The 124,924-nt window shown below is 40.8% G+C and overlaps 2 protein-coding genes across 3 annotated transcripts; both read right to left on the bottom strand.

The window, feature by feature from the left end:
* Positions 1–3,782: 3,782 nt before the first annotated feature.
* Positions 3,783–68,008, bottom strand: PTCH1 (patched 1). Of its 2 annotated transcripts, XM_079330929.1 has the most exons (24): positions 67,037–68,008; positions 65,316–65,508; positions 43,912–44,101; positions 42,552–42,621; positions 42,348–42,439; positions 40,718–40,916; positions 39,962–40,083; positions 38,566–38,713; positions 37,535–37,666; positions 37,078–37,233; positions 36,360–36,458; positions 34,952–35,077; positions 27,719–27,837; positions 25,368–25,767; positions 24,584–24,893; positions 19,231–19,373; positions 17,098–17,281; positions 15,334–15,614; positions 13,683–13,820; positions 11,648–11,790; positions 8,598–8,697; positions 6,983–7,237; positions 5,426–5,927; positions 3,783–3,955 (listed from the first exon to the last, which is right to left on the bottom strand). In XM_079330929.1, exons 1-23 carry the CDS (start codon positions 67,235–67,237, stop codon positions 5,427–5,429), a joined length of 4,302 nt encoding a protein of 1,433 aa, XP_079187055.1. In that variant the 5' UTR covers positions 67,238–68,008; the 3' UTR covers positions 3,783–3,955; position 5,426. The 2 variants fall into 2 exon arrangements, with proteins under 2 accessions (XP_079187055.1, XP_079187056.1); XM_079330930.1 differs by lacking the exons at positions 65,316–65,508; positions 67,037–68,008 and adding an exon at positions 44,739–44,813.
* On the bottom strand, positions 66,462–66,926 carry LOC306814684 (uncharacterized protein; the record flags this gene model as incomplete). Its single annotated transcript, XM_079330978.1, has 2 exons — positions 66,808–66,926; positions 66,462–66,665 (listed from the first exon to the last, which is right to left on the bottom strand). The coding sequence occupies exons 1-2, from the start codon at positions 66,919–66,921 to the stop codon at positions 66,462–66,464; spliced, it is 318 nt and encodes a 105-aa protein (XP_079187104.1). The 5' UTR covers positions 66,922–66,926.
* Positions 68,009–124,924: the final 56,916 nt, after the last annotated feature.

Below are 124,924 nucleotides of genomic sequence, written 5' to 3'. Positions count from 1 at the left end.
TTCCTTAGAAGAAGTTTAGAAGACTCATATAAAAATAAAATTATCTAGGGGTTATAGGAAAAGTAATGGACTGCTGGCTCTGTGGCTTCGAAGGAAGCTCAGCAGAGTATCTGCACAGGAGAAACAACACTGCATTTTTTGATGCAAATGACTTCAGACAGATTTTGCTGCTTCCACTGTTCTCTGCTGCCCACTGTAGCTTCTCCTCCCTGCCAAATGGGGCTTGTGCAGGCAGAGGGACCTGCAGCCTGGCTGGCAAGCAGTAGAATGCTTCCCGGAGGGATTTTTGTCTCCCTTCTTATGGAGGGCTGTAGTTTTCAGAACTCAGAACACATTTCTTATTTCTTTCACAAAGTGGAAATACCAGACTGATCCTGTTATCCAATTTAGGGAGCAACCACAGAGATGGGAAAAAGACAAAGAATTTCCTCTCACACCTAAGAAGACATAACCTTTATACGAAGTGCTTTAGGCAACAGTTCGAAGTCTACACAAATTGTTTCATTCAGAGTGAGAACAACATGTATAGCCCAGTCCTAAACCTATCCCCCAACCTGCAACAAAGGTAAGAGAACCTACAGACAAGGACCAGCATGCCAACCTTTAGACAGGGTAACAAATGGCCCCAAAATGGGCAAATCTGAGTATCCCACACATCCCAAATACTAAAAGATCTGATTCATGCTCCAAATCAGAATGAGTGCATGGTTGCACCTGCAGAGATAACCTGCAGCAAATAAAGAAGCATTCCATAAACAACCAAATCCATAACCAGTAAGTTATAATTTTTTTTATTCATGTTAGAATTTCTATCAGTGTTTGAACATTAATATTTAGAGAGTTTGTACAATTTCCATTCAAAGCTTAAAATGAGAACCACACTAGATCACAAATGGTAACTAAAACACAGTTCTGAATTGTATGAATATTCACACTCTCTTTCTCTCTTAACACTGTTAAACACTTTCTTTTCTCCAGGGGGTTTACAAGGAAAAGTGTGCACTGTAATTGTATCTCAGCAGTGTTCCAAAACATAATGGTATCATCATTACATATAAACTCTTTAAAAATATACTTCTGTCGAAATACTTGATGACTACTATGTACACTACAAAAATAAATTTTCATATAAATAAATTATATGGCATAATTTTATCTTTGTAACTGAAATGACACAAACCCACTCCTACCAAACAGGCAGGCAATGAGACCCAGTTTGAATATTTTTTTCCTTTTAACTCCTTACACTAAAAGCTACAACAAGTCCATAATGTAAATGTTATATACTCTTTCCTATTTAACATTAGTAAGCACTCTATACAAATAAAAATCCATTAAACAGTAAAAACATAACTGTAATAGTGTTTCCAATAGAAATAAAATCCCTGCATTTTGTTTGTTATAAACTGGCATGACAAATACTGTAAGAAAAACATTCTTATGATACAAAAATATAAATATCACCCATGATTAAAAAAGTTAAGAAACAAAACCAAAACAAAATAAATGTTGCCAGCTACTGAATTCTCCCCTTGCCAATGTGACTATCGAAGAAGAAGGTCGACATTGTGCACGAAGCAGCAGACAGCTCACCCACACACAAGCACGCAGGAAAACTTGGGCAGGGGCAGGTGGGAGACACTGCAGCTCGCCCTGGTGCCTTCTCCCTGAAGGAAGAGCAGGAAGCAAGGCAGCCTGCGGCACGGAGCCGTGCCAGTGGGAGCCCTGCCAACCACTGACACATTAGCGTGGTGGTTGAAGGTAGCTTCCAATTAGCATCATACAGTTTTGTTGCAGAGATTGTATGATCTGAGGTCACTATATGCTGCTAGTGCTAAATTGGGGCCCCTCATCTTTATTGTCATCAAGAGTTCTCACGTTAGACAGTGAACTGGACTAGTAGGCAGTTGTGACATTAACTCCTGGTGTGCACTGAAACAGTAGCTTATGTATCACTGGAATGACACCAGGCTCTCGCCACCTGCTCTTCGAGCGTTCACATTGGAGATCTGTAAACAAGTGCCTCATATCAAAGTGTTTTCAAGTGAGCAAAAAAGGCATGGAAATTTGTGCATTCTAATTATCCCCATTTGTTTTGCTGGCAAGGTCTGTGGGCAAAGATAGACTCCCTGAAGCCACTGGAGAAAAACACTTTCCCATCAAAAAATTGGCCACTGCTGTTCAGGTAAAAATAAAGAAAAGCCCCACCACTACTGTGTTTAGAAACTGAGTATTGGTTGTGTTTGGCTCTGAATACAAAACTGAACATCTATCTGCTCAAAAAACAGCTTGGTGAAGGGCAGAAAAGAAAAGAAAAAAAGAAGACAGAGATAATGAAAACTTATGTTGCATTATATTAAATTAAGGTTCTTTGTTCCTAGGGTGTATTTCCAACTGGAATACAGATTGTAGTGTTTTTCCAGACCCTTCACCTGCAGCAATCCCCTTTCAGTTTAAAAATAATAGTACAAAAAGCTAAATTAGTTTCGCAAAGAGATCCCAGTTTAGCTGTCATAATTAAAAGTGCCAATGCAGCATGGGAAAACACAAACAATAGAGAAAAGAACTACCCAGGCCGTATGTGTCATTACTGTCCCAGCCCACGAGAAAGCCATTTATATTTAAAAAACGTAAATACCTTTTTTTTTTTAATCCTTCCATTTGATTTTTATCACTTACTATTAACTCCTTTCTGCCATGAAAATAAGGTGACCAAAGATACTGCTTTCAATGGTGTTATGACTCAGCTAAGCTGTGGCTCACCATCAAACAATTCATTATCCAGCTTCTAATGCCAATCACAAATAACAGTATCAAAATAAGGCAGATGCTCATTGTATTTCTGTAACCACCAGCACCTCTCAATATCCAGCACCTTTGGAAGTGAAAAAACAATGGTTATAGTGCTTGCACTTACCTGGCACATTTTGCGAATGAAATCAAAGTACTACATGAACAGTAATTAAACCTCACAACATTCCTGGGAGGTAGGTAAGTGTAATTATAACCATTTTACAGAATGAGAAATTGAGGCTTGGGGCAGTTAACTGACTTGACCAAAGTCATGTGAACCAAGTCATTAAGGGTGTGGGAACTGAAACCTAATTCCAAACCTCAACTCCCTGTCTTCTCTAGTATTTTAGTCGGGCCTTTGATGATGGCAGTCTATAGTTGTATATATTGGTAAACAACAGAGTTTTCACTAGTGCCTACTAACAGGGAAAGCCAGACTCACATCAGCATCAGTGGGTTTGTAAGCCCACCAAGTGTTAACATACAGTAAAAGAGAAACTAAAGTACACCAGGAACATACACACAAAAGCATGCATATGTCCAGATGCACACTGGGACACATACAGCAAAACAAAACCTGCACATAGCTAAGTCTATTTAAGCCTCCCAGATAAACTTGCTTTTCTTCATATTTGCTTATTTTAAAAATTACCACGCATAGCGTGTTTGAAAGTTAACAGTAACATTTCATACTACCACAGGGTTGTGATATGCAAATTTAAAATATTTTAAACAGACATGTACCTTTAAAAAATCCTATTACATAAGCAATATTTGCATAGAATTATACAAGTAAATTATAAAATATTTAAGCAGCAGCAACTTATGCTGAAATTTAGAACTAGATTAAGCTTAGTTGTGGCACAGATATCAATGTACAAAAAGTACAAAGAGCACACAATATTGTCCCCATTCTATTGCCTGAAGGCAAATTACTCCAGATTATACTACTTTACATCGATCTTTCGTATATTACATATGTGTACATCTTTTAAATACTTAAAAGAAATATTTAACAAAATAATACAATAGGTTACAGTAACAGTGAACTGTTGTCCCCATGCAGCATGTCCTTTTCTACAGCTTCAAGCAGTTCTTCTCTTCAAGCAGTTCTGGAATACAGTTATCCATCTTTGGCCTCTTCTTTGCTTCAGTTATTACCCTGTAAAAATATGGAGAGAGAGAAAAAAAAAAGCAAACATTTACTAAAATTCAAGAAAAACAAACAAATCAAACTAAGCCAATTCATTTCATGATTCTTGTGGTTAGAGTTAGCAGTCAGGAAATGCTGGCTCTGCTTTCATCTCAGTCATTAATTTCCTGGTGAAGAAATACAGATGTCGATCAAAAAAACATAGCTGCTTTAATTTCTAAGTTCTCAGTTTTAGATACCTGTGACAAAATCAGTCAAAACTAATTAACAGCTGAAGTAGAAGTGTGCTATATTGAATACTGAGCTTATTTAAGAGTCTCACATTACCATGCACTTCAGCTTGAAAAAGCTAAGCTCAAGTATTTCCTTGTTCTGTGGATATTATTATTAGTCATATTTCTAGACTGCAAGGCTAAAGGCATTCAGGTCTATTTATGGTTTGAGATGTTCAGATAGACATTTTATAATTCAGAAAGTGGTTTCATTCTGAATTATCATAAACATTTCCATCAAAACTCTATGTGTGTGCATACACATGCATGCATGCGTACATGCAAAATATTCTAGTATCAAAACAGAATTACTTGCTCTGCTCAAACTGGTGTCTGTCACTGAAAAGCTCAGACAAGCAAAGAGAAAAAGCAGTAATCAACAGACAAGTAACTATTCTAACACCTTGTTTTTCCCCTGCAAGAGAAGAACATTGTAAAAATAGTGAGAAATGGTTTTTCAGGTAAGAGCCCCATGAAGTTTCAGTGTAAGAACTCAATGGGCAGCTCTATCCTGTGCAAACCTGCAACAGCCACTGCAGCTGCCCCTAGCAAGGCAGAGGTTGGCTCAGACAATTCCAGTGTACAAGGTCACTAGGTAAGTCTCTGAAGGCCCCCCAAAAAGCAGGGGACACCCAGCTGAGCAGCAGTGCACTCGGCATGGCAGGACTTCCCACTTCTCACTTGGCTTATCTTCCAGAGGTATTCAGTCCTCATTACGGACTTTAAATTCTTTCACAAACTACTTCATTCAAGAGATGACAACTCCTAAAGTAGCAGGCAATTTTACACTCTCCTAGGCAATGCCATTTTATATAACATTTTTAGAGCATGCATGATTCAGGATCAGAAGACAGGATTTAAGCAATGATAAGTGCAGCCACTCACTCTGAAGGTGTTATACAACACCTGTGCTTTATTTTCCTCATCTGGTAAAGTGGCACTGTGTGATGTACTGATCCATTATGCAAAGGCTCTTTGAAGGAGCTCATATATGAATGCACTACGACCTCCCAGTGCTGCCTTAGCCAACCTGGACCAAATGTCTGGACCAAAATGAACGATATTCACAGTCTTAAGGTGATCAGTGCGAATGTTAGTGCTCTCTATGAAAAGGCATCTCTGAGAAACTTTATCTCTCCTCTTTCTTTTGATCACACCACTGCCTGACACAAGACAAAGTTTGCTGGGGTGGATGGGGCAGACTTACCTTATTGTGAGCTGCTGCCAGGTATCCTTTCCTCGCATTCAACATCTTGCAGCTCTATCACTTCTACTTTAGAATTCCTCCTCTCGCGCCGCACGTTGAAAGGCACGTGGGGGTCCTCGAAGGGCGCGTGGCCGGGCTCGCGGGGTCCCTCGTGGGCGCCGCGCGGGCCGTGGGGCGGGCCGGGGTGCACGGCCACGGTGACGGAGGCGGAGGCGGTCACGGTGGTGATGGGCTGGCGGTAGGCCGCGCCCAGCGCCGGGCTCCTCACGCCGTGGGCGCGGCCCTTGTGGCCCAGGCGGTCCCTGCTGCTGGGCCCCGCCTGCTCTTCCGCGGAGATCTCAAACGCGTCCCGGCGAGGGCGGTAGGGCGGGGGTCGCGGCCCTTCCCTGGCCGCCCTCCTGGGCTGCCTGCCCTGGTGCCAGGGCTGCCCTGGTGCCGTGCTGGGGTCAGCGTTCGGCGGCGGCCGAGCACCCGGCTGATGCCTTGCTTCCGGCTGAACCACCTGAGAGAGACACGCACGGTCACGCCGCTGACAAAGCAAACAAAATAACGCTGGCTCCTACTTTATGCTGAAAACAATTATACTAATGCGCTGTCTCTACAAAGTGAATGTTGTGGAATTCTCATAATTGATTTTTCCATGGTTTTTGTCTGAAGTTATTAAAACCTAGAAAGCATATCTTCAGAAAAATACAGGATGACAGCTGAAAACATTATTGTAAGCTTCCTACATGCTGGTCCATCTTTTCAGGGGGATGGGTGACAAGCACTTGATCTTAACTCAACAAGCAGAATTGCAGGCAGTTGGAAAAGGCTATTCCATGCAGGGAACATACATAGGATGTTAGTAGGGTAGTTTGTATAGACTGTAGGAATCTGTTTTCTGATTTCCATAAAGAGCGTGAAGCACAGCAGCTACATCAGTCAATAAACCGTGACCAACTTCAAATGTGGCTGTGCTTGTACCTATTTCTAGGCCTCTGTGAACAAAACCAGATCCGCATTGCGGCTCAGCATGCGACATCAGCAGGGGTAGGAGACAGAGCTTTTTTCACTTTCCTTTGAAATCACAATTATGCCAACCCAAGGCTGAAGATTTGGTACAATGCCTAAACTACTTTCTTCTGGCTCTTATCTTTGTCACCAAAATGTGCTCTCACAGAGAGGGATATGATAGTGATCCACAAGGAGCTATCAGGAGTGTGGAAGAGACTGGGATCTTGTAATCTCTCCTCCTTCTCGCTCTGAAATCAGCCATCCAGCAGACTCAGAGCTCTCTCTTGTGGCTGGTGCCAATAGGATGCAATAGCAATTACCCATGCCAAAGGCCCCTGCTTTTGTACGACCACTTCAACCCCAACTCAATTCTAAATGAAAGACCAAGGAAAACCTTCACTCCCTGCTAAGAGGTTTTGGCATAAAGGGACAAAGCACAATCAGTCAGAAAGAGTTTTCTACGAAAATAAATAGATTAAAAAAAAACCCCAAAAAACCAAAAAAACAGACCACACCAAGAAACTTCTCGCCCTCCTGCTAGTCCATATGAAAGCTACTTACAGTGGATCTTGCAAAGAGAGGATTCTCAGTCGCTTCCACTATTACTTGATGGACTGGTGCCCCAGGGCCTCGCGTGGCCTCGTACTGATGCAGCTCTTCACTGATGCCAGACACTGTGGTTTGAGAGCTGTACTCAGAATCAGAGGAATCTGACGCATTATTTGTGTGGCCAGGTGGCAGTGCAAACCTCACAGTACCAGGGGGTGGCTCAGGAGATGGTGTGGGCAATCTGTCCTGTCCATTGGCCGGAGAAACCTGATGACAGCAACATTTCCAGTTACATGCAGCAAGCTTTACCCTTTTAATCACTAGTGCATGACACAAACTATTTTCTGCCAAATACACCCCACCATGCCAACAACCTTAGCAACAGTCTTCTGACGAACATAGATATTAAACTGAAAAAATTCAAGTATAAAAGGCATGACCTCCATCTGCAGATATGCATCTGAACAAGACTATGCAGATTCTTCTGGGTATCGCTGTCTCAGGAAGAGCATGGATGTGTGTATGTGCATGCACTTGCTCGTGTAAATACAAAAATAATAGTAATATGTGGGGCTCCTTCCCCCTTCAGCAAGCATTAGCAGTGATTTTATAAAATAACCTCAGTGGGTTGGCACAGAGTTACTCCATGTCTATTTGCAAAGAGAGATGGATACACACATCAAAGTAATATATTGTAATAACACACACATACACATTGTTTGAGTAAGAGACAAGCCATGTATACTGTTAGGAACTAAGAGATCACACATTGTTGTCAAAGCTGTTTTACTAATATTAAAAGAACCCAAAAACTTTTGAAGTATACCAGTGCTGTATACATACCTTGTATTTCATTCTTGTGCACACACACATATATATAGACATGTGAAGTGCAGCACACTGACCGTACTGACATGATAAAGATAACCCCATGTAACACAGTAATTGTATTAACTACAGAGTAGGTAATAAAGGATCAATAACCAAACAGAAAGTTGGAATCTGTGAATCCTGGAGTCACGACTTGGACTTTGTGCTGTAAAGTCATTAACATCTAAGCAAAGCCTTCCCTGCATCAAAAATGCTACCTGAGGCAGGAGAATGCCACAGGGAGAGGTGGCTGGACAGTGGGGACCTTCTGGCAAATCAGTCATGGTTATCAAGGTGTGGTCTGTGGACCACCACTGTGTGTGTTGGTCCACACAGGCCTTCCTGGTGGTCTGCTCAGTTAAACACTTTGAGGAATGCAACAGAGCCAGTGAGGTAGGAAAGTAGAAAATATGTGTATAAAACTATCTTTTGCAAAATACTGAGGGGAAATCCTTACTTTACAAACTTGTTTGCATATCACATTATGCAAGTCACATTATGCTAGCAGTATAAACAACACTATCAGGTTTTCTTATTGTTACCTCTAAAACAAGACTTATTAAAAAACCATTTAAAAATAGAATAGTATTGACTATGTAATGAACAGCACTTCTAATAAAAAATTATTAAAGAGCCTGACAGCAAGAAATTTATACAAGAAAATTTAAAAAATACTTTCTAAAAACAGAGGGTGATTGAGGGGGACAGTGGTGCAGACAGTGTATTATTTTTTCTGTTCACCATTCATTTTACTGACCTCAGGGTACGGTCCAAAGAATGAGAGAAGAACAGGAAGCAGCACCAATCCATTGAGAACTCCCAGAATAGTTAGGATTGCCAAAACAGCAAAGAAATACCTGAAATACAGTTTAAATGGTTTGGGGGAGAGAATAGCCACTGTTATAAACAAGGGATTACAAATTACTCCTACATATGTTAAAACAATACAGATACTAAATTAGCTCTAACATACTGCTAACATCAAAGGAAACAAATATACCACTTTTCATATAAGATATAGGAGTTTTTACCTTTTGAATTAGAGAAGCTACACTCCACAAAGTGTTAGTTGAGAAAGGAAAGAAAAAAAATTACATTTGTTAATTTCCCACAATCTGAAAGCATGTAATGTTATTTATGAATGTGTTACACAAACACAAAAATATGGAATGTGCAGGGAATGGCTGAATGGATTGAAAGCACAAATACAATGAAAAGGGGCCCCCATTAGTGAAAACCCAGCAGAAGCAAACAAATGAAGTGAAGGGTGTAGAATTTAAACAATTTAGTGTAGAAGGAAAAGAAGCCCTCTTCTCCCAGCAGCTAATCCACTGTGAAATGCTTCTGCAACTTACAGCAGAATGTCTAATTAAATCTACAGTATATCAGGTGAGGGTTTTCCTTGCTGTTCATTAATCAAACTTAACGCCTAGAGTTCTGTGAGTTCCAGTTTTACCAAACAGCTTGAATTGCAACTCTTTTACAACACGGGAACGCTCTTTCTGCAAAGAAAATGCTCATTCTATAGTAAGCTTCAGCATTGTACTGAGTAAGAGCGCTCCACAATGGCAGAGCTGCATTGCAGGCTAATCTTTTGTTGAACAATTTAGCATCTCTGAATACTCTTGTTTTGCGTCAGCCAATTCAAACATAAAGGCTGAAATACTAAGGAAGAAGAGAAAAGTGCACGAGTAGTTGTCCTTTCCCACCACTGAGGGCTAAGGTCTGGGATCCTTCATGAATACCAAGGTAAACCTGTCAGTAAAAGGAAAGTCTTGCTAGTTGGTATTCGGCACAGCTGGGGCTCAGACTAAACTTAAGGCTGAGTTGTAACTAATGATTTCAAGGACTCAGTCTTGGTAAATTCCTGGAGGAGAAGGCTAAGGAGAAAAACAGAGGGCAAGTTTGCTACTAATGGGTCTGCTGATTACATTGTCTAGCTGGCAACAAATGTTACTGCCTCCTTGTTTCCACATCTGATCAAATATATCAGACTCCTGTAAAACTATAAATATCCTGCTATTGTAAACATTTGGGAGTTTCTGATCTGCATTAACAAAAATCAGCAAGCCAATCTACTCTACTAACATAAACCACCAGAACTTTAAACTGGGACACAGATCAACAACAGGCATTAAAAACATTTGCATCTCATCCATCTAACATTAGAGTAAACAGGAGGATTACAGCTTTGACCAGTTGGTGTATACAGTGTCTGTTAATTTACTTAATCTTCCACATTGCTGGACTAATCTGTCGCTTTCCGGAAGTTTAGGATCTTCTTTGCCCACTCTAACAATGCTCAGGCTCCCCATAGTTTATTTTATTATATTTTTTAAACACAGCAAATTGAAGTGAGATTGTGCCATAAAATCAGAAATTGATGGCCAAAAAAAGTAAAATAACAGAAGTTTAAAAGTTGAAAGGCTCATTTTATAAACTGAGAGCACATCCAATCCAAATTTGGTGTGAAGGGCTGCTACAGTCTTCCATTTGCTATGACACAAAAATGTGTGCCAAAATCTTGTCTGTTAGATAGGAAAGTAGCACACCAAAAATGTACCCCTGTAAATTTAGGCTAAATGTATCAGTAGACTGTATGTCAATTTGTCCCAACCCTTACAAAACCAGGTCCTAAAAGAACAATTATATTTCTTCAATACCAATACAATAAAGTAAAAAATAGTGATTTTGAGGGAAAACCAATTCTATTTCAGGACATGTATAGTAATAATCTTCATGCAGGTTTCATGAAATTTAACTGTAAACTGCCTGCGTTCTTCAAATCTCTATCATACTTAAACAAAAAGCCTGATGACATTTAGCAGTCATTCTCTCAGTTCCTGCCCCTGACATTTTGTTGTTCTTGTTGTCAAATGGATGTCAGTAAAGTCTAGAGATCTATCCAGCTTATGTCTACCTAAGCAGTTAAGCCATCTTTCAGAGCACTTTTTATTTGGCCCAGTTCTACCTCAGTTCCATTTTAAGGCTTGGATTATTTTTTTTGTGTCTGTGCTGTAGTTTACCACAAAGAGCCTGTGTTACTTCTAAGATTAGCCATTTTGCAGAGCTCCACAGGTTGTTTGGAATAGAAGAGGATCTGTTTCATTGCACTTCTCAAATTCCCCTTAAGAAAAGACTTGCTTTCCTCTATACTTGACAAACTCACATTCTTAATTATATTCACAAGAAACAGCCTGCTTGTAGTTCTAAACAGAAGGGCCTTTAGGCTTTGCTGTACAAAATTTTAGTACGAAGTTCTGTGTTCATATTTATGGTTCCCCAGCTCCCAAACAGGGCTTTCTCCCCCCCACATCCCCCCACCCCTTTTCCTCATTATGTAAAACTCACATAAGGATAGAAGGGGAAGGCCCTGAGAGAGTCACTTGCAGCACAGTTGACTGTTTGTAGGTTCACGTGTCCTTTGCATACAAATTCTTGTGCATACAAGAAGTCTGGAGGACCTCAAGGCTAAGGTCAAATGCAGCTAATACTGGACAATACAAGATACTTTGAACTAATTCAAACCCAGAATTAGCAAACTTTGTAAAAAGCAACATTTTTGGGTTTCTTCATGCTAAGCGTCAGATTTTCCTGGAACAGATTTTAATGTCAGCAATGGAAACACTACCATGTCTAGCAAGTAACAAGGAGTTAGTAAAACAGAGGGAAAGCAGGACCATGACGTAAGCATACTTGACACACCATGCATAGTAATAAAATGACAGATTCAAATGAAGTGAATAAAAATTAAAAGCACACTTATTTTTATTTTTGAAAGAAAGTCAAAACACAAAAATGCTTTACCTGACAATAAAATCAAACTCTGATCCTGCAAGCATTAATACCCCAAGCAGAGTGGACACGGCTCCATCCAGCACTGGTGCAAACATGTGTTCCAATGCAAGGACAGCCCTATGGTTCCTGTCTCCCATGGCAGTTAAAAACGCCTGCAAAACAAAAAAGTCCATTTCATTAGGCATGTGTACACAACCTTCCAAACAGCTTCTCTCCTAGCATTCATAGTGTCCCATCAGTTAATTACTCCAAAGTACAGTTTATCCAAGTTATCTCAGTAGCTGGCTAACCCTTGAGAGAAGGTCTGATCTGCAATTATACCACATAGCAGCTGCTGAAATCACAAAACCAGAGTAAGCACCGATGACAGAGTCAGACCATAATAATTCTGGAAGCAATGCCTACTTGCAACAGTAACCTTTTGTCTCTGGATTTGCCTATTTCCACCTGAAAACAATTAATGTCATGGTGAAAGCACTTCAGGTGTGAAAATTGCAGGGCTACTCCTCTCATTTTCGTGGGTCCACAGCTGCTGGATTTTTTAATATTTTCATTTCACTCAAAAAACCCAAGTTTTTGGGAACTTTTAGAGCTTCAAAGCTAGCAGTTCTGTACATACAAAATTATCCTAGGAAGAGTGCTGAACATGGTAGTGTCTGAGCACAGTATGACTAGTGAACTTGCCTTCATGCCTACAACTCCTCATGAGTAAGCTTTATCAAGAACACGCAAATGCTGATGGTGTTTGTTATGAACTTGTCTACTCTGTATATGACTTAATGGTATAAGAAAACAAGAACCTGGCAGATTTCTTCCTGTGATTTCTAAGGGCTCTCTTTGATTAATTCCCTACTGGCTATTAAGAAATGTGCTGAAGCAGCTATCTTCCTCACAGTCTCTCTCCTCTAGAGTACTAGAAAAAAAACAAGGTCACAATTCACAAGGAATAGCAGAAAACTGACCCACAAGTGGATTGTGAATCACTCTTAAACTCAATTAAATTCAGCATTAAAAGTTCCAGAGCTGCCTTTTTTGTTTATACAACACTGATTTTACTATTTATATATTCCATACTTTTTATCTCCAGTGTCAATGTGAGTTTGCTTGGCATTTTACCTTCAGGCACAGGTGACCCATAAAATCCTGTAAATTAAATTTGTTTCTTCCCATTTAGAAAAAACTGGGGTTTTTTTTCTTTTTTATTCAATTTTTTCCTGTTTTGAATTTTCAATGCTAAGACACGGTAATTTCTTTCTTCCTCTTCTACACCATTAGTTTCTAACACTTCCCAAATTATTTCAAGTCCCAGCAACCTCATTTACCTTTAAAAGTCTATCTGTCTGTAGCAGCAGGGGAAAAAAGATGTCATAACTTGAGGGATCCAACCGCTCCTCTTTAATTTTACCCTACACTTCCACTGTGGTTTTTCTCAAAATGATTCTTTTCATTTACAGTGACTTTATGTGCCCTAAGCCTGTACATCATCTAAACCACTAGATAAACAGTAGAAAAATATTTTCCTACAGACTACATGCTTGTGCCCACTATTATTAGCCAATGGCTTCTGAGAAGAAGGTGCAGATTTTACAAATGGACACAAATTCAAACATGTTGACATTCAAGAAGTCCAGAAACATCAAATGACACAATACCTGATTTTGACAAACTCCCTTTGAAGAATTCTCTTCTGCAAGATAGACAATCTACATGCAAGAGGCAACAAAAATTTGTGTAACACTGATGCAACAAGGATCATGAGAGTCTGGACTGAAGCAATGTAATGCATCTCTATGTAAATGCATCAATCAGACAAACACGTATCATAGCTAATGTGCCCTCTCCTGTCTCCTGGGAAACTGACTCAATAGTTAGGAACTACCTCATCAAGATCAACTCTGTTCCATTGTGACAAATAGAAAGGTACACAAAACTGGATCATTTTGCTTCCGAGAAGTGTATCACTGACAAGAAACTGTAAGCATTTGTGATCTGAACATTGCCATTATTTTATTTTGTTTTTAAAATGCTTCTTGATTTTACGTACCAAAGCAACATGAACAGTGAATTCCACACCAATGCCAACAGAAGCAATCAGGATAACCACAGGCACTGCACTCAGCTTTATTCCAATTAGTCCCATCATGCCAAACAGCTCCACAGTCATCAGAGCCAGCACCACCACCTAGATGATTCCAAACATCTGTTAGTATCCTTTTATACTCCAGACAATGAAGAGAAAGCATTTCAAAATAACACAGTTACCATAGGACATATTCCTCAAAGCCATCCTACATTCCCAAACACATGCTGCTTTTGCCCGTTTCATTTTTCTCAATGGCAATGAATGCTGAATAGCCTGTTCTAAATTACACCCTAAGAACCAGTTAACACATAAAGCACCAGCTTTGTATTAGTTACAATCCATCAGTGAGCTGAAAACCCATTTGTTCCTCCTTATCATGGATACTCCCAACAGGTACATTTTTCTTTTTCACCCATCTTTCAGACTATCCTTCCAGAAAAACTATCTTTCATCTACTAGTATTTGAACTCTCTTTTGTAGAGCTGCAAATATAAGTGAGGATGTCTAAAGCACAGAAGAAAGTGAACACCATAATCAGCTGATGAGTCTCAGGTTACAGAGGGACTCTGAGCTTTTAAGGTATTAGGGGGGATTGACATGGACAAAGTGAACAGTAAAATATAAGAGGAAGCTTTTATTTTTCTTTTATCTACCTTGTAAAAAAACTGAGGAAAAGGGACAAGAGGAAATTTGGAGAATCAATTTTAAAAGTAGCTAAAGCCAAGCAGGAAAAAAAATAGACACACTTATAAAAGTAATGGTGGACTCTGAAAATAAATGCCTTTTCCAAAGGAAAAAAGTATGCACTACAATAAATGATTTTATAAGCTAATGAATCAAGCATAATAACATAAATTGCTTGATAAGGTGCTATGAAAAATATTCTAGACTAAACATTTACCTTTTAACATACCTGTCATATAAATGTATGTTACAAAAACTAGTAACTGTTTTATGCTTCTCTACTTCTGGCATTTTATAAACCATACAATAGTTTAAAGAATTTAAACATAGGAACATCATCATTCAATTTAACTTGAATGTTTACTGAGAGGGTTTTAGTGCCTAGCAAAAAGCATGGAGGAGTATTCTTTGCAGTTTACAATTTTATGCTCTTTCTCCTCCCATTAGTTACAGGTTTTCCACAGTGCATACCGTGCAACATAAGCATTTCACTTTTTTCCAGAAAGACTGCATTTAGAAATGGCTGGGAAAATTTACAGACAGGCTAGTCAAGCAACTGCCTTGAAAAATAGCTATGTGTGACAAAAGAAAGGAAGGAATACAGAATTAGATATTGTTTTAAATGAAGCTCTTAATTTTCCTCTGTGTCATTATTTCTTATGTTAATGTGCATTTCAGCAAGGGTAAAAGCTTATGCACTTTTCTAAGAAACCTTTAAACCTGAAAAAAAGGTAGCCAGAAGATTAAGATTATTAAAGTTTGTACCTTCAGCATGAACCCTACCCCCTCAAGTTGAATAAATATATAATGAATGATGCAATATACATACTCCACCAGAGGCCCAGACATAAACAAAACCTTCCCGACTACAGCAAGAGCTATGCTGAAAGGAATTTGACTTCAACAAAGACTCTTATAATAAACTTACAATGATCCCAGCTGTCCAGGGGTTTAGGAGGAAGAGGGCACACACCAGAAACGTGCAAGCTAAAACCACGCTAATGGATAAGAGGAGCCAGTGACGAAGTCCAATGTACTGTTCCCAGAACAGAAATGGGTAACCATTTGGGTAGCTGGAGATCCCCAGGCTGGTGTAGTTATTACAGATAGCTCTCACTTTCTCAATAGCCTCCACAAAGTCAGAAGTTTCACGCAATCCATTGAGGTAGAAAGGAAACTGAGCATATTCTATGGGCTCGGCGGCTGGAACTAGGAAAACGATAGCAGGGTTAAAATGTGCTTTTGGGAAGATGATTCACAGAGACCAAGGTTAGCAAAACACTTTGTTCTTCACAGCAAAATGCATAAAAGGTGGCAAATTTAAATTTTACGGAATTATAGTTTTAAAACTCTCCAATAAATAGAAACTGCAAACAGTATGTCAGATTACTCTATTTTATCATGCAGTGTAATGGGATGAACACAGCCTACACCAAGTTTCCTAACAGTTATATATAATTTAACAGTTATCTTTCAATCCACGCATTTAATCCCCATCAGTGTTATAGTGCTTTTTACTGAATACCTAGTCAAAAATCTCTAACTGCAACATAAGAGTAGACAATCACATAATTTGAAAACTTTATCAGAATGCTCCTGTTTCATGCAATTTCTTTGAAATCAAAGGTTATTTCCCTCAGATTAACTGAGATTCATTGACACAAAACTAGAGAAAAATTAGGCTTGAGCAGACTGGTTGTTTTTTTAAGATTTCCATCAAATATCTGGAAATTCAGAGATGCAGAGATCCACATTCTGATGGAAATTGATGGAGGAAAAAAACTCCATAATATAAAAGTAAAGGCTTACTGAGGAAATACATAACTTTTTATCCCTTAATAATATGACAAACCAACACACTCCAAATTTCTTTTTGAGTGTCATGGAAGGTCTGCTCTATGACTAGAAAAGAAAAGGTTTCTACAACAAGCTTTTGGTTACTGCCATTGTGTGTTCCAAACCCTGCACTTCATTCAGTTGACTTGCTTAACATGATTTGCCCTATTATAATCTAAACTATAAATTTTCATTAAGGCAAAACTTGGCTGACTGCCACAAAGCTCTAGGGTTTGGATACACTGAAGCATGGTTATCCAACCGCATTTCCAAGTGCACCAGTTGTCCCCTATATGCCCTCTCCCCTTCCCTACTGGTGTCCAACTAGCAATCCTTCCAATGAATTGAAAGCTGAAGAAAAGCCAGGAAAACGCCGAATGGTGTAAAGTGGGACTTCTCCCCTAGTCCCTCTAGCTCTTGTACCATATCAGTGCAGTAGCTTAGTATATGAGTTCCCTTGGTAAAAATTTCTTAGGTATTAAGAATCGAGAACAACCATGATAGAATTTCAGTAATGAAATTTCAGAATAACTTAGGCAAGATTTTAATGAAATGCCAAGGTTTCTCACACAGACGGAACTATCAGGTAACACTTAAAAAAGCAATGCTTACTATAAATTTTTAGAGCTTTAAACTGTTCTATGACTCATTATTCAACATGATAAAACCCTGCAGTGCTGTCACAGACGCAGCGGTGCTTGGATCTCCTATGCCTGCAGTGTAACACAATGTATTCACAATAAGAAAAATGCTTCTGCTTCTGAGCCCTGTGCAGCATCAAGGGCAACCGGTGCTTGAAGGAAGGAGTGGGAGCACTCACGTAAACTGCAGGACGTTAGGATGAGATGCTACTTACTCCTGAGCCGTGTTTCTGGCATGTAGTCTGCTTTGTCATGGACCCACTCGGGGCGGTGCGGGCGGATATTGGCTTGCGAGGCAGCATAGGCCACAGGGTCGTTGCTAACCCAGGCTGTCAGGTAGATGTAGAAAGCATTTGGGTTAATGATTCCATCCGCATCCACCAGACGCTGCTTAGTCAACTGCAGAATGGAAAAAAATTAGAAGCCTTTCAGAGTAAGTTCTGCTTTCAGGGCTCTTGCCATAATGCTTTCCACAAATGGCCAGGAGATGCAAGACACATATAGGAGGGTAAAAGCAAGAGAACATGAATCTTCACTTGAAGGGACTTATCAGTAAACTATTGTTTGACAACAAAAACAAAATCTAAGAAAATGCAGTGACAGTGGTTATTTATAAATTAGTGCTCATATAATATTTACAATAACACTAAATCAACAGATGGTTCCAGAATACACTGAATCAATTAAATCCAAATTCTGAAAGACTACAGCCAAGAATGAAAAACAACCAAGTTGAAGAAATATATTTAAAGACACGGAAAGAAAACCTGGCAAGAGTCCCTATACATGTCTGTGTGCAGTTAACCTCTGTTGTTAACACTGAAGGAAATGCCACCCAGTAAATGGAGGAGAGCTATAAAAATAAAACAACATCTGTATAAATTTTGCTAACACTTGCCTCCTATGACCTATGCATTCAGAAAATGCCCAGCGTCAAAAAAGCAGACGACTGCCCTGTGTTATTTGGGTCACTGTGGGCAAATGCATCTGTGGGGTAAACAGCAGTGGAATACTTTCAGAGCTCTGTTAGCCAAATCCTGCACAGCTAGAGCTCTGACAGAGGACTCCGTGGGTGAAAAGTGTTACTGGGGCTTTTTGTTTTGTTTATTTAAAATTCTGGCTCAGCTCCAGTTCCAGGTCTTTTTAATGAAATGAAAAACAACAGTGACAGCAGTTTAAAAAAAAAAAAAAAAAAAGTTAGATTCCAAGGATCTGGATTCAATTAGTCCACAGGATATGCAACAACTGTATGTCTTCAAGCTGTCTCTGGACTGCACAGTACAGCGCTCAACCCCTGTGGGTGCACCACACTTTTCTCCCTCCCAGGCACAGGAAATTATATCAGCAGCTGCAGTCCAATTGCATTTGTTCCACAGCGTACCTGGTACACTCTGCTAAACAAAATCTCACTGAAGGTTTTCTCTTCAACTCCCTTTCTTTGCCTAATTCATTGCTGAAGCTTCATTCAGACCTGACAGCATGTTGCATGTTGCTATACAGCAGTGTGTTTCACACACTACAGTAACTTTGAACAATGTACTCTGTAAATCTGTCACCTTTAATGCTGGGATGAAAAAAAGAAAGACAATAAGCAGAACTGCCAAGAAGCTCATTAAAAATACTATTTTTCTGCCTGAAAGCACAGTGAGTTGATGATGACTCTCAGAGAAGAGAATGTTATTGAAGAATTTATTCTTCAGCATTTGAAATCTAATTTTAGTGTAAGGAGTCATTCCTAATGCATTTCCACTTACAAATGGCTACAGCAAATGCAGTAATATGCTGTGGTAACCTCAGACACACTTTATTTAGTCAGCTTTAACAACTGCCATTTGTAGCTCTACAGCAGTTTAGATGCATTTAGTGATGATGGTATAAGAATATCATACTGCATGTAATCATTTCCATCTCCTTCCTCATTAATTCATCAATATCTTTTGTGTATGTTCTACTTTGCATAAATCAGTAGGAGCAAATCAAGTAATTGAAAATGTCTGGCACAGGATTAAACTCCATACACCTATGGATGCAGACAAGTATTTTTCACAATTTTCATGGAAACTGAACATGTCTGGCACGGGAGCATAAAATGCACACCACCCAGTAACAATTAAGGACTGGCATCTGCCATGTTGATTTGAACACCTTGCAACATAGGCCACAGTGCATCTGAGGAGTGGCTTCAGTAAGATCAGCAAGGCCATACTCACACCATACAGAAAGGCATAACTCATTCAGCTCCTTGAGTTACAAAAAAGATACTACAACCTTTGTAGACTTTGCACCTCCCCTCACTCCTGACGACTCGTGTATTGTTGTGTAAACCAGCACGGACTCTGATACACTACCTGGCTGATGTCAATGGGCTTTGCATGGTTGCCTGTTTGTACCAAGAGCTTGTAAGCCAAAACAGCATCGTCGGAACCATTTTTATAGTTGTTGTAGGTTATCTTCCCAGTTTCCCAGTCACTGTCAAATGCATCCTGAAGTCCTGAGGAGTCAACAGAGGCAAGGGGAAGACAGAATAAGCAGGTGAATAATCATCTTATAAACAAGTTTCAGAAGGAGAAAGAATAACGATTCCTTTTTATAACTGAATCAGGATGAAAATTATCAACCTGATGCCTCCTAAATTTGGGGCTTCACACTGTAATCTGTGGGAAGTATCAGCTTCATATTCAATATTTTGCTCAAAGAAAGACAGGGGAAAGAAAGCAAGAAAATGCAAGGGAGAAGCCTCAGGAGTCCCTAGGTTATGCAGACCAGCAAAACTGAGCTAGCAAGCTGCAGATACATTGTGCACTGGCATAAATGGCTTTGCCTCAAGTGAAATTGAAGATCTTCTCCAAGCATTCCACTTGAGAAGTCTATATGAAAGAGTTAACCTTGTTTAGAACAGAAAAGGGCTGAGCTCAGCGTTTATTCAACTTCATCACCTTGCAACCAGAGACTGGTTAAGATAAGTCTGTTACCTAGAAGGGAAACATTCTCCTTACTCACCTCTGCCTCAACAAAGCTCTGGCTGAGTGCACTGAGCCACAGAGGAGGACACACACCGCTCTCATTACTGTTTTGGGCTACTGCAGAGCACTGGGGCAATAGCTTCTACACTATAACCAGAAATTCCACTACGGGGGTTGGGGGGGAGAAAAACATACTCAAACTTTCAACTTCAAACAGCAACTCAGCTGCTCCTCAAGCACAGCGTGAGTGAACACGATTTTGTCAATTTGTTCCATCTGTTCAACTTGTGCAGCTAATACAAGTCATGGGATCTGCTGCCAGCACATGTAAAGATCACAGCCAACACCTATTCACTCTCAACTGTTATTTTCCTCCTTGCCACCCTTCAAGGGGGAGGGAATACCTCCCAGCAGAAATTTGGATCAGATTTAGTACAGGAAGCCACAGCCCAGTACAAGGAGGCTCTTTGCAAGCAGATGACAAACCGCATGTCCAGGGAAGGGAAGGAAAAGGCCGGGGGAATGGCAGTGGAGGAAATCATCGACCCACCTCACAGCTGGGCTGTGGAGCCATAATGAAAACCATGGCTGCAGACTGGATAGCTTAGCTACAGCTGTTCTGAGATAAGAGCACTGGAAGAGAAAATGCACCCGGCTGACACTGACTCCAGGACAGAGTACCCATTCCATCAACAAACTCATCCTCTCTTCCTTAGAAAACTGCCTCCCATGCTGTCTCACTAAACCATGTCTAATCATGTGAAGCTAACAGACTGAGAACTAAAGAAGCCTGCCAGATCTCTGCGTGCAGTCCTCTAGCACTGGTCCAAGAGAAGGCCAATTTGCCATCAGGTTCTGTGACATCAAAGGACTTCGAGGTTCCCTTTGAAAAAAGCTGTTTGCAGTCACCCCAGAGAGGGGAAACATGGGTTAGAGTATGCAAAAATATCAATGCATCCCTTCTGTGCCAAGTCCAGTTCCACATCAGTTTCTCACAAAGTGGCCAGGTGAGAGACTGGACTATCATTTCAGAAACACAATGACTTTGGAAAGCTAAGAGGATGCTGTCAAAAAAGCACACAGAAAAGAAGGAGGTGACCTAAGAATAGTGTAACTTCAGTAAAAAGTGTCTCGCTTCTGCAGGAGGAGCACACAAACTGGTACAATAGACAGCACATCAGGGCAGAGCTTTCACATAAACATCCCACCCCTGTCTGGGGGCTCCACAGAAACAATAACAAATAAATCCACTGACATGTGACTTTATCAATTTGAGATTGCAAAAAAGGATATGTGCTTTGAAACATTACTGCAGTAGATGAAAACTCAGCTCCCTTACGTCTCTCCCTGCTCCCCTGTTCTCACAAGTTTGATCATCCTTCAAACCCTGCTCCCTTTTACACCTTTACTCTTCAGCCAGCTTAAACACTTTATGTTTTGGGTCATTTTATCACTCTCCTTGCTGAAACTGAAAGTCTACAAAAAGAATATTAAGAAAAAACTGAAAGTTTTACTGAATTTTGGAAGAATTTAAAACTTTCAATAAGTAAAATTTTCCATTACATTTTGAAATTTGTAGTACACTTTCCTGCTCTCAAAACAAACACGTTCATAAAAATTATTTTACAATACATTTAATCTGTCATAATTGGAATTAATTATATGTTTCTGGGCAGAAAGATGAAAGTATCTTGCTGACATCTTTCTGCAGAAAAGGTATAGAAATTAAGGGGATTTAAAAAACTTTATATATGGGATTTTTTCACATCAGCAGTCACATTTGCTTACTGCTTCAGAAGAAAGTGACAACACTGAAAATTATGGGGGGTGGGGGGGTGAGGAAGAAATTCCTACTGAGTCATGCGAGCAGCTGCCACCATGAAACACCAGATAAGATTTCCCTTTGCAAAAACAAGCCTAATTAGAAGCCATCAAGGAATCCAAGCTACCTCGTTTACATTTGATCACTAATAAAAACAATGTTAACACGAACTGCCTAAATGAATGATTAGTATTAACTTTTCTTCTGTTGCATTTTCAGTAACAGAAAATACGGTAACATAAACAATACCAGAAAGCAAAATACAAAGGATCTCTGAAAAGAGCAGGGCATGAAGCAGAAGGCATACTCCATTGCTATTAGATGAGGAAGAATGTACAGCTAAACCAAGGATGCCTTCCTGGTAAAAAATGGTTTTGTTCACATGTTGCTGCATCCTTCATTCTGCTGGACAAATGTGTGTGTGTCAGAAGGCCATCTTGAGCCATTAACCTCTGGCACTGCATTCACAGTCAAGTCAGCAGGAATTAGCCATGCAGGTCAAAGCTGTTCCTGCTTCAATCATCCAGTCCTTCCAGCACATAAAGCTAGGCCAGTAGAACTGCTCCACCTCACAGAGGATTCTCCCCGAATCCAGCTTAAACCTGCACCTTGTTTGTAAATTCTGTCTTCCCTTGACTCCTTCAACACAAGCCACAGTTGGTAAGGATCAGGTGTTATCCTGCCTGTTAGCCTGGACATTTAGATAATTCCCCAACTATGACAGGCAGCTTTTGCTACAACAGTCTAGCTCCCCTCCCATAATATCAATGCCCTGTACCACTTGAAAACATATCATCTTTCTATGGATGCATCTCAATACCCTCCTCCACAGCCCCATGAATGCAGTATCACACACTATGAAGAGAGCCCTGCAACAGGGTTGTATATATTGTGACCCTCTCAGAAAAGGTGGGGAGGAGAGGCAACGATACACACATGCAAATTAATAATCATAATGATTAATTGTAAAGCTGTGTGGTCCAAAGGCCAGTCAGTGGCCTGTCACAGGGCTGGCATGTCACATGGACCACAGAAAGTCACTTCTGCTTCCTACAGTCTCCCTGACCATTCTACTACAACACTTTAGCTCCAAACAGCCTGACAGTACATCCTAGGTACCAGGAATACACACAGCTCCTCTAGTGGAAGAAAAGCAGAGGACAAATAAGGATAGGCTGGCTAATGTGGACTGGAGGGGAAAAGTAACTATGTGCTGAACTAAGTACACACTAGCAACACCCCTATGAGAAGAGCAGGTCTGCAAAGAACACACACAGCATGAGGGGACATGCAGCCCTTGGCCACACAAACACAAGAGGGACACAAAGGCTGGCAAAGAGGACAGAGAGGCACCTGAAGTGAAAGAGGCTTGGGAAGGTATGCGGTGTGCCTGATAGAGGGGCACTAGGAGTGCTCCTGGGAGCAGCACCAAGTGGGCTAGGCTCCAGCATTTCACTCTGAGCAGCCTCCAAGGGAGCAGATCCAAGGGCACCTCCTCCCGACTTTATCGCTGGCAGACTGTGCTGAGGTTGAACACTAATAAAGCTTCCTGAACACAATCTCAGATTTCCATCTCCCTCACGGACGAGTGGGGAATAGTGGAAGGGGGGGGGGGGACACCAGACACATTTTTTCCTACTGTTTTGGAGCAGAAGCAAAAAATAACCACAAAAGAAACAAAGTAAACAGCAGAGGTTAAAGAGATTTTGGAACAGCACATAGAAGGACAATTGCTTAGAATTCTAGCAAGTATAGTAAGGTTCCAATCCAGCAAATATCTAAGCTATGCTGAATTTTCTTCCTGCCAGTAATGCCTTACCTTACAGCTCAATATGCTTACGTGAGCAAAATATTTTAAGTAAAGCTTCCAGTAAGTAGACTGCAATGAATGGATCCAATGTATTTAAAAATCATTAAAAAACCCCCAAAGCTAATAGCTGAAATAGTGCTTTGCATTATTTAGCAATGCATTAAACACATGGGAAACCTAATTTTGTGTAGAGTTGTCACTTACATGCATCTGTTTTCCTAATGTTGTTCAACATATTTTCAGAAGGAATAAAATACATCCGATACTGAGAATTACCTGTATGTTCTCTAAGAATCACTGGTCATCTGTACAATTCAGTTTAAAATTTACAGTCTCACCAGGTCAGGACTTTTTTTTTTTGGCAAAAGTTTACTAGAAATTCACCCACTAGAAAAACATAGGTAGGACCATGCCCTGGGCAGGGTATGTTTGCTGTTAAATTTGCTAAGATGTAACAGGATCCTTATTTTAAATACAAACCAGTTATTTGTCTTTACACATACAATTATAGTATCTTCAATACTTTCAATTACTTGGTTTCAATATGATAATCATCATAGTACCTGAAAGGCCATGCCTTCTCTTGTCTTTCCCCACTGCATTACACTTCAGCACAGAAAAGCAGCACCACAGAACAGGTGAGTGTAGTTGATTGGAAATCTAGGCTAACCCAATCAAACACATAAACCACACTGGATTTTCTGCATGCCAGCAGTCCCAGCTGAAGCCAACAAAATTACTCAACAGTTGATAGTTTTGTCTGTCTCAGAATATATCACTGGACAGGGATTTTTCATTTACTGCGCTGAAAACACTCACCAAATATTTATTTACACAAGACACAGGGCCATCAGCTGCTTAGACATGAATGGCACAGATATAATCATTTAAACCTTCAAAACTGTCTTACTGGGGAGTAAACTTAAACACGAAGAATTTAAGTGACAATAAGTGAGTCCACAAGTAGGTTCAAAGCAGCACCTAGGCACTCTCCCTACTGCTCAGAGGCTTTAACTGTGTGACTGTGTTTGAAGAAGGCAGCAATACCACTGTGAACCACCATTCTTTCTGGCAAACTAAGAAAAGTTTCTGTGACGCTCTCTTACCTTGCAGCCAGTCTCGAAAGTAGTGCAACCACATTTTGGGGAGCTGCCTATCCTCTTCCAACAAAACATACGCCACATTGCTGAAACTTCTGTGAAGTTCATAAAGTAAGTGCTGGACATTTGGATAGTCTGCTTTCTGTGTCACAATATACATGTTGTAGAACGAAAAGTACTTGAACTGTGCAGCAATAAAGTCATATTCCCGTGTTTCCCGTGGTACAATGTCTGTGAGATCTAGTCCATCTCTCACCCGGGTAGTTCCATAAAGGCTGAGCCCAAGTAAACCCAGAAAAAGGAAAATAACCACAATCTGCAACAGGAAACAGAAACATATTTGGTTTTAGGTTTCTAAAGGAGCTAACAATTTATAATGTCATACTACAAAGCCAAATTAAAAATTAACATCCATCAGTGCTTTCAAGCTTTTATTTTTCTGGGGGTTTTTTTATGCATATATATATATACTACAAGACTAAAATCATTGGTTCTTCCTTGAAGGGGCTCTGCATTATGGACGAGAAATTTATATTGTAGTAAAGTTTAAAAGAGACTTTCATTTCCCTGTTCACAAGCTTATACACCAAACGTCACCAGAACTCTCACTCATAACATATATTTGAAGTATGTTTCTACAGCATTTGCAATCACCTGTAAAATTATTAAAAACTGTTATTTCACAAGAGTCCTATTTGTTCTTTTTATTTAATACCACTGTCAGGATAATTTTTTAACTGGGCAAGGCAGAAGTCTAATTTTGAAAAACAGGTAACAGTTACCCAATTACCTTAGCTTTTGGTTTCAGGAGGAATGGAGCATAATGCTTTTCCGCAAAAGATGAGAGTGTCCACTTCGTACAGGGCTGCTCAAGGCAATGTATACTGGAGTCTGAGAATTGGGAAAGTAAATCCCTCGTCGAGCTTGTGCTTTCTGGGCTCTGGGAGCTCAGGTTATCTTGTGTCACTGTCACTGGCTGCACAGATATTTCTGAGCGAGGCTCTGCTGTGGTGTAGTACACCTGCGTGTGAGGATCGTATTCTGTGCGCAACTGCACTGTGGACTGCATTGTAATCTGAGTTTCATGTGCAAAACCGTGGCTGCTGTATGGGGGTGGAGGGCTGTAGCAAGTATGGTCACTTTCTGCATACGCTTGAGGCTCAACCTGAATCACTCTAGTGACACACGGGCTGTAATAGAAGAGAAAAACATCTGATCGCATTGAGACAGATCTTTATTTTAATCAGGCTAGGTAGGATAACGTGCTTTCATCAGAGATTGCTTCTACTTCTCTTGGACAGTAATTCTTTTTATACAGTTATTCTGTGTAACGCTTAGATGTTAATTTCATTCTGTATGTTTATAAAATATTTATCAGACATGGCTCATAGTGTAGGCCCCTACATATGCGCAAATTTTTTTTGTCCTCCAGAAAGAAGGAAACAGCATCTGTTTCCAAATATGAAGACATTGACAAGTACACAATCACTCAATTTATTACAAATGCTCATCAGATAGCTGTACACAGTCTGAATACACAGGAAGTTTGTGATTTTGTATCTCTGCACCCATGCTGAGAATTAAGATACTTAGATGAAGAGGCAAATGCATGACATAGTTCTTCTGTTTAGAACAAATGCAGTAACTTAAATAATATTTGGGCTTTCTGGATAAGATCTCAGACTTTTGGAAGGCAGGTGGAAACCACTTACCATACTTGACGAAGTATTTCATAAATCAGGAAAACATTAAAGTATTAATTAAAGGATTCATTCCTAGGAAGGGCGGGCCACAGGAAGAGACAAAATCACAAAAGTAATTGAAGTATTCTCTTTATTTTAGATTAGGTTAGCTCTATGCAAGACTCTAACATATACCTAGTTTATATTGAAAAATTATAATTATCACAGACAAACCTATTCCTGTACATGAGAAATGACAAATGGATAATAGTAAACAGAATCAGTTATTTTTCACCAAGTGCACAAATCCTACAAAAATAAGAGGAATGCAGAATGTTGCCTATGTAGCCAAAGCAAGCTCTCACTACCTGCATTTCTTCACATGGAAAGGGGTTGATTCTGATGTACATTTGGAGCAGCTTTACATGAGAGAAAAATGGAAGGCCTGAGTGCCCTGAATTCCTGAGAATCAGACCTACAAGACTTAATACTGTTCTCTGAAACTATGACTGAATAAGAAATAGCTTGGGATCCACTCACTGTTTTAATCAATCCTGCAGAAACAAATTTAGGAAAATGCTTTCTTCCTTTCACATTAAAATATCAAACTATCAGCTCCTGGATGCCTGTCAAAGACTAAGACATGCCAATGCAGATTCTGCACATCCTGGTGATGACAGTAGGAGTATATGTGTAGAAATGTAGTTCACCCTCTTCACTGCAGTCAAAAGCAAAAACTAAGGCAGAAAAGACATTTCATTTCCAAGCAGCAGCTCCACTGATGACAGCAGACTCCTAACCCCCATTCTAGGCTCAGAGTTAGCTGTGTATCAATGAGAGTATGTTTGTACACACTTCAGAATGCCAGTATTGCCATTCTACACTACTACTGCAGCCACGAAGGACACTTTATCAAGCATTGTCCTGTAATGGTAGTGATCATTCCTACCTTTAAAAGGTACCATGAGTCCTATGAAAAACTCATCTAAGGGGAAGTAATTTCACAGTTTATTTGTTTAGGTTAAAAGGCGTAAAAGCATAAAAATTAACACATAAGTCAGGCTTCTCAGTATCCTGAGTTACGTACAGCTCTCCAAGTTTAGCCAGTACTTGCACTGGACACCTTGCAGTAACTCATTCTAAAAATACTTCAAGATATTCCTAAATAGCAGATCTTTCATCTGCTTTCAAAAAGTTGTTCTCCAGCAGTAAACATGGACATATGTAGGAATGAAGGTGTGGGGGAGAGGGAATTCGGGGAAGAGAAGGCGACAGCTGCATTTCAGCTTTTCCCTTCAGGCAGGTAAAACACAAGGTAGCAAATGTAAGCCAGTCACTACAAATTAAATCATAACAGTAACATGCTGACCCTACTTTAATGAAGAACTCCCACTCCTGACAAGGAATAGATGCACTGATTGGTGACCACAGAAAGGACAAAGCTACTGCTCACTCTCACCTTGTAAAACAGCAAAATATGTCCAGTCTCCTGTCTTCTCGACGATAAAGGTCCATGCTCAGGATAGCAGGGAAAATCAGCAGAACCATAGCAAAATTGAACACCACCACAACTGCTGCCTAAAGACAATCACAGGATGAGTAATGCTGCTGAACTTCACACAGGGCATCAGCTATACAGAGCACAAAAATCCCTTTCAGTTCTCATCCCCATTTACCATTGCAACCCATCTGATGCTTCAGGCTCTTGCCTGAGCAAACAGAGACATATATTTTTACATTCCCATTTCATTACGGTAGGACTATTGTGGTGAATTTACTTATTTTAATACTCAACCTTGTATTATTATAATACATCTGTGCCTGGGTATGTGGTGATTATTTTTAAAGTAGAAAAACAGTCTGTTGATTTAGTAACCGTATTTTTACATAAAATTCTTACATATTTAGAGTCTTAAGGCAAAATAAAATGGAAGCAAACCTTAAACTATAACTGAAGGTCTTACATTTATGGGATCTGAAGCAATTTAATTATCACAATAATATTAAAGCATGTTATTAAATCAGAAAAGAAGATTTCATTAAATTTTTTAAAAACAGATCAGTTTAGTGAAACACTATGTATTTTATGGTCTTACTTAAAAGTTTAGCCAAGAAAGAGCAGTATTTTGCATTTACCAGGTCTTATTTTTAAAGGAAAATAAAACTTAAACTAACACCACATAGCAAATATATGTATTAATATGCCTGTGTGTAACAGAGCTTGATTTATGAGCCAGTCTACCAAAATGAGTCTTAAATTGGAACAAGAATACTCGAATTAATTTGTAAAGCAAGTATCACATAATGAAAAAAACAACCTCCACGCCCACCCCCTTTCAAACCATACTCCAAATCCTTTCCCACACAGAGATTCCCAGAGAATTTCCATAAACATATGTGGTGCAGCATCTATCATTATTATTGATAGCATTTATTTATAAAGCAGAGTTTTTAGGAGCCCTAGCCATCACAAAGAGAAAGCTGGACACTGGGAACTGGAGGGCAGTTATAAGAGTAGAAGAAACACTGAGGAAAAAATAGTTCACCAACCAATGAAAAGAAAAAAACCCTTTGAAAACCTTATGCTTTACCCATTTGGTAAGCAGTAGCCATCTCAATAGTAGCCCAATTCCATGTTAAGCTACCCATATATAAACTATCAAATGCCTCCACCCGTAACTTCTGAAATTAAGACCATATTAACCCAAGGAGTCATTAAGAAGAAAAGTTGGTCTACAAAAATGGCCCAACATAAATGTGATTTTTTTTTTTTCAAAAGAAATATATGGTTTCTTTTGATCTTGAGAGATCAGACCTCAAAACTGGCAGTACAAATGATGCAATATCCAAAATCCATGTTTTAAAAATTCTTGAGTTGCTTTTCAATTAAATTACATAAATTGCTTAGATTCATCTGTGAAAATCGAAGCAATAACACATTGAATGATTTTTACAGCTTTGAAATTGTCAGAATATAATAAAAATCTTGGATATTGCTTATTTTCTAGTAATTTCAACCATAACTATACTGCATACAAAAGCTGTTTTTATTGCTGTTTCTCTTTTTTGGTCTCCAGCCTGCTTGAAGTAAGATTTTAGTACTGCTGGTAGTGTGTAGACATGGCTACTAAAACAGAATTTACCTGGTACTTGAAGCCAAATTAGTATTCAGTAATCTTTGCGAGAAAAGATCCAAAGATTATTTTATGATTTATAAATAATCACACAGAAAGGTATGCAAGGTCATAGCCAAGACTTTAAAACTAAGTGATTTGCTTTTGATCTGCTCTAGAATAAATTCAGTCTGTCAGAAAAACAAATGGCTGCTGTTGAAAGAAAGGTGTTTGTTGGACCTCATTCTTACAATAGTTTTCTTTGCTGGTGCTAAACCAAAAAATGGTTGAATCGTCCATATAATATGAATAAATAGTACTATTAGATCTTGTATCAAGGATCAGGTAAGATTTACTGAGATTTGCAAAAAATAGCTGAGGTCTGACTCAGTAATTCTTATTCCTCTCAGCATGGCTGAAAGACTAACAGAAGTCCTCTGTTTCTGCTCTGTAAACTGCAAATACTTCACACCATATCAGTTCCCTCTCTAGACCCCAACATCCTTGAATCTCCAATACTACTAGATCTGAAAAGTAATACTCAGCTGCATGGTAGAGATGCCATTAAAGTCTGCTGACATTTGGTTTTTTTAGGAAGCATCAAAACTAACCCAACAACACACAGTAAATTTGCCTACTTACATCTCTTTTTAGAACAAATAGATTCTCCACTGTGCCATCCTAGTATAGATGTACTAACCACCCTGCAAGTAAAATATTTCAAAGCAATCTCTGTTCTGGTTTTAATTTAAATAGATTCCTAGAGCTTAATAGTGCACTTCCTATATAATGCACACTCTCACCCACCTTAACCCAGTGTTACAGGATTAACAGTTCTCAGTTTTCACAACTAAGCAAGTTCTTGTATGAATTCTAATTTGTTGTCCCATCAAAAGATAACCCACCCTGTGACTTGATAAGGAGAGGGAAGGACAAATTCACACTGAGGAGCGATTCAGTCCCTGACCTAATGCATCTGCCTCTGCTTCCCTCCCAATGCCATTCATACACACAGTGCTGTGGAATGGGAAAGTGTGAGAACTGAGATCGTGACAACAGCCACAATCTGTAAAAGGAACAAGGAACTGTGGCAGCAGAGCTTCCTGATTATAGGCAGCACCCAGTCTGAAAGTATGCTTAGGATTTCCCGGAACAGGGCATCTTCTCTCACACCTTCAGAGACCAATGGTCAAATGGAGAGAAAAAGGCCTCAGACCTTTACCTCAGGAAATTAACAAAGGTAAGATAGTCCAGAAGGAATAAAAAGGGACCTACTGAAGGGTGTAAAATGAAGGCATTCAATGAAATGAGATCAGAGAGCAGTAAAAAAATTCCATTAATCAGAAAAAATTATGTCGGTCACTTCCTGAGAAACACACTACGGTTTTTGCATCTTTTCATAATGCACAGCCCAAAAATATTATTGCTGCTGCAACTGTTAACAGAGACAGAAGAATGGCAGTCTGTGCTGGAGGCAGCAAGGGAGCAGGGAGCCAGGCTGGTAGGTATGTGCTGGGGCCCCGCTGAAGTATGTGCTGCTATGTGCCATTCCTGGCAGCCCACCCAAGGAGAGCGGGTGTGCTGCATAGCCAGAGGTGATGAACAGATGAGGAGGTCTGTCAGGAAAACTTCCACCCTCCTGCTCCCTCTCTGCAACTCCCTCCTGACACGCTGCAGGCTCAGATCCTTGTCCCCTGCCCCCTTTTCCCTTAGGCTTTAATTCCGCTTGTTAAATTCTCATGTCAGGGGCAGGGAAAGGTAAATTATGTGGATAAAGGTGGGGGACGAACCACTTCAGCAGAGTAAGATAATGGAATGAGCTTAAAAACTACATTCTTTCCCTCCAGAAACTCACCACTGCCACCTGGTAATGGACTTCTACATTTAAGATAAAAACCTGTCATTCTTGTGGTCACTGGGAAGAGTTCCACCTCTGCTCATCAGTGGATCCACACCACTCCTCTGCTGTTAGGGAAGGAAGTTTCTGATGTAAGAAAGAAGAGGTCGACAATTTTGTTTACCTTATCTTTCCTGGGCAGAATTTGCTGTGTGACAGTCTTTGAACATCTGTCTTAGGAAATAGTACAGCCCAGAGGTAGTTACATTTAGCCTCAACTTCCTTCACTTTTAACAAAGAGCTATGTTTAAGACATTCCTACTCCAAGCTTCAAAACTTTCAGCGGATTTCTCAAATAACCTCTTCCTTCACCACCATTTTAAGAAACAAAACACATCTGAAAATTCAGGACCTACTTGTTCAGAGTCCTGAATACTCTTAAAAGTAATACTTATGACCGAGTATTTGGGTCATATTCAGCAATCTCAAAGCCCTAAAACTGCTTAAATAGGAGGCTAATAAGACCAACAAATAAAAAAAACCCCACAAATTAGAACAGCAGAAGAGCTCAAACAGTCTCTCCTCATGCATGCAATTAACTTCAAAGATCTCACTTTCAAAAGAACTAAATTCCACTTTGTAAATTTTGGAAAGAGCTAACCCTTGCAGACTCCTAAGACAGCATCACACTTGAAGTGTTTGAGTAAACAACCAACTCAGAGATATCAATGAACTGCTTTAGCTGGCAGAATATGACAGAAGCTGACACAGGAGAAGGCCCTGATCTGCAAAACATGACTTCCTAACTACAAGTTTGTCTTGCAGATACAGGAAATGGTTTACTCTCCCTCAGCAGCCAGGTTATTTTACCAATACTGGGTCTCAAAATTATGGAAAGGTTGACAATTAACTTGTAATGTCTTAAGAAAAGTGAAGGAAGAGCAAAACAAGGTCAAGAGCAATTATTTTTCAAGCCCCTCTGTGAAAAATTCACTATCTAGATAAGAAGATGGTAGTATCTGTGAAAAGTAAATGCAGCAGTATTTTATTGCTTTTTAAGTTCTGCTAGGAAGCCATCCAAGTCGACAAGGACTACTTGTTTAAACAAGTCTGACTAAGAGGGAAAGAGAGGAAGGAGACTGTAAATAAAAAAATCCATACATACATATGGACCACCCACCAAAACTGCCATGGTTCTCTGATTCCAAGTACTGAGATCAAAGTATCACCCGATTTTGATTTTACCTGGTGAAGCTACACAAAGCCACTAGTACATGCTCCTTTCTAACAACAAAGGATTTCATTTCAGTGTTTGCTAACTTGTAAGTGTATCAGTCATATATGTAGCTCTGACATCGAGTACCCAGTATAAGTCCCCTTCTTTGCATGTTTCACCTCTTATATACATATCCAGGGCTACTGCTGCAGCAAAGACAATTACCAAGTGAGAAAAGTTTGAGCAATTCAAACCCTAACTTCTGGACACTCATGTGGGTTCCTACACATAGTAATCGCTGCCTTATAAAAGAATTTATGTTTTTATTCTGAATAATATCAACATGTTCATACAATAGTATAAAATGTTGAAATCTCACTGTAAACTTTTTGTTTGTCATTTTGCTATACAGATTTGGTTCCAAAATTTCAGCCTCAGCCTGTAGCATGGCAGTAGGCAAAAACAGATTACTTTAAGACAGGCATACCTAAGTTAACTGATTACAGTAGCAATTACAGTTGTTGTCGCACATATGTTCCAAAGGCAACCTGTCACATTCTGATGTTGAAGAGTGAAATTTAAAAAAAAAAAAAAAAAAAGCAAAATTTCATCAGCTAAGAGAGAATTAATACCGGAAATAAAACTCAATAGCTCAGCAGTCTGATTAGAACAAAATAGCCCATTTGCGTTCAATACGTCTTTATGAAATGTATTTAGGCTGATATAACTTCTGTAAAGCAGGTACTACAGAGTCTGATAGCTGCTGAAGGTACCTGTTAAATGTCTGAAATGGGGCCACAGACACTGGAGACATAAATAACTTCTTCCAGTAGAAGTGATATACTACCAGAAGTATTTCACACACCTATCTTAGTCTTTACCATGTGAACCTCACAAGGTTCAGCAAAGCCAAGCGCATGGTCCTGCACCTGCCCTTGTACCTGATATCCAGGTCCCAGCCCAGGCTGGGGATGAACAGGTCAGAGCAGCCCTGTGAGAATGGCTTGGGGGTGCTGGTGGCTGAGAGGCTGAACATGACCCAGCCATGGGCACTCCCAGCACAGAAACCAAACGTGTCCTGGGCTGCATCCAGAGCAGCGTGGGCAGCAGGGGAGGGAGGGGATTCTGCCCCTCTGCTCTGCTCTGTGAGACCCCAGCTGGAACCCTGCACCCAGCCCTGGGTACCAGCACAGGGAGGACATGGAACTGCTAGAGGGAGTCCAGAGGAGGGGTTGAACACCTCTCCTGTGATAAAAGGCCCAGAGAATTTAGATTGAAGTTTCTAGGGGGACCTTACAGCAGCCTCCCAGTACCAAAAGAGGGGCTGCAAGGAGGATGGAGAGGAGCTTTTCACAAGGGCATGTAGTGGCAAAACAGGGAGAATGACTTTAAACTGAAATAGGGTAGATTTAGATTTTATATAAAAAAGAAGTGGTTTTTAAAATTTGAGTAGGAAACACCATAACAAGTTACCCAGAGAAGTCTAATTGAAGATGTCCCTGCTCAGGAGGGGGATAGGGGAAAGGTTTGGGCTAGATGACCTTCAAAAAATTTGTTACAACTCAAGCTATTCTGCGATTCTATAAAATAGCATGATTCAGTATCACATGATCTGTAAGAAGAGACATCTTGGTTTTGGCAAATCAGCAGAGCTAAACACTGCTAACCATTCAAGACTAAGTATCTAGGTTTAGTTGCCACAAGCATCTGCTAAACAGTAAAAAAAAAAGCCAATGAGGCCTTTATATTCCCTATTATTCACTACCAAATTGCTATCAAGAAGGAAATGTAAACAAATTATTAATGCTTATTGTAACATAACTGCAATCATGAACAGTTTACCATTTGACAGTTGAATGCAGTTAAATCTCTGAGAACAGCAGTAATTGCCACATGTACTAGGTAAAATTGCAGCCCTGCTTCCTCTGGGTAGCCAAGGGCTCAATGAGAATAAAAATCAATGGAGAAACAGGCTAGAGAAGAAGAAAAATAACTACTGAAATAGTACAGTGGTCTATAGTGCTATAAATTGCTTGTGCCAAGGGAGAAACTCCCAAAGCTTTCTTCAGTCTCCACTTTTAGAAGAAATCCTTCTCCAATACCATAGATATTTCATATTTCTGAAGGTATATTATCACAAATACAGGAAGACAGAGAAGGGGAGCTCAAGTGATGCATGGTTCAGCACACAAAACTCATGTTTTCTCTCTAACCATGTGGAACAACATTCTTGAAGTTTTCTCCAAGTTTGCTAAAATTACTGGGAATAAGGCAGAAAAAAGGGCCACAGTAACCATTAAAATTACAAATGCATCTGTAGTGCTGTCATTAAAATTGGAGTCTTTAAAAGCAGCAAACTGGACAAACATGAATGAAAGGATAAGTTGCTGCTGAGCCTACCCCTCTTGACTTTAGAACACAAATCCTCCTGGAAACTTGTTTCTTCTTAGGTACATATAGCTTGGGTTTTGCCTTCAACTCAGCTGTGGTTGAAGTAAGAGCTAACGAAATAGGATATAAACTTACTTGGAGTGAAAATGCTCTTAAAGCTGGTATAGGAATTAAGGCAGCCATAAAGAAAGCAGTAACATTGCTGATAGATGTAAGGGCTACACTTGCTCCTGTTCGCTTCAGACATTCACCTGTTCTGTCCTGCAAAACAAACAATGCACCTTAAAAGTCAAGCAAATACAATGATGCCCTGCAAATGAAGGGGTCATCCTACAGACACAACACAGCAGCAGTGAAAAATTGCTACAATTAAATTTTGAATATATATTTGCATTTGAGAGTAGGTGAGAAAATTATAAGCTAAATTTACTGTTTAGTAGGAACACAGTTTTTTGGGGGTGGAAAACATAACTAGAGTTGATTCTACCTTCAGAACACAAACTAACTGGGTACTAACAATACATCAAATACATCTGCAGATCAGAAGGATTTAATCTTTTCCAGTGGAATTACTTGGTGTTCTCATTTTTCAGACAAAATATGCATGAATTAACAGCAGAGAGGCATAATATAGCTACCTATCTTGAAAAAAAAATGTAACAAAACAAACAAAAAGAACACCACCAAGTCTAGGGATCACACAGAAAACCTACCAAGAAATCAAGATAAACACACAACCCTTTCCTAACCCAGTGGGCTATTATGAAGCAGACAGAGATTATAGTAGAGTGAGACTGTACTGCCTGCATGCAAAACTAGCTGGAAAGAGCACATGGAAGACTGCTCGTACAAAACAAAAATCAGCAACTATACAATAGTTTTAAATGGGATGTACTTTGGATGTGAAACTTTGGACTGAGACTAAAAATACTAATCAAAGTAAAGGATTGTAAAAGTGATGACACCTTAGGCTTCCTATCTGTTATATGTTATGCTTTGAAACGTCATGGTCAATTATAAACTTAAGAAAATAAAAGCAAGAGAAAAATACAGAAAATAACTCCATTTTAGGGCCATAACAAATACGTAATGGTAACTGTCTTCCTTCTCTTTCCCTCTTATCTCCTCTGTGTTCTTTTATTGAAATCATTTTATCATTTATTGTCAAGGTTCCTATTTGAGTTTGCTCCTAAATTTGCATTAACTTTCACTGAATTTTTTGGTAGAATTTGGATTATGGAAGTTATTATTTATGTAACAGCATATAAATTAAAATTTCAAGACAAAATAATCAAAACACTACGCCAAAAACCCCAAAAACCCAAAATCAACAAGACTGTGAAGATTCAAAAATGCCCTAGGACCACATGAATTGCTGTAATTTCCTATCCTGACAGAAATAAGAATTTCTAGACCCTAGGAAAAGCCGTCGAGGAAAAAAAAAAAAAAAACAAAACTCCACTGATTAATTCTGGATATGATTATCTGTTCCTATATGAAACTTCTTGTTTTATTTTCCCACAAATCTCCATTTTGTCATTACCTCAAACGGAATTCTCTTATTCTGTCCTGTTTCACTAAACGCATGTGCCAGAAGGAAAACATCATCTACACCAACTCCAAGAGCAAGAAAAGGCAAAACCTTGGGGAAGAAACAAAACAAAACAAAGCCCAAATAGGTTGTTTTATGATCTGCCATGCAGCTAGCCATTAAATGCCTAATTAAAGCAACTTTCACATTACATTCTACACAAATCCAAGGGTGAAATGAAAATGGAAAGGATGCAAAACAGATATAAACTTTTATTCAGGAATGTAGCTGAGGAACTTAAAATATATCATTTACAGGTACAAATTCTCACCAGAAGTAATTCAAGTTTTGGATAGACAATCTCTGATAATAATTCAAGTTATTTGTAAAGTATTTTCAGCACTTGAATATCCTGGTATATACAGATGCAAAAATAAATCTGCAGTTCCTTAGGTACTTAGAATGCCTCCACTTGTATTGAGACAAAGAAAAACCAAACAACACAGAATTATGCACACTAGATAATACCTGGGTGGTTTTTTTTCTCAATATCAATTGGCAGCATAATAATTTAATTTATCACAGCACAAGCTATGAAATAGGAAAATGGCACAACTAAAAATCTAGAGCCAAAATATATTTTCAGGACTTCATTTCTCAAAGATTCACTTGTGTTCATTCATTACCAGAGTACTTGCAATTTAACAGCAGACTTGTGTCTTCTAAATACCTGAGTTGTGGCAGCATTAAAGGAAATTCCAATCAATGAGCACAGGCCCAATCCTGCAGCCACAGAGAGTGCAACCAACAAGACTCCTGCCAGCCCCACAGCACCCTGAGACTTGGCACAGTCCCACCGCAGCATCGTTAAACAGGCATAGGCAAGCTAAGGAGAGGAACAGGGAGGAGAATTTGAGGGGAAAAAAACCAACAAAATATTAGAATGGATCCTTCTCCAACAGCTGTCTCTTCACCCCCACCCACAGATCCTTACACAATTTTAATCAGAATAGGCATGTCACAGAGGTTACAAAGTGGAACAGGTGAAAAGCCTGAGGTAAAGTTTACAAACTGTAGTTTTGATTTCAAATGTTTGTAAAATACTCTGGACTACTAACTCGTAACAATCAAGTATATTTTTAAGCCTTGCTCTCCTACCAAAGAAAACTAAATATTTATTTTATTACCATTAGTAAGTAGCCACTAGCTACTCGGATAGCACTGACATCAGAAAATGACTTCAAGATGTCATCCAGGGTGGTCGTAGTAAAGGAAAGCACCTTCTGAGTAGAGTTTCGTGCAACACTTTGATGAACAACCTATGAAAAGCAAAACAAAACTTAGCGTGAATAAAGAATTTTTCCTTTTATTTTCATTATTTAGTGAAGTCATCATCTTCTACAGCACACATCCGAAATCAAATCCTTCTGCCTTAATGTCCCTGTTGAAGTCCATGCTCTACACAGACACTACACTGATGCAACACAAGCCTGTTTCATGACTTTTTCTGGCAAGCTACTGATCATGAGACAGAATTTGCACCCTTCAGGAAAGTTTACGGCATGCCCAGCTCATTATATGCCCACTTAACTTGCCTCTTCCTCTAACTCCACAAGGCAGTACCAGTTTTGCACTGGCCCCCAGGCCAGCCATCTCCTTGCCCTCCCTGCCTGGCCATGTGCAGAGGTCAGAAAGAGCACAGCAGAGGGCAGGGTTTGGGACACGGAGGGCAGGCACTGTCACACACCCTCCCACCTGGGCCATGGCTGGGTCATGTTTTCCAGACACCTTTAGAATACCCATGCCAACCAAAAGCTTTTAAATACCAGCTAGATCTTTAGTTTCTTCTCAGCCCCAACTAAGCAAAATTGTCCCAGGCAGCAAAAAGTAAAAACCTTCATGGTTCCTCATATGGGAATAACCAAACAGCTTCTTACTGGGAAAAACAAAACAAAACAAAAAAACTAAACAAAAACCAACCAAACAAAAAAAAAACAAAACAAAAAACAAAACAAAAAAAACCAACACCCAAAACCAAAAAAAAAAAAAAACAAATCTAACCAACAAACCCCCAAATGAACCCTTAAAAAACAGGGAGGCAATAACTCAGTTCTGGTTTAAGTGTCTTCCTTAAGGAAATATTGCAAAAACTGTGACATAATGCAGTAGGTCTTCGTAGGACTTTATAGTATAGTATTCAAGTTATTTTCAAGTTTACCTCAACATACATCCTCTGCCAGGCTTCCAGAATTGCTGCTGCCTTGTCCTCATTCCAGTTGATATGTGAAACATATTCATACCCCTTGAAATGTTCATACATTTGCTTAGGGGTCATTAACTGAAACATGGTTTGCAAAGCCTGGGCACTGTGACATGGAGAGAAGAGAAAGAGACATAAACTCAATATTTTCATGGCACGAAGTCCCTAATGCAATTCTAACAGCAGTTTGCTTAAGTTCCTGATTTTATAAGGCACATGCTTGTGTTGAAATTGAACAGAGTATAATTATTCTGCTGTGTATCTGGTGCAGCTGTACTGCTCCATGCAAGCACTGAGGCTAAATCTGTTTCCACCAAAGTTAATAAGAGTTTTGACATTATTTTCAGTAGGATTAGTTTCAGGAGAAAAGAGTAAAACCCTACAAGCCCATTATAAAGATCATGCTTGATAAGACAGATCACTATGAGGATGCCACAGGAACATTTATTTCTATGAAGTCTTGTAAATAGTGGCAAAATGTCATTTGAAGACCTTGGTCTTTTTCATCCCTTGGAGAAAAACAGTAGATTAAACTCCTTCTGCCTAATAAGCTGTGTGGAGTACACAAAGGCACTCCATCCTGAATTTCCACAGTATGCAACTCCATCCAACAATTTTCTTATTAACTAGAAAGAACCATTTTCTGCTTCAATAGGAAAGTGCCTTAGTTGGCTCCTTGTAGAGAGACTTATCAATATATTGTGCGCATGCTAAAAAGGTTAAAAGTTGCTTGGAAAAATTATGCTTCATTTTGTTTAGCATTTTCCAGAACAGGCAATTACACAGTTTTATTCCCCCACTAAAGTCCAGTGTTCTATGTTTTCGTTCAGAAGTCTAAAACAAAGCGTTTGAGTTTGTTTTACTGCTCAAAGCTGTATTAACAATATAGGCACATGAAAGTAGACTATTCTCTATATTGACCCTGAATAAAACATTCAGTGGATATTTTGGAATTCTGAGAGACGTCAAATGAGTGAGTACACTACTTGTATAATTTTTCTTCCTTTTTCTTTTGATCATATTTCAAAATGTGATCAATGGTGCTCAGTGCCTTACACACTGTTCAATGCTTTATATATACATTCTAAACAACAAAGCTGGCAGTAAAAGGCTTTCTTTCTGAGTGACATACACCATCATTCTGAGGTTAGAAGCAGGAAATTATGACACCACCTTAAGTTTAAACAACAGCCAAAGCATTCTTATAAATTCTGCTCTTTTGAGACGTGTCACCCTAAAGCAAAATTTATAGTACACATGAAGGGCAATAGAGTTTGCATCATCCTCCTACTGTGTTCCAAAGAATGAGCCCTAGCAAATTAAAACTGACATTTTCTTTAAATATTTTTTTTACCTGACAAGTTTACCAGAACTGTTCTTGACTGTACCACCTATAATCAGCTCCTCCTGCCAATGCATGTATTTTCTTGATAGTCCATAGCATCCACCACTCAAAACAAGGGCTACATCAAGAGGCTAGAAAAAGTTATAAAGAAGCAGTTAATAGGTTTCATACCTTTAGACAAGTTCATACTTTAATTCAGCACCCAAAGAACTTGAATAATGGATGTCAAAGACCATCTGGGTAGCCTACTAGAAGAAAGGCATTCGACAAATCAAGTTAAGAAATCACCCAGATGCTTGTTGACCAGATGGCAATTTCTCCAAAGTCTAATGTGACTGATAAAGGGATATATAAATTCAAGGCCCATGACTTCAAATTCATCACAAGAATCAACAAAACAGGCGCTACTTGAGGAAAGGCTTTTCTGCATGGCATGGGGAAGCAGCAGCAGCTGTCTTCCAGCAGTGGCTATTGTCTGTCTGAGGCACAGGTTTGCTGAAATGGCACATCACCGCAGTGCCACAGCTGACAACTGCACTATCACTCCAAATGCACAGGATTAAGCACTGCATCACACAACGAGGCAAAATCCATGACCGTGAGCTAACAGCGGGTAACAGGAATAGAAAAATGACATCATGCAAGAATACAAACTATATATTGCTTGAAAGAAAATGGTACTTTATTCTGTTTGACCTTCCCCCCCAACTTTCCCCATCCCCCAGCCTCCCTTGAAAAGAAATGCACAAGGACAAGCAAACTTACTTTGGTGGAATTTTTATTGGGAGCTGTGATTGGGCAATCGGGATCAGCAGGATTCAGGCAGGGTCGATCCATATAACCATGACCAACCTCCGCTTTATTCAGCATTTCTTCCCAGCTCTCCACTTGGTAGTTTATTTTCTTTAACTCTTCCAAGAATTCTAAGGGGTCAAAGTTGATCCACTGCAAAGGAGGCTTCCCTCTACAACAGCAACCAGGAGAAAAAGACACATAGAAAAAAGACAAAAGAAGTTCTGAAATAAGTACTTTATAATTCATATTTTAACAAATGTAAGTGAATTATTTTCTGCAACAAGCTAAAACCTTTTCTGGTAAGGCTGTTTCACAAAATATAAGGCATGTTTTAATTAGATTTGTTTATGTACTTTTCTTGCAGCCCAGTTGTAATTTCAACAAAAATACTTGGTTCTTACAACGTTATCTTATAAAACCGGTTAAAAATACTTTCACTTACAAACAAAGGAAAACAAATTATCAAGAACCTAAATAACAAAAAAGCAGCCAACTGCTGCTTCAAAGAATTAGGGGGGAGGGGAGAGGAACAGAAGAGAGGGAGCTGAGGAAAGAAAGCCTTTCTCATAGTATCAGATTACTTCTTGCTAGTCTAATAATCATCTTGCAAATGTAATCAATCAATATAACTGATCTTTGTTTATCTGTAACAATACTGTGCTCCTTCAAATGCCCTGGCAGCTTGACTATCAGCCATAAAGCCTTCCTGCTACCATGGCTGTCACCACTATCACTGTCACGTCTCCCACCCCCCACTTCTGAATTTGTGATGTTGACAGACCAGAAAGGCTTTTGACTGCCTTATTCTGTGGTTCAAACCACACTGTATCTGCTTAACCAGGCTTAAGTCATTATTCTGAATCTCCCAACCAGAAAACACAAACCCCCTTATTTCCCCATCTAAAACTGTACACTAAAGGTTAGGAGATGGCCATTGCAAATTGCTTTTGCAGAGACATGCAAACCAGGACAGAAACAATAACTCAAATGCTAACTCTTGCATAATTAACAGAAAATGCCTGCACAGATTAACAATTAACTCTTTAAAGAATTCAGGGCGTCTAATATCACTCTTGTAAACTGTGAGAAACCACCCATAAAAGATACTATATGGTTTCTTTAACGGTCTCTGAAGCAAAGGATTTGTTCTTTATTCCTCAGGAAGACTTGGGAATTAACCCAAGTCATTTTCTTAGGTCTAAAATTCCCAGACAACCAGTGTTTTTGTATTTTATGGGGGAAAAAAATCCAACAGAAACAACCCCCCCGCCAAAAAAAAAAAAAAAAAAAAAAAAGAAAAACCACCAAATTCTGAAAACTTCAATTCAGAATTTACATTTTAATTTGCATGCTAGCAGCACAGGAAAAAATAGCAGACTACTGAAAGTGAGGTTTACTACTAATCTCATAGGAACAGGTAAGCCTTGTGTTAAATGAGAAAAAAAAAAACATGCCTTTTTTTATGTAGAGACACTACACTTTATCTTTTATTTTTCCTGTTAAATTAGAATCTGAATACACAACAGAAATGTAATTGAAAAGTTGTATACAGTTATACAATTAAAGAGTCAGATCAGAAGGTTATAAAAAAAATCCTTACAATAGATAGGCAGTTCCTGACTGTAGCTTTGCTCCCTCCCAGAAGCAGTCCAAAGGAGTGATAATTAAGCAAGGATAAAGATATTCTATGATCTGTCAAAATCAGAAAGAGGAAAAACACAGTCACACTAGAATATAATCAAAGCAGAACAAGCTGAATCTTGAAAATACACAAACATTGTCATTAAATGCCTGCTACACATACCTGGTCCATGTAACCTGCTTCTGTGATGAGTTCTCCTGATTTGTAACACAAATGTTCCAATTTCCACTGTCTGTAAGAAACATCAGGTACAAATATTTTCTTCTTGCACAATTACTGAGAAGTTATTTTGAAAACATCAATGTAACAGACTTTCATAAATGTGACTCATATGCACACACCAGCCGCAAGCAGCAAATCACTGAGTACGGCAAATATTCTTAAAAATAGATATATTAGATTAAAAAAAAAAAAAAAAAAAAAAAAAAAAAAAAAAAAGCCTTCTTAACCTTTATTTCAGTTGCGTCCATATTCTCTGTAAAACTCACTCAAAAAACGGGACATGCTTTTGTATGTACAGGCCAGTCAACACAAGTTAATGGGACAAAAACACATCTTGTATTTTTGTCAGTCTCATTTATATGAGACTGCTTGTGCCTTAGGTTATCACTTAGTGACACCAGTAAGAGAAAAGCCACCTTGAGCTCAGAGGACTCAAATACAGCCAGCTGACCAAGACATGCAGAAGAAAGTAAGCCATTCCTATTTCAGATGCACTACAATTTCCACTACCATCGCTTCTAATGACTTAAGACAGAGCACGAGCCACATAAAAGAAAACTGGAGCCATAGGAGTAGCTCATGGAAGAACCAGCTGGGTGTGCTGAAAAGATCTGCTGAAAGACAGGGAGCTTTGTGCCTCACAGGCAGGACTCCTAGGCACATCACTCTGTAGTAGTAACCCTGGAAGAACCATTTTTTCAGGGAGACATCCTAGCCCTGTGCTGTACCTTCCTGAAGTGCACCATTATTACCTTTCTGTTGGACAACACACAACGCCCAACCACAGTATGGGGTCACAGACACTCTTTAAGGAACACTCTGTTATCTTTGCTGTTAAACAGCTCTTACTCCACCCATTGACATTTCCAACACATCTGCATTTCCCTTTACAGTCAAACTATTGGAAGAGCACTAGCTTGTGACACCATTCACAGCCATTATGTACCTCATTAAGAAACTAGCAAGTGAATTCAATGATTTTCAATGTTAGGAATCCTACCCATAAGGTTCTATGTTTAAGGCCACAGACATCATTCCTTTACCTAAAGAAATGCTGCATGCTCCAGGTCACCTCACATGGGGTACTCTGAGAATTCTTTCTAACATCACTTACCCCATCTTACATGTTAAATGCCAATTTATCACTGCTATCATCCCACAGCATCAAGCTACCAGAAACTAGTGACTCTCAAATCAAAACACACCCCCGAGGTTAACCATTTAAAAAACATTGCAGAAAGCTTGCATCCATTTTTCAGCTGCTACATATGGTAAAGAAAACTTTTCATTTTCCCCTCACCTGTTGTACATATAGACATGTACTCTGCTGGCCTGAAGTGCAGACTCAAGGTGCTGCCGGAGTGCTTCTGTTGTTAGTACATTAGCACCATCTTCCTGTGGAGTCTGGATCATGAGCTGGGGGTTGAACATGGCCTCTTCTCCAATCTTCTGCCGCGTGTAATTTAACTCCCGACTCACTCGTCCACCAACTGATGGATAAATATTAAGCACGTTGCATTAGCCAGTAGCCAATAACCTGTTTATTCTGCATTCTCTTGATGAGCACTCTCCAGTCAGAAAACCCTGGCCTGTGTGCAGGGTCCATTCTTTCCCAAGCTGATCACAATAACTCTTAAACTAAGAGCAGCTTTTAGTCTCTCTGAAAAAACCCGCACATTCCTCATTACAATACCTTAACTGCTACTATGCAGAAACATTGATGCATAAACCGGAGCCTCTGTTTTTTCAACATTATAACCAATATCCCATGTGTAAAAATTAAAAAAAGAGAAAGAAAAAAGGAAAAACTTTACCTGGCAGACCAGAAGAAACACTGTTACACTTTCTTACACTTGTATAAACAGTCTGCTCCAAAAGCACATTTCAAGATAAATGGCTTTAATTTACACTCTTCTACTAAATAATTTGGCAAAGACAGAAGGCAAATGTTTCTCTTTGGTTAAAAAAAAAGAAAAAAAAAGGAGAAGGGAAAGAGTAAGTGAGCAGAAGTATTTCTTTCAGCCTTATATAAAAAAAAAGAAAAAATGCCAAGTACATATAAAGAGATGCAGTTTGAGTGTAGCAGAAAGGTCTGTCTACAGCTAATTTACCCCAGTGGCCCAATACCTGGCTTAACGTGCTGTGATGCAGGAGATTGTTCATGGGCAACATCTGTTTCTAAACCCACATGTGCTGAACGGTGTGCTCCATATTAAAACATGGTAGGGGGAAAAAAAGAAAAAAAAAAAAAAAAAAAGAAAAAAAAAGAGGCAGAGGGAGACTGCAGAGTCGACAGGCTCTAGAGGGAGCCATACACAATTTGCCTTGCCAGAAAACATTGCATAAGAATGGAAAACTGTCTTCCCTTCTACAAAAACCCCAGTCAGCTTGAGTTCATATACTTTATGTAACCTCCTCTGTAGTCTCCCCAGCCAACGCATGTGGGAGGCAATGTCAATTAATTCAGCCTATTAGCTGAATCAAGACCACATCCAGATGAGGAGGACAAGAATGTAAATCCAAGCTACAGATCTGGTCTAATTTGTTACATTTTTCTCAGTCCTCGTAAGCTTAACACTGGTGATCTGAATTACTGCCAAAATTGAGTTCTGCAACAGTGTGAACAGAAATTAAGCACATATATTTATTTCTTCCTAGGTCATATAACAGAAGACTGATCCCTAACCAGTTGGCAGAGTGGGAGATGAGATTCCTGAGCCCTAACAGGGACATACTTTTTCAATCACTTTGGGCCCTCAACCCACCCGTAACACCCCTGGGGCTAAAACGACCACCAGGCAAGAATCTGGGGCCCTGCATGCATAAAGCTGTCAGAATGAGACCCTCAACAATTAAACCATACAGACATTCTGGCACGAAGCATTGCTTAATTTCTTATTCAAGAATTCTTTGAAGAAGTAAGTGTTTCTACAACACACCCAATTTTTTTTCAGCCTGTCACATGTGGGATTACCTCCTTTATATCACGGAACAGAGACTAGCACACAGTACACAAAACAAAACAATCTAAGCACAACCTTTTACCTACAGTCCCTTTAGAACTTTTTAATATCACTCTTACTACAGTGACAGAAAAAGACATACTATCATTGAGACTGCATTTGAATGGCAACAAAAAGCTATTGCTAATTCTTATCAAGATTTAAACTCTAAAAATATTTTCACTCATCAGCCCCATGTTTATGCTCACTGCTGTCTCCCCACAGTATTCCACCAACCTTGTTCTTGGTACTTGAATTTTACTTCATCTTTCAGGAATATGGGAAATAAGGGAGCAGAGCTGTCCTCATCAGAATGTCTTGTAACCAGACCTTTTTTTCACAACCCTTCATAATGCAAGTGCTTCAAAGACAAAATTACTCTCTCCCTCTTTTGTCTCTCAATGCCAGTCAAGACAATAAAGCCTCAATGTTATGAGGACTGTGGAATCCACCATAAACTTCTACTCCCATTCCACCCACACTTTCCTCTTGAATTTAACCAGAACTTGAACCAACAAGTCATACTTCATGCAAGACAAAGGGTATCATACCCAGCTCTGCTGAAAGTGACCAACTGTTTACTATCAACAGAGATGATCGCTTCCTAATCAAGATCCTGTCAAACCACATTAACTTCACTGAACAAGGCAGATTTAGCTAATCAAAATTGCATCATGCAAGTCAGTCATCAGAACAGAAGCTGTTTTTTCCCTTGTTAACATTTCAACCAGGAGTAGCAAAACCACCCAAGAAGCTGGGTACAGATTCCAGAACACAGCAGCAGATCTGCTTCACATTCTTCTTAAGGCATTGCACCATTTAACTACTCCTTTGATGGATCCATTATCTACATTTTTTTCAGCCAAACAAAGTAAAAGTAACTCCAAGTATTACAAATATTTTATACAACATATAAGTATCAGTCAGGTATAAAAAAAATCATAAATATACATTGACAGAACTTTTGTCTCCAAAGCCAGGTTATGTTAAAACACAGACAGACCAGAAGCAAGTGGACACATCAATGGTCTTTCAACATATTAGAAATAAAAGAGAGCAAAAGGGAAGTAAAAAACAAAATAGGGGAAGCTTCTACCAGTTATGCTTTAGTTTATCTCAAGTAAAAGTTTGCTAAGATCACTGGAGGCTGCCGCACTCACAAATCTTCAACCTACACAATCAGCACAATTTACCAAACATGCATTATTTTAAAATCAAGCCTCTCGTTGCCTTTTTTTTTTTTTTTTTCTTTTCCCCCCAAATTATCCACAAGCAGTACAAAAATCTAGGAGGGTAACCACTAAAAATGTCATGGAAATGTACCTGAAGCCTCTGGCCTCACTGTGCTGGATATATACTACTTGCAAGACTCACACATTCTGCAGGAAGTCATTCCTTATACTTGTTTAAAAAAAATTTTAAAAATGGCAATATAGTCATGATAGTACTTCCATACCACAGAATGAACAATATAATGTAATATATGATCAACAGACAAAATGCTGGTTTTAGTGGTTTTCCTATATGGATTCTGTTTTCTCCTGCTTGGTGACAATAACATTTTGCACTCAAAATGCTGCTAACAGAAACTTTATGTATGGCATACATACTTCCAATTCTGTTTCATATCAAAGACAGACAGAACTATCTCACTTAAATATTCTGATGAAAAAAATCCACATATCACATGTCCTCTTTTGATATACCAAAAGCCACTTGATGGCATTCTCATCTTTTATTACCTGAATTCCTTATGATTAAGCGCCGATATGGCTGAGTTAGCGGCAAAAATTCCCATAACCCAAAGACAATTTAAGCAGCAGGGCAATGCAGTGGCTGCTGGTAACACAGTGCTTGTACACTACCTTTGAGCAGTGTCATGGATGTCTGCCTACTAAAAATGAGATATCATGCCATCTGTATGATTTAGCTAAAATTTTTTTTTTTTTTTTAAGAAAAAGAAAAACAAACAGCAAAGCAGTAACACCAGCGTCCCGGCACTATTTGTCATTTAATGTATCAATTTCTAATCCTCAAGAATGCATTTGAAGGCCACTACTCAACGTGAAACAATGTAACTGACAGCATCTCTATTGCTGAGGGTTAGTTATTGTCAAAAAGCTGTTTTTCCAGAGAAGAGGAAAGTGTCTTCCTCCTCCCCACCCTCTCTGATATCCACAGGCTTCCCTCTTAGCTCTTTGCCAGAACACTTCAGATGTACCTAGAGCAAGTTATCATCCCATAACATGAAACACACTGCTGCTCCTCCTAAGCCTCCCCACCAACTGGAACAGAAGCTGGCCAAGGTAATTCTTTGCACTTTTGAAGGGCCTGAGGTCAGCAGCAATTGCTACTGTGGATGTTGGATTGCTAAGAACCGTGTAAGGACCAGTCTCCCTCCTCCAAGAGTTGTCAGGTAGTAACAAGTTTTAGCCATCCTTAACTTGAGGCACCTGAACCTGTAGGTGGAAAGGCTGTGACTGCAGTCACAGTCCCAGTGTTTCAGTCATAATACATTAAAATGTTTCAGTACATGCTTGAGAAGCACTCAGAAAACCAAAACTGCTTGTCTCTGGTGTACATTTGCACTAAGACTGGTGCATAACACTGATGCACCCTTCAATGACCTAAGAACGAGACTGTGTTTGTTTTCACTGGCACAATTTTTGACACATTTCCTTCCACTGACTTAGTACCCATTTTGGAGTTCCTGTGTCATCCAGCTCAGGTGCTCATTTCCACTGAGCATGACAGTCTAACCTAGACTTTTCTCACAACCAAAGTAAAAAAATTACATGGCATTATATTAACATGTTTACAAAGAAGTCTAGAACCCACCACTGCAGTCCCTTCCACAATAACTAGTCTGAGGAGTAAGTTTGACCTCTGTCACACTTAGAGATCAATGCCATGAGTGATAGCCAGAAGTCACTGCTTATTAATTCACTGTCCAGCAGCACTAAAGGAATGAAATAGTTATTTTTCAGGGTGTCTTACAATGTTTCATTTCAGGTTACTGGAATTGCATCACATAGCCCAAGGTTTCTTTATTTTTCTTGGACATGAACACTACCTCTATTAACCATTCAATAGCTACCTTGTGTACAACCACACAATCAGCAGCTTAGCAGACAGCAAGTTCTCTCTAAAAAAGAACTCCCTGAGAGACAAACATTTGGGATAAAAATGCTTGCCTACCAATGTGAAGGACAGACTTTGAGAAACCAAAGCCAAGTTTCCTTTTTGAAGTTACCGGCTTTGGAGCCAAAGTTCTAGGACAAATTTTAGGTACATGAATAGAATTTTCTGGACAACCCCCCCTTCTGAAGACTTTGGACCTCAAGGTGTTTCCATTTAAGCACTTGGGGGGCAGACACAGATCTGCTTTGTTTTAGCAACAGCACCTTTTACATTTTTTTCAGGACTGTAAATGTGTGGCATTAGAGCAATTCAGTAACATTTGGCAGTAACAACTCAAAGCAACAGCATCATACCTAATAGTCATGGACATCTTACACAAACAATGATTTTATTTTATGTCTTCAGAAGACGCTCATCTTTTTAATAAGTCATGTATATGGAAAAGTATCCCTTTATGGCCTGAGCAATAGCAAAGGTAGAGAACCTCTGCAATTTGCAATAGCTGTTATCACTACAACAGGAGGTATAGGAGATAATACCCCCTTATGACTCAATGACCACATATAAAGACTGAATAACATTCCAACATGTTCACCTGTGTCTCAGCCATCTCCAACTAGCCCAAAAAGCAGCAGTGTACAGAGAAAAATGCCAGACTTACACGAAGAACGGACATCCCACCTCCATCCTGCCTTCTCACCCTTCAGCATCCTCAGTATCCTCTCTCTGCCAGGATGGGAACCAGAAAGGGGTTCATACCTGACGCCCTGCACAGCCCATCTCCCTCAGCTCTGACTGCCAAAATGGGCTTTCTTCTACCCCACCTCCTCATGGAGCGCTGTTCCCATGTGCATCTCTGTAACACATGTATACAGGTGTTACTCAGACACTAAGCAATGAAGCTAGCTCCAGTCCATCACAATGGAACACAGACAAGCCAGTAAGACACAGCTCTGCCTCCCCACCCTAACGGGGTACCAGGCCACAAGCACTCACACCCACCACAAAGCAGAAAGCAGTACCTAATGGCACCAGTGACAATCAACATTTTTACTGATAAAGAACACAGACTTCATGAGGAAAAAACCACAGCAAGCCAAATACTACTCACACAGGATTGAAACCTCCCATTAAGAAACTCATATAAAGAGCTGAAGTTCTACGGCAGATATGAACACTATCCTGTCTCTTACTGGGCACAGAAAAATAATGGCCTTTTGATTTAAAGCTTCCTGTTGCTCTCTAGGGAGTTCTGTCTTCCATGTTCTCTCGGATGTTTGAGCTTGTCTGGTGCTGCTCTTTGTCAGCAACAGAATATAGTTTTTCTGCACACAGACAGTTTTAGTCAGCATCCTGACAGAAGAGCAGGGAAGACAGCACCTTCCTCAGAATTACCATTCTCTAGGCCTGACAGACAAAGCCATTTGCTGGGAGAAAGTGAAAAACACCTTCAGGAAGCCCAAGTTTAGCCAGTAACAGAAACAGGACTGGTTGGAATATTCACCTCTTTAAAACTTTTAAAATGCTTTCTGCTTGCAGAGTGACAATAGATATTGGTTTACATGTTTGATCTCTGAAAGTACTAACTTCTCTGGGATACTACATATCATGCGTCTAACAATGTATCTAACGATGATCAGGATGGCTGTCATAAATCCATCAGGATTACATTATAAAAACGTAATACAAAGTAAAGACTTCACAGAAAGTGAATGCAACTGACCTAGCAAAAAAATCTGTTGAGAAATGGTGATCTTGCAAGAGCTAGAACACAGCTGATTGGTTAACAATCAGCGTCTTAAAGAGATTACATGGTCATACAGGGGGCTGTGCAGCAGCTCATAAAAAAATATCATATTAATCATGTAACTTGACGTGATCTGTGCCAGCACTGCACTACAGGCAGTCAGAAATTGCATGCTGTGTATGTCTAGGTTTTCTTGCACCGTATATCACACATGAAGCAGCTGTTGTGCCTGCCCAGGTTAAAACAGCCTGCACCCTACCATCTCCCTTCCCAACACACAGGTGGACACTCACTTATCCTTCTCCCCTGCTACAATGTCCAACAAAAGGGCACCATCTAGATCATCATCACATCCCCATGAGAAAATATAACTGATATCTCTATCTCTTTAGTGCCAAAGACGTTAGGATATTCTAAAAGCAATACGGCCATCTCAACCATTTCTGTCACAACACCAGGTTCTTCATTTTCACTTTAAAGGGGGGAGGGGGTGTATTTAAAAAAAAAAAGGCAAAGATAAAAACCTATAGATTAAAAAAAAAAAAAAAAAAAAAAGCTAACAAAAACCCACTCAAAACCAATGCACTTCAAAAGGCTGCTTTTTATCTCTGAAGTCATCATATGATATGAATTAAGTTACTCCTTACACATGCTGGGGATGACTCCAGTGTTGCTGTTACAAATTTTGTTAATGCTGACGCAATTATGAACAGCAAAAATAAAAACACACATCAAAGGTGCCTTTTCATTCTGTCACAGTATGATAAATTTAGATCTGTGACAAGGACACAAAGCCATCTGAATACTCAGGAAGACAGCCCAACAACAGCTGCCACTACTTGTAGTGGGAAACCTTCCCTGCAATTTTAGGAGGTAAAATTTTAAATTTTAAAAGCTTTTCTTTCTAAAAATCAGCTAAAAGCTGGTTTTACATGTATACATCTGTATTGCCTATAGGCAGAAAGATATTCTTTCTGATTGGGTCAAACATATAAATCGCTAGAGAAAAAGAGACACTTTGCTTTCTTGCTTGGTGCCCATCTAGGTGGAGGAATTGGAAAAGTACGAGTGAAAAAAACAGCACATCAAAATGAACAAATTAAAGTACCAACTTAAGAAAGCAAAGTGAACATGCAACCATCTTTGAAACATACAATAACGTACAAAACTGGTACATGCAATTCAAACTTTTCAATTAAACAGAAAATGCAGTAGGTGCTTACTGAGCTGCGACACATGTCCTGGTAACAGGATATGAGCTGTTCACCTCTGGGTCACTTTTTCTAATCCAGCCAGGAACAAAAGTGACCACAAGTTGTTTACCATCTGACAGCTGTTTGCTAACTTATGTGAAATGAGTTGGTGGTCTCAGTCCATTTTCTATGAGGCAGGTGTCCACATTAGAATAGCACTGTCACAATGGGCATCCCTGTTGACTAACCCAAAAAAAAGAAACTAATAAATGAATGGTCATGGAGAGCAAACTATCCTTCCTTCCAAAGACCTGGTCTCTTCAAGTCACAACTAAACCACAGATTGCAGTGGAGAAGCCCAGCCACCAAATTCTGCGGCTCGAGTAGCAAAGGAATAGTAGCAAAAATGTCTTAGACTTTTTTCCCAGATATCAAGGAGACTGCCTTCAGCAGCTAGTACAGATTATTGCAATTCTCCCAACACTTCATGGTTACAAAACGGTATCAACCCCAGGAGAAGCAAGCTAAATTTTTATTCTTCAGCAATGTAAGGTAACAGCCAAGCATGCTTCATAACAGGAAAAAATCCTCAAATGTGGAAGTGGCAAAGTTTAGAAGAGTTCTGCTGAGAAGGATATGTAAGGGGCTTCAAGGTCTTAAAGCTAAGGATTTCAGAACAGCTGAATATAATTTCTTTAAGTTACTTTAGGTTGAATAAGAGCTTCTGCTGGGTAATACGTTACAAACAATTTGCTGTGTTGTTCCACAGCAGTCAGCTTTCCTCTAGGCCAAACTTTTCATTTAACCTCTCAGTGCCCTTTCCTCAAATATGTAATTGTTTTCCTGTGTGGTTAAAAGCAGCATTTTTAGGTCTTTTCATCTGTACTCCTGGGATAGCACAAATTTCATCTGTACACAGAGCAGCACAAAATTTGAATGCAATTTTTTTTAAGAAACAGCAAACAGCAGTGCAAAGAGATGCAAACAGCATCCAGAACCTTGGAGGGGATATCATTTCCTAAATAGCATTTTTAGGAGATGGCAAAACTAAGAAAAATTAAAGGAATGAGCATGTTACGACACAGGGTACAGTTCCTTTCAAGTATTCCCCTACCAGCTGCTTGGTGTACCATCTGTTGTTGCCTAAGCAGCTTCCTTTTGAATGGCTTTGCACTGAAGCAGAACTGCTCTCACTGTTGGACACAATCAGGTCAGGTCAGCGCTCCCCCCAGCACCGAACCTGCTGCCTGTCACAGCTTCCCCCACCTCGATATTTCTTACTGGCCACCAGCTCCCGAGGCCGCGCTGCATCTGTCAGGAGGCCCATTTTTCATGGCTCGCTCGCCATTCACAGCGAGCAGGACAGAGCGCGTCTCACTTTGTGCGGGACGCACCCAGAGAATCCCGTCAGACACTCGAGCGTGCGACCATATGGCCAGGTTTGTGCCGAAGCAGGAGAGGTCGGCAGAAAAGGCCGAACAAAAGCACACCCCTCAGCACGGCTTTTGTGTCCCGTTTCGGGCCGCCGTGGCCGTGCCGCTGTTGTTTCACGGAGCCCAGCGCGGAGATCCGCGCTCCCTCCGGCCGGGAGGCGGCTCCCGGCTCCGGGCGGAGCGGGCAGCCCCGGGGGGCACACGGCGGGGTCAGGCGGCGGGATCGCACCTGGAGCTCCGCCGGGAGCCGGCCCAGCCCTGCCCCGCCGAGACCCTCCGGCCGGGGGGCCGCGCACAAAGGGCCGCCCGGCCCCGAGGCGCTGGTGCGTTCCCAACGCCGCTCCTTCCCGCGGCATCTGCGCGGGGAAACACACATCGCTAGGAGCCACTTTCACGATTTTGTTGCGAGCGGGATTAGCTGGATTAGGGGCCGATTCATAAGGACCCCCTGCGGCCGTGAGGAAGTTTCATCACAAGGTCAGTGTGGTGTGAACTATATTCTGTCAACACCACCACTCCTTATAGCCGGCTACAAAAAATACAAAGGGGGGGGGGGGGAAGGAGGAAATTGCAAATGAAATATATGAATGAACAGTTTACAGCAACAAAAAGATTTACAGATTTTCCCCCCAAATGCTTAAGAAGATGTGTACCCTTCAACCCTGCCTTCATTTAAAACAAGAAACCTGTATTAGTCATTTTTAATTTATAAAGAATTTAGTGGTTTAGGAGGTGGGAGGAACCAGGGGAATAAGTGTAGCAACCCACACACAAAACCACAGAGGAACTTCTGGCACTTAGTCTAAAACCAGTCATGCAGCTCCAAGATTGTTGCACTGTTGAGATTTTATTACGTTTAAGGCTGTCACCTTCAAGACTATTTAATTCCTACCCCCTCAAGTGCAGTAAGTAACAGAGACATAAAAAAAAAAAAAAAAAAAAAAAAAAAAAAAAAAAAAAAAAAAAAAAAAAAAAAAAAAAAAAAAAAGTGTTGGATTGAAGAAAGGAGAAGGTGAATTAAAGGGGTTTTTTGTTTGTTTTTGCTCTTTAAAGTATAATTACCCAGCTTGTACTGCTCCCACCTTCCTCCCCCAGCAAGATTCCTCTCATCATAATGACATCACTCAAAGACTGCAACACTTTTATAGCTGGCATGATGCAAAATAAAATCTATAATGAAAGAGCAGTACTTTTGTTTTGCATGTGTAGTTTTGGGGGAATTGGTGGGGGGGAAGAGGGGGTTTAAGAGAAGTCTCTCTTGCACAGAACCAGGCTGTTCAATCAAAGCCTTATCTGTTATATTTCTGTCTTTCTCTTCTGTTTAGTGCATTCACCGACAAGAGAAAAGGGGCTAAAGCAATGGAGGCTTTGACCTGCAGCTGTAACACAATACTTTCGCACAGCCCTGTCGACCCCTGACATAAATTTTACACCGCAGCTGGCATTTACACACTTAACATTACCATATGTATAGCCTACTCTGTGCTAATTATGCTAATCACCTGTCTAACTCTCTGCTGCGAAAAATGGTTGTATTTAGCAGTCCACTGCCTACCAATACAGCTTACTGTGTGGCTGAAATGTACATTCAGACGGCTCTGAATGGCAAGATTTTTCCACGTTGCTGGCTTCATTCAGACCACAGAAAAATTTATTCAAGTCAACTGGTTTCGGTCCGCAACAAAAAAGTTACGAGAAAAAAGTGAGTGTGTTCCTGCCCTAACATTCTAAGTCTGCTTGCAAGCAAAATGATAAATCAATTGGTGTGGGAAACAAAAAGGGAGAAAGATTTCTTTTGCAAGCCATGTGAAACTGTAGCCTATTAAAAAAAAAAAAAAAAAAAAAGACAGAAAAAAAAAAAAAAAAAAAAGAAAAAGGTCATCCTATTTCCCCAAATCTCTAGAAAGAGCATTTTAATAGATATTTACACCTACTCACAATTCTTTCAAATTACTACCTTTTATCTACAGTTGGAAGTAATACTAAACATGTTTTAGGTTTTGTTTCTTGATCTTAATAATTTCCACTAGAATACTGCATTTTCTGTTATCTACTGCTTAAACAACATCAGCTTCTCATCTCTTCTGACTATGGGAACCCTTTGAAAAGTCAGTGAAGACTGGTGTAAATGAAATCAGAATGAGGCCCATGCTGAAAGGCAAATAAGAAAAATGCTCAGGAAATACTCACCAGAAGAACTGGTGCAATAAAGTATATTCTTTAAGTACTTGTTTTATCATTACAGAAAAGGTAACTTGGAAAGAAAAAAATTAAAGTTGTAATGAATATGTTTGGTTTTTTTACACTTAGTAGAAAGGGAGATGTTTAATGAGTCCCTAAAACTCTTCTGAGTATCACATTGGGGAGACTACACCAAGATCTGCATTCGGATTACATTCCTGAAGCTATTTAAATACAGTTTATCGCACAACTAAGTTCCTATAACCCCCCTTCTCCACTGCACACACCCAAGGAAGCTATGGCAGTTCACAGATTTGTTAGATAACCAAAACGTAAATCTGATTATGGCATCACCCTTGGCAATTTCCTTTCAGGTTAGATTTGTGGAATCTCTTTTCAACATTCAACAATGCTATGAAATGGCATGTTCATACACAAAATAGAAAAATGTGCAAATAAACCTTCTATATCCACTACCACATCTGAATAAGGTAACCATGCTGGAAGGTAAATAATTCTTAATATACAGCCAAGGAATTTAATTAAAAACAAGGACAGTTTAGCAATGCTTATGCTCAGAAGGTCCAGTAGTATACCCAGTCACAGCATGAGGTCAAGAAGATCCCTATGTCTGTGCCTTCCCAACTTCCCATCCTTTGTCCACTCTGCTTCCATGTGCAAGAGATTGCTGCTCACAATAAGGTAAAGTAACACATTTTGCCTGTCAGCAATGGCCCTTATTTTAATATTTTACTTATTATATTGCCTGCTTGACTACATTACAGACCGTCAGCCAAGACACATCTTGCTTTCTAGCATCTCAGTTTCAGTTCTCTGTTAGTCCAAAGCACTAATTTATCTGTGTTCTTTCAGCTCCAAAACACTGGTTGTGCAGCCAAAACCAGAAATAACACTACAACTACTGTTTATTTCAGAGCATGTGGACTTTCCCCTTTGCTGCCTTTTTTTTTTTTTTTTTTGACTAAGAGATGGACCACCCTGCTCTCATGGCACAGAACACTATTTACATTGCAATACTTGACTGTGTAATACATCTGGCATTTTTGGGCAGGATTCCTGAGCTAGGGGCCAGAAACCCTTAAGCAACGATTTAACAGGGGAAAAAAATCATACAACTTGACTCAACAGTGCTCATTTCTAGTTTGCTGCACTTAACTTTTGATTGCTGACTGAAAAGCAGAAATGCATCATACTGGTAAACAAGAAAAGACTGTTTCTTTTAATTTATCTCACTGTTAATAAAAGAAGACTGTATTACAGTCTAAGGACTGAGTTCCAGCTTCAGGTATATGGTTGTACAACACTGCACAAGTGCTTGCACATGACCAAAATACAGATGTTTCAAATACAAAACGATTGCTTGTGTATTTGCAGCTGGAATTAAGTCAGTACAATTCTCTAAAAAAGCAGCACCTTTACAGAAAGTGTCAGGTTAGGGTTCTTTTCACTCCCTTACCTCTTGTATATTTTGCTCAAGCACTGAAATAACTAAATTTCCCAAAACCAAGCAGAAGTTAAAGCCAAGACATTCATTCTACAAACCAAAATTAAAATTCTCCATACATCAAAACATGTATATGGTCAGCAGTTTCCATAAAGAACTTTTTACCTCATGAAACTACTACTGCTGCCAAAATCAGTCTGTTTGTAGTAACTGAGGTGACAGTAAATGAAAGTAACAGAATAAAACCAAGAACAAGTAAATTGTATTTACAGATACTGAACTAAGTTTACACAGCCAAAAAGGAATCAAGAAAAAGCTTTTATTTTTGAATTCTGAATTAGAAGCTACTCCTTTCAATTTCATCTTTTTTGACTCTACTGTAGAAGGAAAAACTTCTCCAAGTCAAAAGTCATTCAATTAGCAGCAAGAGTGAACATAATTTATTGTACATGGTATTCATCAGTCATATTTGGCACAATCTGAGTGGATAATAAAATAGCACAGATTATGCAAAACTGGATTAAAGTATTTTCCTGCTCTGCATAATTCATAGGCACAGAAATGATGGGACCATTATAACATGGCATGCATTCTCAGCACAGATATGACACTTTAAAGCAGAGTTTTCTGTCATGAGGCACCACCTTGGGAATCTTCCACACCAGTAAAATACCAACTGTAGAAAATTATATGTTTTTTTAAGTATTAATGAATGTTGTGCCTCTCTATTTTTCTGAACTTTGTGAGGTAACTACATTTTTATTATAGAACTGTCATGCAAACCTTAAGAAGTTTTACTGATTTCTTCATATTTTCCAAGGAAGAGCAACTCGCAAACATAAATGGGCAAAACTTCCTGCATACTACAAGGCAACAGAGATCAGAGAAATTAAAAAAACCAAAGGCTGAAATACTGAAGAAAAATAAGACAAATACTGAGGATAAATAAGGATAGCTGAAAAAATGCATATAACTGCATAGTATATACAAAGAAGAATAAACTTCTTGATAAAATTCTGCACTCCAGATACTGCTGAGCTCTGAAATAGAGCAGCTAGAGCCACATATATACACACACCATCATCTGTAGACAGACAAAGCACTGTGCAAAGGATTGAACTTTATTCTATATACAGAATAAAATAACTGACAAGTAACAGCCCGACAAGATCTATAACCAAAATGCTGTTTTATCCAATCAGAGAAAAAGCCAGCTGTGGGACAAAGAACTTCATAAGCATGGTTTTACCTGAGTGCTTATATGTTGAAGCAGGTAATTCACAGTTAAGTTTAAAAGATTGTGCGTAATAGTTCAAGAGCATGAAAATGAGAAGATGGTTCCATTAGACACCAAAAGGAAAGTAGCTACAGACACATGAAAACCAGCATCCTAGTGGACATAGCTCCAACAGGTCATAGGGAGGTCAGTTTTGAAGGAAAAATCCAACTGAAATATAAACATGGCCTTGTGGAAACCAGACAAATCTCCCATAGCTCTGTCCAGCCAGCACTAATCTAGGCATCAGCTGTGGTGAATAATCTAAACAAAGGGATCAGTCGGTTCATACATCTGGAAGCTGTCATATTTTGGAGCCTCCTAAAAGTTATGTCTAAGTGCAACATTCACGTGAATGCAACAGCCTTTAAATTTATTGAGTGGTCAAGAACTGTTACATGCATATACTACATCATATTATGACTTCCTGGGGAAGCACCGAAAATATTATGTAATGGCAGGGCTTGGACCACCCCTTGCCACAAAGGAAAAAAAAAAAAAAAAAAAAAAAAAAAAAAATTGGCAGATTCAGGATGAGCAGATCAGGTTTATCCCAATGGATTCTATGCTGAAAGCAAGTTTAAACACCCCCAGCTTTTAGAGCTCATTCTTTTCTGAACCAACTGGTTGCTCATGAATAATGAGGAAAGGCCAGATCTCTACAAAAACAAGTAAATAAACATAAAACCAGGCCACTTAGTAGATGGCAAGAGCTGGCAGTAAATAGGCTCCAAACCACTCACCACCACATCCACACAGCACCATAATTTCAGTAGTAGCCAGCCCTACAGCTGAGTTAGGTCTTTTGCTTACCTACCCTTTCCCTGCTCCTGCTCAGCAACAGCAGCATGGGGAACAACAATAAAGCAACGTTGCTTTCAGCTATTCTATTTCACTCCAGGACTTCTATGCCAAAATCTGCAAACTCTCCAGAAGTACAGAAATGCCTTCAAACCCTGTTTGTAAGTGGCAAAGTCCCCAGAGCACAAGATGACACTCAAAGCTCAGAAGAGGAAGACAATGGCATAGCCAAGGCACCGCCCTGTTTAAATACACATTCCAACAGAGAAAGAAACAGACCCCTCCAAACAATGATCTGTAGCGAACATTCCGACAGGGCATTGGCAACATAGTTAAGTTTGGAAATAACAATGAGGATTAATTTTCTCCAGCCTTGAGTAAATTAAATGCCTCTGGAGTCTGAAAGGCAGAAGGAACCACGCAACAATACACTTACAGCTTAGAAGGGTGTCATTTCTACTGGAGGAGCTTCTCCTTCTCTCCCTGAAAGAGGTTAACACATGGGCACTGCTAGGCTGCTCTGGTTTTGTACATGGATAAGGGCTGGACACGCTGAAGGCATCCCAGGTTCTGCCGCCACGTTCAGTGAATTCGGGATTTCACCCCCTACATGTTAATGACCAAAGAATGGTCACAGGCAACACCTTCATTAAAACTCTAAGAGATAAAAGAGGAATTCTACCTACTGAAGCTGCAGGCGTTTTTTAAGTACAGGCTTTTCATCACGGAGCACAGACTCTGGGCAATGATGTGGATGCCTGTCAGGATGGAACTTAGCAGAAGTCCCCAGTGATTTTGAATTTAATAGCAGGCCCTTGAAAGATGACATTCAAATAAATATCCCTATAAGTAAAATCCTTAAACATCTTTTCCTAACAACTTTCAATACATAGAAGCAGAGGGAGCTCAAATTCAAAAGAACGTAACACCCACTGCCCTGACATTTTAATCCACAAATACGACGGAAGTATTAGGATTTGATGTTCTTTATCAAAACAGTAGCATGGACTGAAATACTTTTCTGGTTTATCAGCAAACATAAAAATAAGCATATTGGTCAGATGACCATCCTTCACCTATCATGTAGAAAAAAAGACATGTAATAAATAATCATACTGAAGTCAGACAAAACAGTGGATTAGAAATTTTCCAGATAAACACCTTCCAATGAACTTCTAATATGTGCTGAGGAATTCAGTACAGTGTAAGACAGAATTCAAGCATAAGTAAGCTCTTATGTCATGTGACTCACAGGAAACAAATTAATTTGGTGTTGTGATCAAAGACAATGTCTTGGCTGCTGGAGAGCCTTCCAACACCCATTGTGATGTAAGAGTAACTTCTGTCATCTATACCATGCCAATGCAGGAGCAAGCATGTCTAAAATACCCCTGCTGCTGTCCACAAATGCATATGTTTGTGGGAGAAAGGAATTGTACTTGACTGGGTCAAGACCTGCTAACTGTACTCAAACCAAATATGTTACTTCAGCCCACTCACATAAATCGGTCTCCTTGAAAAAACAAATTCACACAGATCTGTTCCGTTACTATTCTTTTTTGTTTCTCCAAAGAATACTAGGATAAAGTTAACTGGTGCCTTCAGGCAGAACTTAAGGACAACTTTCCTCTCCACCTGCACTTAATCTTGTTGGGTTAAGAAAACTGAGAATCTGCGGAAATAATACTGGTTCCTGCATCACTCACACACTTTCCTCATTTTCACTTCATTCTTAAGTTGCATGGGTAGATTAACATATTTTAAGAAGGGTCAGCCTTAAGTAGAATTGAGCAACCTGATTTTCTCCCTTAAGAGAGAAAGAAAATAATACTGCACATCACTCAAATCTTGATTTACAGAGTATTCCTGCTGTATACACTTAGTCCTAATTCACTTACAATTAGAACACACTCACTTTGTTCCACATACTTGACCTGAACTATGTAGCTTCTGAGGCACTCCCTGCAGGATGTCCTAACTATTTGTATCATCCACCCTCTTCTTCAAACTGGCTTAAGGAAGGAGCTCTGCATAATAGAGTTTGGTTCAAGCTCACTAAGTTTCACAAACCTCTGTGAAGAGGGCTACTTCAGGAGGGGACCAGTTTGACTGAGCTTCAGCTAGTGCAAAAAGGGAAGAAAGCAAAAAAGAAGGAAAGAATAGCAAGATCTTTGACCACTTAAGGAAGAAGACCAATGGAAAAAGTGAGGAGAAAAAATCCCAAGACAATGGTGACATGAAACTAATTATCACAGCACAAGACTAGACCATCTCTCCCATTACAAGCTGCCCCAATGAACATAATTTAAGGCATTGCAAAAGTCAAATTTCAAGTTTCGTTTAAGAGAACCTGCTCTGGAGCCACAAAACTACCTTCTTTCAGAAGCAGAGGCTGAGAATTTATACATGTGACTGCTGTTGACACACCAGGTCTTAGACTGCCTATTAAGAGTGGTAGCAAATAAACATAACCAGTTATGAGCATGATTTCTTTTCCATCCAGAGCACTCTCTAGCTATGAATGGATGATTCTAAAGGCACATCTGTGTCCAACAAAATGCAGTCACCGAGGAAATCAATGCAAAGCCTTTTTTTCCCCTCTCTGTGAGTACAGTGTATATTGATGCCAAACAAACAGTCTCCACTGGACATGGACACCCACACACAGCAGTTCAAGTCAAGCTGAATAACAGAACTGCCATTAAAGTGCCAATCCAGAATTTGCCTGCTCTGGCAGACAGCCTCCCCCATCTGCAAGGTATGCACACAGGGATGACAGATCTGTTCATGTGCTGAGAAGATACAGGTATATGTCCCAGGCAAAGATGACCGAGAGCAAGTCTACAAGACAGCAACATAGATGGAACCACTGTAGGACACAGAGTAATAACTGAAGTACTCTGAACAGCAGCCAGAAGACAACTATGTTTAACAGAAAACTCCCCACTGAAAAAGCTGCTCTACAACACAGTGTCAAGAAACAAGCTGAGAAGAAAACCACTTTGGTATCAGGAGGCTCAGAGAAGGCCAAGAATGCCTTCTGAAGGAGGAAGACTACTACAGGAAATCTGAAAGAATGATGTTTTGAAGATCTCTCTCAAAGTTTGCCTACCAGGTGATCTTCTAAACATATGTAAATTTTTCAGCCATAACAGCTGCGGGCTCAGATTACTAATCATTTAACTTGGAATGTGCATGGTCTTAAAACTCATTCAAAGTTCACTTCTCCATTTGTTAATTAATTCGATTATGGTTTTAAACCAATCATTTACTTTCAGCAAATTTCAATGCTGTACTATGTTCTGCGGTATTCAGAAACACCATATCAAATTTGCCTCTTGAATAAATATTGCCAATTTATTCAGCAGTAATAACTAGAAAGTTTCACAGTAAATCAAAACTTTTACTTGAAATGTGTTTCAAGTAACCTATGAATCCACACAGCACATCCAAGACAGCGCAGGGATCAGGCCTAGCCAGAACAGGGTTATGAAAGGCAGGTGCTACTTCTTCATTGACTTAGTGGATGAGGAAAAGGCCATGGATCCTGTCTACCTAAACTTCAATAATGCCTTAAATGCTGTTTCCTATAGTGTTGTTCTCGAGATGCTGGCTGCTCATGGTTTGGAGAGGTGCACTGCTTGCTGGGTTAATAACTGCCTGGATGGCCCGGCCAGACAGAGTCACATCCAGATGGTGGCCAGTCACTGGAGGGGCTCCCCAGGGCTCAGTGACAGGACAAGTTCTATTCATTATCTTTACCAATTATTTGGATGAGGGGTTCAAATGCCCCCTCAGTCAGTACCCAGATATCACCAAGCTGGGTGGGAGTGTCAATCTGCAGGAGGACAGGAAAGCTCTGCAGAGGGATCTGGACAGGCTGGATCAATTGGTCAAGGCATGAGGTTCATACCATCTATATTCAACAACAAAGTACCAGGTCCCACCCTTGGGTCACAACAACTCCATGCAGGACTACAGACTGGGGGAAGAATGGCTGGAAAGTACCCCAGGAAAAGGACCTGGGAGGGCTGAGCATGTGCCAGCTGTGCCCAGGTGGCCAAGAAGGCCAATGGCACCCTGGCCTGTATTAACAATAGTGTGGCCAGCAGGAAGGGGGCAGTGACTGTCCCCCTGAACTCAGCCCTGGTGAGGCCACACCTTGAATCCCGTGTTCAGTTTTGGACCCCTCGCTGCAAGAAAGACGTTGAGGTGCTGGAGCAAGCCCAGAGAAGGGCAGTGGAGCACGAGTCCTGTGACAAGCAGCTGAGGAAGCTGGGGTAATTTAGCCTGGAGAAAAGCACCCTTGGGATGACCTCATCCCTCTCTACAGCTACCTGAATGGAGGACGCAGGCAACAAGTGACAGGATGAGAGGTAATGGTCTCAAGTTGCTCCAGGAGAAGTTTAGATTGCATACTGAAAACAATTTATTCACAGAAAGAACTGTTTAGCACTGAACCAGACCACCCCAAAATACCATCCCTGGAGGTATTTAAAAGGTGTATAGATGTGACATTTAAGGACACGGATCAGTGCAGAACACAATGGTGCTGGATTAGTTTTGAAACGCAAGGGTTTCTAAATGCAGTGTTCATTCCCTTTTAATGAAAAACTAAACTAAATAGATGCACAACTATATAGGTCAACTCTATCAAAAAACTACCTGTATTATGAAATAATCTTGAAAACCTCAGACGTTAATTTCCACTAGATTCTATACTACAGACTTCCCCACAACAATAATGACACGAGAAGAGGCCTGTGCAGCAACTGAACCAAGCAACTATTCTGCAAATCCTACTTTTTGTACTTGAGAATTGCATTTTTACTGACAGGTCAGTCACTGAGGCATCATCAGCAAGTAATTTCTCGGTATTACAATGTTACAAAAAGCAGGTGGCATTAATTGAATAGGATCACCATTCCAAGCACCTGAACACCAGTAACATCAGGATAATAAATGTCAGCAGAGCATGTGGGATGGAGCTGCGATTACATATCAATTTATCCAACACAGAAAAGCAGAGAAAAGATACCTAAGAGCAAAAATGGCAAAAGAAGCATCTCCACAACAACCTCACTGGGAAGAAAAATTAACAGTGAGGAAAAACAAGACTCACAGTCATCTGCACCAGCATTTATGGCACTGTAACTAGTGACCAGGGCAAACCCTGACTGCACATCTCTGCCTACAGATGGGACAGCAGTGCATCGCTCTTGCCAGGCAGAATTGTTGGCAGCAGATCTCATCGTATTTTGAGCTCCCGGACTACACTACACGAACCAAAAAAAGGCCACTATTTTCCACAACAGAAAAAAAACCCAGCAGTTAGTAAATGACCCGCGAATCCCATCGCGAGCCCAACACGGCTGCCGTCGGCACGGACGCTCTCCGACCCTGTACGCTTAATTCACCTGGGGCAGGACAGACCACCGCCAGAACAGTCACCGACTTTGTCTGCACTGGCTTTTCCACACATACACATACAGAGAGCTATTTAGTAATGATTATTTATGCAGCCTCCCATATTAACTTTTATAAGCCAAATTCTGCTGCAAGCTACTTTGACATAAACCTAGAGTAATAATTGCTGTAGTCAAGGAACTGTTTCCACGTAGACCCAGCAGCCAACGGGGGAACGTGATCCTCAATAAACAGTACTTTCCCCACGGGGGAAAAAAAAAAAAAAAAGGGGTGAGAGGGTGGGGAACGCAACAACACGAGAAAAAGAAAAGCAAAATTAGAAAAACCCAGCAAGAATTACACCTAAAGCCCAAACCCGCGGCAGCCTGGAGCCATTCCTCTCAGCGCGGGGTGCCCCGCCCGGCCTGGCAGCCACACTCCGGGCTTCGCTTCGCCTCGACTGCCTTTCTTTCGTGTTGTTTTTTTCTTTCTTTCTTTCTTTCTTTCTTTTATGGGTTTTTAGATTTTTTTTTTTCCCCTCGTTCTCGTCCTCTTTTTTTTTTTTTTTTTTTTTTTTTTTTTCTCCTTCCAGCGCGCAGCCCGGCGCTCCCCACAGCTGAAAGCTGTCCAAGCCCAGGACCACACACAAGGCTCCCGCCCCGCCGCGCCGCCCGCCCCTCCCCCGCCGCGGCCGCGCGCACTCTCAAAATGGTGGAGGGGACGCCTCCCGGCACCCCAGCCGCTTTCCACCGCCTGCACGGGCGCGGGAAGCGCTCGCCCGCAGCTCCTCCGCACTGCGAGGCGGGCCAGAGGGGAAAGCACTGGAGGCTGGACACGGGCTGTTCCGGCGGCCCTCCGCCGAGCGCACGGCCCGACGGCCCCGACCCCCCGCGTGCGGAAAAGTGGTACGCGCCGCCCGGGGCTGCGCGCCCCAGCGCAGCGCCCGCCTCCCGCCCCGACAAGCGCCCGCCTTCGCCGCCGGCGGCCGCTCCTCCCGGGCATGCCGAGCGGCCCCGGGCAGCGGCGGCCACGGGCAACAGGGGCACCCCCCGGACTTACCTTCCACCCACAGCTCCTCCACGTTGGTCTCGAGATTAGCTGCCCTTAATCCTACAGCGAAAGCCCCAAATATCAGGAGGCCGACAACCAAAAACTTCCCGCAGTTTTTCTGAATGTAACAGCCCAGTTTAAACAACAGTCTCTGAAACTTTGCTCGCAGCCACAGCGGCGCTTTCCGTCCCGTCACCTTGCCCTGCAAAGCAAGAAGAGGTCAGTAGGTGGGAGCTGCGGCAGCCGCTAGAAGCGGGGGAGCCCCCCCAGCCCTCCCACGAGCGGGACAGCTCCGGTCCCTCGGGGCGCAGTCCCCAGAGGAAGGATGGAGCTCCGCGAACAGCTCAAACAGGCGTCCTTCCAGCAGGGCCCTTGGCCCCACAGCCCGGCCGAGCAGCCACCCTCGAGCACGCACACAGGGACAAGATGTACCTGCTGGCAGCCAGCCTTGCCCCAGACCAACACGCGGGTTTGGGGGTGACAACACTGCGTCGGCCCCCGAGCCCTCGCCTGGTCTGCCCACTACCATACTCTTCTCTTGACCGAGGCATCGCCACAAGCTCAGGAGGCGAAGCGCTCGAGCTGGCGCGACCCGTGGCTCCAGGGAAGAAGGAGCCACTTCCGATGAACCTCAACAGCCACAAGAAAGAAAAGTCCCTTTTCCTGTTCTCCTTGGAACCCCGGAATGGCTGGGGAAGAGAGGGGGGGAGATTGTGTGACAAATAGTGGGTAGCAGTGGCCATTTCCCCTATTCCCAGCTCCTAGCAGGGGCTTGGTGCTGAGGCAAGACCCACGTGGTGAGCAGCGCTGTAAGATCTGCAGTAATTCATTTCCATAGAGTTTGGAGACGCTGTGTGATCTGAATTAGGAAGTAGAGCAGCCATCTGTAAGTTACGACAATATTTGTGAACGGAAGAGGGCAGCCACATGGATTTTTTTTTTTTTCCCTTCTCCTTTCCCTCTTCTTACAAAGCCTAGAAATCCGCTCCTTGAAGTGAAACCATCCCTGCAGCAAGGCAGCTTTTGGAGATTGTTTACTTTGAACATTTTTGGCCGGCGGAGATTGGCGGCCGGGGCTGTCCCCCCGCCCCGCCCGGGCCGGCACCTCTAGTCCTCCGCGGGGACCGGCGCGGCAGGGTTAAGGTGGCAATTTGTTTACGGCCCTCGCTCCCTCTCCGAATGCCGGGCAAGGGAGAAAAACCGCTGCCTTCTTTGCTGGGGGACCCCGTTCTCCGAGGGCAGTCGCCGTCTCGGATCTCGGCGGAAAACTTCACAAAAGCCCAACTTCTGCCAAGAAACCGGCCGGCTGGTTTCTCCCCTGTTCCGGCTGGGAGCGGGTGTTGCCGAGGTCGCAGGGCGCTACGAGGGGATAGAGAAGCAGAAAGGAAGCAGAGAGAGAGAGGGGGAGCGGGCCTGGGGCTAGCCATGGAGAGGCCGGGACCGAGCCGAGGCTATTTCGGGAAGTTTAGGAGGAGAAGAGCTCCTCAGCAGAGGCACGCACCAGGGCAGGCACAGGCGAGCAGGGAGGGAAGGAGGGCACTCTCTCCCGCACTAAAGAGTCACAGACGTCCCTCTCTTTTTCCCAGCATTTTATTGGTGGCCGTTTCGTTTCCATCTCCTCCTTCCACCCCCGCGAGAAAACACACCACCTCCCTCCTCCTCCCCCGCGGAAAAAGCAGCACTACCACTAGCGGGTATCTCTGGAAAAAAGAGTGAGAGATTGAATGCACCTTTGAAATCTGCTCCAAGGCGAAAGCCGCATCGCAGTAGCTTGGCCGCTGCAGATACTCCCGGTCGGGCGCCGCGGCGCGCCGATTCCCTCCAGTCCTTCGCCGCCTCCCGCCGCCGTTTCTCGCCGCCCGGCCGGGGTGGCCTCCGCCGCCCGCGCTGCTGCTGGTCTCCGGCTCCGACGCGTTACCGGCCGAGGCCATGTTGCCGCCGCCGGCGGGACGGGAGAGCTGCCGCTGGCGCTGCCGCGGCGGGGCCCGGGGCCCCGGGGGCGCGGCGGGGCCGCGGGGGGCTGGCGGCGCTGCGGGCCGCGGGCTGATGCTGCTGCTGCGGGGGCTGCTGCCGCCGCTGGTGCCGCCGCCGCCGCCGGGGCTGCTGCTGGGGCTGCTGCGGCGCGGCCGCCTCACGCGGGGCGCGGGGCGGCGGCTGCCGCCGCGGCCGCTCCGGCCGAGTCGCTCCCCGCGCCTCCCATTGCCACATCGCGCGCGGACCCCGAGCTGCAGCCGGCCGCTCCCCGCGCCCGGCGAGGGCGGGCGGACGGGCGGGCGCGACCCCCGGGATCCCCCGACCGCCGCCGCCGCGCTGTCCTCCGCTCCCGTTGAAATCGCCTGCTCCGGCCGGCCGCCGCTGCCTCCGGGAAGCCGCTGTCCGCGGCGGCGCTCAGCGACGGCGGCGGGGCGGCGGCGCGGCGGGCCGCGGCTGCTCCTGCTGCTGCTGGGCTGCCTCGCCGCGCTGCACCATCCTGCTTCAGCGCCGGGGTGCTTCCCGCGGGCCGCGGGGCCGGCGGGGATCCGCGGTTGGCCCCGCCGCGGCGGCGGGCGGGCGGCTGCCTGGCGCTCTCCCCCGGTGTGTGCGCAGCAGCACCGAGCTGCAGCCCCTCGGCTCCAGAGATGAGATGAAGAAGAAAAAAAGGACTCTCTCCATTTGGATAAAGAGGAGGAGGGGTGGGGGGGTGGGGGGAGTATGAGTGGAGAGAGAGCGAGAGAGGGAGGAAAAAAAAAAAAGGGGCTGAGAGCCCGCCCCCGGGGCTGTCAGATGGCTTGGGTTTCTGCGAGGTGATTGGCTCGGGGAGGGCAGAAATTACTCAGCAAACATGACTATTATTAGCTGCTTAGCAACAGCTCACCAAAGTAGAGAGACCACCCAGGCCGACAACCCTTGTGTGTGCATCTCCAGCTTCAGGGGGAGCCTTAAAGAGATCCAGTCTTCTTTGCATGCAATACTTCCATTAAGGAATGCCTTCTCCCCCTTTCTTCTTCGTCTTCTTTTCAAGAGCGTTACCCCCCCCCCCACCCCTTACTCCCCCTCCCCCGACCCTCGCCCGGGATGCTTGCAAGTACACGCGCAGAACTTTTTCGCCAGGGACATACAGAAATACATTTTTCCCCTTTTAAGAAAAAGAGAGGGAAACGAGGAAAAAAGCAGCATTAAACGATTTCTAAAGGCCTTAAAAGAAAATCCTTTTAGAGGCACCTTGGCCTCGAGCTGCAACAAATACTGGGAGGTCCGAGCTGAATTCCCAGGCTTGCGGGAATAATGACAGGGTGGTGGATACTGCGGTGGAAAGTGCCAGATTTTTCTCCCTCTCTCTTTTTAACTAAAGAGGAGACTTAGTTCCTTGCAAGAAAACCACTCCGTCCAGTTAGAAAAACACAATGAAAATTTAACACTTAAGGGATTTAAAGCCGGGCGGTAGCTAGCTGTTTCAACTTAGGGCTCATTCTTTAACTGAAACTTGAGGAAAGACAATTCTAATGTTTTTAGCGTAAAAGTCCATGAAACGCAGCCTGCCTGACCGCGCTGAACATTTCTTTACACGCGATTGTTTACTCTTTTGGCACCGCTTCTCCTCTCTCCCTTTATCGAGAATCAGCCATTAATTGCTGCCTCTGGAGCTGCGCGCGTACCCCAGCGCCAGGCTCGGGCCCCGGGCGCAGCGGCGCGGGGGGCAGCGGGCAGCCCGCCCCTCGCCCCCGGCGCAGCCCGGGAGGCGCTCTGGGGGGCTGCCCTCCTGCGGGACGGCTGCTGTACGCCTGCGGAGCAGCGCGGCTGTAATGAGCTCGGGAGCTGGAGGGGGCGTGGGAGAAATGCAGCCCGAAGAGAAGGGCATGGGGACCCGAGGTGAGAAGAGCGCCCCGTGCTGCTCCTGCCCTGCGCGGTGCCCAGCTCGACAAACCCGCCGGCACAGGGAACCTCTCCCTTCAGCTTCGCCGTGCGTGTACCTGGGGCAGTGGTGCTGAGCAAAAACCCCTCTGCCCCTGGTCACTGCAAGCGTCTTGCTCCCCTCGGCGGGCTAGCGACCGCCCTTAGCGGTCCCGGGAGTCGGGGCCACCGGCGAGAGGGAGCTGCACTGCGCACCGCACCGCACCGCACCGCACCGCACCGCACCGCACCGCACCGCACCGCACCGCTCTCTCTGTGAGGCACCAGCGGTCAGGGCCTTCCTTTCAAGGGCCATACCCCCCGGCTAGGGGGTGCCTTTTTCCTTTCATCGCGTCCCACCTCCGTTTTTTCCCACCCTGGGAAAACTTGTCTCGGTGAAGGCCCTGTCCTGTGCTCTACACAGGACTGTCTCCAGGAAAGCTGCTAGGAATAGCAAGCTGTCATGCATGCACACGTAGGTGCATACGTATGGGAGAAGGAAACCTGAAGCGGTTGCAGCTAGAGGCTGTTTTCTGTTTGAGGTTGAAACCTGCACCTGGGGTGCAGTTGGCCACCTCCAGTTCAAGTTTCCACTTGGGAAAGTGACCATCCATCCATCTAGCTAGGAAGTGATGTGACGCTACTTCTCACCGTGTATGGGAGAAGGAAGGGATGGGCGCAGAACCAATTGGTTCAGCCTCATAGTAGGCTCCAAAACCAGGGAAGAGAGACCTGGAATCACCAGCGCTGTTCCATGTGCAGCCTGCCTGCTAGCTTTCACACAGTAGCCTGAAGCCCATTCTCACTGCTGGTTCCAAAATTCTATCTAAAGATTCAAATTTAACATGCATTGTCTTAATCTCCCCTCTCTCCCTGTGGTCTGGAAGGATTTTTTTTTTTTTTTTTTTTTAAGCATACACAAGAGATTAATTACTGTGGAGATCTAATTGGTCTTGTTTCTGGGATGGGTGTGTGTATGCGTGTTGGAGTTTTTTCTCCTCAAGGGAGAAATGTCAGTGTAAAAGTCTCCACTTGGGTGGTCAGAGCAGTGGCTGCCCTCAGTCTGCCTCATAGCTGATGCCTGCTTGCTACATTCCTGGCAATAATGTTGTTCCTAATCAATCTGCCCTTATTTACATTTGTAAGCACTGCTGACTCTGATATGCATGCCCTGAGTGTGCAACTGCTCCTCCACACCAAGGGCCATCCCCATCTTCAGCAGCTCGAAGGGATCTGTCAGATTTCTTATCTAGGACGTGCTCTGTGGTGAAGGCCTGAGAAGTTGTCTCCTTATGTAGAGGCGCTGCAGTTTACAACCATTTATACCTGTTCCTGTCAATGCCTAGATAGCCTGGCTGTTGTATAAGAATTTCAGCCTTGACTTTATGCTCTGCCTATTACTTACATCTCTTTGTGTTCTTAACCCCCCATACTGCAGAGCTTCACACTTCTTCAGCCAGGTAAGGGATCAATTCAATAGAAGTTAACAATGAGTAACAGATATTTACAGTAATTTTACTTTAATACATTTTTTTCCAGGTGGCTCTTCTCCTGCAGACACGTACCAAAAGCATTTGTGCACGGTTGGAGCATCTGATTACCCTAATAAAGAAAAGACAGAAATGAATTGCAGGCACTTCTAATTCCTTTTGTACGGTTTACAAGAGAGCTGACCATCTCACCGGTCGGGAGAAGACACACTTGTGGGAAAATAATTAGATGGTTTCCATTTCCTCAGATTTTTGTCCCTCACACAGGTTTGCATCGCACAAGTGCACAGGTCTGCCTCGGCCCTGTGCTCCTCCTGCACACCTGCTTCTGGCTTTGACGTAAGATCACAGTCACTGGGTTTTGCAGCGCAGCCTGAGCCTCCCTCTCCTTTTCCAGGGGTAGTGCCGTGCTGGCCACCGGGCCGTCGGGGGTTGCCGTCGGGGGTTGCCGTCGGGGGGCGGCGGCGCGCAGTGGGAGTCGCTCCGCAGGGCAGCGCCGCCGCCCAGCGCCCGCGCCCGGGCAAGGAGGCGGGCGGCCTCTCCCCCTCCTCAGCCCTGGAAGAAAGGGAACTGCTCGAGCCAACTTGTCAAAATAATGCGGCTAATTACCCCTGATCTCCTTTAATGGAAAGCTGCTCTGCACGCCACAAAGGAGCAAATGAGGGATCTACAGCACCAACCCAAGAGCGCTGGCATTTTCTTCCGCGGAGGGTTGCGGAGCAGTGTGCCTCCAGAGGAGTCTCCGAGGCTTCTGGGCTCCTCCCGCGCAGCAGCGGACTCCCAGAGGAGGACAAGAGCACACGGGGAGCTGCGGAAGACCGTGGATGGAGCAACAGCCTGCTCCGTCCAAAACCACGAAGACATCCCAAACCTGGCAGACCTTGTCATATTCCACAAGGGGCTTTACATCTGTAAACTCAAGCAGTCTTCAAATCAGATTCTTTTCCTGGCAAAATCCCCCACCACTTACAGGACATTAATGTGCATTGAGGGGGGAAAGTTACACTGAACCTTTTTTAGCCAGCCTGGACAACACTAGGTCTGTGTAAAGACAGAGCTCAAGTTTTGCATGTGCCAGAAGGCAGGGCATTCATTTCATGATCTCTGCCATCGGGCCTCGCAGAAAAAAAAAAAGCGGAGTGACACAATCTCTTTGACCCACTGCTGGAGCAACAAATTTATTAGAGATATAGGCGTGAGAAATGAAAAGGAAGTAAAACAATTCAGGCTCATTGTATGTCTTTCTTTCATACTGCTAATCCGGTTTACACATCACGCCTACATGTCTCAATAGGGCTTTATACACTGTGGCAAAGGCAGAACAAAAATAAAAGGTGTGTGTGTGTGCGTGTGTGTGTGAAATAAGGATAAAAACAGAGAAGCCTAAGACGTTTTCATTCAGAGTTGGCTCCCAGTGTTACATCTACAGGCTTTTAAAATCAAATAGATTTTAAAAGATTCCCTCTTCTCCTCCTTCCTCAGCCCTAATATTTCTAAACAACACTACCTGTCCAGATACAATGTCATATTCAGGCATGCAATGCCCCTAGTAGCTCTAACCAGAAAATAGATACACCTATGAGACTGGTGCAGAAACAAGGTGAGACTCTCTAACCAGCTGGTAAAGGCTATCTGGTTAGGAGCTGTGAAATACCCACATTGGCTCCAGCACTTCTTTTAAAACAATCCGACGATACCAGATGTCTCCCCGCTCACCTCCGCGCTTTTGCCTCCCTAGGTCTACCTCCCGTAGTGAGGCTAAGGCAGCGGAGAGGCTGAGATCTGTCACTGCACATCCCCCCAGTCTCCAGTCCCTAGAAGCAGTGAGACAACACGCACGAGACTGATGACAGCAGCTCTGTGCTGGTCTCGATGGAGTCCCGTACCAGCCACACGAGGGGTCCGATCCTGAAGCCGGAGGCTGAAGTCAATATTGACTTTAACCTAGTGCTGCCCCTATCCTGTAGAGCCTACACCCAGATAAGTTTCTGCTCTGCACAAAGCAGCTTTTTCGGACCAGAGCTCACACAGGTGCGAAATGCAGACACCGGGGACTCGTTTGCCGTCCTCTGCGGCACTTCACTAACCCCAGGAGCCACCTTCCATCAGCGGCGTGTACTCCCCGCGCATCCCTACAGCAGCTCAGAGCCACCTCACCGCCAAGGTGGGCGAGAGGGAGCAGAGCCCGGCCCGGGGGAGCCCCCGCCGAGCCCCGCCCGCTGTGCTCCGCGCTGCCGTCCGGCTCGGGCAGCACCCGGTGCCCGGTCGGTAGCCCCGGCTCCCCCCGCCCCCTCCGTCAGCTCCGGGACACAACGAAGGCCCGTGTAGCTCCTCCAACACCGCCCCGGGTCCGGGCCCTGTCCACCGGGTCCCGCGGCCCCGGCCCGCTGCCGCCCCGCCGAAGGACAGGGACAGGCACCTACCATCACTGTCCTCGCAGGGGCTGCTCGGGCAGAGCCGTGCTGGACGTCTGGGTACGCCGTCATTCACTGGTACTGGCGGCTTAAATGGAACATCAGTGTGTCTTCCTCCTTATTTTCTTTTTCTTTCTTTCTTTCTTTCTTTCTTTCTTTCTTTCTTTCTTTCTTTCTTTCTTTCTTTCTTTCTTTCTTTCTTTCTTTCTTTCTTTCTTTCTTTTTTTCTTTCTTTCTTTCTTTCTTTCTTTCTTTCTTTCTTTCTTTCTTTTTTTCTTTCTTTCTTTCTTTCTTTCTTTCTTTCTTTCTTTCTTTCTTTCTTTCTTTCTTTCTTTCTTTCTTTCTTTCTTTCTTTCTTTCTTTCTTTCTTTCTTTCTTTCTTTCTTTCTTTCTTTCTTTCTTTCTTTCTTTCTCTCTCTCTCTCTCTCTTTCTTTCTTTCTTTCTTTCTTTCTTTCTTTCTTTCTTTCCTTCTTTCCTCCTTTCCTCCTTTCCTCCTTTCCTCCTTTCTTTCTTTCCTCCTTTCCTCCTTTCTTTCTTTCCTCCTTTCTTTCCTCCTTTGCTTCCTTCCTTCCTTCCTTCCTGGAATCCTTCTTCCTTCCTGGAATCCTTCCTTCCTGGAATCCTTCCTTCCTGGAATCCTTCCTTCCTTCCTGGAATCCTTCCTTCCTTCCTTCCTTCCTGGAATCCTTCCTTCCTCCCTTCCTTCCTCCCTTCCTTCCTCCCTCCCTTCCCCTTTATGCCAGAGGAACTGAAAATGTAAAAAACCAACCCTCCTAGGTTGCAGACATTCTGGCGAGTGCTGGAAAGCCTCACAATTACATGCCTGTTTCTATTAAGCAGCTCCATCGTCCTCTATGTGGGTGGTCTGGCTCTCAATAGGCAGGACCTGTCAGGGTCACGTGACGGACCCGCGAACGTTGCCCTTTACAATAAACTTTAGGAAAAAAAGCGGAGGAAGGAAGGACGGAGAGCCCCGCACCGCTGACCCCGCCCTGCCGCTCCTCCCCGGAGCGCAGCACACCAGAGCTCGCGGGTCTTCTTCAGCCCCTGCCTCCTCTCCCTGCTCCCACCTTGTGGGTGTCGAGAGTGTGAAAGGTACCAGGTTGGTGGGATGCGGTTTCCTTGTCAAAAGAAATACATAGTTGGATGGGTACGGAGAGGAGAGAGGAGTTTCCTTCTGGCTGCTGAGCACCTCAGGCTGCACCTGATTTAGTATGTTTGTTTCTAAAAGCTTTATGCCTGTCCCCACTTTTGGTAGAATCCACTAGAAAGGCTTTCAGGTGAAGCAGTGCAATGCATGAAGTTACCACCAGTAACTGAACCTTCCCGGGGAAGAGCACAGCGATATTCTTTTAAAAGCAACACTTTCTTGGATAGCTACAAGCAGGATATATAAGCAGAAATTTGCTGTTACTTTTTTGGAGCTTGTGGTGACTGGTATTGTTACACGATCTGAGACGGATGTTGTCAAGTGTTCCTCCCGAATTGGGTCACATTATAAGGAATAAATGACCTGTCTTGGAAGACTTATCACTCGTTGTTTATGGATGACCCTTTTCCTCTAGTCTGTCACACTTGATTTACTATTAGATTTGGGATCTCTATAACATATTTTGAGAATAAAATTTATTATATATTGCTGCAGTCCTGTGTCCAAGTTGCTCAGATAATTCCGTTTGTGTAATATTTTGAAAATGTGCTTCATGATTGGGTTCAGTGATTCACATTACTTTTTTAAATACTCCTTAGCCATGTTTTATATCACTCTATTATTAAAGAATTCCACTAACAGAAGATAATGTGTATATTACAGTCATGTGTTCATTATCAATATTATAAAAACATTGTATAAGAAAAACTGTTATGAAACCTCTTACAGTCTGATTGTATTAAGCAGCCTATACTCCAAATATATGATCTGCATAAAGCTAGGCTAAATATCAAAATAATGAGTAAGAAGAATATTTTTCCCTCTACAGAACTTACTTTTACATTACAAGGGCTTCTGTCAACGACAAAGACTTAGTAGAGCATGGGAAAAAACATTTTACATGATTTTAAAACATACATGAAAAACATGGGAGGAAAGAGAAGGGAAGCTGAGAAAACTAAGTCCAAGCTGACTTTGCTGCTAAAGACCAGACATCCTTCCTCTAAGCAGCACTGCACTTCAGTTTTATATTTTTTATTCCCCTTTGCTCCTATATGGATAAAGACCATATTTCAATCTAATTCTGTGTCTTCCTTCCAAAGCCATTGTTTAAGGTCTTCAGCTAAAGCTGCAGCTATGGCTGTAACTATGGGTGGTTCTGCCAAGAGAAGTGTTCTGAACGTGTGACAAGGTTGTCTTGTCAATAGCCATGCATTGCCCCTCTCTTTGAGACACAGTTAGGCAGATGCCTAGCTAAGCTTGAGAGAACTGTCTCATAGCCCTGGCCAGGCCTGAGACCCTCATGCCTGGACAACTGAATCTTGTAAGAAGCATCTGCTGCTCTGATCTAAAGTGAAACAGGCTTCTGAGTTTTGTTTTGTATAAAAATAGTTCCTTATTACTCCAGTCCTGACCCTCACTATCAAGAAAATTCGTTTCATATTCTCATCACCCAGCACTGTAAAAGTCATGCGGTTTTCAGCCATAAGCCCATTCATCTCTGAAGCAGAAAGAGAAGGGAAATGCTGACTACTTTGTTTTCACTTGTTATAGAGAGGAAGCTCGGCCACAGATACAAGTCTGATAGTCCTTTGCTACTTGTATCACGCATGCCGTGCTGATGGTTGGTGATACGAGAAACCGTATGAAAAGAGATGTTCAAATGGCAGAAAGTTCTCCAGAAAACCCTACTACCAGAAGTGTTAGATCGTTAGCTCTGTCCTTTCTCTGAAGACAGGATTGGTTCCTAGGATATTCCTGGAGGATGGTTGCCCACTGTGGCCTTTAAAATTTGTTTCCACAACTTTTCTGCTCAAAGGGCGCAGAAGTAGGGAGTATGGTTCTGACTGTTGGAAAGATACTAGTATTTTCTCAATGTCTAACCCAAAATTTCAATTTCTATAGTTTAGACATATTGCTTCTTTTCCATTTTAGCATTGAGCATAAAATACATTTCCTTTTACATTGCATAAAAAAGAGATAAATTATCCATGTCTTTCTTCAATCTTTGTTCTCCAGGCAATTCATTCTACCTTTCTTCACTGGTGTACTTTCTAAAGCTCTAAGGAGTGTTACCAATCTCTCCACGATGCTCCACGACTGGTTCTAATGTTCTGGTATGAAGGCTTACACACAGAACCTCTCCCAACATACCCTAGTGTGGAATTCACCTGGTTTGTAGTTGTGGCATTTTTTTGCTCATGCTCGGGGTAGATGTCACTGTAATCTCCAGATGCCTTTCAGCATTATCTTTCCCTGAAGTCTTCCCTTTAAGCATGTCATTGGAAAACACTTCTATTGTACCTTTATGTACGATATTCAGCAGTTATGAAATATCATTATTTCCATATATGCTTTTCTTTGGTATCATAATGCAATAAAACAAGCATTCCAGTAAAAATTTGGTGATCATTAATGGGCACACTAACACCATAACTCTGGGCCTTAAGAAAAAAAAAAAAAAAGCTTGTTCATCTTGCAAGTGAACTCAGAATTCACTTACTTAATTAAAAGATATTGCTAGAAAGTTTTTGCTAGGAAGTTTTTCAAAGATTAGTAAGTATCAGAGCTCAGCTGCTGGAAATTAGCCTTTTGAAAGACTTCAACAGACTATAATTTACATGGCTAATTCATTGGCTGACAGTTTAGTTCAGAAAGTCACATCAAGGGTACAAAATTGGGTCTTGAAACTCCATTCTCAAGCCACCCCTGGCTTGATATGAACTTGATAAACCTGAGAAACCTCCTAGGTTATTCCTGGGCTAATGGCCATCCCTGGCCTAAGAAGTTTCTCTTTCTCATTGGTGTAATTAACCTAGCCCACATGGTTTCTGGTATGTTCATACAGGAAATACAGAGAGAATGAAAGTGCCAGAAGGCAAAAGAGGAACAGATCTTCTGTATGGTCTCTTCTCCATCAGTCTTGCAGCTGGAGCTGTGAAGTTTCATATATGTGTGCCACTGTACATGGCCTTTTGTTGATCTTACACATTTTCCTAAACAAATGCAAAACATCTCCATGGGACCAAAGATTTCATGTAGTGGAGAAAAGTTACAGAAGCAGCACCGTATCTCTGAATGGTTGTCAGAAATTTATCTGTGTCTAGGAAACAGAGTCACACCTACTGAAACTGTCGTGATTAATGAGAGGGTTCTTGTTTAGGAGGAGGTGTTGAAGTGGGTACCAGTCTACAAACAACCTGTTTCTACTGCAGTGTTTCCCACTTCTATACGTCTCTTGGGAGAGAGGGTGACAGCTCATCCAGGAGAGTCTTGGAATCTTATGAAGAATCCCCTTGGAACATGAAACTAGCGACTGTGGTAAGCCATGGAACTCTGCTACTGTTTTTCTGACAAATCATTCCTACCTGCCTGCCACATGAAGAAATGTTATACAAGGGCTGAACAACCTGCTGTTCTCCCTGTAATGCTTCCTAGAACAACACTGGTCACCAGGACTGTAATAATTATTAGATTGCTTTTGAAATTTTGTCTTAGCTAGGTTAGCTATAGTTTTTCTCTCTTGATAAATGCCAGCCATGTGCCTCAGTATCATGATGAAGCTGTGTTTTGTATGATTTCTTTGCCTTTTTGTTTTGTCAAGTACTTTCAAGATCCACTGGGGAAGAGCAGTCAGTCAGCTTTCTCTATTATATTTAATGAGGCTGGGTAAAAATATTGCACTGTAAATTGCAACCCAAAACACTCTTATGGTGGAGTATATTTCCTCTTAAATAACAATAGAAAAAATTTTGCCTACTGTTTTGCAAAGCAGGGGAGGAATGCACAAAGCAATTATCTTTCTCCAAGAATCATGCATCGCAATAGCTTTTTTACATTTATTTTATCAGTTTTATTCTCTTCATTAATGATGTTATTTACTATAAAGTTAATGTGTAAATGAAGTCTTAGCACTCACTATGCTATTACACTAAGTAAATCTTTTCTCAATGCATGAAACTTAATAAAATAATCTGTGTTAGTGATGTTCAGTGGTGTGTTATTGAGAATTCTGTAGTCATCTGTAACAAATTGGATAAAATGTCTAGCATTCACAACTCGTGTTTATAAATCTGTGTTTAATGTTTACTTGTGTTTCTGTATATTGTCTTTATTGGTATTAGAGCAACTGTGGTTTATTTTGAAAAAAAAAGTTATTTTTTTCTTTGGACAGGTGGCTGGAGCTTTGTTAATGGCTAAATCCAGCTTGTACTGGTAGTAGTTATAGCAGCTCTTCAGGTTCACTGATGACCTATGACTTATATTCTCTTCTAATGCACAGCTGGTTTTGGGAAATGCTTGTTTTCCTTCACTTCACATGGTACCAGGAGCCCCTCTCCAAACAATCAAACAATTAAACAAATAAACAAGAATCCACTTTAAAATTCTGGGCCTTATGTAGGAAAGTTGAGTGTTTGCATACAGATATTCATGCTTCTAAAATAGCTGAGTGGTGGTAACTTTTTGTGCAGCAATTCAGATGCAAATTGAGGCTACATGATTTTTGGATGGAAGAGCTTAGAAAAACGCAGCCTATTAGAATTGTGGGCTTATTTCCAACTGTGTTGTCTTCTCTGAGAATTGCTCTTGAATAACATGGTGCTGTGGAGTTATTCAACAGAATTCTTCCATCAGTGTGTCTTAGTATTATGAGCTAATTAAAGAGCTCATTGCTTGTTTTCAAAACTCATAAAGAATTCTGACCTGCTCATGGATCCTGCAAGAGTCACAATTAAATTTTTTTTTCGTTTTATTTTGTTTAGGGTTTGGAGTTTGGGTTTTTTGCAGGGTTTTGGAGATTTTTGCAAACCAGGTGCCTATATGATACCTATATATCCTATATAGAAGCTGTGAGGGCTGAATGACACCCAGTGAAACTTTAGGCAACTTCACAGTGCATTGTGCTGAACTGTACTTTGAAAACTGTCTTTGTCTGCTGACCTATGTAAAATCATTAAAGTTTCTAAACCATATTTTCTTGCCATATTACTTCAAAAGAATGCTTTACAATGTTAATTGCTTTAGATAATTAAAGAGAAATGTAAATGTCTTTTGTCATACTGCTGTGGATTGTAGTTTTGGTTACAGAAAATAGATTTCATTCTCAGAATTTCCTTTTTTTTTTTTTTTTTTTTTTTTTTTTTTTTTTTTTTTTTTTTTTTAATTCTGCTCTTAATCGGGAAGTACCATGGCCTAAAATTCTGTCAACCACCAGAGAAAGGTTGACAAATTAGACAACCTGGAGAAGCAACTCCAGTATAGTGTGATGTCAAGAGGAAAGCTTATGCCTTGATTAAGGTAATTGCTCTCAGCACAGAGCTTTGTAGGTGAGAATAACTGTGATAGTGGGAATGGTATAATGAAGTCTGTACAGTTCTATGGGTGCTAAGTGTCTTTTGGGTCGAGATTACAACAGTTTGATATCAAAGTCTGTGTAGTTGCAAATGTCTCCCTATTCTTCCCACTCCTACTACCCCTGACTTTGTCATTAGGAAATGCCACTGGAAAGCAAACAAAAGAATGGTGTCTCATTAGTGGTAGATGTCAGGGAGCCACATTTCTTTGGCTTTGTTGACACATTGCTTTCTTAAAAGTAATCACCTTCAGCTATAATGGATTACTTCACCAGGAGGAAAACTAATCCTCCTCTTCAGATGTCAATCAGGGCCAAAGAATGTTCCAAGAATTCCACAAGATGACACTCTTAGCAAAATAAGAGTAGTTTGGGAAATTCTTAGCCTTGGTTGCCTTGTGAGGCAGTAATGATTTACAGGGGTTTCATATTGCTCTGGAGCTGTTACCAAGATTTCAGCACCTGCCTCAAAACAGCAACCCTGTTTTTTCCTTCTTTCATTAAGGAATACGCTGTTGACCCACAAACTGAGCAAAGCTGTCATGGAAGTTATATATGTATCACTAGGGAGTAATTGTTAACTCTTGCTGTGCAATAAATGTCTTTTTGGAACAGACCCTTCTTACATGAAAAAAAGTAGGAAATGCACCAAATAAAATGCATTCAAATCTAGAATTCCTGGTAGCTGCCACAGTAGGCAGCAGCCCACTTGGCTGGTTGAATCATTTGTATGAGACCAAAAGGAAGCCTGAATTTGTGTTTTCTAATGCTAGTCTGTTATGAAGAAAAAAAAAAGCAAATATATAATACTCTTTATTTTTCTTCCACAATGCTTAAGAAACATAAATACTACAATACTAAAGCTGAATTCAGTGTGGCATGTAAGTCTTCAGAGGACATTTGGTAGATCTATACCCTGAGGGAGGAATTTAAGACACTGAGAGCTCATGGGGTGACCCAATGGGCAAATAGTGGTTAAGTGAAAAATCTTTCATTTTCAGACACTGGTTTGAAAAAAGAAAAAACATCTTTGTGTTTAGGTACTCAATTGAGGTGCAGGACAGGTACTATCTATAGGGGTTTGAAAATGAATTCAGATGAAATTATCTGAGTTTATGGTGTTTCAGCTTGTTCTGTCTTATTTCAGTTGTGCAAAATCTCACTGGAGACCAAATGGACCTTCCTCTCTTCTAGTTTGCACCTTTTCAGGATGAATTAAGATGCTATAGAGCACATCTTGACAAAGAGTTGGAATATGCTTGGAGATAGCTTTCCTACTTTACCTCTAAGCAAGCTTTTTTCTTATATCCTCTTTAAGAGAGTTACAGTCGTGCCTACATTTTAAAGCTATTACAATAGAAATGAATATATTACAACTATATTGCAGCCAATTGCTAATCTGAAGGTTGAAAGAGACTATTTTGCAGTTTACTTAACCATGTGGGATCTCTTAATTTTGCCACAGCATAAATAAATAAATAAATAATAATACTACATTGATATGTGAATAATTATTTGAAATGTTGACAATTCTCTTCAGTTTGTAAAACTGGGCTGAAAAACTGGTGTGTGCCATGGTCCTCACGAGTTTTCTGTTGCTTCTGATTAGGCAAACTGTTCTCTATAAACAGGTCTTCTTATGTTCTTTCCCCATTTCCAATTACAGTCTCTGCAGGAATCAGAACATACAGCACTAGGGAGAAAAAAACTGAACAAGGAGATGAGGAAAACAATGGATTAAAGCAATTGCAGTCTTTCAGACTGCCAGCAATGCTTGCTTTGAGCTTGTATTTGTCCTGAACTCCAACTCTACTTACAATTTTGGTTGTGACACAGCTGAAGGAGGAGGGGGAGATATCAGGTTTTTTCTGTGTTGAAGAAGCCAATAGATTTCAAGGGCAAAACCCACAAAAGTAAATTAAAGGTTTCTTAGGCATCACATTAGGATTAGGTCCTAAATTTAAGTGTCAAATAGAGCTGATCAATAGTTATATTTGGCCAGCACTGATTGAGAGGGTTTCAGTGATTGCTTCTGCTTTGTGCTTCATGAAACTAAAATGCAGCTTTGTAATTTTAAATAACAGCTAGTAAACATAGAATGCTATAGGAGGAAGGGTTCTTTAGGATGAATTGAAGACTCATGAATCATGTTTTAAATTGTTCTAAGACTTTTCTTGAAGGAGCTTATCTTTGAAAAGGGAAAAGTATTTTTTCTATGTATTAAGGAGCTCCTGTATAGGAATACTGGCTCTTCAACTGTAGTCAGTCATAAGGAAAAGTGGATGTGATGTACATCATAACAAATAAAGGGGTTGTTTACTTTTTAGCAATGAAGACCTGTTGTCTTAGTAAAAATTCTCTGCCAAAGTCCATTTATTAAAGACCTTTCATTGCATAGTCAAGCACTAAATGTTCTATTAAATGTTCTCTCAAGATTGCTCATAGCTTGTGTGCTGTTATGCAGAGACCAGATTGGTATTTCTTTAGCCTGGTGCTTAAATCTATACCTACACAGCTAGACCAAATTTTGTATTTTCAAAGATTTGTGCTTTCTGCAGTTCCTTCCTCCTGATCATTGAATTTAATGCTGTGACCACCCAGTGCAACTTTGTGTGGTTAACACTTTTAAAACTAGGGGAAACCACTTCCAGCTGAGATTGTTAAACATAAAGGGAAGCATTTTAAAAACATATAATCGTTGAACAATCCAAGCATTTAATTTATTTTTAAGTAAAAAATACTCTGCTCACCTTTGACAGTTTTTTAAAAAAACCATTTGAGTTAGAATTTATCCAGTTAAACTGACAGCATGCAGGCTATGTTTAATCTGAAATTTTTTTTCTGAATCTAAAACAAATAGAAAGTTCTGAATGTTGAAGTTCTTAGCTTTTTGAGTCTCATCTTTCTTAATTCTTACTAGAGATTTCCTCTTAAATAATCAAATAAGCATTTAACTTATATTTATGACAATGTTCTTTCAAAGAAGAGGGGTTTGTGTATATAACACCATCAGAAGCATGTGGGCCAGACAGTGGCACCCACAAAAAACCTCTGATTGATCTGGTCTTCTAGCTAAGCTGTAATCAATAAGGGGATGTCTATCACTTGTAAGACTTTAGATGGCAAATTTAGGGTGAAACCCCAGACTAGCCTCTATTGATAGTGGCTGTAACTCAGACAATTCTATGTAAGACAATATTTGTCACACTCCACCCCCTTACAGTTACAGTACAGATTGTGGTGTATACAAAATGCTACTCAAATACCATTTATTATGTCATAGAACATTAATTTTAGTTGGAATCACAAATGTTGGGAAATATTTTGCTTTGTTATATGAATTATGAACCTACACTTAAATCATAGTTTATATATTTGCAAAATCAGGAATGAAGGTTAAAAATTTACAATTAATTTGGTATTTTTGAGGTTGCAGTAGTTTCAAAGTTGTATTTTTTTTCATTCATACAGCAGCTTGAACATCTTATTTTCCTATATGATATCTGAATTCTAACATTTGAAACATACTGAGTTTGCTGCAATATGTCTACAATAAGAAGATTGCATCCTATCAGAACGGGATTTTAGAAAATATTTTTCCTCCGAGAGTAGAGCTAAGCAGAGGTAATAAAATATGTATCCACACCTCTGAAATTGGTTTCTTCCTCTCAAAAAGCATTGGCAGGAAAGTCAATTCACCAGCAGACTGGAGTAAAGGTATGACTGCAAAAAGTTCTGTTCAAAAGGAAACATTGAACAAGAAATGTTAGGAAAATAGACGTTCATGTGACTGACCATTGCAGCTTTTGCAGTCCTATAGTATGAAGGTCAGTCCAAGGACACCATCTAATTGCAGAGCATGGCTTAAAGCCTTCATCATCTGTCTTAAGGAAATGAGCCAATCCTGTTGCTGGTTTTGCTGGTTTTCAGTGTAGACCAGCTGGTCATGTGGATTGTGTCCAGAAATGGCAAAATAACTTCATAAAATTCTGCTATTTTAAATACCAAGACTTCATAGACTAACCATTGTTTTCCACTAAGAACTCATCTCAGGTCAATAATTATTAAGAATATCAATACCCCCTAATATTACTTCACCTGAAGTGTAGTTTAAAACTGAATAATTTATTTTCTGGGATTTATGAATTATTCCTTAATATTAGCTTCTGCACTTCTAACATCACCCAGAAGTTAGTGCATTATTCCATTATTATATTTTCTCATCTCATTGTATTTTTATCGTGTGCTAAGAGAAACAGGGAATACTTGTGAAAATCAAGTGTTTCACTCTAACACAAGAAGGTAGCAGACCATAGTGAGAAGAATTTTCCTGTAGAAAAAGCATAGAAAATCACAATTGTTATCAAAGCTGGCAGAAGAGAAAAATTATGCAAGCAGCAAAACATAGTAAATCAACAAGAAGCTTTTCAGGTGCTTCTGAGCAATTTATCAGAACAACCCGTTACATACCTGTATTTATTAAACTTTAAAAAATTCAAATAAGATAGAATCTACTTATTTGCCATCTATGGAAGGGGTAGTGTGCCTTTGCAAAGGCGGTCTTGCCTTCCCCATACTTTTTTAGAGCCTCACTGTACAGATGAGAAGCAAATCCTCTCCATTCTGACTGTACCAGTTAGATGACAAATACAGTGCCTTTGAAAATGGAAATAAACAAGCCACTCCATTCAATTGAGTACTGATGAAGCTTGGTCTCCCAGACATATTTCACTCTTTTGCAAAACTCATTGAAACTTAAATCTGGTTAAAATCAGTGAACAGCTAAACTATATAATACTGTTCTTCCCATTTCCTCAGACCGCCAAATTAAAATCATGTAGTCTTCTTCCTTAAGAGACAGGAGTGAAGAATGCTTTGTAGAGACAGCATTGGTTTTTTACAGTTTGGTCTCTGACAAGATGAACTATTAGATCCATTATTTGCACAAAATTTTACTTATCCTTCTTGCACTCATTTCCCCTTAACTGCAAAAGCTCTGCATTGCCAAACAAGATGTCTGAGAATGGTTGTATGTCTTTGGGGTTAATCTGTACAGTCAAAAGTCCAGTTACTCACTGAGACCTCCTTCTCTAGGACCTGAGCTGTAGACTACTGAGATGTGTGCAGTGCCTTGGTCAATAGTGAACAAAGGAGTCACACGAGTTGAAAAGCTGGAGTATTTCACTGTGTGGCTGCTTCTGCCAATGGGGATTTCACAGGTATTTGGAGCTGCTGTGTGCCAGTGCTGAAGGCCTCTGGATATTTGTTCTTGGTCTCCTGGTTTCTGTGGGCTTACTATCCCAAATACCACTGTGGACGCAGGTAGCAAGCCACAGGTGGCAAGCAGGACTGGCACGTGTATCGTATGGTAACTGCAGGTCTCAGTGTGGATTAATGGGCAGAACTGGGTTTTACACAACTTGCACAGATCCCAGGCTCAGTTCTTGCAACAGAAGGTGGTTGATTCAGTTTCTGGGTGGCTCTCTGTTCACAAACTGCCTGATTGCAGAAGGCTCTGTGTGTCTTTCTGACAACTAAGGCTGTGCTGATGACTTCTCATCCAAATAATGAAGTGGGCAAAAGTAGCCCCATCTTGCCTGAGTCATAGCTTATTCTTTTTTTCTAAAATTGCCTCTACACAATGTGAGCTGAAAAAAATCTAATTAGGGGATGGAAGGTTTTGTGGGCAGACTTTAGGAGCAGCATGATTCATTGTTATGAAGTAAATATGGAAGATAAGGTTAAAAAATAAACAGAAAAACAGAAAAAAACCCAAAAAACCAACAACCCAGAAAGCTATAAGAGCGTGATATTTAGATTTCTTCCAAGTCTCTCTGTTAAAACTCACACATTCATTACTGAAAATCTTTGTTGGGACTAATTTGTTTTTAGGAAAATCCTCAGTAGTAAATCTTTCAAGTGTAGCTCTTTGGCCAGATTGCTTTATGGTGATTTAGTATACTTTTATGTGAAAACAGCCTCAGTGTTTCTTGCCTCCATGTACTTGATTCCCAGAGCTGGTATCCCGGAACTCTAAAATTACTGTTCCAGTACCGGCTGAAAGTGAACACTGAGCTAAATTCTCAAGATCTAGACCTGGCAATTCACATCATTCCATGGGGATGTACAAGAATCCAGATTTGAATGTTTGGCAGGAAAGTCTCTAATTAACTTGTCTTTCAAGGAACACTGCAGAATATGGCCATAAACAATGTGTTTCATCCTTCCTTCTCTGTCTTGTCTTTTGCAATTCATGCAGCCTGCCAGCCTCACTACATGAGACTGTCTAAACCTTTGTTGACCTTCTCGCTAACTTTACACTGCCAACTACTATTTTCTTTTTCCTACTGTCTCAAAGTGAGACTTTAAAAAGTTTTCTGCTCCTAAAACTTCTCTGATGAGAGATTTTTGAGGATTCTGTTGAAGAACATCAGATTTTCAGCAATCCACTCATTTCTCTGGCATATTAATAAACTGAATGTGACTAAGAAAACTGGGAGCTTGATGCCACCAGGCTTTCTGTGGGGCTTGGTGGGTTCAAACATGATCATTGATAAGTCAGCATGGAGTGTGCAGTATAAAATAGAATACTGCATGCAAGACTAAAGCAATGATTCTTTTTATGTCCTGTCAATGAAAGTCCTCAGAACTAATTGTTTAAAATTATGCAGAGAACTGACAACAAAGAGCTTACAATGATTTCTTTCTGAATTTCTACACAAAAGAGGTTAGTCAGTGAGATTTGCTGAAATCATACACATCAACTAGGTGCAAAATACTAATATTTGAAAATCACGTGACACATGTATTTGCAATTAGCTACAAGATGCAAATATGGAATATTTGAAAAGTTGAAGTTTTCTTGGGGGTATGGTATAATATAACCCAGCTTCACATACCAGGCATTTAGTTAGGTTTTGGTGCAGGCACTGCCATCAGTGGGTGGAGGGATTTGTGCCTGTGCAGTGGTGCAGGCTGCTATCACACTTGGCTACTCAACCTGCTAATAGTTACAGAAATTAGGCACAGCACTTAGCAAACTCCAGTTCACCTGCAGGTTCCTATTTTGCTGGCCTTCACAGTAGGTGTACTCCCTGTGCCAGGATTCATAGATGTGATTGAGTGCTGTCTATTTTCACATGCAGGATAATTTGCTCTCTATCAGCCTACATGGGATATTGGAAGGGTTTTAAAAGTAAGTCCAAAGGAAACAGGGAGACTCAAGGAGTTAGATTGTGAATGCAGCACTACTGGAATAATTTAATTTCAGTACCCTTTCATAACACTTATTTTCTTGTCAGGGAATTCAAAAGAATTTAATCAACATGTAGAACACTAATGTGCTAATCAAGGAGTGAATGTGGAAAAGAGAATGCAGGAGTTGATTGTGAAAATATTTTTTCTCCAAGATCAACTTAATTAACTTATTTTTTTTCAGACCTATGCAAAAAATTAAAATAATTTTACAAAATCACCTTCAAAATTCATCTACTTTTAATAGTCTCTAATATTCCCATGTATTACAGGCTTGTAACTTCAACCTTATGAGGATGATTTGTTAACCTTGAAAGGAATTATAAATGTGTTTGACTCTTTAGCCACCATCTAAACCAACTTTTAAGGGTTTTTTAGCCCCTCTAAATATATCACTCTCTGAATTTCTTACTAGAAGGAATAAGAGAATTCACAATATAAAAACCCTCAAACATTAAATGATCCCAAAAAAATCACAAAACAAACGCCTATGGATTGATTTTCTTTTCCACACCATAGGTATGGTTTACACGTGTCTGTTTCTCAGTGGCCAAGTCATGTAAACATCTTCCACTTGCTCATTTTTCTGTCCTTTTAGTGGTGTCAGTTCAAGTGTTCATGGAACCATGAGATAAAGTAATCAGGTTACAAACATCCAGGTTAAGAACACTGTTTTGTTTTTGATTTTTTAAGGGTAATTTTCAACTTGACACAGTCATTGTCTCATTTCACTCATACAGTCCCACAAAGAGTAGTACCAGCATAACCTGTGCCAGATGGGGCCAGAGGGAGGAGGAGGAACCCCTCCAGATGCCAAGGGAAACACGTGTGCAGCCCATTGGCTCCCCTGCTCCCTGCCCACAGGAGCCGCTGGGGCAGGGCAAAGCAACTGCCTGCCATGAAGCAAACTTGGCTCCTTTTGAAGTCCCAGGGTGGTGTAAGAGCCAGTGGGGTTTCTTTAAATGAAACACACCCACAGGCACTGCTCATCTGCTGCTGTGTGCATTACATTCCAGAGCATTCACCTCTCCAAGCCCGCAAGTGACTGGAGGAGGATTTTTTAAAGCAGAAGGCCAACACAGAGGCCCATATCCAGAACTGAATGCTTTCCTGAATACTAAGTGCTATACATGGCAGTTGTTCATGGCAGCTACATTTTTATGCATTTGCAGGCTTAATATAGTAAGCATAATGTAAACATGCATCACTCTTTTGGCTCAGCGTTCATTCATGATTACTCTCATTGCAATTGTAGAGCTGCAAAGTGGTGCCTGGTTTTCTCTTACAGACACCTCCAGAGTAATTTCCTTAGGAAGTAAGCTCACTCTCCCCCATGGAAGGGCTTTCAGAAAACGGGGGAAATCCTTTCAATGCCAGCCACTGAAGGCTGGGCTAGAGTGCATGTGCTTATTTATTTATTTATTTTAAACTCCAAAGTATTTCTCTGTAACAACTTGTCAGCTAATGAGTTCTTTTTAAACGTGGCTCCTAAACAGTGTACACGGTATTGTTTTACTAATAGTTTCCAATTAATAGGCACTATAAAAATATAAACAGCAGGAATGGAAAAATCATTAAAAGAGTGACTTTTGGCTTCTTTCATTCAGGCAAAATAAATGGGTTATATTGCTGCTGTTATTACTGATACAAGACATAAAGCAGATTAAAACAACATATGTTTTCAATACTAAATGCTGACTTGAGATGTGCTTAGATGCAGGCTCAAAACAGAAAAAATATATTGCTGTCAAATTGTGAAAAGGGCTGCTTATTTAACAACCCTGTTCCTGTACATCACAAAAAAACAGTGGACACCATAACCCAAGGACTATGCAAACTATGATCAACGATCTGCAGGAGATGTGCAACTTAAGTTGTAAAGACTGAAGCAGTCATTCCAATCCTCAAAATATTTTGGCTCCATCTGTGCCATCTTATTTAAGTAAACTTTTCCCTCAAAGCAGGAGCAAGCAGTGCTGTGCCTCCTAAGGAGCATTTATTTACACAGTGATGTATATCCACAGTCACCAGGCAGGGTGAATGTCTGATTCAGACCAGCATTTAGCTACTGAGTCACTTGCACACAAACTGCACTGCTCAATGTGTTTTATCTCTACCAGTGTAGCCTGAGAGGTTATAAGGCACACTGGTGTCTTTCATGACGGGTTCAGGGTCTCTGGGTTATGCTAAGGGGGTTGAGTCCATAGAATAGACACTGGTCTACAGTCCACAGAATGCCAGCTCATATATGCACTAAGGCCAGCAGGAAGTCTTAGAGAGTTAACCCAAGTGAAGGTACACTGATGTTGGATGTGATTTGGCAACCATATGGAGTTCATATGAATTGTCTCAAAGAAGAAGCTTCAAAAGAGTGAATTTAGGAGAATATTATTCCGAGTTTTAAAACCACAGTAGAGCTAGTGAAGTCAGAACAATACAAATAACACATAACCAAATGTGTCTTCTTCCCACTCTCCCAAATCATATGCCTTACAAAATGCTGGCAATCTCAAGGACAGAAAAAACAAACTAAACCACTTGAAATGCTGCTTATAGAAACTGAAGGTTAACTCTTGTTCAGGTTGCTAACTCTTGTCTTGGTAGTAGCAAAACTGGACCTAAATTCAGGGGTTAAGTTTCCAATGAAAATATCAAAAGAGAAGATGTAATGAAATTTGCTCTCAGAAGAACATATAACTGGGGAAGAACTCTCCTGTCACTACTTCGTCCCACAGATAAATTCCTTATCTACAAATGGCAAGGGTGAAGAAAATGTAAAAGAAATTATGATTTCTCCTACTCCACAGCTCAGTAGGTTCTACCTACATTGCATAGATTATAAACTGATTCCAGGCCCTGAGTCTTCCATCCTTGCTCATGTCAAATCTTTTCTTGTCCATGATCACTTCCTGCTGCCTACATCTCACTAACAGTGTGTTGTTGGCTAGCTGTTGCTAGCATTCACCCATAAAATAAAGTCCATTCAATGTTTGCAGGCAGGTTAAAACAGGAATAAAAGGAGGTTTTTTTTAAGTAAAAAACTTTTCCATTCTTTTCCTCCTTTTGTCTTACAGACAATGAGCCATTATTGATCTTATTGGAATCTGTGATCCTAGCTGATGAGGATGTGCATGCATAACTGCATCTTCAATATGCAGAGTTTGAAGTTTCTCAAGGCAAGGCATCCCAGCCAGTGAGCACCCCAGCCCGTGGCTATGGCCTTAGTCTGCACACATCTATCAATCAGGTTTTGCATCCCCTGCTTTTAATGGGGAAAAGATGGAAAAGATGAACTTCATAATCCCTTTCTAAGTGCTTATGCAGAACAGAGGATTGACATAATTTTAAACTTGCAGCTATACAAGTCTGCAAGCTGTACAGATCATGACTTTGTAGCAGTGTGCTAGGCAAATGTCTAATTTGCAATGAGAAAAAGTACTTTAGAATGAAAAAGCTATTAGCAATGATTCCTTTTATCCCTGGAAGGATACTTTGAGAGAAGAAAATCAGTGTTACCATTAAACATCTCGAATTTTCAAGACTAAAAACTCATGGATGTCAAGTAGGTCAGGTTTATGTTCATGTTCCTAAAAGCTCATATATTAGGTTTTATTTAGCTACATTTTTGGTCACAGACATTTTAACCTAAGTTATTCAGGCACAATCTAGCTTTGACACAGTAAACTGAATAAAATATAAATGATATTTACGTAAATATATAGATAAATATGTATGTATGTATAAAAGTAATAGCAAACAAGAGTAAATCTGGCCCTCAGAAAAATTAATTGTATGAATATAAAACAATAAACACATTAATTTATAATATGACCCATAACTCTTTTGAAGCTCAAGCCTTGTAAACATGTATGTTTTTAATTACTTATTTTTTAAACATTTGTTAATTAAATTAATGAATTAATTACTTTCATGTTGTATTTTTAAAGATTTTGATTTATAGAAATATGTTTCCTTGCAAGCCTCTGCAGTCTTAAAGCAGAATGAAAAAAATATGGTACCATTTTAAAATAATAAACTACAGTGAGGAAGTAGAACAGCGCTTGTAGAGCAGCAGCATTTCAGTGTGAAACTGCCAACACATTTACTGCCTAATGCCTATATTTAATTAAACCAGTCTGTGAGCACAACAAAGAATGCAACTTCCATGTTTTTGAAGATGGTCCAGTGTGCATTCCACATGGACTCTGTGTGTGGTCTTTTCATGGTCAGAAAACAATATTCTTCTCATGTCCCATGTTTTCTGTGGTAATCTTAGTTGGCTGTGTTCTCCATCCAAGTGCTGAACAGTCATTCTCTTGCAGATTCACAATGAAGTCCTACAGTGTCCAGCACCACACGTAACAAACGTTTTGCTCTTGGTATTAGGCTGTAACCAACTGTGAAGGCTTGTCATATCCACCCTTTAATGTTATGGGTTTTACTTTGGTTTGAGTGGAAAAGTGGTGTTATTAATGAGTTACATCTTTTTGTATGTGCTCTAAACTGCATATTTTTGCTAAGCCATAAGGTTCACTCATTAGCTCTTTCAGTTTGGTTGTGAAAACACTGGTTATGAGAATAGTTGAAGAGGCCTAACAGAAGTTTCTGCAGCATCAAAGAAAGAACTGAAGAATTTAGGAACATTGTTAATCTAAGCAAAATTTTCCACAGTACTTATGAACCAGGAATCTGAAAACAGGCTGAGTAATATTTTGGAAGACTGGTAACTCATAAGTGATACAATTTTTTTTTTTAAATCAGCTTACTTATCTATTTGTTTCTTGAGTGATGTTTGTGTATTGCAACACTTAATAGTATCTTCAGATGCACTTTGAAGTTTCAGTGAAAAGTCCCATGGTTGGGCAAGGGCTCTCAACCACACCCTGTCTTTAATAGAGAATTCGATTTTCTTTAAAAGGAGTTAAGGAGTAAAAGGAGTTCTGCAAGCAGAAATGGCTTTTAACAGAACACAGAACACAGACTGACAGCTATGTGTTTCTGATGCCATTAGGAGGCCTGAATCTCCATTGCACACAAGCTTGGCTAATACCCTGGTTTCAGTCATGTCTCCCATCCACAGAGAGAGAAGAGTGGAAGAATGGAAAGATATTTGAAGATGCAGCCCTGGCCTTTCTGGACAGTCAAGACAGAGAGTGATAGCTGGGTATTCATAGCTCTGGAGAGTGGTTCATCACTGATTCATACAAGCTGTTCCCTTCAATGAAACAGGAAGAAACCAGTACAATAGAGGTTTTGCAGAGTGAAGAAACAGGGAAGGACTTAGCATCATAAGGCAATAAATTATTGCTATTATGAAAGATGTTATGAAACAGTCTGTGGTTCTAAGATTAATTTTAATTCAAGCTTCAGAGCAGTTGCCAGTTGCTGACACTAAACCATCCTTCTCTCAGTTACAAAATGGGGAACAAGCAGAGAAAAAAATACTCTTCTACAGACAACTGCTCTCCTGCTTACTTATACCACTACCTCACTGAGATTCAGGGCTACACTCTGCAAAGGCTCTTCAGACTCCTTGCACCAAGGGTGGACACTACATATTCCAGATAACATGGATTTTTCATATTTAACCATATGTAGTGGTTCATTCCCAATCCAACATGAAAAGTTAACAGGATGCAGCTTCTTCTGCTACTTTTGTGGCAGATGGATATTAGTCTAGGTTTTCAGTCACAGCAACAACAGAGGAATATTGTAATGTGGGGTTTCTTCACTACGTGTTTGTCTGTAGTCCAAATTGCAGTTATAGTATGGCTGAATTTGTGAAACTAATACACTTGTGCACTCTCACATGACAAAAAAGATAGGTAAACTGCCTTTAAATTAGGCTGAAAGCTATTTTTGACCATGTCTAACCACCAACACACTCAAAGGTACTTTTATAAATGGAACAGTTGTTAATTTAATTTCTCATCCTCTGATATGATGAACTTCCCTCTGTTCCTAATTGCAGTCTTAGTTTTAGCCCTTCTTAGTTAATCTCTCCTTTTAGACAGAAGCAATTTTTGGTGTAAATTATGCCTTGATAATGCTTTTCAACCATTTTTGGTATCCAAAGCAAACTACTTTTAAATATTGCAGCAGCCTTCAAAGACTACTACATAATGACAACTGTGGCTGTCTCATCTTGTAACTGTTCCATGTCTTTTGTCCCTCCCCCAAATTATTTTGGATAGGGAAACAATAGAATGAGCCATTCTCCATACGCAGCATTTTGTTGCCAGAGTGAAACAGTCTAAGGAGTAACATTCTTGCTAGATAAATATGCTTGTGGCTACACAGACCAGGGAATAAACAGGATGAAGTTGTGAGCCTTACTATTTTGTTTGCTAACCACCAACAAGGCAAATCTGTTCTACAGGAGGGTCATGTAGGAATGAAAATATGATTTGTTGTGAATGTTCAGAGAAGCAGGCAGTTGGTATGCAGTTGTAATGGTTGCTGAGTACAAACTAGGAGAAAATGCTGTTTTGTACCTATATGCATTCTTGACATGAGATGAGGGATCAGGCAGTGACATTTCACAGGACTGCTTTCACAGACTGCTCAAAGGGAGAAAAGGGAGAAACCCAGAGAAAGCAATTTTTCCAGAGAACCAAATCCTCATTGCTACCTATTACATCCCAGCAGACCCCTTAGAAAAACAGCTAGGGAGGAAAATGATGGCTGTAATCTGCTGAATAATAATGGAAAGACCTGTTACTCTCCTGGAGGTCCTGAATGTTGTGGTTTAGGAATGGTATTTTCAAATTTAGGACTCTGGCTTGAGAGAAAACCAGGAGCTGCTCCCCTCCCTGCTTTGGCAAGAGAGAAAATAGGCAGAGATTACAGGTCGAGATAAGAACAATTTACTGGAAACAGCAAAGGGGTAGGAAAGTTAACAGTAACAGCAATGTGGTAATAACACAATACTAGTGACAAAAGTGTTCAAGAGAGGGTGATTTACATTCCAAATGCAAAGCCTAGGACAATGAAAAACAATGGTAGAAAGGCCCTCTGGCCACCACACTTTTTTCTTGACCACAAGCCACCTGGAAGCAAGTGTCTCATACTTCTTTCCCCAACAATGAACTGCGGTGGTATAGACAAACAACCCAGATGCATCGACACACCTGTGTGGCTCCAGGCTCCCCTTCCTCACTGCTACTGTGAAAAATTAACTTTGTCCAGGCTGAAAACCAGGTCATTATACACCCTTTATTCTACGCCATACATGTCCTGCCCAGACCCAGACCTTTCAAACATTTTAGATGGATAGATAGATAGATAGATAGATAGATAGATAGATAGATAGGCAGACATACATACATACATACATACGTGTTTAAGAACAGGTGTCTTTCCTGTAGTCAAGGGCCATCCCTCCAAGCTGTCTGTTGAGTTAATTTAGTCCATAATGTGGGTTCTGTCCATCCTAGATATCCTCCAGGGCAGGAGGGCTGGTGTGCTGTGGGGGTTGCAGTCTGCATCAGGAGCTCATGGCTGCTGGAGCAGTCCATACTCGTTGTTCATGGCAGCTCTGGCACACACTGGCAGTGTCATTCAGCAACCATTATCATGCAGTTCAGCATTACAGACTCTTCTCACCCCCAAATCAAATCCTCTTGAAGTACACATCACATTTCCTGGTCCCTCTGCATCACCCACCAAATGTGCTCAGGTCCTTGAGCAAAAGTAATCCCAAGCATGTGTTTGCCTTTGCTTGAGACAGGACTAATCCAAACTGTATTCCCTAAAACTTTTCTTGTATGCATTATGGGGACTTTATCCCTTTCTATAGTACAGGGGATTTTGACTGGGCAGGAACATCTCTACTGGTACAGACTGGGTTGTTTACTAAACCAGGCAGCCCTAGCTAAATGCAGAGAGCCCAGTGTTTGACTGTCCCACCACCCATTGCTTCCAGTTTGGTTTTTAACAGTCCATTGTCCTGTTCAGTCTTCCCAGAGGCTGGTGAGTGATAGGGAATGTAATACAGCCACTTGATGCTGTTCCCTGGCCTGGTAGTCCAGGAGATTGTTTTGGAAACGAGTCTTGTTGTCTGCCTCAGTTCTCTCCAGGGTGCCAGGTCACACAGGACTTGCTCTCCAAGGCCCAGGGTGGTGTTCCAGGCAGTGGTGTGAGGCACAGGATACTTCTCCACAGTCCAGTGGTCATTTCCAAGAGCAGGTAGCTCTTGCCTAGGCAGGGCTGCAGGAGTGTGAGGTAACCCACCTGCCAGGCCTCCCCTTATTTCTACTTTGACCATCGTCCACCACACCACAGAGGCGAGTAAAGCCTCAACTGCTTGATCCCAGCTCATGTTCCACAGTTATGGACAGCCTGGGATACAGAGTCCATGGGCAAGCTCATCCCTCGATCACAAGCCCATCTGGGTGTTGCATCTCTTCCCTGATGACTGGAGGTGTCATGGGCCCACCAAGTCAGAAATAATTCACCCTTATGTTGCCAGTCCAGACTCTCCTGGGACATTTTAATCCTGGCAGCTTGATCCACCCATCCATTCTTGCAATGTTCTTCAGCTCTTGGGCACATTTGCATTTCATGATGCACTCTTACAGCCAACTTCTCTGCCCAGGCAGTGACATCTTGCCACAGTTCAGCAGCTCAGGTGGGTTTGTCTCTGCTCTCCCAAGTGGTCTTTTTCCATCATTCCAGCCACCTCCACAGAGCATTTGCCACCATCCACAAGTCACCACAGAGGTAGAGTGTTGGCATTTCTCTCATTCAGTGATATAAAGCCAGCTTGGGCAAGATTTCAGCTCTGCACATGAGTTGATCCACCTTGTCACTCAGTTGCTTCTGTGACTCAGCACAGGGCTCCATGCAGCTGCTTTAGGTTTTCAATGTATCCCTACAATATGGCAGGAGCTGTCAGTGAAGAAAAGGTATTGCTTTCCATTTTCAGGGAGCTGGCTGTGTAGTGGGAGTTCCTTAGCATGTCACCTTTTTTTCCTCCTTCTCAGAAAATGGTTTGAAATGTTCACCTTCAGGCCAGTTAGTGATGACTTGCAAGGTCCCTGGGTGACTTGAGTTTTCTATTCGAACTTGTTGTGTGATCAGAGTGATCCACTTACTTCCCATCAGTGTAATGATATGTGAAGGGTATTTTCTCTTTGAACATCCAGCATAGTGCTGGAAGTCAGGATGCCAGGAGGAACTGTACTTGGGTATCAATCACTTCTGGAGGAGATCAAACCTCTTCATAAACTCTCTCTTCTTCTGTTGGGGTGCAGCAAGCCTTGGATCCTTTGTATCCCCAGCTGCAGAATCCTGGGAGTTGTTCTCAAGTCTCCCTGGGTAATTTTTCTAGAGGTTCCAGGAAGGACCATGCTCCCTTGTATGCAGTATAAAGAATATGTCCTATCCTGACTGGGCCAGGGGTTATCGTTCTTCTTCTGTTTCAAGTGACAGAGAGGGTTTACAACATGACTGTAATCTGAAAACACATCCTCCAAAACATGTTGTGCCTAGGAAAGCCTGCATTTCCTTCTTCCTGGTTGGTAGGGACATAGCTGCTATTTTGTTGACTATATCAACTGGAATCTGACAATGTACAACTTCCCACTTTACTCTGAAAACTGCATTTCCTGATCAGGTCACTTGACCTAACTTTGCTTTATGGCAAAACTAGCCCTCTGGATTATTTTCTCCTCTTTCTCAAAAACTTCCTCTGCTCTGTTGCCCCATACTGTGATGCCATCACTGTACTGCAAGTGTTCTGGAGCCTTACCCTTTTTCAGTGCAGTCTGGATCAATCCATGGCAAATAGTGGGGCTGTGTTCCCACCCCTGGGGCAGTCAGTTCCAAGTGCACACCCCTCCAGCTGAAAGCAAACTGTGGCCTGGCTAAACCTCTGCTGCTAAAGGAATGGAGAAAAGCACATTAGCAGTGTCAGTGGTGGCACCTCTTTGCTTCCAGTCCCTACTGAAGTTCCAGCCCATCCAGCACAGCAGCGCTCAGACGTGACGTGGCTGCATTCAGGCCACTGTCAGTTTCCATTCTCCACTGGAGAATTACACATTCCATTGCACACTGGCCATGTAGGGCTGTTAAAGGGCGAGTGCTGGCCACTCCCTGGACTCCAGCCCACAAATCATCTCATGGGTGGGGACCACAGAGTCCCAGCTGGTGCAGATTGACAATGGTGCAGTGATGTGGTAGCAGTCGGTACCACAACACCAAAGTACCACATCAGTACTTTGACCCTCAACAGCCCCACAGCAGGGTCCTCTCAGAGATCAGGCAAGGTATTCAGCTGCCTAATTTCTTCAGTCTCCATAGCATCCATCCCAAAATGCAAGAAATCCCAGCATCAGAGCAGACAGCTGCTGCAATCACACTCAACTGAAAGCTGAAATCTATTCACATATCTCACAGCTCACTGAAAGAAATTGGGTGATTATCTCCAGCTCTGTGTCTTCCTCCTGTTTTGAGGACCCTGTTTTCTCTTCATCCCTCACTAAGTAAGCAGACCTGTTATTGGATTTCTTCTGTATAGGTGTGTCCACCACTGGCATGGATTGTTCCTCTGGTTCAGTTGCAGTTTGATGGTCACAGTGCCTGTTGGTTTGCTTTCCTCTCCTCCCCCTGAAGGCTCTGTTTTACAATAAGCAGTGTCCAACAAGTAGTAGCTGTGGCCCAACACACTGCAATATGTTGCCCTTGTCTGGAGTTGCCACAGCATTATCCATGAAAATATTCTATCACTTTAGCAGGGTACTGTAGTTGCTCAGGAGTGAACTTCCAAAGAACTAGAGCAGAAAATTTTCCCAAAACCTGGCCCATTTTCTCCAATGTGCCATGCCACTCATGATTATCCACCCTCAGGGCATATCTGTGAACGACCTGCCTAGAAACACCTTTTGTCACTCTGAACATGGTGTGAGGAGACCGTGCAGACCTGGAAACTAGAACATGCTTTCCTTAATGTCCAAATGGAATTCAAAATTCTCAAGAGCTTTGTTCTGCCTGAAGGAGGAAAAGGGGGTGAAAGGCTGTGGAAAGTTACCCTTCCCTATTCCCCCACAGGTTAGACACAATTATTAATGAATTTCTGGAGGTTTCACTCAAGGCCAGGGTAGGAGAGCAGCACAGAATACATATCCCAAATTACAAACAAATACAAATCCCACATACCATCATTACCCTTGATGTTATCCTATCATAGACTAATATGACACAGTATAGCAGCAAAGCAATCGTGGATAAAGAAAATGTGAAAGAGAGCACTGTGAGCAGCACATATGGGAACATGTGCTGGATTATGTTCCGCTCCCACATGAACATACAAGCAACATTGTGACCAGTGGTTCTGCGCATAATACAACAAATCCTTAGACCAAAATTGTTTCCAACCTGCTCTGGGAAGATCTGTTCTTACCTCAAACCTTTGTGAGCCACACTGAGCACCAATTAAGTCTGTCTGGTTTTATGCATGATATTCCCATATTTGGAACTACCACTAAAAGGAAAACCATGTGCTCCCCTCCTGGCCTTTAGTGAGGGAGGAAAAAGGCAGAGGTTACTGGCTGAAATAAGAACAATTTGCTGTAATCAGCAATGAGACAAGAAAGTGAACAGTAACAACAACATTACTAATAAAACTGTTCATAGACAGGGTGATTAACAGAATGCAAAATGCTCACTGAAGCTCAGAACAATGAAAACAATGGTGAACAGGCCCACGATGCCTTTTTCCTTATCTCAAGCCATGTCACCTTCCTCCTGGAAGTGAGAATCCTGTACAGGATTCTCACAGGAATCAGCTAGAGCTGTTTCCCATCTGGGTTTTCGTTCCAAAGACAGCCAGTGAGTACTGTGTGCTAACACTGCACTCAGATCCCAGGCTGGTGCAGAGTTAGCAGGCAAACGAGGTGTGCTCTGGGCAAGGTTTACCCTATGTACTCTACACTATGTACAGTCACTCCACATTTCAAGTTCCTGTGACAAATTTTGCACAGTAAAACAAAAAGACCCCATTCCCCTCCTCTTCAACAGAAGAAACACTACCTAATCGAAGAGCCAAATCCTCACTCACAGAACTGAGGACTCTGTTTGTGAAGTTCAGCAGACAAATTTTCCTCATTCCAGAAGCAATTTAACATACACATTGTAGTTGCAAATTAACAGCAGGTCTAACAATTCCTACCTGGAACTCTCTACACTGAAACATTTTTGGTTCAGATGTGCACTACTTGTATGTAATTTGACAGTTGTTTGGTAACTGATTCTGCACAGACAGTGAAGCATCCATTGGCATAACATTATGTTGTAAGGCCTCTGGAGAAAGAACCATCTTATTAAAGAGTGCTTCTATCATAACCTGTACAAGGGGTCCCCAAATTCTCTTTGAATTTCTAGATGCCATCAAAATATATCTGTAAGTGTGTGTGTATTATACTCATATAATTTATACAGTACACAAGGACTGGAAAACTAAGTAAAAGCCAGATTCCTTGCCTCTGTTTACATAGGGTGGGATTTTTGAAGAATGCTGTGTCTCTTTCTGGCATTTTATTCAAAAGGAATTATTTATTGGACAATGGATATATGAGAACAAGAATGGAAGAAGAGAGCTGGTTTTGAATAACATTCCTTTTCTGCCTACAATTATGCCCTGGGCAATGGCAAGGTCTCCAGATCTGCTGTAAGGATTGCAGAAAGACCTTTAGTCAAGAATTTGTGTGCATTCATAAACTGGCCATCATAAATTTCAGTTCAAGATGGAGCAACTTTCTTTACAAGTCCCTTAGACAACATCTGGGTGCATCCCTGATGCTAGCACAGCTCTGTGGAGATAAGAGAGAAAGAAAAGCTGGCTCATCACAGTCTCGATGTTCTTCACTGATTGACTGAATCTCTTTGGAGTCAGATTTTTGAGAACTAGATCTGTGTCCTGATCCTAAGGGACTACATATTAAGTTTTAAAGATGAATTTCCATGTAATGAAGATAATCAAATCTTTAAACTTGGAAGTGGTTATTTGAATGCTAAGATCTGAGGCATTAATAAAGAAAACAACAAACACACATTAACACTTATTTGACTATACAGACTCCTAGGAACAAAAGGTATTTCTCTTCCTAATTGATACATTTGTGTATATGCTTGTGTATATATGTATGTGTATATCTTCACGTGTATATGTGAAACATAAATGTATGTCTCTTTCAAATGGATGCAGCAAACCCAATGTATACAACAAACCTTTAAGCAACCCAAACCTCTTTTCTTTGGTCCAGCTTCCTGGCTCCTGTTTCAGCTCGGTGTCTGAGCCACAGCTGAAGGATGCTGCCATAGCTGTCAGAATGGCCAGTGTTTAACAAAGACTATCTTCAGCAGCGATTTCCCCTACACTAAATTGGAACGCATTATGTCAGGGGCCACCCTGGTTTTATTGAACTCAAAGCCTCTACAGGGACTGAAAGTGACTCTGAAGCCGTGATCATAAACCTTCTTTGTTGTGTATGTGCGTGTTAACATGTCATCTTTCGGGATAATCATCCAAATGTGGTGCCTATGGAGACGTGGCTGATTCAATACTTGTGCTCCCGGGTGGTCAGCCTGTAATTTAAAGATTCACTGGCCTCGTGAAGATAGCCACAAATGGAACAGCAACCGTAATTACAAGAGGCTGTTCCACTAATCCATGGTTAACAAATGTTAGTTAAAAGATAAATAAGCCTTATGCAAGCATTTCTCAGAGGTGTTTGAGACTCATGTTTTCATTTGTTCCCTCTTCTTTTGAGAGAGAGTACAAAAAAATAAAAAAAGATTTTGTAATCTAATTGTTTCAACAGTCAGAAATCACAGAACATCTTAGAACTATCTTTGAAAAAAACCACCAAACATTTCTTGTTATTTATGACTCTGAGAAACATTATAATTATTTTCCATACTGATTTTCTCTTATCTCTGTTGCTTGTTTAATTTTTAATCTTATTTCTTACCTGCTGGTTTTCAGAAGAGAACAGGAGGCTTTTAGAATTTAGCACCAAAAAAATAACAGAAGGACTTGTTTTTCCTTTGTAAAAAATGCAAGCATTGATACATTTTCAGTATACTTATCACATTTATTTTGCCACCTTTAGTCCAGAAAATCTTACTGATTTAGAAGTTCCAAAGTATAAACAGTTCTTCAAGATCGAATTGCATCCTTTTATTTTTTTTTTTTGGGTGACAAACTGCAGTCCAGCACTGGTTCAAATAAAGCAGGCCTGATTGCACAGCAATAAAGGAGTATAGGAGTTGCATTAGTGCAACAGCAGGCTAGTCATATAACTCTGCTGTAACCTATTTACTGGTAAAAATCTTTACAAGAGTCCTAAGCTGGTAGATGTTGCTGTCAGAAATTAGGAATTAAGATATATTCTTTTAATTTTTACATTGTTTAAAATAACTTTAGATGGACTGATTATCCATATAAATGTATAATCTTTTCTTAAATCCCACTAAGCTCTTGGCCTCATAGTCAATTGGTATTCTGCCATATCCCAACATTTCTCCCACCACCAAGGAACTATGCAGCTGTGCAGGAGAGGTAGAGAAGCAAAGATTCTTGCCCTTAAAAACATTTGAAAGCAAGTACAGAAGTGTAATTTATTGAATTAGACAGTTATTTAGGTCTTCCCTCTTAAACTTAAAAACAAATTAAAATGTTGATATGAGCTGTATGAGCTTAAGATAAGTCCAGTCAATACACTTTGTTTATTCCTAGCATGGAGAGAGACATCCTTAATGGAAAACTGTAGGAAAGTGTCATCTCACTACATGACATGCCACAGGTGGAAAATGTAGACAAAGCCTTGCGTACCAATATTCCTCCAGCAAGTTTGAGAAAATTCAGAGAAGTCTCTACTAACCAAAAATTTCTGTAATTACTTTTACTTAACTGTGGCAATGCTGTTTATTTGTAATATCTGAGCAAGAAAGGCTGTGAACAACACTGAGTAGGAGATGCTTGAGCCAAACACAGATAGAAAGTAAGGCAGTAGAGTGATATGTTGGAAAGGAGGGCAAAACATGCTGATACTTGTACAGTGGGGAAAGAGAAACAGGAAGGTTGTAAAGTGCTACAAAATCAGTACCTGTACTGAACAGGTGCCATTTTCCAGATAAATCTTGGAACACCTCCTCTGAGTTACTGGAGTGGAATTATGATTATGAAAAATGTTTTCTAAATTGTATGTAATTGTTACCAGTATTCACTGTTATTCATCTTAGCTGAATAGTCCTCCTCCTTTCCACCAAATCACTTGATGTGCTGGAAGAAACAGATAATATTTTCACCTTTCTTGATCTGGAAACCACGTGGATTTTTGTCTGCATATTTTATTTGGGTGGTAGGTGTGATATATTTCTCTGGAGATTAATGCTTGCTCAGTGACAATCACCTTTAGGCTGTGATATACCCTCCATGTTCTTCTCAAATCAAATGCAGTGGTATTTGAGAGCTTAGCTGTATGCTGTGAATTTCAGAGACATTTGTTCAATTTCTGGAGTTAAACATCAGCCTGTGAATTTTGTCTGGTTTTTTACCTTGCTTTCTGTTTTTCTTGAGCTTTATAGAAAAGAGTGGTCCTTAACCTTATTGCTGCTAAATTGTTTAGGCAAAATGAAAAGATGATGGCAAACCACTCCCTCTTCTGTCCATCTCTGAGACATTAAATATGGGTTCTAATATTTATGAAGGAAGTGTTTGCTGTCTGGACTGGTTGGAATAGATACTGCAATTTGAATATAAAATAGCATACGTTCTGTGAGATCAATAACAAAGCACAAGGATTTCAGTCCATTTCCATCTAATGTCCATTCTTAGACTTATGAGAAAAATTACTTAGAAGACACTAGGGAGAAACTTTCTAGAGGTAAGCTTGATGTCATGCAACAACAAAATAAAATAAGCAGTCTATTCTATAGCATTGGAGAGGCAGAATTAATCCTAAAGAGATAATCTAAACAGTATTTTGTCATGCCCTGCAGATATATATTATAACTTGAGAGTTTTTTGAACTTTGTGAAGACCATGTGTAAAGTTAACTGTTATTAATATGGTATTTCTGCTACTGACCATAGTTACATTCCCAGACCAAAGATCCACAGCTGCAGCAAAGCTGATTTAATCATGAGAGTAAGAATACAGTTCAACTTCTTGAAATCCAAAGTCAGATGGTAACATATAGGTGTCAGTCTGGTTGCAGTTGGAAATTGAGCTTGCAAGGGTCTCACTGTTATAATTTGAATCTGTCTATAAACAATGCTTATAAAATTTATTTCCAAAATGACTGAATTGACAAAAAAGGACAAAAGTAATTTCTGTTTTTAAAATCACTTTGACAGCAATTTTAAACACAAAATTTGAGTAAACACAATAATTTAGTGGCTAATCTTCATTAGAGATTCCTACAAAATTTTTTGCTCATTTACTCTCTATTTGGCCATGTGGGACTTTCTGATGAGCAGGGTAGTTGTAAGGAAATACTTGGACATGTCGATTGTTTTCATGGGTGAACCTGGGGCTTTCCTGAAAGACAAGACATTTATTTAGGGTTTTCATAAACATTTACAGTGGTACAGACAGGTTTGAGGAGCAGATGTCAAATTGTATAATCCTCTGAATCTTCATTACACACACTCCCATGCCTGCCTGTGAAGTCTGCACTTGAGCACGCAGGAGGCATACAAGGCTTGAGCCATTCAGCTCTGCAAAAAGACAGCCTAGCCTGTCCTTCTCAGTGGGGCTGGAAGGCTGACATATTTCCTCTTCTAGTTTGGGTTTTGAAAAGTTAAACCCACCAAAAGAATTAGCCACATACCAGTATCAATGAATGTCCCCAGTAAGCATGGGTGCTTCTTTGTTATGCTGCAATTTGGGTGCCGTTTTACCAGTGTGAAGAAGAGAAGTTTTAGGGAATGTCTAGTGTGGAAGTCCAAGGTGTTCCCCTGGCTTCCCTGGAGGCCTTGAGACTACCCTGGCAAGGCTCTCAAAGACCCTGGAATGAGACCCTGAAGCCTCAGGGGCTGGATTTGTGCCCCTGGAAAAATTTACCTACATTGAGGGAAGAAATGCGAGTCACTAAAATAAGTAGAGTATAAATTAGACTGTTAGAATGTAGAAAATATAGATTTTTAGAAATGTTTATATTAGAGGGTTTTAGCTAAGATGGAGGATCTGGGGCATGGTATGCTTCTTCCTTCTTCTTTTTCATGCCATCCTTGTTGGAGTGGCACCTTGGCATCCTTCGATTGGACAGGGACGAAGTTGTACAGTGTAACAAAATTGTAGTGTATGGGAAAATAATTGTAAATATTAAGTAATTTAGAGTATAAAGGATAAGACCTGCCTCTGCCAGGCAGATTCCACCCTGAATGTCTAACTGAACAGATTGCTGTTAGCTGGACAAAGAACTTTTGAGATAAGAAACAATAAACAACCTTGAAACCTCAGAGAACAACCTCCTGCAGTCTCTCCTCGATGGCCAAAGGAAGAAACCTGAATTCCAGACCACCTTTATGTCCTCCTGAGGTGATCTCAAGTCAAAGGACACACCACAGGCTGCGACAGTCTAGCAGGGCATGGTTTGACCTTACAGCAAGATAGGAGGATTTGCCACTACATTATTTTCTCACCTGTTCATAGGATCCAATGTTCTCTCAGAAGGGGGTAATAGCAGCAGGAAAGGGGACAACCTCCTTCAAGTATCCTTCATACGAAGTCAATACATTTTTCCCAGTTAAATGAGCAGGAATATGCAATGAAGTCCTAAGTATAAAGAAATCAAGACATTCCTGGCTGCAGTCTGAGTCAACCAAAATAACAAATATGTCTCTCCTTTTTATGAAGAGAAGTAATTAATAATTTTGAAAGCTGTAAGGCCCTCTGAGTTTTTGATGCTCAGGCTCTCCACCTAATGCATATGTTTCTGAATGCTTCACTTGCCATTGTTTAGATTATATCTTCCAAGTTCTGCTCTACTCTTGTATTAATTTACATGTATCAGCACAGGTGAGATGTGCAGAGATACTGGCAGAGGTACTTCTTTCCTAGATATTCTAGCTAAAATAGAAGCTGTTGTAGAGTGCAATACTAACCCAAATTCAGCACTGAGACCCCTAGCTATTCATGGACTTCCAAAATACTGGGAGAATGCCACACTTACTTAAAGGCATAATCCTTCTGTTCTGGTCAGTCTGCAAAAGGATAGCCATTAGTTGCACTGATAATCAATGTGACCTACAGCATCAATATATTTCCAGTCCTGTCTCACAGAAACTGAAACTGTCAAATTTTGCCAAGTTCTGTGGTGATTTTGTGGTATAAGGAACTGTCTATTGGTGCTATGTGCCTTCATTATTATTCTCATCCAAACAATGTGAAGGCAAGCAGAAAGGTAAGTTTCTTCTTCTTCTGCTCTTCCACAGAACCCAACACCATTCACTATAATTTCTTACCGATTTTTGAAGATGGAAGATTCTTTTCACAATGGCAGAAAAATCTTCATCCATCACAGCTGTGTTTAGAAAGCCAGATGGAATGAGAAGATACTATCTGGAGTGCATGGATCTCATGGGGGATGGGGAAGGATGGGGAAGGATGATGAGCTGGGGAAGGATGATGAGTTGACTGAGAGTTTAAGGCACAGGAGTGAAGAGAGGGCAGGGATGGGTGATTTTATTTTGGAGCCAAGGATGAGAGGCACTAAGCTAAACCTTATTCTCACCAACAAGGACAGCCTGGTGAGAAGAGGGAAGCTAAGGAACAGGCTGAGCTGCAGCAACCATGAAACCATGGAGTTTGAGACTCCTGGAGCAATGAGGAGGGAAAGAATCAAGATGAATATGCCAGATTTCAGGAGGCTGACTCTGGCCTTTTGAAGGATCTCCTTTGTAGAGTGCCATGGGACTTGGAAGACAAGAAGGGCCCAAGAGAGCTGTATGATATTGGAGGATTGTCTCTTCTGAGTTCAAGAGCAATGCCTCCCTACAAAGACAAAATCATGCAGAAGGCCTTCATGCATGAATAAGGAGACACCAGACATATTCAAACAAAAACAGATAGATTACTGAGGATGAAAACAAGGCAAGGTAGCCTAGAAGCAATATAAAGAAATTGTCTGAACAGCCAGGAAGATGTAAATCTGGCCAAGGACATCAAGGATAACAAAAAATGTTCTTTAGCTATTTGAGCAGCAAAAGAGAGGCTGGGGAAAATGTGAGTCTTCTCAGGAAGGATACAGGAAACCTGGTTACCCAGGATATGGAAAAGGCACAGGTGCTCCAAGAATTTGTAGCCTCAGTGTTCACCAGCAAGTGCTCAAGCTGCAGAAGGGGAGAGCAGGGATTGACAAAATGAAGAACTGCTCTCTGCAGAAGATCAGGCTCAAGAACACCTGTGAAGGTCCACAAGTCTGTGGGTCCTGATAAGATGCATCACAGGGTCTGTGGGGAATAGCTGAGAAAGTGGCTAAGGTACTGCCCATTATAGTTGAAGAGTCATGGAGGTTTGATAAAGTACCCACTGACTTTAAAAGGAGGAAATATAAACCTCATTTTTAAAAAGTGGTAAGAATGATAAATAAGGAGACGACAGCCAACACGTCCTGACAAATTTGGTGGCCTTCTATGACAGGGTTACATCAATGATATAAGAAAGAAAGGCAACAGGTGTCATCTACCTGGTCTTGATCTAAGCACTGGGCATTGTCCCACATTTCATCTTTTACTCTAAACCAGAAAAATGTGGAATTATTGGGTGGCCCACTTGGTCAATTAGGGGTTTGCTAGATGATCCTATTCAAAGAGTTGCAGTGAAATAAAAGGCTGCTGAAAGGTCTCCATAGAACCTGCTCTTCTCCAGGCTAAGCAACCACAACCCTCTCAGCCTGTCTTCATAGGAGATGTCCTTCAGCCCTCTTATCAATTTAGTGGCCTTCTCTAGACTTCTTACAACAGGTTTTTGTCATTCTTGTGTTGGGGGCTCCTGAATTGGACACAGCACTCCAGGTGGGGTCTCACCAGAGCACAGCAGACAGAGGGAAAACCCTCCCTCACACTGCTGACCACACTGCTTTGGATGCAGCCTGGGATACAACTGGCTTTCTGGACTGTAAGTGCATATGCCCAAATTATATTGAGCTTTTCCTCCACAAACAGTGCCAGGACTATTCTTGATCCATTCTCTGCCAGCCTGGGTTTAGGATTGCCCTAGTACAGGGGCAGAACCTTTCACCTGTCCTAACTGAGCCCCATGAGGTTTGCATGGGCTCACCTCCCAACTCTGCCAAGGTCCCTCTGGATGATGTCCTTTCCCTTCAGTGTGTTGACTGCACCACTCAGCTGGGTGTCATCAGCAAACTTGCTGAGAGTGCACTCAATCCCACTGTCTGTGTCACTGACAGAGATGTGGAACAGTGACAGCCTCAAAAAAACCCTGGGGACACCACTGGTCACTGCCCCCCACTTGGACAGTGAAGACAGGTTGGCACAGTTGGGGTTATTCAATCTAGAGAAGAGAGGGTTCCAGGAAGACCATATGGTGGCCTCCAAAAATCTAAAAGGGTCCTAGAAAGTGGCTGGAGATGGAGTTTTCACAAGAGAATGCAGTGATAAGAAAAAGAGGAATGGCTTTAGTCTGAAAGAGGGTAGTTTTATACCTATATTAGGAAGAAATTCATTACTGTGAGGGTAGTGAGGCATTGCAAGAGGTTATCCAGGGAGGTTGTGGACTCCTATCATTGGAGGTGTTCAAGGCGGGGCTGGACAGGACCCTGAGCAGCCTGGTCTAGTGGAAGGTGTCCCTGCTTGTGGCAGGAGGACTGGAACTACACCATCTTTAAGGTTCCTTTCAATAGAAACTGATTCTATGTTTCTGTGATCCTATTTTTCTAAGGATTTGCTGTTCCAATCCCTTTCTAACTCAAACTGTATTTATAAGGCAATTAGAGAGTCATTCAACTGAGAAAGGGAGACCACACAAACCCCACAATATTTTTACAAAAACACCCAGATTCTTCATATAGGCAGACCTAGAAAAGTGCTTTGGGGAATTTCTGATATGTCTGTCTTACTTATCAAAACAAGTTTTTAGAGGCTAAAGAGTTGCTAAAGGACTTAATTATCATTGACAAGGACTATTGTGAATTTCACTTAACATTTGTAAAAGGCTTTTTCTCTCTAAAGGAAATGCTAAATCACAGGTATGTAACATTTTTTTTCTAAAAGAAATGGACTGGTTATTTCAATTTGAACTATGGAATGCCATAATACAGTAACAGGTGTCTGAAAAGTGTATTTTTTACTTTGAACGTACATACCTAAGGTTCATCATACAGTTTCTTCAGTCCTTGCTTCACCATTCAGTAATCCATTTTAAAAGATACTGCTTTGAGCCAATAAGGGACAGAAGAAATCCAAATCTCTTTCAGTGAAGATGTCAATAAATGACAATTTTCCTTTTTCGTTGCTGGCTCCGCACAAAAACTTTAATGTATATAGTTTTTAAAAGACTAGAGATGTTCACATAAAGAATAGTCCGTACTTTAGAATTGTCTATATACATTCAAAACTAATGCCTTTGCCACTATTATTAGTTTGCAGTTGTGAGTTTTAAATTTTGCATACTTAAAAAAATTGTTAAATGTATAATACAAATCATATACTTGTTTCTAAAATTGATCAGTTCACCTGCACTATAAATTCAGATAAGAAAAACGTGATGTTTATTTTGGGTAAAAAATTTTTTTTCCTCCTTGGAAGCATAACTTGAACACACACTGCTCAAGAAACAAATGTTATGGCCAGATTTAAACGAGAGCGCACAGATCTGTATGTATATTGATTTCTTTGTATTTGGAAGTATTGCAAGCTGATAATATTTAAAAGTGGAATCAGTCGCAAAAGTGCCAGCTGCGGTTCACTTTTTAGATTCATGATTTGTGACAAAAAGCATAGTGAACTAACTTGATGTCACCTTAGGGGAGATTGTGCATATGCCCAACTGATATTTAAAAGACAGAGTTTATCCAGAAGGAAGTATTTAAGAAGAGAAAAGCCCCAGACATTTGCTGTCTGTGACATACAGGGAAACATATAAATAGAAACTAAGTAGGACAAACAAATGAAAATGAAGTTTATTTCTTCTCAAATGTGCAAAATTTCATCGTTTCTATCTTTAAAGGACTCTGCTAAAATGACTGTTGATGGGTGTGCCTAGGTGGGTGTTAGACCTACAACCACTGAGTTAAAGAAAATGCTGCATGCACAGTTGTGGTCTGCCTTGTCCTGGTCTTTTTGCCACAGCTGCAAGACCCATCTGAAGAGTCCATGAGCTCATGTTCCATTCCCACCTGGTTCTGACCAGTACGAATTTCTCATTGGGAGCAAAGCTGAGCTCTGTGTTGTAACTTCTCTTTTGACTTTCTCATAGGCAGAAATGGTGGAACCTTCTGAGCCACTCTTGTTTACCAGTCAACTGCAGCTTAAATTTATCTACCCAAAAGCTCTTCAATTCACTTCAACAATTCTTCCATGCACAGGCTGGTGTTAATAGTGAGTGCAGCCTTCACTTGACTACCTGTCAAGTGTAGTGGTTTCCTCATGCATTGTAATTATGCTGAAAATACACTTATCAAACTAGGAGAAAATTTATTTGCAATGGTTTTCAGAAAAATGAGAATGTTTGGTGAGAAGAACCATATTAACTGTAATTTCAGCAACAGTTTTTTGTTTTTTTTAAAATCTCATTGTCGCTCTTACATATTATGTCTTTAAACTTCGACATGACTCTTTCTCCTTTTATAGCACAGCCTTAGTGTTAGTTAGGTAATGGGATTTATGATTTTGTTTACATCAGTTGCCATGGAGATCCACCATAAAAGATCAGTTGCTTGGCAACTGGGTATTGTGGAGCTGCAATGGAGGGAGGAATTTTTTGTCTCTCTGAAGGGAGGGCTTAAGGAATAATGAAAACTTCTGCTCATACTTCTCATGAATGCTTTATTTTCAAGGTCAACCAAATGTTTTTTCAGTAAAGACTAATGCACTTTTCTTCAAAAGATGCACCGTAAAATGTTTCTCAAAGATTATCCTGTCTCAGAGTAAAGGACAACCAGCTTAAGAAGTTTTTATTCTCTTCATGCTCTTGCAATATAAGGGTTAGAGTAACTGTGGGGCAGCCATAATGGAACAGGTCTCTTATTTCCTGGCCATTCCGCATTCATTAACAAATGAACTACTGTACATTCAAAGCTATCTCTGATCCCAGAAAAAGCTGCAATTTTTCTTCACTGAATTAATGTTTGGAGTTTTGTAACTGCAGATTTACATCTCATTTCATTATAGCATCTTTTTAGCCAACATTTAACTTGCAGTGCAACTTAAAACTGAGACTCTGGGATCTTATAATTCTAACATAGAGGCAAATTTAAAGAAAAGTATGATAGAATAAAGTTTTTCAATATTGATTTGTGGTTTAAAATTATCCATGTATGTTTGAATATATGTGGTATCACTATATATGAGATGTGATATTGCTTTGTATGAGACATGTACATTATATATTTAAAATTATTAAATCAGTTTTGAGTGAGGTAATTGTTAAATTGAAAATTAAGCTTGTGCTTAATCTGAAACTCAGGTTTTGGGGTCCTTTGAAATAATTATTTGCCGATCATTTTTTATGATATATCTATTTTTAAATAAATTTCTTGGAATCACCTTCAACTTATTGTAAGTTTGTAATATTTTCTCTTTAGTATTACTCTTTCAGAACTGAATCAATGCTTCGATTGTCAGCTACCTTATGTTTCTGAGGTCTGAGTTCCACTGAATAACTATGGATTAAATCTGCACTACCTTTGTGTCACTGTGTGTGACAGAGATTCATCTAACTGCTTGATAAATTGTTGAAATCTGACTCCTGCTCACATTGTTAAACATCTGAATCTTTTGGGTTGTACAGGTTTGGTCCAATCACTGTCCTTGTGGAAACAATATCAGCAGAGAGATGTGGAAGTTATGTTTGACAGTAACATCGTCTTGGCATCAATTTTAACTTTTATATAATTACAATATTCTACCTCATGTAAAATTATGAAAGAGAGGTGCTGCTATAGACACCCAGAAGATAGAAAATTGAATATATGGCTGTACAATTTAAGTGATTCGACAAGATTTGAACTTTTCATTCATGGAAGTCTCTGTGAAGATGAGGGGAAAGAAAATGACACCCTGATATGTGTAGTGCTGTTTTTAATCAATACAGAATCATACATAAATGTGCATGTTTGCTAATATTAAGGACATTAAAAAAACGTGGAGCTTAGAAAAATTACCAAAATGCTGCCAGTACTCTAGTCTTATGTAAAACTTATATTAAATACCTCAACATCTTTTAGCAGCATGGAAGTCTTATGAAATTAAAAATCTACTTTGTCCTGGACATTATTATTGAAAATAAGCAAAGACCTGGCACCGTGACAGGAGCATGGTTAGTTTTTGTTATTTTTCTTGAACAGATAGACTGATGCAAACACCATGTACATTTATCAGGTCCAAGAGCTGTAATTCTGCTGTATGATGCAGGTAAACAACCATTCTATGAGGGCTGCAAGCCCCTGAGTCTCCAGAAGATTATAGAGGACAGACTATGCTTCATTCTGCAGTGTCATGTAATGAATCATGGTGGTGTGAATTTAAGGATGAGAAAACCAGGCAAGTGTTCACTGTAGCAAATTGCAAAGATCAGTGAAAGAGCAATTTAGATAAATTCTGAGTCTTTGAAAGTTAATTAAGTACTTCTGAGCTGCAAAAGAGCTCTGACTCAGGGGATAACCCTCCACAGGACAGGGGGAACTCCTTCTTAGAGACCACTCAATGAATTTTACCCTTCCCACCTTTCTCATCCTAGCAGCCACCACTCAGCTCCCCATGGTCTTCCCTCAGCTCAGGTTATCCCCTCATCAGCCTTTGGCATAAGGACATTCATCTTATCTTTCATTCCTGGCTTCAGCAGCACATTTTGCCTGCAGAACTGCATCTCTATCTAAGATGCAGCATCCTTGGTTAGATGCATAGTTAGTGGCTGTGGAGTGATTCTAGATTCCAGGGCATGAACTATTCCTGTGGTGTAAGGAGCCATGAGGCTATTTGCCAGTAATTATAATATTCTTGTTAGAACTTTGTGATAAAAAAAGGGCCTGACTTTTGCTGGAGGCTTGTGACATTTCTTCAGAATTCAGTGTTCCTTGAAGTTTCTGGAAAAAAATGCCTTCTCTGTGCTGGATTTTGGCCAGTCTTCCTACCTGGTGTTCACAAGCCTTTAAGATTTCCTTTTAAGTTTAAAGAAAAAGATTTTTTCCCTGTAGCCTCTTATTTTTATCAGGGTTGTTGCAGATTCTCGCGCAATTAATTTTTTTGCTACATTTTTAAAGAATAAGAATATTAAGAGGGGGAAACTTGTTTCTTATCAAAGAACGTCTTGCTTCCAGAATTATGGAATATTAAAGTCTTTGAATGTTGAAATTACTCCACACTTTTTAAAGGAATACGTAGGCTTTGTCAAACCCCTATGTGATGTTTAATTACTGTTTGCAAAAGTTGAAACAGTAATTTTATGTAGTTCAAATCCAACTCTTATATCTATAAATTAAATATAATTTCAATTATTTACTCTAAGTTTTCATCAAGAACCTTTTTTATTTCGTCTCCACTTGGTGGTCTCCATCAGCCTGACACTGACACTGACACTGCTGTTACAATAGGTGATTAACACCCTGCTATGGACATCTTCACAGCATCTTCTCTCTTCCGTCATCTTTTCTTGCTCCACTCAAAATCCTAATATGCCTCATAATTTTAAACTACCTATTTTATTGCAAAGCAGCTCATTTGTCTATGATGACTAACCAAACCACTTATAAGACAGGCTATTTTGAGAAAGTAGCTCTTGGGAAAGTGGCCATTGACACATATTTTGACGATTCAGAATGATTCTACTCTTGCCTGGGCATAAATCCACATCAGCTTTTCTTGTGTTCAGAATTGTGGAGTCCTGTTTCCCTATAACTTCTAAAATATAATTTAGCTTTTGTGATTAAAACTTTTCTTTAAAATGAGTGAAATGTGGCTGTGGAAATGTGGAAATTGGAGAGCTTTCTGAAATTAAGAAAGCAAAGATCTTAATTTCACAGATCTAGTGAGTACTTATCTAGTAAGTACTTCAGGAAACACATATTTTCTTTTTTGAGGAAACCCTTCCTCCCTCTCATTTTACTGCAATTACCACTGCAGCATCAACATAACTAAATTATGTTTTTGTCATGCATTAGCCAAGACAGCTATCTTGCACTGAATTTCAGTTAGCACAGGAACCTAGGTTCTGAGAGTAGAACCTTTTGTTACCAATGATTACTTTTAAACACCAAGAGAGAGAGGCTGAGGACTAATTTTAAGCTAGAAGGTAGAAACTAACAGTATTATTCTAGCTTAAAATGTATATTGATATAGATCATATGTAAACATCAGTCACAAATCACCTATGAAAAAAGATATTCTCTCTGAGAATTAAATGCTGTCTGGCTTTTTTCATCATTACTTAAATAACACATTTTCTGCTTCACTTAAATATCATATTTTATAAATATTTCTACACAGACAAATACATGCAGAGGATGTCCCCATTTGAATTAGAGTAAATATTGTAAGAGAGATTTCAGAGCAACAGAGAACCCTTCCCTTCCCTTCCCTTCCCTTCCCTTCCCTTCCCTTCCCTTCCCTTCCCTTCCCTTCCCTTCCCTTCCCTTCCCTTCCCTTCCCTTCCCTTCCCTTCCCTTCCCTTCCCTTCCCTTCCCTTCCCTTCCCTTCCCTTCCCTTCCCTTCCCTTCCCTTCCCTTCCCTTCCCTTCCCTTCCCTTCCCTTCCCTTCCCTTCCCTTCCCTTCCCTTCCCTTCCCTTCCCTTCCCTTCCCTTCCCTTCCCTTCCCTTCCCTTCCCTTCCCTTCCCTTCCCTTCCCTTCCCTTCCCTTCCCTTCCCTTCCCTTCCCTTCCCTTCCCTTCCCTTCCCTTCCCTTCCCTTCCCTTCCCTTCCCTTCCCTTCCCTTCCCTTCCCTTCCCTTCCCTTCCCTTCCCTTCCCTTCCCTTCCCTTCCCTTCCCTTCCCTTCCCTTCCCTTCCCTTCCCTTCCCTTCCCTCTACCCTCTGGATGTGACCATGCATCCAATTCCTTATCCATCTAAGACTCTGTTCATCAATTCCATTTCTCTTTGATTTAAAAATAAGGATATTGTGGGCAGCAATATAAAAGGCTTTACAGGAGTCTGGGTACATGATATCTGTAATCCTTCCCCGTCCCTTGAGCAATTTCTGGTGGCTGCTCCAGTCTCAGGGAGGCCAGACTTTGATTTTGCCAGTATATCTCCCTTTCTGATTCTCATTCCTTAACCATTCAACATCATCTCAAAGCAAAGAAAGGAAAAAAGCAAAGAAAAAAATAAAAAACCCCATTCCTCTGTCAGATAATAAATTCAATTATGACTGTGGTCTTAACGTCCTGGAGATGGATTTTCTTTTGTTTCTCTAGAAAGTATAACTTTTTCTCAATGTCAGAACCTAAAAAACAGTGTGTCAGTACTGTGACAGAGTAAATTCCTACCCATCCCTTATTCTTTGTTCCCTCCTGTGAGTCCTCTTTCCAAAGAGTTGCCTTTGATGCAGGGCTGTGGCTAAGTCTCATCGGCATGGGTATGCTATCAACAAAAGAATGCTGGCTCACTTCCTTTCTTCATGCCTAATTAGCCAGAGAAGAAATTTTCAAAGATACCCAATAGGAGTTGGTTTCATGTGAATTCTGAGAGAAGTTTTGTTATTTGCTTTTTTTTTTTTTTTTTTTTTTTGGTGAAGAAATACACAGTTTCAATGAGTTTTTCTGCCCCTCCCATTTTTCTTTGAAGGAGTATATGAGAAAAAGTTAACAACTTGAAAACACTGTGAAATATGTTAGACCTAGAAAAAACCTCCTTCTGCCTTTCTACCTTAAAATTTTATGAACACATTTTAAAATAATGGGAGGCTTCCCCCAATCCCTGTTTATTCTATTTTTACACTAAGGTGCACTGGAGATATTTTATTAATAACTACAATTTGGAACTAATCACGCTCTATGAAAGAAGTCTGTCAAATGTTCAGGTCTCGAAACGTTACATATGATGGGACTTTGACCTGCAGCTTTTTCTTGTAATGCTTTTTTCAGAGAAATCGCTGGCTGCGCTGCTAGCTAGCTGTGCCTTCTCATCTGGTTCCCAGCAGCTGGCATTCCGGGCGTGTCTCTGGGCCAGCACACATAAACAGCTCGGGACTGCCCACCCACATTTGCTGTGAACACCAGGCTCAGGCATTCCCTGGGACTCAGCTGGGTTTTCCTAGCGCCGTTTTCTTAACCTGTGCTAAAAATGAGTGTGATCTGCATCATCGCAAGCGAACGCCCCGCTATCAATTAATTTGGGAGTTGCATTTAGATGCAGAGTGCTGTGTGTGCTGTCTGTGAGCCATGGGGCCACATTTTCACCTGTGTGGTGCCAACAACTGGGGCCAGATGATGTAAAAAAAATGTAGTTCTAAACCTGGATATTCTCTTGAATATCTAGGTTTGTGTATCAGTGAGTGTTTGTAAACATTCTCCACAGTATTGGCAAAGCTACTGTGCATGGTGCAATCTTTTGAATATTATTTTTTATCCTCTTCTTCTGAATTCTAGCTTAGTTTTCTGTCCCAGTCACTCCTTTAAAATCCCTCATGGGTTACCTGTTTCTCACCCTTCCTCTTGTAGCTAAAACAGAACTTTAACAATAAGAATGCCCTTTCAAAAGCACAGCTTTATCCTCTGGTCTCTGTAACTGTAGATAACAACAGAGCCACCATAAATGACATTCATTTACTGTTTCTGGCATGCATCACAGACACATGTGGAATACACTTCTAGAAGTTCTGCAAGTAATTCTTGCCACGGGAACAAACTGGACTCTAATTTTTTTTTTGTTTCAAATCTCTAAAGTGGAAAGCATAAAAATTACTACATAATAACACCATATCACATGAAATGTATGAATTCTGCAGTTGTAATGTGAAGCTTCCACTAATGCTGAAAATGTACAGAAGCTTCTAATGCAATTTTGCATATTCTAACTTTTGGTAAAGATATGACTTGGAAACTTTTTATCTTTTCCCCAAAGAAGATTTTTTTTCTTTTCTTGTAAAAACTAAAATTCTCTAGGAAAATACATATATTTTTAAAATTTAAGCTTCAGAAATGAAGTTTAAAAATTAATATTGCTATTACAATGACGTGTTTTGACTTTTTGAAACAAAATGAGACAAAAGCAATTGAAAACAATTAGTACTAGCTTACTTTGGTAAAGCCTAGCTTACAAAGGCAAGCTATGTAAGTGCCATCACCTTTTGAGCACATTGCAAGATAACGTGAATGTTGTAGATAATATGCAACTAGTTTCAAAGAAATGGTCCAGAAACCTGCAGGATAGAATCCCTTGTACCTTAGGAAGGTATAACTGAGCAGGGAGAAGCACAGATCAGACAGAACATCCACAGGACATGGACAAGATACTGTGGCATGTCAGCCAATAATGATGAGGGGCAGTCAGCACAAACACCTCTAGAATTCCTCTTTGATTTTTAAAGATTGTTTGGCAGCATCTTCTAGAAGGCTGACTCCTTGTAGACAGATGTCAAAAATTTTTCACTGAAAGAGAGTGACTTTCAGTCTGCACTGAAACATGGGATTGTAATGACTGGGAAGGCAGAATGGATTAAACCAGTATGAAATATTTCAAAACTCTGAAGAGAATAGTCTGATTTTTTTTCTTTTAATAGAAACTTGAAAATCCATTTGAAAAAGACTTCAACAACTAAACAAGAAAACAGAAGAAACCCATCAAAATTAAGAAGGAATATTTTGATAGCCTTTTAAAGTAGTACTACGAGACTGAAAGAATTTATTTAAATCCATTTTTATAAGAAATTTCTAAATATAGCACATTGATTTCAGTTTAAATGAAAACAAATTTTGAAATAACGTTATTACCAGTTCCCACACAGCTCCTCTTTGAAGTCTTTAGCTGTGAAGTCAATTAATAACAAAGATAAATGCCAGATGGGTTTTTGCCATGTGGATGTTATGTGAGCTGAAATTATTATTTTTTTTTTCCTTTCTTTTTTCCTTTATTCATGTAAAATTGAGAGATTAAATTCAAGAAAAGCAATTGTTGGCATGTCTATAAGTGAAAAGAATGCTTGTAAGGATTCAAGAGTCTATCCTAGATTTCCTCCTACAATATAGTGTCTAACCTTTGCCATACTCTAAGGCTGAAGATGGACAGACAGACAGTTTGATATGAGATGCTGAGTGACCAAGTCCATCCCTGTTGAAGCTTTGAGCAGTCCCAGGCCTTCCAGAGATCCCAAAGTTTTACTTTGATCTTACATCTGGTGACGCCAAAGCTGGACTTCCAATCTTGCTCTTCAGCCTTTCCAGGAATTCTGTCTTACTGATAACCTATTTAGAGTGTGAAAACCTACACATTTCTGCGCTCATGAGATGGAAACAAAGTAGTTTCTCACTCAGAAATGTTCAGGAAATCCATCAGGAGACTGCTAAAGCTCTGTCATAATTCTACTCCTTCTGACATACCAGCAATTTGGGATCTGCTGGTATTAACTGCTTACAATCCTGTTGATTTCTCTATATCTATGTTCTTTTTAAACAATTTGATAGTCTGATAAACAGCAATACTTTGTGAGAAAGGCAGTTTGTCCTACAGATATTTTACCTCTTGAGGAAGGCTGAGTTGGGGCTTTTGATATGCCATATCTCCAAAACATCCTACTTCAGCTCTCTGAGCTAGTTTCTGTACCACTATAGGAATGTGAGCAATATGATTCCAGATAAGGTTGTGCACAGGCTTAATCTTATTTGTTCAAAATTGAACTATTCACTGAGGAATTATATATTTTTTGGCCTGTCTTTTTCATTTAGTTTCCTAAAGGAAAAAGATTCTCATTCATTCTTTCCTTAAGACACTGTAAACTTTTAGATCACTGTATTAGCAGTGTAAATTTTGCATCTGACTTTTTCCTCTGTTTAGTAAATCCAACAAAGTTTCTAATGCACTTTCATGCCCATTTTTCCTGACGGCATGGAAAACTCATAACATTTGATGGCAAGAAACTGTATCTTGTTTGGAGAAGCTTGCAGAAATTCCTCCAAACTCTTTCTGGACTTCTAGTCTGTGACTACCAAACATTTGGGTATTAAGACTGCACAAATTGTTTACCTTACAGTAAAGGCTGAAATTCCTCAGACTCAAAAGGGGAGAAATGGTGCTGTTTCCCTTTACCTTCCTGGACTGTAATCCAAACCTAACACCTAAATATGGTTTTAACTTTCACTTTCTGAACTGTTCTGTTGATTATTCACATGTTTAAAGTTCAGTGAGTTTGTAACACAAATGTTCAAGTTATTTGCTGCATGTTCTAATTAGAAACACGTTAGGGGATGCTTTAAAGAATGTTTCACCCTTCAGAAGGGTTACTGTGGTATCCACAAGGAATGGAGTTTGCAAAAGTAAAAAGCTGAATTTGGCTAAAAAGGCAACTTCAAAAATAAAACCCTTTCAAAGAACAAGACCTCACTGCTGACAAAGCAGTTTGGAATGAAGAGTGCTTTGCTGTAAAATTGTCTAGAATAGTTTGGAGGAAGGTTGCTGCTGCTTGGTTTGCACACTCACAGCATCACAGAATCACTTGGGCTGTAAGGGGCCTTTGGAGATCATTCAGTCTAGCCCACCCAAAGCAAGTTTCACAGGGCTTTATCCAGAATTTTTCCCTAGTTTAGTTTTGCACTGATAAAATAGCTATAGCATCTCTCCTTGTCACCTCTTTCCAGCTGCAACTCTACAAGCCAACTCTGAGCTGCATCTCATCCTCATAATCAGGAATCATGCACCAACCCTGCATGCTCCAGGCAATGTTCCTAAACTGCAGACTGGCTGTTCCCTTTGGCAGATTGTCCTTATATAGAGTTTTCAATTCTAAGAATAAGGAGCAAATATTTCAAAAATAGCCATATGGTTCTACAGTACTGAAATAAATGGTTGAATATAAAACCATTCAACTCCTACTTTAGGTCTATATTATCTCCCCTTCATTTCTCTTACCTACAATTATCACTCACACAACTAACTTATTTGGAATTTTAAGTATTCTTGTCAGAAATATTGCTGCATGCTCAAGTAATCTGGGACCAGCAACAACATAATATAAACTAGCTGAAACTAATTGAAATAGCAAAAAAACCACAGTCCTTAATGTGTGATTTATTACCGAATAAATAAAAAATTATCACAGTTAGTACGTATTTTGTAAAATATTTTAATACTTTGAAATAAAGTTTAAAAAATTAGAAAATAGAAGGCACCTATCATTGGTTTTAGCATGGCTATTAAGCAAAAACCATAAACTATCACTAAAAAATAATTGTGATTATTCATACACTGTGCAATAAAGAAAAGAGTTTAACACCACTCAGGAAGAGTGTTCTATGTTGATGTCATGTCAAAAAAGAAAATTATGATAACCCAAGTTATACACACAATTTGTGATGCTTTGTATTTTCTGAGATACTGTAGTGCTTGTCTTTTTCACATGGCATGGCAATAACACAGGATCTAATTATTTCACTAAGCAATGCATGTCTTTTGTAGGACAGTAAATGAATCATTATGGGATTTTGTGTTCACAACATTTTTCTCTAAGCATATTAAACCTTCTCTTTTACTCATTTCCTGGTTGAATACTCACTACACAAGCAACAGTTCCAACTGAAGATAATAATCTCCAATTCTTCAGTACCCCCATTTGCCAGGTTTGGTAAATTCTGGCATAACATGTTAGAATAAAACAGAAAGAAAAAAAGGAGAAGAAATCATCATTAACTTGCACAACTAAATCTGGAAGATACTATCTGCTGGCTTAATCCAAAGAAACTTCTTAACATATATTTCATTATCTTTAAAATAGACAGTCTTGGAAATAATAAATGGAATTTACTAACCTACAAAGGGAGTTGAGATATAAAGAGGCAGTTATTTGCACATGGAAGTAATGATGACTTTGATGCTGCTTCTTTTTGCTTGGAAATGAGTCAAAGAAACCAAAAATTTAGTAACTGTGGAAATTGCAATCAGGGTGTTAGAAATAGCTAGATTTGCAATAGTTAGTTACTTGGGATTAAAATGAAAATACATGCAAAAATATACAATAAGGAATTTGCCTTCTTAGATTTTACCTGAAGAAACAGCAGAATTGCCTCACAATTTCCAGGAAAATGTCAAGTTTTTTTTTTCCTTTTGGGTGCTTTTTATATTATTTCATTAAGATTTGTAAGTCTATATTTGCTAAGATACCCCTGAAGAACTGACACCTGTCCCTTCCTAAGCTGGTGGTTTATCTAAGTCAGCCACTCAACTGTGACCCAGGGACTGCAGAAAGCAAAATAAGCTTAAAACTGATGTGTCTTTGCAAGTTCTTTTTTCCTCTCTACTCTTGCCAATGAAAAACAGGGTTAATTGCCATTGTCTTAAGAGAAATAATGTTATTTTAAGTATTTTATTGTAAGGGAGAGATACCTTTTTTCCTGAGATCTGAAGTTTTATTGAAACTAACTTATTTTCCTTTATAAAGTAAGTACAAGACTGCTCAACACTCATTTATGAGTTCTGAAGGAAGGAGTACTTTGTTAGTTAAATTAAGAGAGGAAATCAGTGGACAGATGTCACTGGTATTACCAAATAAGTTCTTACCTGCTCTGGGAACTACATTATAATTAAACTGCATTTTAATATATGTACATAGTTTTAGTAGGCTTGGAAATATTCCATCCATCATGAACAGTAGGGTCTCTTGATAAACCCTGAAAGACGTGTTGAAGTAAAGAACATTATGAAAAGACACTGCTGGATTTATTAAATGTGGAAAAGATCCAAGAATCTTCATAACGATTATCACCTCCACAGTCCTCTCCAACCATTTCAAGTCTTGCCTCTCTTCTTGCAGACACCAAGTAATTTTGATATGAGGCAGCAAATACTAAATAAAATGGATGGGATTGTCTTAAGTAAGTCAATAATGGATCCAGCCTTACCTCTCCCTGATGAGAATTTTTCATTTGATTCCTTCAGATGTAATTCTTTTTCCCAGAAATGATTAATGTGGTTGATAAGCAGAAAGACTATTCAAAAGAATGATTGATATGATCAACTACTTAAAATCAGTACAAAATGGCATGCTTTATTCATTCTCCAGAAAAAGTCCTACTGAACATACCCACCACTGTGAATTTAGTTAGAGGTTTTGCCCCTTCTGTAGCAGTCACTTGAACATCAAGCCCCATATTTCTGTTATTTACTGCCCACTTTAGAGACTTCAGTGGGAGCTCTGAAACTGCAGTGTAGGCAGACTCTAATTTTAAAATACACTGCAGCCATTATTTGAATTACATTTCCTTTTAAGTTCATTACTTCTTACTCGAATTGCATGCTCTGTGAGTCTCTACTTAGGTTTGCTGTGTCCTCTGGAGAAAGGCTGACTCTTACTTGTAGTACAAGAAGGTCACGCATTTCAATCAGTCTGCAGTTGTGAACAGAAATTATGGCTTGGTGACATTTACTCTTTTTGGTTTTAACTGCAGCCCTTGAATGGTGTGCTAGTGTGGAATACCACTTTTTTTTCATGGTAATGCATAACCACATACCTTTAGCCTGAGATAATTTCCTCTAATCTCTAAAATAAAACATTCATGGAGAGCTATTGATTAAGGCTTTAAAAATGAACTTTCATGCTCTTCTGTTTCAAAGTAAGTGATTTCTCTTCTTCTGGTAACAGGAGGGAAGTCCTGGTTCCTTAAACATCATGAATGTAATCAAACTGTCATCCTACTGCTTGTGGTAACAAACAGAAAGTGCAATAGGGGTAGCTTTGCACTGCAGATTAGTGGGGTTCATTTAGTCTCAAAGGCCATTTGTACAAATCCCAACTGAAGTGTAAGACATCTGGGAAATATATTTACAGTGACTCTAGGATCCTTCTTTTCTCACTAGCTTCTTGTGAAAACCTTAAATGAATCACAGTCTGGAGTCTGACTTGAAGCTGAGAAAATACTCCTTTTTAAAAGGAAGAGAGTTAATTACTCAGTTTGAAGGCCAGCATGAGAAAACCAGTCTTTCATTAATTACTAGGTAATGGTGTTTGGAAGCATGGCAAAACTCCATTTTTGTGTAGTCAGGAGAATTTTATGTGAGAAGAGAAAAATACTCAATTTCAGGAGTCCTGCCTGTGATCTGACAGGTGTCCCCAGAGGAGAAACACATTAACCAGGTCTGGAGGAGATAATGCCTTGGTGAAGGACAAACATCTCACACTATTTCCAAGAGGCAAGAGCTGTTGCAGCTGATTCCACCTTGTCCATGACATAATCAAGTTGAAACTCAGAAAATTTACCTGGGAGGTAAATTTTGCTGCTGGGTCTTGTCCTGGCTACCACAGCTGGGCTGCTCCTGGCCATAGCAACCAGATAGGTTTGACTGGAAGCACTTGGACATGGATGACATTGATACGAACTTCACTGTCACCATGAACACCATTGTAATTGTCAGAGCATGGTGTGAGGGATTCACAGAGATTGCAAGCCATAGTAATGGAAACTCCACCTCCATCTTTCAGATCCATCTAGTGTACAAGCATACTGGGTATAAAGATCTGCATTAGCTCAAAATGCTCTTCCTGCACTCCCAAAGGATACACAAAATGCACAGTGCAACAACCAAAAATTAAAGTCCATGAATGCTGCTAATTTTTAAGAGCGCTGTCTTAAGAGTGTAGAAGCAGGCAATTCTAAAGTGAAAGTCAAGCAAGTGGGTCATGAGGCTGGCTTGGGTCAGGAGGGATCTTCTGGAACTCGGGAGGAAAATGAAAGTGTATGGGCACTGGACACCAGGACATGAAACCTGGGAGGACTACTGAGATGTTGTTTGCCACTGTAGGGAGAAAATACACGTGGCTGAAGCTCAATTAGAGCTCCAGCTGGCTGGCACTGTGAAGGAGAACTAAAATAGCTTTTTATTATGTGTTAACCATAAGAGAGCTGACATAAGACTGACCCATTACTTGATGAGGCTTGTCATCTCTCAAGTTGGGATGTGGACAAAGCAGAGAGGTTTAATGCCTTCTTTGCCTCATCTTCAATAGCAATAATTGTCCCTGGGTCCTAGAACATGAAGAGCTGGAAGATAATAACTGGACAAAATATAAACTCCCAGTTAACCTTGAATATTTTTGTAACTTGCTGATCCAGCTGGATGCACATAAGTACATGGAGCCTGATTGAAGTCACCCCAGGGTACTGAAAGATCTGACTGATGCCTTCAGAAGACCTCTCTCCACTACTTTTCATCTATCTGAAGAGTCAGCTGGTAAATGTGAGGTGGCTGTGGGGTGGTGGTCAGTGGAACATATGTTGCCCAGAGAAGTGGTGGGTGCCCAGTCTCTGGAAGTGTTTAAGGTCAGGCTGGATAGGGCTTTGAGCAGCCTGCTTAAGTGGAAGATGCCCTTGCCCCTGGCAGAAATTTTGGACTAGATGATCTTACCATCCTTCCAACCCAAACCATTCTCCAATTCTATGATTCTATAAAGATTTGCAATTTTCAAGGAGGAAGCGTAAGTGTAAGGAGGAAGACCCTGGTAAATATAGTCCTGTCAGTTTCACTTTATTGCCTGGCAAAATTATGGAGAAAGTTTTCCTGGGATTTATAGACGCATATTTGAGAGACAATGGTCTCAGTCTTCAGTGGTCATAGCCAGCACAGGCTCACAAAGGGAAAGTCTTACTTAACCAGCTTAATTTCCTTGTGGCTAGGCCACCCATCTAGCTGGCCAAGGGAAGCCAGTAGATTGGTGGTTTGGGATTTTAGTAAAGCATTTGATACTGTCTCACAAAACACATAAACTAGACAAGTCCATAACAGGATGGGTGAACAATTGGTGAACGGGTCTGGTCCAAAGTATTACAGTGATGGCATTTTCAACAGGCTCGTGGCCAAGCCATCAGTGGAGTTCCCTAGAGCTCATGTTTAGGGGCAGTACTCCCCAGTGTTTTTATAAGCTATCTGGTCAGAGGAGTTGAATGTACATAAAGTAAGACTGCCAGAGATATTAAATTAAGAGTAGCTGCCGACTCCATTGAGAGCGGAGGGAGAATTGGATAGGAAAAATATCTGTGTAATCATTAACTGAATGCAATTTAACAAGTGTTGGATTCTCCACCTGGGGTTGGGGGAATCCTCATTATGCTTACAAATTAAGGGTCAGAGACAAGAGGGCAGCCCTGGGGAAAGAGATCCTGGGTCCTGGTCAGTGGCAAGCTGAACCTGAGCCAGCAGTGCCCTGGAGCCAGGAGGGACAACCCTGTCCTGGGGACATCAGGGACAGCAACACAGCTGGGCAAGGGAGGGGATTGTCCTGCTCTGCTGTGAGCTGGGGCAGCCTCACCTCCAGTGCTGGGGGCTGGTTTGGTTGTCACAACATAAGAAAATAAAACAATGTCCAGAGGAGGGTGACTGAGATCCTGCAGAGGTCTAAACGCAAGAGTTATGAGGAGTAGCTGAGGTCACTAGGACTGTTCAGCTTGAATAGGCACCAGGACTGTCAGAGCTCAAGAAGGGCCTGGACAGCATTCTTGGGAATGCAGTTTACTGTTAGGAAGTGATATGAGGAACAGGGTGTTGGACTTGATGGTAATTATGGATTCCTTATAACTTGAGATGTGGCATGATTCTATGATTCTAAATAATTCAACTAATATTTTCGTAGACATATAGAATAGTTATAGGAACAGTTACAGAAAACCATAACAACAGTCACAGTCCATTTGTATCTCAAATGTACAGGACAAGGTATTTCACAAATTAGATTTTTTCTAGGAAAGAAACATATTTTTATGTTAAATAAG

The sequence above is a fragment of the Erithacus rubecula genome (genome assembly GCF_903797595.1).
Source record: "Erithacus rubecula genome assembly, contig: SUPER_Z_unloc_2, whole genome shotgun sequence".
Classification (NCBI taxonomy): domain Eukaryota; kingdom Metazoa; phylum Chordata; class Aves; order Passeriformes; family Muscicapidae; genus Erithacus; species Erithacus rubecula.
Note: the sequence above shows the minus strand (reverse complement) of the source record. Positions and strands in the feature narration are given on the sequence as shown.

What these genes read in the sequence shown, in the direction of transcription:
- PTCH1 (XM_079330929.1), bottom strand. Translation starts at nt 67,237, where the DNA reads ATGGCCTCGGCCGGTAACGCGTCGGAGCCGGAGACCAGCAGCAGCGCG. An exon ending in GGAGGAGCTGTGGGTGGAAG is followed by an intron (nt 44,102 to 65,315) that starts GTAAGTCCGGGG and finishes TTTATCCATCAG; the next exon opens with TTGGTGGACGAGTGAGTCGG. An exon ending in CTCTCTTTGCAAGATCCACT is followed by an intron (nt 5,928 to 6,982) that starts GTAAGTAGCTTT and finishes TGTCTCTCTCAG; the next exon opens with GTGGTTCAGCCGGAAGCAAG.